General features: G+C 42.9%; 4 protein-coding genes across 5 annotated transcripts in view; 2 read left to right on the forward strand and 2 right to left on the reverse strand.

Moving 5' to 3' along the window:
• Nucleotides 1–7765: 7765 nt before the first annotated feature.
• Nucleotides 7766–51191, reverse strand: Oseg5 (intraflagellar transport protein Oseg5). Of its 2 annotated transcripts, none has more exons than XM_069338402.1 (7): nt 51140–51191; nt 28460–28564; nt 20782–20945; nt 14236–14346; nt 11956–12134; nt 10155–11828; nt 7766–8003 (listed from the first exon to the last, which is right to left on the reverse strand). In XM_069338402.1, the coding sequence occupies exons 2-7, from the start codon at nt 28552–28554 to the stop codon at nt 7902–7904; spliced, it is 2325 nt and encodes a 774-aa protein (XP_069194503.1). In that variant the 5' UTR covers nt 28555–28564; nt 51140–51191; the 3' UTR covers nt 7766–7901. The 2 variants fall into 2 exon arrangements, with proteins under 2 accessions (XP_069194503.1, XP_045601736.1); XM_045745780.2 differs by lacking the exon at nt 51140–51191 and adding an exon at nt 50953–51012.
• Nucleotides 51192–51233: 42 nt separating this feature from the next.
• On the forward strand, nt 51234–68757 carry Ttc26 (tetratricopeptide repeat domain 26). The gene is made up of 11 exons (XM_045745781.2): nt 51234–51965; nt 52658–52795; nt 55750–55947; nt 56100–56308; nt 57444–57636; nt 61635–61790; nt 63702–63812; nt 64571–64768; nt 66604–66712; nt 66889–67129; nt 68503–68757. The coding sequence occupies exons 1-11, from the start codon at nt 51963–51965 to the stop codon at nt 68612–68614; spliced, it is 1668 nt and encodes a 555-aa protein (XP_045601737.1). The 5' UTR covers nt 51234–51962; the 3' UTR covers nt 68615–68757.
• A 6985-nt stretch (nt 68758–75742) lies between these two features.
• Nucleotides 75743–113795, reverse strand: LOC123760265 (protein Star). Its single transcript, XM_045745779.2, has 6 exons — nt 113723–113795; nt 111366–111502; nt 109017–109204; nt 106810–107015; nt 105243–105396; nt 75743–79489 (listed from the first exon to the last, which is right to left on the reverse strand). The coding sequence occupies exons 2-6, from the start codon at nt 111499–111501 to the stop codon at nt 79298–79300; spliced, it is 876 nt and encodes a 291-aa protein (XP_045601735.1). The 5' UTR covers nt 111502; nt 113723–113795; the 3' UTR covers nt 75743–79297.
• Nucleotides 113796–122619: 8824 nt separating this feature from the next.
• Nucleotides 122620–144179, forward strand: part of Sec5 (secretory 5) — an 80116-nt gene continuing 58556 nt past the window's right edge. The window contains exons 1-8 of the mRNA XM_069338403.1: nt 122620–122943; nt 125422–125563; nt 125808–125960; nt 130651–130801; nt 131512–131707; nt 133767–133887; nt 140551–140765; nt 143398–143513. Coding sequence (XP_069194504.1) covers nt 125449–125563; nt 125808–125960; nt 130651–130801; nt 131512–131707; nt 133767–133887; nt 140551–140765; nt 143398–143513 — 1067 coding nt within the window. The 5' untranslated portion in view covers nt 122620–122943; nt 125422–125448. The remainder of the gene's footprint in view (nt 122944–125421; nt 125564–125807; nt 125961–130650; nt 130802–131511; nt 131708–133766; nt 133888–140550; nt 140766–143397; nt 143514–144179) is intronic.

Genomic DNA, 144179 nt, shown 5'->3' on the forward strand with positions numbered 1-144179 from the left:
AATAAGCAGGGAACAGCTCTTGCAGTATAATGACAGACAAATTAGGTTAATAAAAATCGGGCAGAAAACCTTGTGAGGTCGCTGAATTCAAGAGAACTGTGAGGGTACTAACCAATCAGGGAAGAGTCATCAAATTCCTGTGGATCCTCCCCATGTTGGAATCTGTGGAAATGAACGAGCAGATGTGAAGGCTGCTGATGGAGACCATATAGAATACCTCATACCCAAGACTCTTCTACAAATTACAGGTATTATCGGGCATCATCATCATGACAAGGTAACTGAGGAAAGGAGGATAGAAGCACAAACCAGTGAATCTGTACACTGGTACTACTGTATGTGGTTGCAGCTGGCAATTCCAATCATTATGGACAAAGAGGAGGGGGGGGTGCATGAGAGAATCAGTAATACAAAGAATTTGTCTTGGATACAAATATCCATGTAGATTCGGGATAGAATCTACAACAGTTGAGCAGCCCAGTTGCAGAATCAGGGGTGAGAGTGACGGACACTGCCTTAAACACTACCTGAGAGAATGTAAACATGTAAGAGACATTAGAAATGTGTAGTCTTTAATAGTAAACCACACATTGTTTGAGTTAGGAAAATATGATATGTGATATATAAATGCTGTTCTCAAAAGATTCCCCTATTTTGCACCCGCAAGATAACGTAAGTTTTTAAGGGTTGACAAATATTTATCTTCTTGTTTGAGAAGCTGTTCACTTGAGACAGTTAGGCGAGTCCCTGCTGTGTCTGGGTACAAGTGACAGGATGAACAACCCAGCGGGTTTTCTTCCTATTGGGGAGTGTTGTACATGCTGCTCTGGCGGTGTGTCCACTCACAGGATGAGTGGCGCTGCCCAATACTGTCACTATGGCAGTGTGTCCACTCACAGGATGAGTGGCGCTGCCCAATACTGTCACTATGGCGGTGTGTCCACTCACAGGATGAGTGGCGCTGCCCAATAGACTCGCCCCTCAGGGCAAAACTTAAACTTAAAAACCTGAATGATAGAACCCACTTCCCCCCACTCAAATCGCCAAGCCAAAACCCCCAAAGCAAAGAGAGAGAGATGGCAGTAAGCAAGGATGAATTAGGGACCTCGTACCAAAGCCAAAAGATAGAAGCAGATCTGAATGCCAAGTCCATAAGGGAAGTGAGGTCTTGATCCTACAGGAGGAACTGAAAGATGTTTGCCTGAGCTCAAGACGGTGAAAGCACGATGATGGAAACCTCTGGAAATAAGACACGGCTGTTAAACCCAAAAGAACACTGAAGAGTTCCCAGAGAAGCAGCCGAGAAATTGAAGAGGACCACTGGCCTCGTACAGCACAGAACTGTACTAACACTTTTATTGCTCATTTAACTAAGTGTTTTAAATAAAAAACCAGCGTTGAATGTAATGAAACGCCATTTTCTGGGTGAGTCCCGGAGGCTCCCCGGAGCTATCCCAGGCTGATATGCTAATGTCAGACTTCGGCATCAGTCATGTGTATGGAGTTCTTAGGCCTACCGGGGACCACGGCCAGAACCGGGCCCCCTCAGAGAGGCAAGGGGAGCAATGGCCTATAGAAGCCCCCGTGTAGTTGGAAGCATTCTATGTCTGCCATCGACCGGAACAGGCACCCAGAAAGGTAAGCGCCCCAAAACAAACCCCTATTCTGGTTAAAATTGCTACCTAATACCGAACTAGTGGATAGAACTCCCCAACCGAAAACAAGCAAATTAGTGTGACGTCACACACTGCCGCGCCGCTGTCTGCGCAGCTCCCCCCTCCCCGGGAGGGGGAAGGGGGAGCCCCAGACCCCCCGCGCCGGCTACCCACACCTCAGTTCTTGAGGCTGGATGTCAAAAACGCGAAAAACCGCCGACCGGAGGGAGGGAGGGATGCCGGGGAGCCTCCGGGACTCACCCAGAAAATGGCGTTTCATTACATTCAACGCTGGTTTTCTGGGGGAGCCCCGTCGGCTCCCCGGAGCTAACTACCCACAGACAGAAAAAGAGGGACTTACCCGGGAGGCGGTCGTCGCTCACCCCTCAACTCGAAGCCGAGACAACTGGCTGCAACCGCCGACCCAAAGCAACACAGGCCCGACGAGGGCCAGGGACATTCACAAGGTAACGAGCAGCCAGGACCCTGTTCGACCGCCAAAATCCCCGCGCCCGAATATCAGACCAAGACATATTCCCAAAGACGGCAGCAAGAGCCGCGAACTTACGAACGTCATGGGCACGGGGATAGACCGCAGGCTGGCTAGACCTAATAACCCTGCGGACGACCTGAGAGACCCGAACCCGCGAACAGGGAAGAAGGGAAACCGGATCAACCCACAGCGCGTCCCCGGACACAGAAGCTGTGGCGCGCAAATAACGGCGAAGCGCCGCAACCGGACACAAAACATGATGCACCCCCGGCCTGACCAACCAAGCATCAACCACCCATGGACCCCTCCGGAACGCAGCAGTCTCATTCTTCGCCAGAAAAGAAGGAGACGGCTGCAAACGAACAAAACTATCACCACGACCAAAAGAGCAGAAACCCCTGCGCCGGAGGAGAGCATGAAGCTCCCCTACCCGACCCCCAGAGGCCAAAGCCAACAAGAAAAGTGCCTTGGAAAAACAATCCTGGACCGAAGGGGCCACAACGAAACGAGGAGATGAAAGGAAAGCGAGCACTCTGTCCAAAGACCAGGACGGCTCAGGCGACGCATGAGCAGGCCGGAGGTGAAACAATGCAGAGACAGCTTGCGAAACGGCGCAGACGTAACATCGATACCGAAAGCAAGCTGAAGCGGCTCCGCCAGCGCCGCACGATACGAAGCGACAGTGTTAGGCATAAGATGACGGTCCTGAAACAACCACGAGAGGAAGGACAAGACCACCCGAACAGACAAGGAGCTAACATGACGAAGACGCAAAAAGAAACGGAAGGACCGCCAGGAAACTTCATACTGCCGCCGAGAAGAAGCCCTCAGGTGGGACACCAACAAGGAGGCCACCTGATCACCATAGAGATGATGATAGACTCGAGTCAAAAAAACCATACGCGAAGACTCGAGGAGAAGATCGAACCAGCTACGTGACGTACCGGCCCGATCTGCTGAAAGAGGCGGAGCCGCGGGAAAACCCTCGGGTTCGGACACCGAGCAACCAGCGCCTGAAACCAAGGCTGGGCCGGCCACCAAGGGGCCAGAAGGACAACTCTCCCCTGGTAAGTCTCTAAGCGAGTCAGGACCTGGAGCAACAGCCGAACTGGGGGAAAGAGGTACAGGAACCCCCACCTCGACCAGTCGAGCCGAAAGGCATCGACCCCGACGGCCTCGCAATCGGGGAAGGGCGCCGCATAAACGGGAAGACGCCGCGACCACGCCGACGCGAAGAAGTCCACCTCGGGGCGCCCGAACGTCTGGCAAAGCCAACGGAAGGACTCGTCGTCGACCGTCCACTCCGTGGAGAGGGGAACGAAGCGAGACAGGGCGTCGGCCAAGACGTTGGACACGCCCCGTACGTGAACCGCCAGGAGAGCCAAACCCCGAGAACTCAGCAGACGAGTCACCCGAAGCGACCAACCCCAAAGAGACAAAGACCGCATCGAACCCCCGCGGTTCAGGCAATGAACCACCGGAGAGCAGTCCGAATGGAGCCGAATCGTCGATCCGCGGGCCACCCGAATCCTCCCCAGAGCAAACCACACTGCCGCGAACTCCCGCACCGTACTGTGAGCTCGACGGAAGGACGGATCCCAACGCCCCTGGCCGGCCTGGTGAGCACTGGTCACAAAACCCCAGCCGAGAGACGACGCATTCGTGAACACATCGAGCGAGGGCTCGGGTAGGCGCCAAGGCACTGAACCCCGAAAAACCCGAAGAGGAAGCCGGTGACGCAGCAACCGACGCAAGTCCCCCGGGGGTCGAACTCTGCGATCGCGAGAGAGGCGGAAGGGGGAACCCCGAAGGAACCAGAACAGCCGTCGAAGCCAAACCCGACCCGGCGGGTAGACCACCATCGCGAAGTTCAGGCTCCCGCACAGCCCCTCGAGCAACCGCCGGGTGACCCGAGGGCCCTCCAGAAACAGACGAAGGCGGGACCGCAGCCGCAGGAGAGACTCCGGAGGGAGAGACAAGGAGGCGGTCCGAGAGTCCCACACGAGACCCAGCCAAGTCCGAACCTGAGAGGGAACCAGATGGGACTTCCTCCAGTTCACCAAGAACCCGAACCCGGCGAGCTGGGAAAGAACCAAATCCCTGGCTAGCAAGCAAGCGGACTGGCTGGGAGCCCAAACCAGCCAGTCGTCGAGGTAGGCCAACACCCGAACACCTAGGAGACGCAAACGAGCCACCACAACCCGTGTAAGGCGTGTGAACACGCGAGGTGCCAGGTTCAACCCGAACGGGAGACAACGAAAGCGGTAACTCAGACGCCCCACTACAAAACCGAGCCAGTCCCTGAACCGCGGATGAATCGGGACATGCCAATAAGCGTCCCGGAGGTCCAGGGACACCATCCAAGCACCCGGCTCCAAGAGGAGCCGAACCTGAGACAGCGTAGTCATCCGAAAGGAGGGGCAATGAACCCAGGGGTTCAGACGGGACAAGTCCAGAATGAACCGCTGGTCCGCGCAGTCCCGTTTCGGAACCGGAAACAGACGGGAAACCCATCTGAGGGACGACGTCGTTTCGACGACGCCCAAGCGTACCCACTCCAAGACGACTCGACAGAGCGCAGGGGAGGAAGCCTGCCCCGCCAGCCCCGACCCCCCAAAGGGGGGAGGGGCCACCCAACGCCACCGCAGGCCGCGAGACACGACCCGAAAGGCCCACGAATCGTGGGACCAGGCGCGGGCGAACAGCGCAAGCCGCCCCCCCATCGCCCCGTCAAAGGAGCAAACCGCGAAAGGGCCGGCGACCCTTACGAGACCCAGAACCCCGCACAGCGCGAACACCGCGCCGACCAGACGAGGGAGGGTCCGCAGGAGGAGCCAACCCCAAACCTGACACCAGAGGCCTACCACGACGAGAGGAACCCCGAGCCCTGGCACGACCTTTCCGGGAAGACCCACCCCGGGACCCCCGGAAAACCAACAAGTCCGACATCGGACGACAAGCCGCCGACGCAGCCTGAATAAACTGCGCCACGGCCGACTCCCCAAACAGGAGAGGACAAAAAGGTGAAGAACGCCTAAGAGCCAGAGCCCAAGCAGATTCCACGGAGGAACCCAGCACCGCCTGCCGACACGCGAGACGGGAAGCATAGAACAGGGAAACCGCATCCCGCAAAATCGGCGTGAACAGCTTCAACAAGGCAGCCGACGAACGCGCAGCCGAGGACAAGGTGCCGGACCCCGGGACGGACCCAAGCGTCCCCACATCCACCACGAGCCAATCCGAAGACAGCTCCAGGAGGGAAAAGAACCGCAAGGCCGAACACAAAAGGCCCCGAGCGCGCAAGTCCTCCGCCACGAGCGCCGCCGAAAGGGAGGGAACCTGCACATGGAGCTGAATAACGCCCACATCGCGGGGAAGGGCAGGGGCAAACAAGCACTCATTCAGGTACTCAAGGTCACCCCCCAGGAAAACCTGAAGCACCGTGGAAGCTTCCCGCCACTCCAGCGTGCGGGAACGACAGAAGGAATGCCAGGAATCCAGACCAAACAAGGGGCAGTCTGCTAGCCAGGATGACTCCGGAACCTCGTAACGGAGCCAGAAAGGGAACGAAGTCCCAAACCTGAACGTGGACGGATCCATTTCCGAGGCATAATCCGGGTCACGCAGGAGGTAAGCTGCAAAGGCCGCTCGCACCACACCAGGTTGGATGCGATAAGCCGAAAACCTCCGGAAGGACGGAACCGACGTACCCGGGGGAACACGGAACCGTACCCGGGGAGGGGCCGACACCAAATCCAACTCGTACGCAGAGGGGGGGAAAGAAAACCCCACTCCTTGTAACAATAAGCCCCGCTCAGTGGGAAGAAAAACCCAGGCGGGGTCCAGCGGGGCCCAAGGCCCCCAAGTCAGCCCCTCCCCAGCCTCGAGGTCCGTCACCACAGGACCCGAGGCCGAGTCCTCTCCCCAAGCCCCGACCCCACAAGACAAGGACGGAGCAGCCGGAAAAGCTGGAGGAAGGGGGGCCCACTGGTCAGACCCTGAAGCTTCGGCCGGGAGACAAGACTCGAATGCCTCTGCCGCCCCCCCGGAAGGGGCAACCCCCGAAGCTGCCCGAGTCTCGAGATCAAGTAACCCCTGCTCCGACCCCGAAACCCTCAGACGCTTCGGGGCCGGAAGCAGGGGCGGGGGACCAGAACGAACAGAAGGGGAAGGACGAGGAGGTGCGGACTGAACCAGGATCGAAGCGACCCCCACCCCCAAGTCCGGGTCTCGAAAAGCAAAGCGGGGCAGCCCCGGGGCATCCGGGGAAGCAACCAACCGAGCGCGTTGCAACAGACGAAACCTAGACTGCAACGCACGTGCCGCCTGTACCCGAATAGAATCATCAGAGGATTGGGTAAATTGAGTCACAAGCAAGCAGCAACACTCACAGGACTCAGGGTCGAAAGTATCACCGACCCAACAGGCAGCGTGGCAGAGGCAAAAACAATGAGGGTCACCCTGAGACAAGGGGACCGAGCAACCCTCAAACTCGCACACAGCGAGTGGGGACCCCGGGGTCACATCCATCGGACCCACGCGCCCCCTAGGGGATTCCCAGGGTCCTGAGCGTTTACTTTAAGAGGACTCGCGCTCAGGTAGTCCCAGGCAGGGTGCTGCAAACCGGCGCCCAAAACTACCAAGCAAACTTCTAAAGCTGAACCCCAGGGACGTGTACACTCACGGGGACCTAGCAGGGGGCGCCACCGAGGAGAACAGTGGAAGGGCAAAAACAAACTGAATAAAATGACAGAACCCCCCACCAGGCAAAAACAAAAAGAAAAACAAAACCCCGCAAGAGGACAGCGAACCCCAAGGAACAGAGCCGGCCGCGATGTCGGGAATTACAAGCTGAGCAGCACCCTGCGCCCCTACCAGTGCAAACTGCCTCTTACCTGCCGGTAACAAGGGAGAACAGAACACCCAAGAGCCCAACAGGCGGCCGAAAAACCGAAAGGTAAAACGGACCAGCAGAGGCAGACCCCGAGGAGCCTGTGGAAGGTGGCCCCAAGCCCCAAGGGCAGTACTTACAGGGCACCTAGGGAAGGCAGCCCTAGGCGCATGCAGCCCGAGTACTGAAGATAACTCCTGGCTCTCGCACCCACAAAACTAACACCACACTCAAAGCACAGTGCAGTAGCGACACCGGAGCCAGAGCACACGACCATCGCCAATAGCATCAGCCTCAAGAACTGAGGTGTGGGTAGCCGGCGCGGGGGGTCTGGGGCTCCCCCTTCCCCCTCCCGGGGAGGGGGGAGCTGCGCAGACAGCGGCGCGGCAGTGTGTGACGTCACACTAATTTGCTTGTTTTCGGTTGGGGAGTTCTATCCACTAGTTCGGTATTAGGTAGCAATTTTAACCAGAATAGGGGTTTGTTTTGGGGCGCTTACCTTTCTGGGTGCCTGTTCCGGTCGATGGCAGACATAGAATGCTTCCAACTACACGGGGGCTTCTATAGGCCATTGCTCCCCTTGCCTCTCTGAGGGGGCCCGGTTCTGGCCGTGGTCCCCGGTAGGCCTAAGAACTCCATACACATGACTGATGCCAAAGTCTGACATTAGCATATCAGCCTGGGATAGCTCCGGGGAGCCGACGGGGCTCCCCCAGAAATAGCTACCCAAGTCCAAAATAAGCTTATAGTGTATAAAGATGATTAATTTTGCACTATATTTAATAAAATTTTAATATGTACATTACCCGTACATATTGCAAAAGTACTAATAATTTATGTATGATTTTCTAAGACATCACATTTAGGTTTCACTGTAATGTTGTTGGGATGAAGTTGGCTTCTCCCGCTCCTTTTGATATTCCAATTCCATTTTTTCATATATTTTCTTCCAGTCAACCTCAACCTGAAATAAAATACATAAATGAGAAAATACCCAAACTATAATACATATAAATGATAAAATACAAGTGTACCATATACAGCAAAGTAGTGTTATTTGTCCTGATAAATTTGTCTCCCTAGGATGGTTGTCTAACAAGCAGGAGTCATAAGTGGTTAAAGCTACTCTAGACTCTAGGCATATTGTGAATACTGCACAATATTTTCTGGAAGAGGCCACTCGGTGGTTTCCTGAAGTTATGATGCTCTGAATAACTCCATGCCTATTGAGTCAACCCAAGCCCTTGTGAGTCAATAAAGGCCTACAGGAGACCAGAGGCCAAAACCAGGTTCCCTCAAAGAAGAGCAGAGTGCAAGGGATTAACTGATCACCCACACCAAGGAACTAACCTCCAGAAAAGTAGAGCAAATCAAAGCCGACTACAGCAAGGCAAATGTAAACAATGCAGGAAATGATCCACCCAGTAGTTAGGTTCTTCATCCTCTAAGTGCAGCTGCCCATCACCAGGTGGCAGTACCAGGGACCACCTCCATCTTGTAAACACCTTCAGTTAGTCACCATGCCTATGTCTTAAGAAACACATCAACAAATTGGAAAAAGTGCAAAGACATGCAACTAAATGGCTCCTAGAACTGAAGGACAAGAGCTATGAGGAGAGGTTAGAGGCATTAAATATGCCAAAACTAGAAGATAGAAGAAAAAGAGGCGATATAATCACTACATACATAATCGTAACGGAAATTGATAAAATTGATAGGGAAGAATTCCTGAGACCTGGAACATCAAGAAAAAGAGGTCATAGATTTAAACTAAATAAACAAAGCTGCCGAAGGAATATAAGAAAATTCACTTTCGCAAACAGAGTGGTAGACGGCTATAACAAGTTAGGTGAGAAGACTAAGACCATCAGTGCAGTAATTTCAAAGCATTATATGACAGAGTACTGGGAAGATGGGACACCACGAGCGTAGCTCTCATCCTGTCGTAACTCATAAGTAATTACACTTAGGTAATTACTTTGTGCAGGGTTTGGAACCCTTTAGAGAGCATGTGATTAAATTGGCAATAATTTTATAAAATATTCTCTTGAATACCAACGGTAAGAAAATATGCGTAACAAAATAGTTACACGTATTATGCTCGGCATGCGTGCCATTGATTCCCCAGCCTAGTGTTAAAGAACGACTGCTTCTAAAAGAACTTTTGAGTTATAAATTTTTGTTGTCTAAATTTGTGCATATTTCAAATGCCATGCTGTCAATTTTTTTTTACTGTAAACTATACTGAAAACCTATATTCTAAATATATGAAAATGAAGATCATATGCTATTCTGAAAACATAACACCAAATGAACAGTTGGTGATATTTTTATATTTTTGCAGCTGATTTCAAAATCTGAAGTTTTCAATATTCAATTTTATAATTATTTTGTATTTTCTTGTTTTTCAAGTTACACTGGTGTCATTTAGACAAGGTTGGAGCAATTGCTTAGTAGATTATTAAAAAAACATTTGCAAGAGTTTCAGCAAATTTTAAAAACCGAGTTCAATGTCACACATCATATGAGGTTCTGCGCAGTTTGAGGGTTAACTGCCAGACTGATTCTGTCTTAGCGTTCAGGTGGATATCAATACCAGGCTAACAGTGGCACAGCAGGAATGGGATAAAGGGTAGGAGGGACCCTTTAACCCATTTTCGACCCACTGTTGCCCTCTATCCCACCACAACACATCCACCTTCACTCTTACCATGCTGCTGTATGCCTAGGGATACAATTCTTTGTAGTTATTAATTTACTGTATAGTGTACTGTATTTATGTAATTACTAGAATTATTTATTTATAAAATCACATGATAAGCCTTATACCTTTGGTGTATAAGGATGATTTAAAAGTAAAAACAAAACCGATGTAAAATATAAGGAGCATCGTAAAAATAAAATGGGGTAACTTGGATCTCTATATGATCTGAATTTGTGAGCGATCTCTGCACTCAATTTTTCTGGTACATCAACACTGCATACATTTTTTGCTAACCTTACTTAATCTGGCCCTACCTTCAATGAGTAATTATGTGTGCTCTTTACATATATGTAATATCTAAGTGATTAATGCCATTTCATTAAGAATTTAAAAAGCTGAAACATACTGTACCTGCTTTTCGTACTGTAAAAAGAGCTTGCTGGTTTCTTTCTTGGCGAATCGAGCTAAATAGCGTTGTCTGAATGCCACAACAGTATCAACATGTGTGCGGTGCCTGATGGCTAGCTGAAGTGCTCGCTCAAAGTTATAAATGGTCAGGTTCAACATAATGGCCCTGAAAAAGAGACCAGATTGAACAAGGAGAGCTTCGGCATCTCCAATGTGGCCTCCCAATAATGCCATTTCAGCTGTTCGGGCCTCTTTAACTGGGATCTCTTTAATGTAGTGAATATACTGAACTTTGTCAGCCTCATTGATTGCTGCGTAGGCTACTTCTGCTGTGCCAAGTTCTTTATTGGCTGTAGCCATAGCTGCCAGGCAGGCCCAGACAATATCATCTTTCACAAATCTTGCTAATCTAACTGCATCATCCCAGTGTTTGGTAGTTACATAGTTTTGAAGTAGAGCTGGATAAGGAGAAACATTGGTAGTTACCAAACTACCATCTGCTCGTCGCATTGTCACCACTGAGTCTAAGAAATTGTCTATTATTGCATTCTTGCCAAATTCAGAAGCATCTTTCTCAAGGACTGTAAGTGGTTGAAGATCACGATCAACAAACACAACTGCAGGGTAAAACCACACAATAAATTTAGAGTCCTGAAGTGCAGCAAGCATATTAGCTCCATCATTCCAGCTCAGAGATTGCACCATCCCACCAAGTTTAACTGCTCTTCCCATGGTACCGACACGCTGCAGAGTCACCAAAAAGAGATCTCGATTTCTATCAACAATAGCCATACGCCTCTCATGGGCTGTTCCAACTTGATCTAGAGCCAATTCCATAATTTCTAACTTATGAGACCATGGTTTGCCATCATTCAAGGCTTTGCCAGTTGTTGCATCAAACAAATGAACCATTTTCTCATCCGTTTTATCTCGAATTGCCAAGGTGTCATTTGATAATGATACAGTACGACTATTTAGTACATCTGTCCTCATTCCTGGCCAGCGTGGTACACACAGCACTCGGCCATCATATGAATAAACATATACACTTGCCCCATCCACGAGCAGGAAATGCCGTTCAGCCTGCACAATAAGACTGACATTTGATTCTTTTAATTCAAAGATGAAGGGAGTGTTCCAGTTGCGTGTGGAATAGATATAGCCCTGTGTTGATGTTACTATAACCATAAAGCCATGCGAAAGTGACACTTTGATTATGCGGTCTCTCAGTTCAAGTTTCTCCCAAGCTTCATTTGTAACATCCCGTAATGCAATACTTTTGCGACTTGTTACAGTGGCTTCATAATTTTTCCATTCGAGGTGACTTTCAATGACATGTGCGAAGATGACATGACCATTACCACATGCACCAGCAACTTGAGTTCCATCACTAGACCATGCAAGGTTGAAGATGCTTCCTGTTGTGGGCTTTTCCAGTGAGTGACACCAGCCAGCTTTGTCACACAGCCGAAGTGTGTTAAATGAACCTACTGCAAACATCTGACCATCGGGTGACCAAGCCAGTGCCGTGATTGGATGATGGTGTTGAGAAGAAGAAAATAACTGACGACCAAAGTTGTCCCAAACACGGTATCGAGTATCTTCACCACCTGAGAGTATAAGACCAGTATTGGGATTCCAGGCCACCTTCAGGATAATTCCTTCATGGGCTTTCCACTGCAAAAGAAAGAAGAACAAAATTCTTGATAATTTATTTTTTTTAATACTTTATTTGTGAATAAAGTTAATAAAGTGTATTTACAGTATTTTGTTATTTTTTATTACAGTATTTATTTAATTTTACCTGAATAGGCTTAGAGTTTGGTGCCAATGGTTTGATGATGAGATTTGTACCAGTTGTATAGAGAACTGCATCTGAATCAGGGGCCCAAGCTGCACCATACACTGGAACTGATACTTGTGCCAGTGTTGATCGCAGCATTCCACTACGAGACCAGATCTTCACCAACCCATCCTCACCCGCTGTAAATGTGAAGCACTACAAATATACAGTACTGTACAACTAATATGTATAGAATATATTTATCTCTAAATATATATTTAGAGATAAATATATATTTAGAGATATATTTAGAGATACAATATATATTTAGAGATACAATATGTGTATTAAGAACCATGAAATCAATGATAAATAATGTCCTAATATAAATTTCTATTTATCTACAGTAAACTATTATTCACCATTGTCAGAATCTAAGGAGTGTTTGATAACCAAATGTGCTATTTACGAGAGTCCAGTAAATATCAAAATGCAATGCAAAAAGTTCTAAAGGGATTTGAGCCACTGTTTATAAAGACAAGAACTAAATCACACATCGGAGACCTAGCCACAAACACGAGCGTTCAATGAAATTAAACACCTCTTTCTGGTGGGTCCTTGGTGCTTGGTACCTGCCAAGTTCCATCCAATACAATCCACACCAGGACCTTGCGTGTCACATATAAGCCTACCGGGTAACAGAGGCCAGAACCTGCCCCCCTCTAAAGGAGCAGGGGATTGCAGATCACCCTAACCAAGAAAGGCCACCAGAAATGAGTCCAAACAGAAAACCGCAAGATAAACAAACCATAAAAAATGGGACAGCAAATCCCCGAGACTCATGGACCACTCGGTGGTAAAGCTATAAAGCTAGTCTAGTGTTATTTCCACCTGCCCACAACCAAGGGAATGTGCACCTTCCTATTTGAACCACCAGTCTTGCCCCCTTAAGCCATGCAGCTGGGAAAACAGAAAACTGAAGCCCATGACATGTGGATGGGAGGGTCCCCAAGGAGCCACTGAAGACCCACCAGAAAGAGGTCATTCATACGGTCATTGCTGGTTTTCTAGAAGGGCTCCTATTGGTGGCTCAGTGATACTGTCGCTATGGAGAAAAACAAGGGGTACTCATCAGGGGCAGAGCAGAGCTGCAGAAAGTAAACTCCAGGAAAAAGTAGAATAAGTGACGAGTTAAATGCCCCAAAGCCCAGTATGGACCAAGGACATTAAATAATCCACCAGCACCCTGTTGGATCACCAAAAATATCTGCCCAAGACACATTAAAAATATAGTGAATAGAGTCACAAATCTAAAAATATCATAGGCCCAAGGATAGACTGCAGGCTGGCTAAACTTGATGACATTGTGAGCAACCTGAGGCAAACTGACCCTGGAACAAGGAATCAGGGACACCAGATCCACAGAGCGTCACCTTCACACCACTAGTAATCCACCATGCATGTAATTGCCTAAGTGTAGTTACAGGGTGAGAGCTACGCTCGTGGTGCCTGTCATCATCCACCATGTAATGGTGGATGTCTACAACTGGACATAATTAATGATGCACCCTGGTCAAACCAAAGATAATAATAATTTATTCACAGGAGGTACAATGGATTGGTGAGATTACATAACATTGGTATTTGTACATTCTTGCAAAGCCACTAATACGCATAGCATTTCAGGCAGGTCCTTAATCTAACGTATCAGGTAAGATGAAAAGGTATATTGTAGCAAGGTTTTATATCAGTCACCAATTGGATTTTATATTAGGCAGGGAAGCAGGCAAGCAGAGGAAGGGAGGGAGGGAGGGAGGGAGGGTGGCCGGCAGGCAGGCAGGCAGGCAGGCAGGCAGGCAGGCAGGCAGGCAGGCAGGCAGGCAGGCAGGCAGGCAGGCAGACAGGCAGGCAGACAGGCAGGCAGCCAGGCAGGCAGGCAGGCAGGCAGGCAGGCAGACAGGCAGGCAGACAGGCAGGCAGACAGGCAGGCAGCCAGGCAGGGAGCCTTAGGGAGGAAGGGTGGGAAGACAGACAAACAGGGAGGCTGGAGTGTGGGGGTGTTTGGAGTGGGTGTGGGAGTGTCTGGAGTGGGTGTGGGGGTGTCTGGAGTGGGTGTAGGGGGGGTCTGGAGTGGGTGTAGAGGAGGGGGTGTCTGGAGTGGGTGTGGTTGGGTGTCTGGAGTGGGTGTGAAGGGTGTCTGGAGTGGATGTGGTGGATCTTTGAATATGGGTGTGGGTATACATGAGGATTTAAAATATGGAGTACTGTATCTTCATCACATAGCAAAACTTCAAACCATACCTGTGACTAGCCCAGCTCCATCATGACTCCAACGGCCAACCAACACCGCACCGCGATGAGCTTCAACAATCTTCTCATTACGACCACTGCGTCCAACTATATAAAACTTACCTGGAAACACAAATGCTTATTAAATAAATACTGGTAGGTTAAAAATATGTTTAAAAAAATCAACGTTGAATGTAATGAAACTCCATTTTCTGTGTAGAGCCCTGGAGCTATTGGACTGCTAATATTAGCTAATATTAATATGGGGGCTTCAGTCTTATGGAGTTGTCATGCCTACTGGGGACCACTAGCCAGAACATGGTCTCCCTCAGAGAGGCGAAGGGAGAAATGGCCTATGAAACTCTTATGTATAGAAGTATTTGTGTCTGCCATCGACTGGAGTTGAGCATCCAGAAAGGTGGACGCTTCAAAACCGACCCCATCTGTTAGAAATACTGCAACCTGAGACCAAACAAAGGCGAGAAACTCCCCCAAAGAAAAACAAGCTAACAAACAACACGTCATCACGTCGCGTGCCACTCGTTCGTGCCGACCCCCCCCCCCCTTTAAATTGGGTGTAACACCCCCCGGGGCTTTACACAGAAAATGGCGTTTCATTACATTCAACGCTGGTTTTCTGTGGGGAAGCCCCATCGGCTCTCGGGAGCTAACCACCCAAATAGAAAAAAGAAAGGGACTTACTTGAGAGGTGGCTGCACTGCACAACTCATACCGAAGAAAAAGACAACTGGCTGCAACTGCTGACCCAAGGCAACACAAGACCACTGAGGGCCTGGCATAACAAGATATCGGGCAGCCAGGACCCTGTTCTATCCCCGAAACCCTCGCACCCAAATATCCGGCCAAGACATATTGCCAAACACAGCAGTCAAAGCTGTGAACTTATGAACATCATGGGCGAGAGGGTAGACCGCAGGCTGGCTAGACTTGATAACCCTGCGGACACCTTTTGAGACCAAAGTCCTGGAACAGGGAACAAAAGAAACTGGGTCAACCCAAAGCGGCATAAGGCTGCAACCGGACACAAAACATGATGCACCCTCGGCCTGACCAACTAAGCATCAATAACCCACGGACCGCTCTGGAAGCCCGCTGTCTCATTCTTCACCAGAAAAGGAGGAGATGGTTGCAAACCAACAAAACATCCACCAGGAACAAAGGAGCAAAAGCCTCTGTGCAGGAGAGCATGAAGCTCCCCGATCTGACCCCCAGAAACCAAAGCCAACACGAACAAAGCCTTCTGAAAACAATCTAGGACCGAAATTGCTGAAATTGAGGGAATACAGAGAACATATATGGCACGCATAGACGAGATAAAGCGCCTAAATTATTGGGATCGTCTCAAAGCCCTCCAAATGTACTCACTAGAAAGGAGACGAGAGAGATACCAAATAATATACACATGGAAAATACTGGAGGGACAGGTCCCAAATCTGCATAGTAAAATAACAACATACTGGAGTGAACGACATGGAAGAAAATGCAGAATAGAATCAGTGAAGAGCAGAGGTGCCATGGGCACAATCAGAGAACACTGTATGAACATCAGAGGTCCACGGTTGTTCAACGTCCTACCAGCGAGCATCAGAAATATTACAGGAACAACCGTGGACATCTTCAAGAGGAAACTAGATTGTTTCCTTCAAGGAGTGCCAGACCAACCAGGCTGTGGTGGGTATGTGGGCCTGCGGGCCGCTCCAAGCAACAGCCTGGTGGACCAAACTCTCACAAGTCAAGTCTGGCCTCGGGCCGGGCTTGGGGAGTAGAAGTCCATATTTGTCCTTGGTCCCAGAACCCCATCAACCAGGTATCAACCAGGTATCAACCAGGAAAGGGCCACCACAAACCAAGGGAAAGAAAGAAAGGAGAGCACCCAGTCCAAAGACCAAGATGACTCGGGCAGCACAGGAGCAGGCCGGAGGTGGAAAAAGCCACGAGAAAGCTTGCGAAATGAAGCCGAAGTGACATCCACCCTGAATGCAAGCTGAAGCGGCTCCACCAGCACCGCACAATATGAGGCGACAGTATTAGGCATAAGATGCCTGTCCTGAAAGACCCAAGAAAGAAAAGTCAACACAAGATGATCCGAGACTGAAAACAACCTACGCAGGGAAAGGAAGTGGCGAAAAGACTGCCAAGAGACTTCGTACTGTCGCTGAGAAGAAGACTGCAGGTGGGACGCCATGAGAGAAGCCACCTGGTCACCATACAGATGGCGATACACCCACGTTAGAAACTCCAGACGTGAGGCGCGGAAGAGTAGAGCGAACCAGCAAGGTTACCTCACCGGCCCGAGCTGTTCAAAGAGGCAGAGCCGCGGAAAACCCTCGGAAAAGACACGGAATGCGTCGAAATACATGGGGGTCTTCATAGGCCATTGCTCCTCATGCCTCTCTGAGGGGGCCAGGTTCTGGCTCATGGTCTCCGGTAGGCAAGAACTCCAACTGACTAATGCTACAGTCTAATACAGTACAAATATGTATTAGCACGGTAAGCTCCAGGAAGCCGTAGGGGCTCCCCACAGAAATGTACTGAAGTGAATAGATGTCATTTTGAACATGTAATGTAACTGATAAACCAATTGATAACTCATAAATTATATTTAACAAATCTTAGTGGTTTTTCTTTTATACTTTTGCTATAGATTTTTGGGACACCCTATAAATGAATATTAATATATATTCAAAGTCTATATAGACACGGTAGGTTGTTTTTGGCTATCCCTACTTTTTAATTTGTGTTTGGAATTCAGCATTCTGGCTATATCATATCTAGTACAGTATCTTCTTGGTGGTCTGGAGGTCAGATCCTTCTTCAGTTTATGAGTCCATCTTTGTTTGTTAAGTTCAGAAACATAATATTCTATATAAATAATTGAAATTTAATAAGTCCAAAAATTATCCATATTCTTTGTTAAAGGTTGCATAATACACACACATTCGGTTCTATGCCTTGCTTTAGGTGACACATATTTTTTGACTAGGAGTGGCTGATGACTGTACAAAATGTTCCCATAGTTTTAGCTACCAGAGAGGTTAACAAGAAAGTTTTTATATACTGTAAATACACCATTAATTGCAAGTGTCTTTTAACCATCACACTGTGGTTTTAGCAAAAACTTCATAAAACAACTGTCAAGGACATATTTTTGTTGTTTTTACAAATATTCAGGTAAAGTTAATGTCAAAATGTTTCAAACCTTAACTATTTTCATTTTGAAACACAAAAGAGTGATGAAAAGATTAAAAACATTAAAATATAGCCTAATAAAAAAAAAACAGTGTTGAATGTAATGAAACGTCATTTTCTGGGTGAGCCCCGGAGGCTCCCTGGAGCTTATCGGGCTAATGTATGTTATATTAGACCGGGACATTAGCTAATGAGTTCAGACCTACCAGGGACCAGCGCCAGAACCTGGCCCCTTCAGAGAGGTTTCAGGGAGCAATGGCCCTGGAAAACCCCTTTGTAGTTGGGGTTTTCCTTATCTGCCATCAACCGGGGTTAGGCACCCAGAAAGGTAGGCATAACAAAACAAACCTCACATGGTAAAAAACTAAAACAAAAAAACGAACAGAGAGGTAGAAACTCCCTACAATCACAAGGAAACAAGCAAACATCACACTTTACTGCAGCGCCGATCGTCCGCGCAGCCCTCCCCGCCCCGAGAGGGGGAAGGGGGAGCCCCGGACCTACCGTGCCGGCTGCCAAGCTTCAGTTCGGAAGCTAAGCTTCAACCAACGCAAAAAAAAATGCCGACCGATGGGAGGGAGGGTAGCCAGGGAGCCTCCGGGGCTCACCCAGAAAATGGCGTTTCATTACATTCAATGCTGGTTTTCTGTGGGGAGCCCCTACGGCTCTCTGGAGCTTCATACCCAAAGAGAAGGAAAAGAAAGGGCTAACCCGGGAGGCAGCCGCCACAAACTCTTCAACGCAAAGCTGAGACAACAGGTCGCAACCTGCGACCCAAGGCAACAAGAACGCACAGGAGCAGACGCGCATAAAGAATGGGCAGCCAAGAACCTGTGCGACCCTCAAATCCCTGCGCCCGAAATGAGCCCTAGACGTCACCAACACAGCAGCATAAGCTGCAAATGTCTGAACAGCATGGGCGCAAAGACAGACCGCAGGCTGGAAGAATGAAAAACTCTGCAGACGACCTGGGAGACCCGAGCCCTGAAAACAGGGAACGAGGGGAACCGGATCAACCACAGCGCATCCCCAGACACGGTACACAGGCAAAAAGCACAAGCAGACAACACAGGACGTATCCCCGGCCAAACCAATCAAGCATCAATAACCCAAGAACCCCTTCGGAAAGCAGCCGTCTCGACTGTCGCCAGGATGGAGAAAGGCTGCACACGTACAAATCTACCACCAGTACCAAAGAGCAGAAACCTGAACCAAAGGGCTACCACAAACTGAGGAGAAGATAAGAAGGCACCCTGATCAAGGACCAGGACGGCTCAGGCGACGCATGAGCAGGCCGGAGGTGAAACAAAACATCCTCTACTGCCTCTACTCACAGCTATTTTCTTAGGTTGAACCTTACCAATGGCTTTCTTGAGACCCATGGCAAGATATATAATGACAACTTTTATGCTCAAATGGCAAAAAAAAACGATAAAAAACTGTAAATCCTTGTGAAGAATTCAGGTGGGATAGTCACTGGACACGAGACACTGGTAAACTGAGGCGCGATCGCCATGCCACCACGCGCCAGTCGGCCTGTACACGTATCAACAAACTCGCGTTCCGAGGTAACCCTCGCCTTCCGAGACATATTTTCCGAGGAAATCCTGCTCGTCTTCCGAAAAACTCGCATACAGGGACACTCGCATTCCGAGGTACCACTGTGTGTGTGTGTATATGTGTATGTATGTATATATATATGTATATGTATGTATGTATGTATGTATGTATGTATGTATGTATGTATGTGTGTATATATTATATATATATATATATATATATATATATATATATATATATATATATATATATATATATATATATATATATATATATATATATATATATATATATATATATATATATATATATATATATATATATATATATATATATATATATATATATATATATATATATATATATATATATATATATATATATATATATATATATATATATACACACACACACACACACACACACACACACACACACACACACACACACAGATTTAAACTAGCTAAACACAGATGCCGAAGAAATATAAGAAAATTCACCTTCGCAAATAGAGTGGTAGACGGTTGGAACAAGTTAAGTGAGAAGGTGGTGGAGGCCAAGACCGTCAGTAGTTTCAAAGCGTTATATGACAAAGAGTGCTGGGAAGACGGGACACCACGAGCGTAGCTCTCATCCTGTAACTACACTTAGGTAATTACACTTAGGTAATTACACACACACATACACCAGTGCCCATTACAAAATAGGGAAGGCAACAAAAGCAGCAAGCCTGAATCCCCACCACCAACTGTACCAGTCCCAAAAAACTGGAGAGGAACGTGCCAAGAAGTGACCTGGAGGTCCAGGGCCACCATCCAGGCACCCGGCCCCAACAGAAGCCCGACAGGAGACAACAGTCCTCCGAGGAGGGCATAGAATCCAGGGCGCAGACTGAAGAAGTCCAGAAGAACTGCAGATGCGAAAGGCCCATGACTGCAAAGAGCAGACGGGAACCCCAGAAGGATGGGGCGGATCGACCACGTCCAACGCACCCACTAAGATGACATGACGAAGTGCAGGGGAAGAAGCCCACCCTACTAGCTCTGAACCCCCCCAAAGGGAAAGAAGCCGTCCACCGACGCCACCAGAGGCCGGAAGACAACCAAAAGCGCCTGAGGAAACTGAGGCCAGAGAAGCGTCAATCCCGGTTGATATTAGCTTACAAACTGAAGTTTGGCAGCCGGCGCGGTAGGTATGGGGCTCCCCCCCTCCCTCTCTCGGGGCAGGGAGAGCTGCGCGGACGATCAGCACGGCAGTAAAGTGTGATGTTTGCTTGTTTCCTTGTGATTGTAGGGAGTTTCTACCTCTCTGTTCGGTTTTTTGTTTTAGTTTTTTACCATGTGGGGTTTGTTTTGTTATGCCTACCTTTCTGGGTGCCTAACCCCGGTCGATGGCAGATAAGGAAAACTCCAACCACAAAGGGGTTTTCCAGGGCCATTGCTCCCTGAAACCTCTCTGAAGGGGCCAGGTTCTGGCGCTGGTCCCTGGTAGGTCTGAACTCCTTAGCTAATGTCCCGGTCTAATATAACATACATTAGCCCAATAAGCTCCAGGGAGCCATAGGGGCTCCCCACAGAAAATAGCACAACTCGTAGAGTGCCTTATGGCACTCTGTGCAGTACAATGGTTAATGCTCTAACTTTGGAGCCTTAAGGGCTTAATATAAGCCTCGTAGGTTTACTAAAATGTTGTAGCTCTTGGATTTTGTATGTCTACAATTACACTGTTAACAGAGCAATAATACTTCCCTGCATTATTACAAGACTATTAACAAATTTTTTATCTTACCATCAGCTGCTGTCATTAAAAACACTTCAGATCCAACTTTGGTCTTTTGGACTGCTGTTTTAGGGAGCCAGTGTAAGTCAATAGGGTAAACATCAGATGGCAAATCTGATAATTTGGTAGTTTCATTGGACACCAAATTCCACTGAAGAAGTTGATGATCATCCCTGTATAAATAATATGATATATAAGTATAAATCACACGATATTTTTTAGGATGGTCAATTTCAATGGTAAGTTTAAACCCTGCAAGCTTTTATCGAGTTTTGACAATGTCGTAAACATCAAGCACTAAATTTAATAAAATGCTCTTTTATTGGTAAGCTCCCAGTATTTGGTTTTATGGCTTCAAACTTCCCCATGTTATCCTTTAGTGCATGTATTGTTCTAGGCCGGTTATTATAAGAACTGGCTCCCAAAAGTAACGCTCTCCTGGCTTTACTTTGGTACTGTACCAACAAGCCCTAGCCCAACACACCAGGCTTCTGAGACACTTGTGTCGCAGCTACTCAAAGTCACGACCAGAGTCTGCGTGGTAAAGGGAGCAGGGGTTCATAGATAAACTAGAAAACTGGGAAAACCCCAGAGAGCACAGGTAGATCAAAACAAATGACTGCTGGAAGGATATAATTAATAGTTTGTTTTGTCAAAGACAGGAAGCAAGTGTATATGTATACTTTAGGGTTGTATTGAGATCCCCAAAGGATTTCCGTACTGAGATCTCCCAAAGGATTTCTCTACCGAGATCCAAGGTTGAACTACTGACCCTTCCTAGGATGCAACCCAACACCATTTGCCTAACTCCCAGGTATCTATTTACTAGTCAGTGAACAGTGAACTACTCAACATTAGATGAAAGGAAATGGGCTCGACCTTTTCTGTCCCGCCTGGGAATATGAACTCGGGATTCCTGATTGTGATTCATAAACAAAACCAACTGTACTATGAGACCTCTCTTGAGATCTTTCCCTTGGGTTCCACTTCATCTTCTCAGGCTGTGGGCGTGGATGAGGGCTCGGCCCCGGGGCTTATGAACCTGGCCCTTCTCTAAGAGGGCCAGGTTCTGCTCGTGGTCCCCACTAGGCCGACAGAACTCCACAGCTGATGGCACCTAGTAGCATGGCACTTAATCAATGTGATAGCTTCATGTGGTTACTTTGCCTCTACCTCTTTTTGTTTATCTTTCACTGTTTTATGTTCATCTATTATTTCTTAGTGTTGTGATTTTAAACCTTAAGAATGATTTTCTCCACACAAAAACTTTGGATGATTGACTGGGTGGCTTCCTCAATTATTTACCCAAAACCTTATCTCAGGTCAGATACCGCCTGCAGTCTGTCTCACTGATCACCTTGTACCTCTATACTATACTGTATCTTTCAAAACACTAATTTTTTGTTTTGTTTCTTTAACTTTTTTTGTTTCAATCTGTTTGCTAGACATTAATTCACCAATAGGCATTTTTTTCACTGCAATATTGCTTGTTTATCCCTCCCAAATTACAAACACACTGGAGCACCCCAGCCCTCAACCCTCCCTGAAGGTGGAAATAATAATATTCATCCTTCGGAGTCGAAGATGTCTGCAGAAAATAATCCATAGCCTCGTCTAAATAATTATTGTATAGAGTTCCCAGAATGGACCTCCTTCATAGGTGGCTCAGGACATCCAACGATGGAACCAACATTCCCAACAGAGCCTGGAGCCTGAACAGAGAGAAAAGATGGTGGCGGCAAGGTAAACTCTTGAACTCTAGGAAGCCAAATCTCGAGACAAATCCCAAAAAGACAAAGGTTATTATCAATTTGGGGAAAGAAAGGTCCCCTCACTTAACCAACATATTATATCCCTAGAGGGGGCAGCCCCTGCCAGTCTTTCATCAGTTGATGCTGTGGGTTTGCAGGCCAAAATGGCTTAGAAGCTTTGTCCTGCAAAGCAGCTGCATTCCAATAAATGGCCTCACAAGATACAGCTCAGCCAAAAGTAAAGTACAGCACCAACAACTGGATGAAAGGATCCCTGAACCAAGCAGGATGCATGACGGGCAACAGGAATGGCAATGAAGGTCTTAAAATACTCAAGTACATCCCAAGAGGCACAGATTCAGATGGGGTGAGCCATAACAACTTGACAGGAAACATACAGTACTAAATAATATACCCAATACACAGGGGGGTATTAGGGGTATGTCAAGTCTGTATGCTTTCTGTCAAGTATGTCAACTTGACAGAAAACACATAGAGTAACAAATAATATACCCAATACACAGGGATAAAAGGGCACTGGCCACTTGAGCTGTCACACAGACAAGCAGGCAGGTATGCTGGGCGCAGTGTTCCTGGGCTAAGCAAATACCACATCCCAAAGCTCGAATACTTGATTTGACATTGAGCTTAAAACCCATCAATGACAGGTGAGTTCCTAAGGCAACTACAATAACTTATTGACCAACTAGCAAGAATATAATGAGAAGAGGGGGTACATATATTTCAGTGCATATATTTCTGATCGTGCACTCTGTGAGGGAGGGTATCAGAAAAACCGTATGCATGACCCAAGCATACCATCAGCCAAAGTACAAGGCCCCTAACAAGCACAGGAGCAGGGCCAACATGATACCTTACCTTGTGGTTACCTTGAGGTGCTTCCGGGTCTTAGCGTCGCCGCAGACTGGTCGTCGAACAGGCCTCCTGGTTGCTGGACTGATCAACCAGGCTGTTGGACGCGGCTGCTCACAGCCTAATGTATGAGTCACAGCCTGGTTGATCAGGTATCCTTTGGAGGTGTTTGTCAAGTTCTCGCTTGAACACTGTACTATGTGTTCAAGAGGTAAGGTGGTTTGTAAATATGGAGAAGACTGTCTACTTTCAATCAACAGGCCCCACAGAGATAAATAAATCTCATGCACTGGTTAGAAAATAGGATACCTCTAGAGGAGTCAGCTCGTTGTGGAGAGAGCCCGCAACTCCCTAAGAGAAGGGAACTCTGGAGGGGGTATAGGGAACCAGCATTTAATTTCAGGGAAACGGAACTCTAGCCATGGTTGGAGCAAAATGGAATGCTATGGCACTCACTATATGGAAGGTATTAAACACAATCGTGAACTACTACTAATAAAACAAAGCAAAGTCTTCCATTGGAATGTGAGGTGCCAGGGAAAGTCAACATTATCTTAGTTGAAAGTGAGAAGCCAATGAGGGGCCAGCAGAGGCAACAGGTGTTGGATGAGCTATATGAGGCAGAAGAGTGACGTGGAAGTCTGGCAAGAACCTCGAATGAATTGGGTTGCCATTTAGAGGCAGTTGGGAGCATCAGATTTAGAGTAGTTACCCAGCAGAAATAATATTTTGTTTAGTTTCTCTGGGTTATCTCACTTCTTACAAGCAGTCACATGGTTTTGTTACACCATTGCTTTCTGATGAGTTATTCCAAGCTTTGTGGTTGAGTTTTGAATGCTTGCTCTCCTCACCTCCTAGAATGAGCCAGATTCTGGTCCTAGCTACCAACTGGTGATGGAAGGGTCTCCGAGGTCTGGCGTGTTGAGCTAATGCTTAGTGGCATCAGATTCATGCTCAAAGAGTCCCTGAGGGGGTCCTTCCATAAATGTTTTTGTACATGGCTAACTTATTAAAGAAAATAGAAACCTTATTATAGACAATGGAAATTGAATAATTCTGTATACAGTAAAGTATACAGAATATCATATTCTGAAACACAAGCAAAGTAAAACTACAGTGATGGTTTGCTCAAACAGACCTGGATTCAGTTAAATAATTATGATGCCGTAAAGCAGTAATAAAATATTATAGTCTTCTAATTATAAAGAATATATTTGATTTAAGATAAAGTATACTAATATTGCAAAATAAATACAGTGGTACCTCGGAATATGAGTGTCCCTGAATACGGGTTTTTCGGAATATGAGCAGGATTTGCTCGGAAAATGTGCCTCGGAAGGCGAGGGTTACCTCGGAACACGAGTTTGTTGATATGCGTACAGGCCGAACTAGCGTGTGGTGGTACGGCGATCGTCGCCCCTCACCCCTCAGTTTACCAGTGCCTCACGTCCAGTGACTATCCCATGTCAATTCTTCACCCGGATTTTCAGTGTTTTGTTGGATTTTTGGTCATTTGACCATAAAAGTTGTTATTATATATCTCACCATGAGTAGTTCTTTAAAACTCGTTGACAAAGCCTGGCAAGAAGTGATTCAGAGAACCCTGATTTCTGGCTGGAGAAAATTGTGGCGTGAATGTGTGACAGAACTAGACTTTGAGGGGTTTGAGCCTGTAAATGATGCACCTATTGTTGAGGAAATTGTTACTCTGGGCTGGCAAATGGGCTTGGAATTGGATGGTGATGATGTGGAGGAGATGGTGGAAGAAGACAATGAAGAACTGACCACCGAAGAACTCCAAGCCCTTCAAAAGGAACAGCAAGAAGACCCAGCTGAGGATGTTTCTCCAGTGGAGGAGGATGAGGCAGTAGTGAATGTTCCTTCTGCAGAAATTAAGGTGTGTCAGGTATGGGAAGAAATGCAAACTTTTATTGAAAAGACTCACCCAGTGAAAGCTGTAGTAAGCCGTTGCCTTAATCTTTTCAATGACAATGTGATGCCTTACTACAGAGACAGCTTGCGAAGAAGGGAAAAACAAGCTTCCATGGACAAATTTGTTGTGAGAAAATCGAGCAGTGAGCCACAACCAGGACCTAGTGGTATGCAGGCAAAACGTGCCAGGGAGTGCACACCAGAAAGGTCTTCTCTGCCTGATGTTATAATGGAAGGGGACTCCCCTTCCAAACAGTAACATCTCTCCTCCTCCCCCCTCCTCACCATCTTCCATACGTCTACAGCTGTCAGAGAATTGTCTCTCAAGATTCTCCCACAGCTGACTTGAAATGGCTCATTACAGTGCACCGATCTTGTGCACAAGCCTATCTCTCTTAACCCTGGATAGTGACCTGGCATGTTGGGTATCTCCAGAATGCCCACTTAACCAGGAACACGTTTATAATACGGAGGCTGCCGTATGTCCAGGCAGGAAGTAGATACAGGGAAGTTAAGCATACTTGCCACAAAGGGTCAGTGAGTACATTGGCTGGTGCCAGCGTGAGAGACGCCTGCGAGGCGACCGCCTGACCTCTGGGGTCAACCGGCGCGATGGAGAATAACAGCTGTGATGTGGTCGTGACGTGTTCATGACGTCACCTCTGCTACTGATCAGGGAACGGTCATTATGATTGGTTCCCGCTCATTTGCTGCAATGCTATTGGTCAAATTGTAACTCTTTTGTGTTGTGTGCCACTAGATGCCTGGCAGCCCTTGCAGAGCATTCTCGTGAGGGAGCTCTTGCATAGAGAATGTGTCCTGTTCTGTCTATCGGCCAATAGACTGAACATCGTCCATTCCTCACCGTCAAGTTACCTCACCGTCTTTTCGATATACCCACACTCGCTCAGAATCACGATTGTGAATATATTGTTCAGAAGCCTATAGTGACAAAATCACCAGAGCGAAACAGACTGGTATCGGGTAACCCCTGGTGACAAAGATCGTTGTGAGTGACCTAGGGTGAACTAAGGCAGTGCCGCTGCCTAAGTAACTTGTGTGTGACTTTACCACAAGTGTACCTGCATGGTACCACAGCTGCCGCCAGCCGCCACTCTGTCCAGAGCATGTAGCTAGTACCTCAGTACCTCGAGGCGCCCGCCACCGCCCTCACTGTACCACGTGACGTCACCACCCTTACTCACCGCCAGTGCCAAGTGTGTGTGCGTGTGTCTGTCTGTTAAGCATACAGCACGCCCTCCTACCCCCATATCAAGTACGGATTGTGGGAAGCCAGTCGTCAATGGTCTCACGTCAGAATGAGCGCCCAGCTGTCAGGCCACCTACGAGTTTTTGAATAAATGTGCCTGAGTGAGTAAGACCCCCGTCTGTAAGTACAAGATCTTGTCATTGTTTTATTGTGTCTGTGTTGATCTGAGGTATCAACCACAGTTCTCACCTTCTCATACCTGTCACAGGTTATAGGTGAATCGACGGTGTATGCGTGTTATCTGTGTGGTATCACAGCATTTCACTCGTCTGTGAATGTGAGCTTCACATACACCACACATTTAGTTATTGTGTGTGATTATTATTGTGCATGTTATTGCCTGTCCCATTGACAGTGCCTTTGTGATTTATTGCATATCATCATTACCGAGTGTCCGGTTGGAACTCTTGTGATCCCTTTGCATACCGGCAGTTAAGTTGCCGTGTTAATGATTGGCTGTCAATTGTGTTAAGTTAGGTGTTACTCCATGAGTGGATACGAGTCGATTAGCCAGACGTCAAGAGTCTTGCTAATGCAACCATAGCCTTTCTGACAAAAATCTAAAGTAAATCAAGCACCCTTTGTATTAGTGGTTAAGTTAGTAAATAAACTACTGTTAAGTTTTATGCGGTGTTTCTGTTGAACCACTTCTGAATACTGCCAACATTACTCAAGCCTTCAGCTCTAAGTGTCTTCAACACCGAGTTGCCTATATTCACTAAACTATAAATGTGATGAGGACCTTAGGAGTCCCTTAAAGTGTTAAATCATTGAGGAGATTCCAACGATCAACGTGGAGCAGGACCAGTTGAGGCTAGTCTGAGAAGAGACCCTCAAGGACTCTAACCCGACCTTGCTCCCAGGCCCTGTACGGTTGCTCTCGTATTTTCTATTCTGCTAATTCCGACAGTTTCGTGAAGCGTCTGCCACATGTACATTGGCGACGTACACATTGCAGTCGTGAAAGCAAAAAAGAAACCCCCCACAACAGCATTCATCAACAAGAGTAAGTAATAACTTGAACATAGTTTTGTAGGTTTATTTAGATAAATTAGGTATAAAATTTAGTTTGAAGTGAGGTTTTTGGGGTAGTCAGGAACGAATTAATTCATTTCCCATTATTGCTTATGGGGAAATTAGCTTCGGAATACGAGCTGTCTCCAGGAACGGATTAAACTCTTAAACCGAGGTACCACTGTACTGGGTAATTTTGGGTATACATAGAGGGTGATGTATTTAATTATAATTGCAGGTAAAGTGTTAAGGATATAGTTCAAAGTTGCATAATCACCCATTCTAAAATCCTATTACCAAAAGAACCTTTTGTTTACTGTTCCTGAACATCATGTACAAGACAATCTGCTTATGCTCAACAGAATTAACAAAATTACAGCAGTTACACTTCAAATATAATTTGATTCAAGTTTTTCCAATATACTTAATATAATTAGGAGACTTCATAAAGCCCACAAATTCTAAATACACACCAACCATACAACATTATCACATGTTATCTTGAGGTTATCTAGAGATGATTTTGGGGTTTAGCATCCCGGCGGCCCGGTCCTTGACCAGGCCTCCTTTTTGTTACTCCCCCCACCCCCCGGAGAAGCAGCCCATAGCAGCTGTCTAACTCCCAGGTACCTATTTACTGCTAGGTGAACAGGCGCATGAGGGTAAAAGAAACTCTGTCCATATGTTTCTGCCTCCACCGGGGATCGAACCCCGGAACATCAGGACTACAAATCCTGAGCGCTGTCCACTCAGCCGTCAGGACCCTAACACCTATCAGGTGTTGGATCAAATTACTATCCAGTTTGTCTAAACTGTTGCAAGTTACATTTATATAACAAATACTCACCCACAAGAATAAACTTCGTCAGGTGAAACCCAACCAACACAAGAGACAAGCTCTGTGTGCTTTGGCTTATTTACCATTGATGTTTTAAATCGCATTATGAACAATCTGAAAGTGATAATTAATAGTTAAAATACACTCAAGGGTAGTGATACAAGTCTGTTGTTGTGTAAAATTTGAAGTGCAAAGCATATTGGTGTATAATACAGTACTTTATATGTACTATACTGTAATTTCATCAAATTAAAAATCTAAACTTTCTTCATCTAGATAAAAATATTCTTCATTATACAGCACAGTATTACAAATCTTTATTCGCACACACACACTTCACAGTATTTAGGCAGAAGTAAAACTATAGCAGTATGGACAGTATATGAATCATATGCAGCACAGACTGTAATAATTTGTTTATTTGTGAACCACACTATTGTGAAAATAAACATTTCATTCAGCTGGGCACTTGGAGACTTGAACTGCTGACCTCACGAGCGTGAGGCAGAAGCTCTATCAATTGGGCTATGAGTAATCTTAATAAGGAAAGATTCCAGGAGCAACTAACCGCTGCCAAGCTGGAATTGTCGACTTTCCCTGACTACTACTGAAGCTCAAGAGGAATTAGTGATCCACGCCTATGTCATATAAATTTATTAGAAGCCCGTACAAAAAACCCAGTTGATAGAGCTTCTGCCTCATGCCCGAAGAGTCAGCGGTTTGAGTCTCCAAGTGCCCAGGTGAATGAAATACACAGTATGTATGTATGTATGTATGTATGTATGTATGTATGTATGTATATGTATGTATATGTATGTATGTATGTATATGTATGTATATGTATGTATATGTGTATATATATATATATATATATATATATATATATATATATATATATATATATATATATGCGAACAAGCCTGAATGGTCCCCAGGACTATATGCGAATGAAAACTCACACCCCAGAAGTGACTCGAACCCATACTCCCAGAAGCAAACGCAACTGGTAACTACAGGGCGCCTTAATCCGCTTGACCATCACGGCCGTCAAAAGGAAGTGATAGCCGAGGCTATTTGAGCCACTTCCCCGACGGCAACTCGGATGGTAATCTTGGGCATAGCATTTCACCAAATCACCTCATTCTTTGGGGCACACGTGAGGAACACAAATGCGAACAAGCCTGAATGGTCCCCAGGACTATATGCGAATGAAAACTCACACCCCAGAAGTGACTCGAACCCATACTCCCAGAAGCAAACGCAACTGGTAACTACAGGGCGCCTTAATCCGCTTGACCATCACGACCATCACGAATCCATCTTGACCATAGTCCTGGGGACCATTCAGGCTTGTTCGCATTTGTGTTCCTCACGTGTGCCCCAAAGAATGAGGTGATTTGGTGAAATGCTATGCCCAAGATTACCATCCGAGTTGCCGTCGGGGAAGTGGCTCAAATAGCCTCGGCTATCACTTCCTTTTGACGGCCGTGATGGTCAAGCGGATTAAGGCGCCCTGTAGTTACCAGTTGCGTTTGCTTCTGGGAGTATGGGTTCGAGTCACTTCTGGGGTGTGAGTTTTCATTCGCATATAGTCCTGGGGACCATTCAGGCTTGTTCGCATTTGTGTTCCTCACGTGTGCCCCAAAGAATGAGGTGATTTGGTGAAATGCTATGTCCAAGATTACCATCCGAGTTGCCGTCGGGGAAGTGGCTCAAATAGCCTCGGCTATCACTTCCTTTTGACGGCCGTGATGGTCAAGCGGATTAAGGCGCCCTGTAGTTACCAGTTGCGTTTGCTTCTGGGAGTATGGGTTCGAGTCACTTCTGGGGTGTGAGTTTTCATTCATATATATATATATATATATATATATATATATATATATATATATATATTAGTATATTTTGGTAGCAGTCTTTCCTGTAGACATATATTATTAAATATGACCGAAAAAGTAAGATTAATAATTCTAACACGAATTTTCTCAATCTTTCGTACATTACGCTTCACTGTTGGAGGTAAATCAAAAATCACTTCTCCAAAATTCATTTTTATTTCTAGTCTGACGCGACACGGGCGCGTTTCGTAAAACTTATTACATTTTCAAAGACTTCACAAATACACAACTGATTAGAACTTACGTATCTCTGATTTTATATCTACATTTGAGTGAGGTGGGAGGGGTGATGTGGCATTAACACAAGAGAGAACAAGAGGGGATATTAATAGGGTATTAAAAGTATCAACACAAGACAACAGAAACAATGGGTATTGAATAGAAGTGTTTGTAGAAAGCCTATTGGTCCATATTTCTTGATGCTTCTATATTGGAGCGGAGTCTTGAGGTGGGTAGAATATAGTTGTGCAATAATTGGCTGTTGATTGCTGGTGTTGACTTCTTGATGTGTAGTGCCTCGCAAACGTCAAGCCGCCTGCTATCGCTGTATCTATCGATGATTTCTGTGTTGTTTACTAGGATTTCTCTGGCGATGGTTTGGTTATGGGAAGAGATTATATGTTCCTTAATGGAGCCCTGTTGCTTATGCATCGTTAAACGCCTATGGCAATTCCACGACCAAGAGATGGCTTCCTGAACCTTGCAGGAATTAACCTCACTGAGGACCAAGTCACTCTCCTAAATCTGGGCATAAACTGTCATGTTATGTCCAGACCGAGTGAAATGGCCCGGAAAGTAGAGTTGGAAATTCTGTCGGACGACATATTCGACCTCGAGACACAAAAGAAGGTCACTACCAAAGATACCTTACAAGCAGAACTTATTGCAGAAGGAGGAAAGAATCGAGGCAACTACAGAAGCACCATACTGTCCCCCGAGCTTAAAGCGGCAGCTAAAAGCCTTCGTGAGAACAAGGAGATAGTTGTCAGGAGAGGTGACAAGTCGCCAATATATGTCATTCTTAAAAAAGACGAATATCTGGCGAAAATGAACATCATACTCTCTGACCAAACTAAGTTCCAAAGGGTAACGAAGGACACTACAGCCGAATTAAAAGCAAAGGTCAACAAACTGATCGAAACTGTGAACGCCAAGAAATCCGGACTCCACCTGCCAAAGATCATTGGGGAATATAAACCTGGATATGCGTATGGAAATGTCAAGACGCACAAGCCTGGAAACCCACTTCGGCCAATCATTAGCCAGATACCCACACCCACGTACAGACTGGCGAAGCGACTCAACGGCCTGCTGACTCCTTATGTTCCTTGCGCCTTCAGCCTGAAGTCTCCAAAGGAATTTGTGGACTTACTGCGGGGCACACGGGCCACAGGGATAAGAGCCTCGTTGGACGTAGAATCGCTGTTTACCAACGTACCTGTGGACGAGACAATCGGAATGATAGCCGACAGAGTGTATCGTGATCCAGCCTGTACTCCTCTTGACATGCCAGAAAGTATTCTGAGGAAACTACTCCAAGCTTGTACTAAAGAGGCACCCTTCTTGAGCCTGGATGGGCACATGTATAAGCAAGTAGATGGGGTCGCCATGGGTTCTCCCCTAGGTGTCCTGTTTGCAAACTTCTACATGGGTACCATCGAGCAAAAAGTCTTAGTCGACATGAACTTGAAACCGGCCATATACTGCAGGTATGTTGACGACATTTTTACACAGGTACCTGATGTCAGACATCTGCAGGAGCTGAAGGAGGCATTTGAGCAGAGTTCCGTGCTGCGTTTCACTTATGAGACGGAAAAGGATGGGAAGCTGCCTTTTCTAGATGTAACAGTCATGGAAAAAGGCGGAGGTTTCCACACTGCAGTCTACACTAAGGAAACAAACATAGGAATGTGCCTAAATGCCAACAGCGACTGCCCTGACAGGTACAAGAGGAGTGTTGTTAACGCATACGTCGACCGTGCTCTCAGCCACAGCTCAGAATGGAAGCAAGTCGACGAAGAATTCTGTAGGGTAAGGCAGGTCCTAGTCAATAACGGCTTCTCCAATGGTTTCATCGAAGACATCATAAGAAGGAAAGTGAAAAGCCATGCAACCTCTGAAGAGACAACTAACACAACACCTATACCCCCTATTAGACTATTTTACAGGAACTTCTTTTCCACAGCTCATAAAACGGAGGAAAGGGTCCTGAAAGATATTGTTAATAGAAACGTTATCCCTACAGACAAAAATCAGAGGATACAACTGACGATTTACTATAAAACCAGAAAAACGGCCAGCCTACTCATGAGAAACTCTCCAGACACAAAACAGAACGCTTTAAAAGAGACTAACGTCGTCTATGCCTTCAAATGCCCACTTGGGGACTGTAAGCTCCAAAAAACCCAGTATATAGGCAAGACAACAACATCTCTTTCTAGGCGTTTAACGATGCATAAGCAACAGGGCTCCATTAAGGAACATATAATCTCTTCCCATAACCAAACCATCGCCAGAGAAATCCTAGTAAACAACACAGAAATCATCGATAGATACAGCGATAGCAGGCGGCTTGACGTTTGCGAGGCACTACACATCAAGAAGTCAACACCAGCAATCAACAGCCAATTATTGCACAACTATATTCTACCCACCTCAAGACTCCGCTCCAATATAGAAGCATCAAGAAATATGGACCAATAGGCTTTCTACAAACACTTCTATTCAATACCCATTGTTTCTGTTCTGTCTTGTGTTGATACTTTTAATACCCTATTAATATCCCCTCTTGTTCTCTCTTGTGTTAATGCCACATCACCCCTCCCACCTCACTCAAATGTAGATATAAAATCAGAGATACGTAAGTTCTAATCAGTTGTGTATTTGTGAAGTCTTTGAAAATGTAATAAGTTTTACGAAACGCGCCCGTGTCGCGTCAGACTAGAAATAAAAATGAATTTTGGAGAAGTGATTTTTGATTTACCTCCAACAGTGAAGCGTAATGTACGAAAGATTGAGAAAATTCGTGTTAGAATTATTAATCTTACTTTTTCGGTCATATTTAATAATATATATATATATATATATATATATATATATATATATATATATATATATATATATATATATATATATATATATGTATATATATATATATATATATATATATGTCGTACCTAGTAGCCAGAACGCACTTCTCAGCCTAATATGCAAGGCCCAATTTGTCTAATAAGCCAAGTTTTCATGAATTAATGTTTTTTCGACTACCTAACCTACCTAACCTAACCTAACCTAACTTTTCCGGCTACCTAACCGAACCTAACCTATAAAGATAGGTTAGGTTCGGTCATATATCTACGTTAATTTTAACTCCAATAAAATAAAATTGACCTCATACATAATGAAATGGGTAGCTTTATCATTTCATAAGAAAAAATTAGAGAAAATATATTAATTCAGAAAAACTTGGCTTATTAGGCAAATCGGGCCTTGCATAGTAGGCTGAGAAGTGCGTTCTGGCTACTAGGTACGACATATATATATATATATATATATATATATATATATATATATATATATATATATATATATATATATATATATATATATTTTATTAAATATGACCGAAAAAGTAAGATTAATAATTCTAACACGAATTTTCTCAATCTTTCGTACATTATGCTTCACTGTTGGAGGTAAATCAAAAATCACTTCTCCAAAATTCATTTTTATTTCTAGTCTGACTAGAAATTTATTTCTTCTATTAGACTAGTATTCTTTATTTCTAATAGACTAGAAATAAAAATGAATTTTGGAGAAGTGATTTTTGATTTACCTCCAACAGTGAAGCATAATGTACGAAAGATTGAGAAAATTCGTGTTAGAATTATTAATCTTACTTTTTCGGTCATATTTAATAAAATATGTCTACAGGAAAGACTGCTACCAAAATATACTAATATATATATATATATATATATATATATATATATATATATATATATATATATATATATATATATATATATATATATATATATATATATATATATATATGTCGTACCTAATAGCCAGAACGCACTTCTCAGCCTACTATTCAAGGCCCGATTTGCCTAATAAGCCAAGTTTTCATGAATTAATGTTTTTTCGTCTACCTAACCTACCTAACCTAACCTAACCTAGCTTTTTTTGGCTACCTAACCTAACCTTACCTATAAATATAGGTTAGGTTAGGTTAGGTAGGGTTGGTTAGGTTCGGTCATATATCTACGTTAATTTTAACTCCAATAAAAAAAAATTGACCTCATACATAGAGAAAAGGGTTGCTTTATCATTTCATAAGAAAAAAATTATAGTAAATATATTAATTCAGGAAAACTAGGCTTATTAGGCAAATCGGGCCTTGAATAGTAGGCTGAGAAGTGAGTTCTGGCTACTAGGTACGACATATATATATATATATATATATATATATATATATATATATATATATATATATATATATATATATATACAGTGGAACCTCGATTAACGAGCGGCTCTGTTAACGAGCATTTTCAGTACGAGCGAGCCACTCGCAGCAAATTTGTCTCTATTGACGAGCTTCACCTCTATTAACGAGCAAAACCACATGGTGCTTCCTAGCGTCTCGTGGGTTCTCGCAAATTCTTGGACGCCTCCAACGCCAGTGTTGTTGTATCGCACACGACAAGCATCCCTTTGGATTTATTTGCGCTTTTCTTTGTGTTTTTCGTGGTTTTGTGACTACAATTTATAACGCACGATGTCGCCAAAGAAGCTGCTTGCTAAAGATAGTGTTTTCAAGAGGAAGACACAATTACTGTGGATTTGAAGAAGGAAATTATAGCAAAGCATGAGTGTGGTGTCTGTGTGACTGATCTCACAAGGGAGTATGGCAGGTCCTCATCAACAATTTACACCATTAGTAAGGGAATGAGGAGGTAAGGGAGGATGTTGCCTCTTCCACTGAGATCAGGGAAGTGTTGGGAATGTTTGAAAAGGTGAACGCATTCTTGGAAAAGCTGCTCTGATAAAGCAGTGACAACCCGGTGTGTGAAAATGTTTAATTAATTTATCACTTTGTGATAACACTTTGTGAAAGTGTTATCACTTTCGCAGGTATATGTCGCTTGAACGTGACACACTTTTTTCTCTTGAATGCACCCAAACACCGCGCTCAAGTGTCGTTTGAGCAAATATTTCTATAAAATCTAATTCTTATCCGATCGACTTGGGGATTGTATAAACATGTTTGCTATGAAATTTCCGTTTTCTCTAATAGCCACATAGCCTATTTGGGAGAAAGGCATTGTATTGTATCTTCGTGGTAAGACCATTGTGTTGTTGACACGAGTGCAATCGACGTAGTTTTTTATTTGGTGCTGGTCTAACGCATCCTTGTGTGACATTTGAAATGAAATTTGGGTGAAATTCCCAAGAAGAGAGAATCCGCCTGACTCAGAGGTGGATTCTCCTTCCACACCATAACCCCTCTCCTCCTTCCCACCTCCCCATCGTCTCCCTCAAGCCAGCAACTACTCTTCATAAGGTAAACATTAAAACAGTATAACAAAACATTTATAATTACATGTGCAGTATTATATTTACATTAAAAAATGTCATACAAGTATGGATGTTTTTGGAGTGGAACGGATTAAATTTATTTCCTTTATTTTAAATGGGGAAATTTGTTTCTTAAGACGAGTTTTCCAGATAACGAGCTCGGTGCCAGAACGGATTAAACTCGTTAATATATATATATATATATATATATATATATATATATATATATATATATATATATATATATATATATATATATATATAACTGAAAACTCACACCCCAGAAGTGACTCGAACCCATACTGCCAGGAGCACAATGCAACTGGTGTGTACAGGACACCTTATCCACTCGACCATCACGACCAAACAAAAGCTGATGGTAGCCGAGGCTATTTGCCCATCAGCCCACTGGCACTCTGATGGTAATCTTGGGCATAGTATTTTATCAAATCACCTCATTCTTTGGAGCACACGTGAGGAACACAAATGCGAAATGTCTGGTCATGATGGTCGAGTGGATAAGGTGTCCTGTACACACCAGTTGCATTGTGCTCCTGGCAGTATGGGTTCAAGTCACTTCTGGGGTGTAAGTTTTCAGTGGCATATAGTCCTGGGGACCATTCAGGCTTGTTCGCATTTGTGTTCCTCACGTGTGCCCCAAAGAATGAGGTGATTTGATAAAATACTATGCCCAAGATTACCATCAGAGTGCCAGCGAGCTGATGGGCAAATAGCCTTGGCTACCATCAGCTTTTGTCTGGTTGTGATGGTCGAGTGGATAAGGTGTCCTGTGCGCACCAGTTGCATTGTGCTTCTGGCAGTATGGGTTCGAGTCACTTCTGGGGTGTGAGTTTTCAGTTGCATATAGTCCTGGGTACCATTCAGGCTTGTTGGCATTTGCGTTCCTCACGTGTGCCCAAAGAATGAGGTGATTTGATAAAATACTATGCCCAAGACTACCATCAGAGTGCCAGCGGGCTGATGGGCAAATAGCCTCGGCTACCATCAGCTTTTGTCTGGTCATGATGGTCGAGTGGATAAGGTGTCCTGTACACACCATTGCATTGTGCCCCTGGCAGTATAGGTTCGAGTCACTTCTGGGATGTGAGTTTTCAGTTGCATATAGTCCTGGGGAAGCATTCAGGGTTGTTTGCATATATATATATATATATATATATATATATATATATATATATATATATATATATATATATATATATTATATATATATATATTATATATATATATATATATATATATATATATATATATATATATATATATATATATATATATATATATATAAATATATATATACAGAGCACCACTTGGTTTCCGAACTTTAGTTATCCGAAACTTCCAGTTTCCCGATTGGGGTTGGGGAGTCATGCTACCCGAACAAAGTTCGGGTAGGAAGGGGTCCACCAAGCGTCACGCCGGCTTGTGGTGGTGGGTGGGCGATGGTCCAGTTTGCCCACTGTGACTTCACAGATTCACGGCCTATTATTCCTATTATTTTGAATTGCCATAAGGCTGGAATGTTCATTCTGTGCTTTTGTTTTACATATCTGCACAATCAAGAAACATCTGTGCACCATGTTGGCTCCAAATGCACCCATTGCGTCAGTGATGGCTGACTGGTGGGTGGATGGACGATGGAACTTAGGTGGGAGGCAGTATGAATGAGGGGGGGGGGGAGAATCAGTGAGAGAGGGGGGGGGAGAGATGCTAGGGGGGAGGGGGAGGTAGGGAGAGATGTTAGGAGGTAGGGAGAGATGCTAAGAGGGAGGGGGAGGTAGGGAGAGATGCTAGGAGGTAGGCAGGAAGGGATGGAAGTAGTGAGAATTAGGGAGGGAAAGGCAGGCTGGCAGGCACAGGCAGGCAGGCAGGCAGGCTAGCTTGCAGGCAGGGAGTGAGTGGTAGTCACGCGGTTGAACCGCGTGACCTTGAGAGATGGGATGTAGGGGGGCGGGTGGTTTGTTGGTGGTGGGGGTGAGACCGGCTCATTCCCGAAGATAAGCCTAACACACACTACCCGTTAGCATGATGGCAGGGGGGGAGGCAGGCTGGCTGGAAAGGAAGCAGGCTGGCAGGCAGGCAGGCTGGCAGGCAGGCAGGCTGGCTGGCAGGCTGGGAAGGAGGCAGGCTGGGAAGGAGGCAGGCTGGGAAGGAGGCAGGCAGGCAGGCAGGCAGGCTGGCTGGCAGGCTGGCTGGCAGGCTGGCAGGCTGGCTGGCAGGCTGGCAGGCTGGCAGGCTGGGAAGGAGGCAGGCAGGCAGGCTGGCTGGCAGGCTGGCTGGCAGGCTGGCAGGCTGGGAAGGAGGCAGGCTGGGAAGGAGGCAGGCTGGGAAGGAGGCAGGCTGGGAAGGAAGCAGGCTGGCAGGCTGGGAAGGAGGCAGGCAGGCAGGCTGGGAAGGAAGCAGGCTGGCAGGCTGGGAAGGAGGCAGGCTGGCAGGCTGGGAAGGAGGCAGGCTGGGAAGGAGGCAGGCTGGCAGGTTGGGAAGGAGGCAGGCTGGGAAGGAGGCAGGCTGGCAGGCTGGGAAGGAGGCAGGCTGGCAGGCTGGGAAGGAGGCAGGCTGGCAGGCTGGGAAGGAGGCAGGCTGGCAGGCTGGGAAGGAGGCAGGCTGGCAGGCTGGGAAGGAGGCAGGCAGGCAGGCTGGGAAGGAGGCAGGCTGGGAAGGAAGCAGGCTGGCAGGGTGGGAAGGAGGCAGGCAGGCAGGAAGCGATATATGGGTGTTGAAGTGAACTGTGAACCACGTGACCTTTGAGAGTGTGTGTGTGTGTGTGTATGGGTTTGGGGTGGGGGGTGGGGGAGGTGTGTCGGTGGTGGGGGGAGAGGGGGAGGTGTGTCGGTGGTGGGGGGAGAGGGGGAGGTGTGTTGGTGGTGGGGGAGGGACCGGCTGACTCCGTAAGCCTAACCACACTCCACAGACCTGTGACCCAGATTTGTTTCTTAAATGTACAGTACATCATCGTATATTTTAGGCAGGATGTGCCTGCAGGCTGGCAGGAAACATCCAGAGGATGTTTGCCAGACGTCTTAATAATCAGTTAGGAACAATTAAGGACTTTTATAAAGCGGATCAGGACTTCACTTATTGATGAGTACAAACAAAACACGGTCGCATTTACGCCATGAACCTGACGATTTTTTTCCCTAGAGTTTTTTTTTCATAAATTTTTCGGAAAAATTTCTTTTTACATTTCTAGTTTATTTTTCCCCTCTATTTCTCGTATACGAACTTACATGTTAACCGACGGGTCTCGTCCCCAAGGGGTTCGGAAACCAAGTGGTGCTCTGTATATAAATATATATATATATAAATATAAATATATATAAATATATATATATATATATATATATATATATATATATATATATATATATATATATAATATTAAATATGACCGAAAAAGTAAGATTAATAATTCTAACACGAATTTTCTCAATCTTTCGTACATTACGCTTCACTGTTGGAGGTAAATCAAAAATCACTTCTCCAAAATTCATTTTTATTTCTAGTCTGACGCGACACGGGCGCGTTTCGTAAAACTTATTACATTTTCAAAGACTTCACAAATACACAACTGATTAGAACGTATCTCTGATTTTATATCTACATTTGAGTGAGGTGGGAAGGGTGATGTGGCATTAACACAAGACAGAACAGGAGGGGATATTAATAGGGTATTAAAAGTATCAACACAAGACAGAACAGAAACAATGGGTATTGAATAGAAGTGTTTGTAGAAAGCCTATTGGTCCATATTTCTTGATGCTTCTATATTGGAGCGGAGTCTTGAGGTGGGTAGAATATAGTTGTGCAATAATTGGCTGTTGATTGCTGGTGTTGACTTCTTGATGTGTAGTGCCTCGCAAACGTCAAGCCGCCTGCTATCGCTGTATCTATCGATGATTTCTGTGTTGTTTACTAGGATTTCTCTGGCGATGGTTTGGTTATGGGAAGAGATTATATGTTCCTTAATGGAGCCCTGTTGCAACAGGGCTCCATTAAGGAACATATAATCTCTTCCCATAACCAAACCATCGCCAGAGAAATCCTAGTAAACAACACAGAAATCATCGATAGATACAGCGATAGCAGGCGGCTTGACGTTTGCGAGGCACTACACATCAAGAAGTCAACACCAGCAATCAACAGCCAATTATTGCACAACTATATTCTACCCACCTCAAGACTCCGCTCCAATATAGAAGCATCAAGAAATATGGACCAATAGGCTTTCTACAAACACTTCTATTCAATACCCATTGTTTCTGTTCTGTCTTGTGTTGATACTTTTAATACCCTATTAATATCCCCTCCTGTTCTGTCTTGTGTTAATGCCACATCACCCTTCCCACCTCACTCAAATGTAGATATAAAATCAGAGATACGTTCTAATCAGTTGTGTATTTGTGAAGTCTTCGAAAATGTAATAAGTTTTACGAAACGCGCCCGTGTCGCGTCAGACTAGAAATAAAAATGAATTTTGGAGAAGTGATTTTTGATTTACCTCCAACAGTGAAGCGTAATGTACGAAAGATTGAGAAAATTCGTGTTAGAATTATTAATCTTACTTTTTCGGTCATATTTAATAATATATGTCTACAGGAAAGACTGCTACCAAAATATACTAATATATATATATATATATATATATATATATATATATATATATATATATATATATATATATATATATATATATATGCAATTGACGATCACAAAACACTGATCATTTTATGCGGAAAATCCACAGAGAAATATGAAATGAGGTGAACGTTTCGGCTTTGTTAAAGCCTTTGTCAACACCAGACTGACTAAGGAGAAGGGAGATGGGGGAGGATATATAGGCCGACACCTGACCAACCCATACCTAGGGTTGGTCAGGTGTAATTAACCAAAAACAGGTATAGCTTAGCTTAGAATGGTCAAAGAGGATTAAGCGGTCAGAGAATAAGGATGAAAGATTAAAGAAAAGCCTCATGAACACACAATATATGAATATACAATTATAATGAGACATTGTAAGCGTCTCTATCAGAGTTGTTTCTTAAACTGTTGTGCAATATTATAACTTAAAAATGGATCAAGTTTGTACATTCCAGTACTAACATTAAGAAGATTTGGACACTGACATTAGAGCAGATTCAATCAAATTCTGTTCCACGAAATCCCCACAATTGGTAATGCTTTTTGCCCTATTCCAGTTAATATTGTGATCGCATAAACTCGTATGTAGATACAATGCATTAGACGTTTGGGCAGTTCTAATACTATAAGCATGTTGTGACAACCGCAATTGTAAGGACTTTCCTGTTTGTCCAAGGTACACAGAATCACAATCATTGCAGGGAATCGAATACACACAACCTGCTGTATCAGGGGAGTTTTTTATTAAATTGGATTTGATCGTACTATTAGTGAACACCAAATTTATATTAAGTTTCTTAAAAATCAGAGACAATTTTTCAAGTCCACTCGCATAAGGTACCACCAATGAGTTAATTTTTGGTTTCGCCTTAGGGACGTGATTATAAAACGTACGCTTGGCTTGTACAAACGAGAGATCCAAAAACCTCTTAGGATATTGTAAACTCTTCCCAATTTCATATATTTTAGCAATCTCTTCATCAAAAAACTCAGGGCTGCAAATCCTCAAAGCTCATAGAAACATTCCTGAAAATACTGCCTGTTTAACTTTACTATGATGATTCGAATAAAAATGAACATACGACCCCACGTTGGTAGGTTTCCTATACACATTAAATTTGAACTTTCTAGTGACTCTATGAATCATAATGTCCAAAAACGGAAGAGTACCATTCTCCTCAGTTTCACAAGTGAATTTTATTGAAGGTACCAAAGAATTGAGTTCATTAAGAAAAACTATCTGGTCTTTGTTGCACGGCCATAAGCACAAAATATCATCAACATACCTAAACCAAACTACATTAGCCGGGATAATCCTGGATAAGATTTTTGTTTCAAAGAATTCCATATACAAATTGCTTAAAACTGGGGACAGGGGATTGCCCATCGCCATACCAAATGTTTGTTTGAAAAATTTTCCATTACAACTAAAATAATTGTCTTTTATACACAAAGAATTTGATTGAATCTGCTCTAATCAGTCAGTGTCCAAATCTTCTTAATGTTAGTACTGGAATGTACAAACTTGATCCATTTTTAAGTTATAATATTGCACAACAGTTTAAGAAACAACTCTGATAGAGACGCTTACAATGTCTCATTATAATTGTATATTCATATATTGTGTGTTCATGAGGCTTTTCTTTAATCTTTCATCCTTATTCTCTGACCGCTTAATCCTCTTTGACCATTCTAAGCTAAGCTATACCTGTTTTTGGTTAATTACACCTGACCAACCCTAGGTATGGGTTGGTCAGGTGTCGGCCTATATATCCTCCCCCTTCTCCCTTCTCCTTAGTCAGTCTGGTGTTGACAAAGGCTTTAACAAAGCCGAAACGTTCACCTCATTTCATATTTCTCTGTGGATTTTCCGCATATATATATATATATATATATATATATATATATATATATATATATATATATATATATATATATATATATATATATATATACATACATACATACATACATACATACATACATACATACATACATACATACACACACACACACACACACACACACACACACACACACACACACACACACACACACACATTGATATTAGTAGTCTACATAACAAGTTGGTAAATTTAGATACTATAGTGAACTCTCATGTAGAAATAATTAGTAAATTGAAAGAAAGTAATGACCATTTGAATAGCAAAGTTTTATGTCTTGAGGGTTTAGTGAAAGACTTGCGCAAGGATAAGAATCAATTGGAAACAAATTGCAAAGCCATGGAAGAAGAAAATAAACTCTTAAAAATAGCTTTGGAAGAAGTTAAAGTAAATTTAAACATAAATGACTACAATAGGTTAGGCAAGGAAATTCAACAGGAGAAACAGCTTTTGTCAGCACAGATGGAGGAAGTTACACAGGGAATAGAACAGTGCAAGAAAGATATGCAACTCACTTATGCACAAGTGGCCAAGGAGAAGGAAAAAATAGAAGAAGCAGTAAAGGAAGTCAAACACTGCAGCAACCAAGATAAAACAAACATTAGGCTAGAAGTGAGGAAAGAATTGGCATCTAACCCGAAGTTGGTGCAAAACACAGTTGATCGGAGTAAGTCCCTGATCATTTTTGGCTGCAAAGAAAAGGCGATAACATCTAGGTCAGAAAGAGCTGTAGAAGAAGCTAAAGTAGTAGATAAAATTGTTGGCCTCGTGGAAGGTCTTACAAACAGAGAGAATGTGTGCGACTACAGGAGAATAGGCAGGTACGTAAAAGGGAAAGATCGACCTTTGAGGATCACCCTAAACGGTGCCAAACAGATGGAAGAAGTACTAAGGAATGCTAGAAAATTGCAAAGGGATGAGGATGGGAAAGGGTGGTCGTTAAGACGAGATCTTTCAAAAGAAGATAGAGAGAAGCTGAAACTGAACCTCGCCGAGGCAAAACATTTAAATGAGAGCAGGAATGAAGAAGAAATAAATTCTTTTTTCTACAAAGTGATAGGGGTAGGCAAACCAGTAAAGTGGTACATAAAGGCAAACCAACAAAATCAATAGAGAGAGGGGGAGTGAAGAATAAGGAGAGGGGGAACAAGTTCCTGAAGATTGCATACACCAACATAGATGGAGTGAGATCGAAGATACTGGAGTTAAGTGAAGTAATACAGCTGCAGACACCAGACATTGTTGCACTCACGGAGACAAAACTTGAAGATGTAATTTTAAATGAGGTCATATTCCCAAGGGGCTACTCAATTTGGAGACGGGACAGAAAAATTAGGAAAGGCGGTGGCGTTGCTGTGCTGGTAAAAGAACACCTAAAGGTGAAGGAAATAATGACTGCCAATCCACAAGAAGTTGACATAATAGCACTAGAGATCTGCTATGAGGATGATAAACTAATGATGATAAATGCATATAGTCCACCGCCAAGCAGCACATGGTCAAAGGAGGAGCTAGATAGTAAACGTGAAGGTCTTATAACAATAATGAGAGAGATTATAGCGAGAGCGGATAACGATAGATCACGACTGTTGATAGTCGGTGACTTCAACTTGAAATCCATAGACTGGGAAGCATATGAAGCTAAAACAGAAGATTTTTGGACCTGTAAATTTGTAGACCTCATCCTGGAAACATTCTTGTATCAACATGTTAAACAAGCTACGAGGATGAGGGAAGGGGACGTTCCCTCCATGCTAGATTTGATATTTACCAGGAAGGAGGAAGAGATATTTGACATTCAGTACCTTCCTCCCTTGGGTAAAAGTGACCATGTCTTTTTGGGAATAAAGTATGCAATGCGTTATAAGCTGGAAGAAAATAAGGAGGTTGAAGCAGTTGAAAAACCAGACTTCAGGAGAGGACATTATGGTGACCTTAGAAATTTTTTTAGTGAGTATAATTGGACAGACTTGATGCTAGGCAAGGAAGTGAATGAGATGTATGGCAAGTTTTGTGAAATATATGATAAAGGCACAAAAAAATTTATACCAAAACAGAGATGCAGAACTAGGAAACAGGATTGGTTCAATAGAAATTGCGAGAGGGCTAGAGACCGAAAGACACAAAAATGGAATCAATACAGGAAGAGGCCGAACCCCCAAACATACCAGCGATACAAAGATGCAAGAAACAACTACACGGCAGTGAGGAGAGAGGCAGAAAGAAATTTTGAAAAAGGGATTGCGGACAAATGTAAAACAGAACCAGGTCTATTCTATAAATTCATAAACAACAAATTGCAGGTAAAGGATAATATTCAGAGGTTGAAAATGGGAAATAGATTCACGGAAGATGAAAAGGAAATGTGTGAAACACTAAACGAAAAGTTCCAAAGTGTGTTTGTACAAAATGAAATCTTTAGGGAACCAGATACAATAAGAATTCCAGAGAACAACATAGAACACATAGAGGTGTCTAGAGACGAAGTGGAAAAAATGCTCAAGGAGCTCGGTAAGAACAAAGCAGCTGGCCCAGATGGCGTTTCACCATGGGTTCTGAGAGAATGTGCATCTGAGCTCAGCATTCCACTTCACCTGATCTTTCAGGCATCCCTGTGTACAGGAATCGTAGCAGACGGGTGGAAACAGGCTAACATAGTTCCAATCTACAAAAGTGGCAGCAGGGAAGAGCCCCTCAATTATAGACCTGTATCATTGACAAGTGTAATAGTGAAAGTATTGGAAAAACTAATCAAAACTAAATGGGTAGAACACCTAGAGAGAAATGATATAATATCAGACAGACAGTATGGTTTTCGATCTGGAAGATCCTGTGTATCGAATTTACTCAGTTTCTATGATCGAGCCACAGAGATATTACAGGAAAGAGATGGTTGGGTTGACTGCATCTATCTGGACCTAAAAAAGGCTTTCGACAGAGTTCCACATAAGAGGTTGTTCTGGAAACTGGAAAATATTGGAGGGGTGACAGGTAAGCTTCTATCATGGATGGAAAATTTTCTGACTGATAGAAAAATGAGGGCAGTAATCAGAGGCAATGTATCAGAATGGAGAAATGTCACAAGTGGAGTACCACAGGGTTCAGTTCTTGCACCAGTGATGTTTATTGTGTACATAAATGATCTACCAGTTGGTATACAGAATTATATGAACATGTTTGCTGATGATGCTAAGATAATAGGAAGGATAAGAAATTTAGATGACTGTCATGCCCTTCAAGAAGACCTGGACAAAATAAGTATATGGAGCACCACTTGGCAAATGGAATTTAATGTTAATAAATGTCATGTTATGGAATGTGGAATAGGAGAACATAGACCCCACACAACCTATATACTGTATTATGTGAGAAATCTTTAAAGAATTCTGATAAAGAAAGAGATCTAGGAGTGGTTCTAGATAGAAAACTATCACCTGAGGACCACATAAAGAATATTGTGCAAGGAGCCTATGCTATGCTTTCTAACTTCAGAATTGCATTTAAATACATGGATGGCGATATACTAAAGAAATTGTTCATGACTTTTGTTAGGCCAAAGCTAGAATATGCAGCTGTTGTGTGGTGCCCATATCTTAAGAAGCACATCAACAAACTGGAAAAGGTGCAAAGACATGCTACTAAGTGGCTCCCAGAACTGAAGGGCAAGAGCTACGAGGAGAGGTTAGAAGCATTAAATATGCCAAAACTAGAAGACAGAAGAAAAAGAGGTGATATGATCACTACATACAAAATAGTTACAGGAATTGATAAAATCGACAGGGAAGACTTCCTGAGACCTGGAATTTCAAGAACAAGAGGTCATAGATTTAAACTAGCTAAACACAGATGCCGAAGAAATATAAGAAAATTCACCTTCGCAAATAGAGTGGTAGACGGTTGGAACAAGTTAAGTGAGAAGGTGGTGGAGGCCAAGACCGTCAGTAGTTTCAAAGCGTTATATGACAAAGAGTGCTGGGAAGACGGGACACCACGAGCGTAGCTCTCATCCTGTAACTACACTTAGGTAATTACACTTAGGTAATTACACACTGTGTGATATATTAATGATAATAAATGCATATAGTCCACCGCCAAGCAGCACATGGTCAAAGGAGGAGCTAGATAGTAAACATGAAGGTCTTATAACAATAATGAGAGAGATTATAGCGAGAGCGGATAACGATAGATCACGACTGTTGATAGTCGGTGACTTCAACTTGAAATCCATAGACTGGGAAGCATATGAAGCTAAAACATTAGATTTTTGGACCTGTAAATTTGTAGACCTCATCCTGGAAACATTTTTGAGATTTTTTGAGATATATACAAGAGTTGTTACATTCTTGTACATTCACATTCACAAGAGTTGCACATTCTTGTATCAACATGTTAAACAAGCTATGAGGATGAGGGAAGGGGACGTTCCCTCCATGCTAGATTTGATATTTACCAGGAAGGAGGAAGAGATATTTGACATTCAGTACCTTCCTCCCTTGGGTAAAAGTGACCATGTCTTTTTGGGAATAAAGTATGCAATGCGTTATAAGCTGGAAGAAAATAAGGAGGTTGAAGCAGTTGAAAAACCAGACTTCAGGAGAGGACATTATGGTGACCTTAGAATTTTTTTTAGTGAGTATAATTGGACAGACTTGATGTTAGGCAAGGAAGTGAATGAGATGTATGTCAAGTTTTGTGAAATATATGATAAAGGCACAAAAAAATTTATACCAAAACAGAGATGCAGAACTAGGAAACAGGATGGGTTCAATAGAAATTGCGAGAGGGCTAGAGACCAAAAGACACAAAAATGGAATCAATACAGGAAGAGGCCGAACCCCCAAACATACCAGCGATACAAAGATGCGAGAAACAACTACACGGCAGTGAGGAGAGAGGCAGAAAGAAATTTTGAAAAAGGGATTGCAGACAAATGTAAAACAGAACTAGGTCTATTCCATAAATTCATAAACAACAAATTGCAGGTAAAAGATAATATTCAGAGGTTGAAAATGGGAAATAGATTCACGGAAGATGAAAAGGAAATGTGTGAAACACTAAACGAAAAGTTCCAAAGTGTGTTTGTACAAAATGAAATCTTTAGGGAACCAGATACAATAAGAATTCCAGAGAACAACATAGAGCACATAGAGGTGTCTAGAGACGAAGTGGAAAAAATGCTCAAGGAGCTCGGTAAGAACAAAGCAGCTGGCCCAGATGGCATTTCACCATGGGTTCTGAGAGAATGTGCATCTGAGCTCAGCATTCCACTTCACCTGATCTTTCAGGCATCCCTGTGTACAGGAATCGTAGCAGACGTGTGGAAACAGGCTAACATAGTTCCAATCTACAAAAGTGGCAGCAGGGAAGAGCCCCTCAATTATAGACCTGTATCATTGACAAGTGTAATAGTGAAAGTATTGGAAAAACTAATCAAAACTAAATGGGTAGAACACCTAGAGAGAAATGATATAATATCAGACAGACAGTATGGTTTTCGATCTGGAAGATCCTGTGTATCGAATTTACTCAGTTTCTATGATCGAGCCACAGAGATATTACAGGAAAGAGATGGTTGGGTTGACTGCATCTATCTGGACCTAAAAAAGGCTTTCGACAGAGTTCCACATAAGAGGTTGTTCTGGAAACTGGAAAATATTGGAGGGGTGACTGGTAAGCTTCTATCATGGATGAAAAATTTTCTGACTGATAGAAAAATGAGGGCAGTAATCAGAGGCAATGTATCGGAATGGAGAAATGTCACAAGTGGAGTACCACAGGGTTCAGTTCTTGCACCAGTGATGTTTATTGTGTACATAAATGATCTACCAGTTGGTATACAGAATTATATGAACATGTTTGCTGATGATGCTAAGATAATAGGAAGGATAAGAAATTTAGATGATTGTCATGCCCTTCAAGAAGACCTGGACAAAATAAGTAGATGAAGCACCACTTGGCAAATGGAATTTAATGTTAATAAATGTCATGTTATGGAATGTGGAATAGGAGAACATAGACCCCACACAACCTATATATTATGTGAGAAATCTTTAAAGAATTCTGATAAAGAAAGAGATCTAGGGGTGGTTCTAGATAGAAAACTATCACCTGAGGACCACATAAAGAATATTGTGCAAGGAGCCTATGCTATGCTTTCTAACTTCAGAATTGCATTTAAATACATGGATGGCGATATACTAAAGAAATTGTTCATGACTTTTGTTAGGCCAAAGCTAGAATATGCAGCTGTTGTGTGGTGCCCATATCTTAAGAAGCACATCAACAAACTGGAAAAGGTGCAAAGACATGCTACTAAGTGGCTCCCAGAACTGAAGGGCAAGAGCTACGAGGAGAAGCATTAAACGAGGTTAGAAGCATTAAACATGCCAAAACTAGAAGACAGAAGAAAAAGAGGTGATATGATCACTACATACAAAATAGTAACAGGAATTGATAAAATCGACAGGGAAGATTTCCTGAGACCTGGCACTTCAAGAACAAGAGGTCATAGATTTAAACTAGCTAAACACAGATGCCGAAGAAATATAAGAAAATTCACCTTCGCAAATAGAGTGGTAGATGGTTGGAACAAGTTAAGTGAGAAGGTGGTGGAGGCCAAGACCGTCAGTAGTTTCAAAGCGTTATATGACAAAGAGTGCTGGGAAGACGGGACACCACGAGCGTAGCTCTCATCCTGTAACTACACTTAGGTAATTACACACACACACACACACACTGTTGATTGACGGTTGAGAGGCGGGACCAAAGAGCCAGAGCTCAACCCCCGCAAGCACAACTAGGTGAGTACAACTAGGTGAGTACACACACACACACACACACACACACACACACATTAGGCTTGCATCAAGGTCCCACCAAGGTCAAACTACTGTACTGACCTTTCCCAGAACGCAACACCACAATGGGTGCTTAACTCCCAGGCACCTATTTACTACTAAGTGAACAGCGACACTAGGTGAAAGGAAACGTGTCAAGCCATTTATGTCCTACCTGGGAATTGAACCTGGGATCACCGACTGAGTCAAAAACGAAGCCAATTGTACTACGAGACCCTTTGAAATGTCAATCTGGTGGGCTACCTAATAGCTCTCTGATGCTACAACCTGCATGTAACCAAATCTTGTGACCAACATTTTTTTTTACATTTATATTCTTGGATATAGGATATATTAGACAGTAGGATATATTAATCATTTGATCAATTTCCTTAGATATATCGTCCTCAGAATTAACTAATTAAGTGAACAAGATCATCATTACTTTCCAATCATTTTCTCCACCTGGAAATGGTCCTTTGAAATTAGATTGCTATCAATATAAAATTGACTAAATCTGTGCAAACACTTCATGCAAATGAAAGGACCCAGTCTATGGAACGCGGTCCCTAATGAATTAAAAAGTTGTCCAACCTATGCTTTATTCAAAAGTAAAACCAAAAAGTAGCTAATTTCATCCTCATAGTTTCCTACTTTGTGCTCTAAAGTAACACTGTATCTTGTGCTACCCACTCACTCAATTTTATCACACTGAACTTAAGACATGCAACCTCATCAGTGTAATCACTACCATTAATTTATATTGTAGTTATTAGGGTAAACTCAAATTTTGCTACAATGTACCTATTAATAATCTTACCTTTATAGCATTTGTTAGCATAAAGACCTGCCCAAAACACTACGTGTGTTAGTGGCTTTGCAGGAATGTATGAACACTAATATTATGTACTCTCACAACCCAATATACCCTCTTGCAAGCAAGCAAGCAAGTAAAGATATTCTTGCATGAGGGTAACTCATTCAATACAATAAGGTGGCAGGTTAGTTTCCAACTAAATAAGCACTGACATCAGTTCAGGTTGCCAAAATACCTATCACAAGGAGGTTTATTTGGTACTATTTATTAGTTTATTAGTTTAGTGGGGAGTGAGCACTCCCCACACAACCTTCAAGACGGCTGTCACAGTGCTTTCTTCTTTCCGATATGTGCAGGTTTGCATGTATTCCTCGCAATGACTGCACGAGTGGTTATGTTGAAAGATGCGACACTTGCAGTCGCGAATCAATGTTAGTAATTTGGCAGAGGTTGGAAGTTATCGATGTCTTCGATTTATGTGAGGAGGATGACAAAAAAATAAGCATATGAGTGGAACATGACTCAGGATGGCAAAGATGAGGAGTTGTGTTGATGGTGATAGCTAAGTGTTGCTGTGCTATGGAAAGTGTGGAGCTTAGTTAAGAGACTTGAGTTTGGGAGTTAGTTGCAATTCAAAAAGGTTAGGTTAGGTTAGAGTAGGGTAGGGTAGGGTAGGTTAGAGTACGTTAGATGAGCTTAAGTAACGTGAGGTTAGTGTGTATAATGTTAGGTTGGGGTAGTGAGGAGGGTAGAAATAGCCCTAAGCTACTCTATCCTTTTGAGATGTATTTTATTGTCTCAATAAACGTACTTGAACTTGAAGTTGTGGCGGCAGTGTTGTTGTATCGAGGGGCGCCGCAGGAATGTCAACACTGGCGTTCAAGTATGAAGTAAAATCAACAGTATAAATTTTGTATAGAACAATATGCATTATAATACCGAGGGAGACAACGAAATTATTAGAAGCTATCAAATGACAGATCTAAAAGAATTCTTACCTAAGGCATGTTATGTGAGAGCAACGTTGGATGGAATAGTAGTGTACGTATTAAGGCTATAGTGAATGTGGGTTACCATGACGACGGGCCAAACACAACACGGCCCTGACGTTCCTGAGCCTGGCCTGTGGCCGTGTCTCCTGCCGTCTCCGCCACACTCAGGACCTCCAGCAGGAGAGGGGAAGTGGTGTACAGTCACCAGCAAGACGAACCATACAGAACCTTCGCTTATCATCTCTGTCACACTCACTTTACCACACTCAGGACCTCCAGTAGGAGAGGTGAAGTGGTGTACAGTCACCAGCAAGACGAACCATACAGAACCTTCGCCTATCATCTCTGTCACACTCACTTTACCACACTCAGAACCTCCATTAGGAGAGGTGAAGTGGTGTACAGTCACCAGCAAGAAAAACCATACTGGACCATCGCCTATCATCTCAACGATACTCACTTTATCACACTCAGAACCTCCAGCAGGAGAGGAGAAGTGGTGTACAGTCACCATCAAGACGGACCGTACAGGACCATCGCCTGTCATCTCCACGACACTCAGGACCTCCAACAGGAGAGGTGAAGTGGGGTACAGTGCCCAGCAAGACGAACCATATAAGACCATCCCCTGTCATCTCCCTTACGCTGCTCTCTTCCCAAGGAAGAGCCTTGTGCTTGTGGGCCTTGTGCCCCAGGTTGGGAGAACCTGACAGTTCACTCCACATAAGACGGAAATAACAAGCAGATAAAATAATCTCTGCACATATTTTTTGCAACTGAATATGTCTATTTAAATTTGTAAGAAGAACACAATCACAAATAAGAAATCATGGTAAGTTGTGATTCTATGTATTGTAAAGAGTAACACCAATTTTTAGGTAGACCATTTTATTTTGTTTTTTCACATTTTTTTTCTGTAGGAGCTCCTTGAATGTTGTAATTTCTGTTATTTCTTAAGAGTGGGTTATATTAAGGCTCTGTTAGAACAGACACATAATGAATTAAGGAACAAGTTAGAAGACATCATTCCATACCAGTTCTTTCAAATGTCAAGTATAATAATAATTATAAATTTTTAGGGGGAACAGGCAGCCAGTGTTATACATGTTAGGATTATATAGATGTCCCCCCAAGGTCGAACTACTAGCCTTCCCCAGGATGCAACCCCACAACAAATTGACTAACTGCCACGTACCCATTTACTGCTAGGTGAACTGTGCATTAGGTGATAAGAAATGCACCTAACCATTTTTGCCCCACCTGGAATTTGAACCTGGAAATCCCAATCGTGTGTTAAGAATGAACCTGACAGTACTGTACAGCAAGGGGAGGGGATGATCTTGATAAAAGCCAAAATGTGTATGAGTACACGTTGACTTCCTGTCCCCTGACACAATTGAATTAAAATTGAATTAAATCTAACTTAACAGATTTTTGTTTGTGCTTATACAATAATTTCATGTTTCTCTCATAAATCTTAAATATGTAATACTGTATAAATAAAATAATTTTACATTGTTTCAGATACTGTCACGTGCAAAGCCAGCCTTGTCATCAAATGCTGCAACAGAGGCTAACTCTGGCAGCAACAAGAAAGTGCTGCCAAAGTTAGAAGATTTCCTTAAGAAGAGAGATTTTACAGGAGCCATTACTCTATTAGAGGTACAAATTACTTTTAACTAAATTATGAGTACCATCAAAATTTGTTAATGTAAATCTTATTACCTATCCCTATCTGCCCTTTTCTTTCATCTCCCTCACCTGTCATTTCTTATTGCCTTACCACTTCCTCTCTCACAGTACAGTATTGTATACAGGAGCCCCAAATTGCATCTTGCACTTGTGCTCCCTCTCATGAAACTCAACACGTTCTTTCACTGCCCCGTATTGAGTGTAAGCCCCTTCTACATTAGTGAACGATTTTCACAGTTAAACACTGTACATATTTTCTGCGGGCAGCCCCCTTGAGGGTCCCTAAAACTACTATCACTGATAGTGTACCAACTACTTAGGTCACATCATCCACCGAGTTCTGTAGGCCTACCGGGGACCACCTGGTGCTGGTCTGGGTGGTGAGGGGGTAGTACTAACTAGTGTTTGAACGTAGACTATGAGTGTGTACATAGTTCCAATCAGAGATGCAACTGTTGTCAAAGCAGTTGCTTATTTTGGTGTGCTCTATCTTTCTAGTGGTCTTCCCTTCAATATTATATGGTGATCATATAACCCCAGACTTACCTTTGTCCTTATTGAATGGGACCAGATTTTGGTTCTGATCTCTAATAAGCACTAGTGATTCGTTATAGCCTGGTACCCAAAATTTGGAAGAGTTTGGATGGGTATCTTGGAGGACCAAGGTACCCACCAGAAAGAGGCATTTCATGGCATTTATGCTGGAGTTTCTTTTGTGCACATATCATTGATAGTCTAAATGAATTTTTAAAATCGGTTATCTGCATATTTCATCACAATTAAATACTGTACCTGGTTGCATTTCTCCATACTGTTTTTCATGCAATTTATAGTATGTTGTAGTAATGTTAATACATATGTTGTTTGTCTCAAACTTAAATTATTTCCATCCAAGTTTTATAAAATCACAATTTTGTAGTAGTAGTGGATTTTTATTGTTGCTAAGTCTGTGTAAACTTTCTGGAGGAACCAAATGCTAGCTCCTTGAAGCTATCTCACTGAAATGGCTCCTCCAGTGTCATGCCATATCAGCCATAAGAGTCTTATAGTCCTATATAATAGTGCATCAGGGACCAGAGCTAGAACCTGGTCTATTTTGTCAGGTGGTTCCCTGACAGAGGCACAGGAAGCAAGGAATTGTTACATTCACCCTCACTGAGAAAATATCCATGAAGTAACTAAAGCAATACATACTCGAGTAAGGTGATCTTGCCTTCTCCTCAGTGACTAGCTCAGCCATAATGTCCAGTTCTACTGGCCTGGTGCCCAAACCCAGGCTTATTTCTGTGATTTTGCCTCTTTCAGCAAATTGGCTAATGTCATACACAGCTAGTTTGATATTCTTCACCAATATTCTCATCTGGATATTTCTTTCATAAATCTGCCACCATTTGTATGTGGTGTAGGTGGTTGAGTTGTTCGTGTCCCACCTGCGTCTTCTTGCAGTGGCAGTATGAAGTTTCTCGGCACTTCTTTCACCTGTGTATCTCTTCGTCACATTTCCGACTATGTGTGTCTATTCCAGTAGTTTTGTCCTGGTTGTTTGTTGATCAACATTGCTTGCTTATTACTGTTCAGCTTTGGCGAAACTGTTCTTGTTGGCCTTTCGTATCGATGTCTCCTTGGTGTCATTTAGCACCATGACTTAATGATGACATTTTGAGACTTAATGATGTGTCATGCTTTCTTTCACCTCAGGCAGGCTCATGCTCTTCCTGAGCTGTGTTGGTCTCTGAACAAGATGTTGGTGTTTTTGCTCTCCTCTTGTTTCTCTGTTGCCCCTTTGGTTCAGGATACGTTACTTAAGGCTCTGATTTTGTTGACCCTTGCCTGTGGTTGTCAGGTGGGGGAGCTTCATGCTCTCCTCTGGAGTCTCAAGTTCTGTTCTTTTGGCCCTGGTGGGTGGTTTCTTTGTTTCCAGCCTTCTCTGTCCTTTCTGGTGAAGAAAGAGATGGTTGGCTTTCCATAGAGTTCCTTTGTTGGTTGATGATTGGTTTGTCCAACTTGGATGCCTTATTTGTTGTCTGGTTGTGGTGGTTCTGTGCTACCTTGGTGCCACCCGCACTGCTTTTAGTAAATGCAGTTTGTTGGCCCATTCACCTTGATTCTGCTGGTTCCAAAGTTCATTAATCAAAGGTTGTCTGTGGTGTCATAAAGTCTATCCAGCCAGTGGTCTACTCTCGGTTCCATGATCTTTGCAAGTTCACAGCTCTTTTCGCTGTGTTCTCTAACATGTCATAGACTGATATTTGGGCTTGGGGCTTCTAGAGAACTAATAGGGTCCTTGTGGCTCACTACTTTGTCAATGTACCTGGTCTCCGTTAGGCTTGCATTGCCCTTGGCGAGGTTTCCCACCCCAGCATCTTGTTTTTATGATTTTCATCTTTGCTCTCCTCCTCCCTAGTATGTTTCATGTTTTCCTTGTTTTCTGTTATTAGTTCGCTTCAGGGATCCATTGTTTGAATCCTCCAGAAAACCTACATTGAATGTTATGAAATGTCTCTTTCTGGTAGGGTCTTGGTAGCTCCCCAATTCTCTCCTTTTTAACAGGTGTGTCAGTTCATGGTATCAGCTCTGGATTTAGGCAAAGGTGGCATGGACACCAGGAGCTTCTGGTGGTGTTGCCACTTGTTGGTGGCTAGTCTAATTGGGGTGGTTTATTTAACCTTGCAATTATCTGTATTGCTTCACTTACTTCCTGGATGTTTTCTCAGTAAGGGTGATCGTAACAATCCCCCTACTTACTGTGCCTCTGTGGGGAATTGTCAGGTACTGGCTCTAGTTCGTGGTAGACCATAATACAGAACTACTATGGCTGCTGTGACTCAAAAGGAGGGAGCCAGCTCAGCAGGATAGCTTCGGGAAGCCTCCGAGGCCCTACCAGAAAAGAGACGTTTCATTATATTCAATGGGGCTTTTTTCAGTTTCAGCGTAGCAGTGGTAACACCAATGAACTCAATGATCAGTGGATTGGTTATTGCGCATTCCACTTGGGCGACTACAAACGGGCATTGATAGAGTTTCAGACCCTGACTCTGCAGCATAAAAACCCTGCACCTGAAAACTGGATCAGTCTGGCATGTTGTTACTTTTACTTAGGGATGTACCCAGAAGCTGAAGAGGTGAGTTTTATTTTCATATGTTAACCTTTTTTGTAATATAGTACTGAGTTATTTTATGTAAAAGATAACAACAAAGATTCTTGTGTATTTAGTTATCTTCTGCTATGATTATTTTTAGTATCATATTACTGCAGATTGTTTCGTGTCTTTAGGCAGCAGAAAAAGCTCCGAAATCTCCTCTTCGAACAAGGCTATTTTTTCACCTGGCCCACAAATTTAATGATGAAAAGCGACTGATGATGCATCACCAGCAGCTAGAAGATGTAATCGAGGACCAGCTCAGTTTAGCCTCCATACACTACCTACGGTCACACTATCAAGAGGCTATTGATATATATAAGCGTATATTACTTGATAACAGGTTAGCCAAAGTATATACCTTGTCACTCTTATTTGTGTATATATTTTCTTTACATTGCTACAGTATTGGTAAAATGGGTATTCTTGGAGAATATCTATACTAATGTGTTATCCAAGTCACAATGTAATGATGTAATTGAATGTCAAAATTCAAATTCAGGTAAAGTACATACGCTATCTATCTATCACACTGATTCAGTGCCATACTACTAGGTGCCATAAGTCACATCAGTCACTCAATCTACCACCAAGTATCCTTTGTGGTGGAGTGAGTTAGACTTGGCACTGTGTTCCTTCTCTAGAGTGATGATGGAACCACTTGTAGAGACTACTGTTAAGGTGGGTATGAAAGTTACATCAACATGGAGGGTGACATGACTCCTGGGTGGAATATATACTCTACGATCATCTGAGATCCCTTCTCTTGTTTCTTAATGATGTCTTTTCTTGTTTCTACTAAAAGTGCAAAAAATAAAAATAGTGCACAAATATAATCGACAGAAAATTACTATGTACAGTCGATTTGGAATTCACCACAAATTCTTACATAAAACTGATATCCAAGGGGTGCAATTCCTTATGAAAATAGAACCACTGTTAGGATGATTTCATTATAAACAAGTCTGAATTTATAAGTTACACTATAAAGTACTTAGCATACAATGGATCATTATTATTTCCCTGTGTCACTTGTCATGAGGGAAGGAGGCATTTACTCTGGGAGAAGAACGTAAATGAAGATGTGTAGGATATTCCAAGTGTCGCCTGCCCATTCATGCAACTTTCCACGCTCAACAGCATTACAGAATAATTGTTATAATCATCTGTTGTTGCTAGATGTTAACCCCCTGCACTGCACACCTGTTTTAGGCAAAAACTTCAAAGTGCAATTGTTAAGGACATATTTCTGTTGTTTTTATAAATGTTCAGATAAAGTTAATGTCAAAATGTTCCCAAACTAAACCATTTTTATTTCAAAACACAAAGTGTAATGAAAACATTAAAAAACATTAAAATATAGCCTAATAAAAAAAATAACAACTCTCAAAACGACATTTGTTGGCTGGCGCAGTTGAGGGGTTAAACTTGTTTTGGTTTATTTAGATAACGTCACATATTCTTATTTCTTCCCTTAGAGAATACTTGGCGTTGAATGTGTACGTGGCTCTGTGTTACTACAAGCTGGACTACTATGATGTATCACAGGAGGTACTGGCTGTTTACCTCCAACACTATCCAGACTCTCCCATTGCTATCAATCTCAAAGCCTGTAACCATTTTAGACTTTACAATGGGAAAGCTGCAGAACAAGAACTAAGAACATTACAAGTGAGTCCTTATTCAATGCAGTAATGTTTAGTGTTTGCCTAGTTTTAGTAAAGGAATAATGCCATCAGTACAGTTATCTGTGTGTCTTTTCAAAATTTGTCATTGTAACTACGGTAATTTTAAAATAATATATAGATAACTTAAATGTTTGTATACATCAGCTTTGTTTCTCAACATGATGCTTGTGCTTTTCTGGTAGGGCTCCCTCAGTTTACTGCTGGTCCAGCCAAACCTTTGGTAGATGCAGCAGACTTACTTACAGAGAGAGGAGCTCCTGAAACCCAGCCTTACTTACTGAGAGACAGGGCCAGAATCTGGCTCTTTATGAGATAAAATTGAATGTAATGAAATGCCAATATCTGGTAGACCACCGGTGGCTGCCTCAATCTATCTCGCTGAGATGGCTCCTAACTACTAGATCACATCAGCCATGGAGTTCTGTTCAACCTACTATGGACCAGAGCCAGAATCTGCCCCATCCCCCCCCCCTCACAGAGGTGCAGGAAGCAGGTGACACTCCACCTCCTCACCAGGGAAGGCATCCAGAAAGTCAGTGAACCAATACAGACCATTGCCTCCTGGTAGCCTCGTCTGCAATGGTTCTTTACACAGTAAATAAGTCTAAGGCCTCTTTTCAGCCAACATATATATATATATATATATATATATATACAAATAATATAAAATAATGATGTTTATTTAGGGAAAAGTACATACTGTATACATAAAGAGATACAAGAAGAATACAGAATTGGATTTCTAGGTAGAGCAAGTATGTAATATACCTAAAGCCACTAATACGCACAGCGTTTCGGGCATATCATTTCATCACAATTTAAAGTACATACTGTATATTTAATCACATTGACAGTAAATAATAGTTCCAACAAACATAAGAATTGGAACCACATTTAAAAACCACAGCTTAGTCCCTATAATGTGCCATTCACTCAATGGACAGATAAATCTTACCTGAAAATGAATCTTTTCCTTAAGATATAAATAGGCTTTCATTGTGTCATTCATGGCTCATCACTCGTTATTCTAACCTTCAAAAATGGTTATGAGTAAATCTACACATCACCTTTGACATTTCCAATAGTCTAGGCTATTTGTTATCTGCAATTTTGCTTAATACAAGGTGGGGGGGGGGCCATGTGCTTTTAAGCTGTACCCTAGAGCACAAACTATCGAAACCCAGCCTTTACTGCATAAAATATTGTTATGATTAAGGTATTTTGTAGGATTAAGTACTACTTAGGTTAGTGCATAATGTTTCAAACAGATGCAATTGTTTTATTAGTATTAAGTACAGTAGTAAGTCATGCATTCGAGAACCGGTGTGACATCATCGTCTGATGTCAATAAATGCCATGTGGATTACATGTTCGTTTCTCTTCCCAACTAATTATAACAGTGGTGACGAGGATTAACAGTGGATGCAGAGAGCCTATGTTTTTATTTTTTGAGAGCCTGATTTTTTCTCAACACAATTTATACTTTAATCTCAATTAGTATTAAGTTTTAGTTTTAGTATTTTTCCTGCCCGAAACGCTTTGCGTAATAGTGGCTTTAGGCATTGTATGTACTAGCTCTATCTATAAATCCATCAACTTTTGTATTTGACCTTGTATGTATGTACTTTACCTGAATAAATATTTGTATTTGTATGTACAAGACAAGGTGAGGAGCATAGAGGGTAGAGTACGTCATGTGGATGAGTGAAAGAACTTGGACAACAGTGAGTTGTGTTTAACCTATGGCCATGGCTACTTCATCACTCATCCCAATGGAACCGTTTGATGCTACCAAGATCTCACTAGACCTGTGACTGTGCCTGCTGGAAGCAAATTTCAAGTATCATGGGATTAAGGAAGACAAAAACAAGAAATTGGTACTTTTAGTTTTATTGGGTACAGCAGTATATAGTGTCCAGGGTAACGTGTGCACTCCAAAGCTACCACACACTTCAAGACGAACAAGAACTTCAAGAACAAGAGGTCATAGATTTAAACTAACGAAACAAAGCTGCTGGAAAAATATAAGAAAATTCACTTTTGTAAACAGAGTGGTAGATGGTTGGAACAAGTTAGGTGAGGAGGTGGTGGAGGCCAAAACTATCAGTAATTTCAAAGCGTTATATGACAGAGTGCTGGGAAGACGGGACACCACGAGCGTGGCTCTTATCCTGTAACTACACTTAGGTAATAACATAAAGACCTATGAAGACCTGATTACCCTGCTTAAATGTCATTATATAGTGAAACCTTTATATCACATCAGTTTGATGGATTTCCAGAGGAAGACAAGATAGCAACAGGAATTCTTACAGGATTTATATACAGAATTGAGGGCGTTGGCTAACAACAGCAATTTTGGAGCACAGTTTGACTGCTGGGTGAGGGACCAGATGTTCATATCAGTAGAAAATTAGATTTTCCATAACCTTGTGGCAGAAAACTTGGATTTACAATCTACGGCTTTATGGACAGTGTTAGAGAGGATTTTTAAATCTTAGGATTAAAGTATTTTGTAGGATTAAGAACTACTTAGATTAGGTGCATAATATTTTGAACAGGTGCTCTTTTGTTTTATAAGTGTTGTAAATAGCAAGTCTTGTATCCAATAACCGGTGTGACATCATCATCTGCTGTCAATAAACACCATATGGATTACATGTTCGTTCCTCTTCCCGCCTAATTATAACAAATATAAAAAAGCCCAGGTGAATGGAACAAATATAAAAGTCACTAGAGTATGCTCTATAATAATCCTTATATTTAAACATCAAGCATCACCACTTAAGGTGTTGGTCACCTTGACCTTGGTTCCATTCGCATCCCCTCTTCCTTTCCTGGTGGGCCAGTTTCGCCCTTGTCCTCCCTCTCTGCTTCTGACTCCGAAGCATCTGAGGGTTGTGGAATCAAGGCAGGGTTTAGCTCGGGATGTGGCTTAGGGTGATCTGGGGCTTGCCCCTTCTGATACAGGCATGGTGGCAGTTGAGTCTCTCAATTCTGCCAAGGCTTCTGGGTCTTCCCAGCCGACCTCTTCCTTCGAAGCCTTTTTCTTGGACTCCACTTTTTCTTCCTGGGTGGTGGGTATGGATGCAAGCTCAGCCCCAGGGGCCCTCTTCTGCAATTCCCAGGCTTTGGGAGAGTGGGATTTGGGTCTTTGGAACCCGTTTGGCCTTTTGTGGGCCTTTGTGCCTTCTGTGAAAAGTCTTTTGTTACAGAGTGATGGGTTTTCTTATCTCCCTTCCCTTTATGAGTTTGAGTTAAGTGCGGCTCCCCTAGGGTTCACTTCCGTGTACCTTTGGGTTCTGCAGACTTGTCCTTTCAGAGGTTTCCTTCCTTCCAGGTTACCCCAGTGGAGGTTTGGGAGGCCCTTAGTGCGTACCTCCTGTGCAACCCGGTTTATGCCTCAGTTATGGAATCTGAACTGAACTTCCTTTAAGTTCAGTTCTTTTTCCTCGTATTGGGTGCATTATAAGGTTCTGGAGTCGTCCTGGCTAGTGGCCTGTTCTTTGTTTTTGATTAGGGCTTGGCACAGGTTTTGCTTTTGTCGTGCATTTCTTGAGCCTTCAAGAACTTTATTCTGATTGGCTCTCGGAGAATGTTGATATGCTTGGTGAGGTTCCTCTTGTGGAGTTATGGTCTCTGCTGGTTTGGAGTTGGCTGCCCTCCTTAAGCTGTATACTCCGATCCTCCTGGAGACAGTTTTATGTTTATCACCTCCCATTATATTCGTTATTTACTTTACCATCATCACTACATGTACAGTACTGCCTAAATACCCAGAAATTTGTACTGTATTATCCTACAATTTAAGTTTTCATAGGAATTCTACTCATAATTATATGTCTTGTACTGTACCTATTTTGCCATATTGCAAATAATAATGATTTTGGACCTGTTAATGTCTTTCACTAACAGTCTGAAAATCAAATTTTAAGTATGAATAATATAAAACTGAATATTAAAAAGTTAATTATTTTATAGGATGTTACATCATCACCATTGACATTTGCCCAAGATCTGGTGCGACACAACTTAGTGGTTTTTCGAGGTGGTGAGGGAGCTCTTCAAGTCCTTCCTCCACTGGTTGATGTTATTCCTGAGGCCAGACTGAATCTTGTGATTTACTACCTTAAACAGGTACTGTTTACATATTTTATTACTTGTCTGAAAATGTTTGGGTTCATATTATCCTTGCATAAGTTAGTAATTACAGCTCATACAGCATTTTCTCTTTCCTTCAGATATTCTGTTTTGTTTTCATGCTTTATTTAGTAATTATATTCTAGTAATTGCCATAGCTGTTTTGCAAAAATATAGTTGTTATAGAATAATCATTCTACATTGCAAATTGCAAATTTTTCCACTCAAAACCATGTAAAAATTCACTAAACCAACAGATATGTTTTAACAGATTGCCCAGCATTTCATATCAGAGTGAATAAAATCAAAAGAATGCAATTATGAATGCAGCAACTCTCATACATACCAGGGGGATTTTTTAATAAGAGAAAGAGGAAAAGAATGGCAAGAAATGTCCATCACCTCGGCCAATGCTAGACAGGACTCAGATAATGTGGCACCCCTTCCAGGACCACAGATACTAACACCAAGTAAAACCCCAGCACTACCACAAATACTGTCACCATTCACATTCTGTATGGCTTGTAGACCTGGTAGCAGCTTGTAAATCCCTTATTGGCCTGTTCTATCAACTGCTTGCTACAGGATTAATGAAAACACCTATTCTTAAAAAGGTGGCCCACCAATTTACTACATGGAATGAAACTAAAAATAATATAACAAATAAAAGGAACAGGAATCAACACTTGACCACTGCTAAAATATTATCACCATCACCGAGTTATGATGTGCAGTACATTAATATAATACTGGTAATACACTTAATCACTGTTAAACCAGACATACAAGTGTGAACATTTGTGATGATTGTTCTTTGTGTGAACCAAGCAAAACAATATACTTGGAGTAGCCGACACTCCCCATCCAGTTTCTCCAGATCCAACAACTGCTCACTGGAGTCGCCCTCCGACTGACTAGGGAAGGCGCCCACACACAAATGCTGCCAACCTATCGTATTCTAACAACATGATCCTCGACTAACTCTTCTAACAAACACTGCCATACATTATTTAATGAATAATAAATACATGAAATATTAATAGAAATAATATGCTTATATAATAGTACTTCCAGAGACCACAAGCCAGAACCTGATCCCCTCAGAGAGGCAAAGGGAGTGATGGCCCATAAACATTTTACATTTAAAGTTTATCATCTTTGCCGTTATCCAGGGAAACACCCAGAAATGTAGACATATCAAAACAGATCACTGTATGGTTTAAAAATGAGACCTCAGTCCTCAAAATGTCAAAAGAACTTTCCCCCAATAATAAAACAAACAACCAAAACTTTGTCAAGCCAGCCCCCTGGTAGTTAGTTCCACTTAACTAGGGAGGAGGGAGCTGGGCTGACACTAATCAGTTCTAAAATTATGAAAAAACTGCCAACCTGAGGGAGGGGGGGGGGTATCAAGGAGCCTCCAGGGCTCGGCCAGAAACCTGGTGTTTCATTACATTCAATGATGGTATTTTACATTAGTACAACATTTATAATGGAAACTAGAACAGTACTTAAGTAATTATTGTACTTTGAAATTATTTCTCACCACAGGTTTTGTGATTAGAAGAAATAATTTCAAAATCCAAAAATTACTTTGGTACTACTCTAGTTCCATTATAAATGTACTACAGTAATGTAAAAAACCAGCATTGAATGTAATGAAACACCAGTTTCAGGGTAAGCAGCAGTGGTTCCCTGAAACTATTACAATGATTCAGTGCCATACTACTAGGTGCCATGATTCACTGCAGATTCACAGCACAATACTGTACCTGTATATTAAAATGCAGCAATTAAATTTAGTTATATTTCATCAGGTGGTGATGCGCTACCTTCGGTACTAGTACTATACGCTACATTTCCTATTACATTACTATTTGTATAATTTTATTCAATCTTTTTATACAGGATGAAGTACAGGAAGCTTATGCTCTTCTCAAGGATCTGGAGCCAACTGTCCCACAAGAATATATTCTTAAAGGGGTAGTTAATTCTGCCATAGGACAAGAAACTGGTTCAGTAAGTGTCATTGATGTTCTTTTAACATGTCTCAACAATGTTAAAATGGAAATATCTTAAATTTATCATTGTAGTTATTAAGTTAATTTCCAGTTATGGTCAAAAACCCTTTGTAATCTATATTAGCTTAGGGAGGTGATTGGCCCATGACACTAATCATTTGTTTAAATACTGCACTCCACATATGGTACAATATTTTGATTTGCATCATAGTAAGATTTACTATATTGTTTCAGCTACCTGCACATGAACTTGAATTGCTTCTGGAAATTTGCATATTTCAGTGTCAAATAAAGTTACACTATACAAAATGCTCCTTTCTCTAGTTGCTGTGCAAATTCTGCCCAATTAATAAATATCCATGATTGATATCTTTTGTATAGCAACAAAGACCCTGGCATGTAGAAATTTACAAATCTCTGGTTTAAAGGTTGACTCTGCTGTCAGCATTAGCAGACCATCAAATGGTGTTGTATTGTGTGTGTGTGTAGTCAAAGAATCATCATTGGGTTACCTTACCTTGCGGTTACCTTGCGATGATTTTGAGGCTTAGCGTCCCCGTGGTTCGGTCCTCGACCAGGACTTCTCATTGCTAGACTGGTCAACCTGACTGTTGGACGTGGCTGCTCGCAGCCTGATGAATAAATCACAGCCTGGTTGATCTGGAAAGATAGTTTCTTTGCAATATTGAGTGTATCATTAGGATCTGCAGTTAAGATACTAATTCTTGGTAAATTACAACTTTAAAACTTTTGCAGCGAGAAAATCTGAAGATTGCCCAGCAGTATTTCCAGCTGGTGGGTGGGAGTGCCTCCGAGTGTGACACCATTCCAGGAAGACAGTGCATGGCATCATGCTTTTTCCTTTTGAAACAATTTGAGGATGTTCTTCTTTATCTAAATTCAATAAAATCTTACTTTTACAATGATGACACGTTTAACTTCAATTATGCTCAGGTAAGAATGATGAATAATGTTTGTTATTCAGTCTTTGTTTCAAAGGAATCATAAAATGCTGTTAATGTCTATATCTATGAAAACATTTATTCATGTACTGTATATAGTTTCTATAACTTATGTGACTAAAATCAGGCCATTAATTCAACAGTAAATGTATTTTATAAATTATTTGGAGCTAAGAACAGATGGTTGCTTCTTTAGCCGATATATCCTGTTTCCCCAGTGTCAGTGCATCATTCTCATATTTATAACAGAGTGGAAGTTATGTCAAGTATATATATATATATACTATGTATATATACTATGCCCCTTCATGGGCAAGCCACAAAGCTTCAAGCTAAGTGCCAGCCAGTCTTGGACTTGGTTGCTCTGTGGTAATTTGCTTTATGTGTTGCTGCCGTTTTAGTTTAGGCTTCACATTCTGTTTTGATTTCAGTTTGTTGAGTGGGCTTGGCACATTTGGCATTTCAGGCTTCATGTACTCAGGGTCTTTCTTGTGTGTCCACAAACACTGCCCTTGCATAGCCAAAACTTCCCTTCTCGGGTGTGTTCGGGTGTTCGCCACGAGAGGCCTGACCACCGTAATGGGAAGCCTCACCTTCAGTTATTCAGAAGTAGAGGATTCCTCTGTTTGAGCTCCCCCCCTTGGTTGGGGCATTCTTTGGTTGTGTTGGGGGTACACTAGGGTTTGCATGCTTGTTTACATGGCACTCCATGGTCGCCTCCTGTAGCCTGGAGGTTTAAGCTGCAGTTGGTGTCTGTTTTTCCGGTAAACAGCCCCAGACGCTGCAGTATTTGCATGGTTTCATTCCTTCAAATCCTGGAAATCCCCTGCAGGTCTCTCTCTCTTCCCTTATTTTCTAAAAGAACATGGTCATGTTTCATGATGTGTTGTACATAGTCTTATCACAGTCAGGGTCTTCTGTGACATTATCACAAAATAATTGTAGTTATTTATTGTCATTATTAAGTGATGTTATGGGCACAAGTTGCATAGCAGTGCTGAGAGCTGCTGCAGCTTGTGCTACTCATGGTCATCCTCTCAATACTGAGGTCCTCACACCCCAGGGGTGCCTGCAAATTTTTTCCAAGATGGCATCTGGTTTACAGAAGGCCTGGAGAAGAAAATGTTAGCCCTGTGTATTTGCAGGGACTTTTAAATCTTACATAGTACTTTAAGTCATCCCTCAGATGATCCTCCACCATCTCCTTTGAGATGGAGAAGATGGTGATGCGTCAGTGGGGGAAGGTAGCAATGCGCTATCGGTGGAGGATGGTGATATGTCAGAAGCAGGTGGTGGCTGGTCATTTTTGGTGTCAATGGTTACGTTTGATGTGGGAGATGATGGATTAGTGACAAACATCTGTGGCTTATCATCGATGTTACTGGCTGCTGTAGAAGTCAATGGTTTTGGGTTTTTCATTTTCTTAAACTGTTGAAGCAATTAATATCAACTGTTTGAGAGGCAATTGCTGGGCTGGAGACTTTGTCAGGATATTTTCTCAAAGTACTTTGCACAATTATTATCATCTTTTCCAAGTAAATTTGCTTGTAGGGTTCTAGGTCATTTAATAAAAATGTTGAGGTTTTTTAATATATCTCACATTTGTCATATATGAACAGGTTATGTTACTTTTTCATCAAGTCTGAATGGGTTCTGTGTCTTCTTCCTATCGTGGTCCCCCGGCAGGCCAATAGAACTTTGTGACTGTTGGCGCAGTAGTTTGGCACTGAATCAGAGTAACAGCGTCTGGGGCTCTCCCAGAAATTGGCATTTCATTATATTGAACGCTGGCTTATTGCATAATATATTTTTAGTTTTCTTGAACAGGCCAAGGCTGCTGTGGGAGAATATAAGGAGGCAGAAGAAGTTTTCCTTCTTATACAGAATGAGAAGATTAAAAATGACTATGTATTTCTGTCATGGCTAGCCAGATGTTGTGAGTTTTTGCTCTAATATGACTACAAAGTTTAATTTAAGAAGCGATTTTATGTGTAATACATTGATATTTCTCCACATCAACCTAAAATTTTATGTTATTTTACTGAATATACAATACCACTGATTATATCTGTTTTGAGTTTTGACATTGATATTGTTGTTATATTTTCTCAGATATCATGAACAGTAAGCCAAGACTTGCTTGGGAATTATACCTCAAGATGGAGACATCGGCAGAGGCTTTCAGTTTGCTGCAGCTAATTGCCAATGATTGTTACAAGATGGGCCAGTTCTACTATGCAGCAAGAGCATTTGATGTTCTGGAGAGACTTGACCCTAACCCTGAGTACTGGGAGGGCAAAAGAGGGGCATGTGTAGGAATGTTCCAGATGATAATTGCTGGTAAAGAACCAAAGTAAGTTTATAACTACAGTATACAGGAGAATGAGTTAGGTTAGTTACTCATGCAGATTTGCATACATTTGGATCTAGTATGGAGGAGGTCAGTTCTGTTTGTCTGTACTGTGTTGTCTTGTCTGACAGTCTGTGGCACAGACTTTGTACAACCTGTGCATCCTGACAGCCTGACTTCAAGAAAGTGCTGGGAGGAGGAGGATGGGGTAGGATTGAGCGATAGCGAGGGATGGGAGGGTGGTAGATGGAGGGAGGGCAAAGGTAGGATGGGGGTACATGGTGGTATGGGTCGAGAGAGTTTGTCACCAGATGTTGGGCTTATCTGAATGGGGCTCCTTCCCATATAGTCCAGATAAGAGCTCATACAGTACTGCATAAGTTTTAAAACTCCCACAGGTACATGGGGGCTAACATCAGCTTATTCAGGCCTCCGGTAAACAGATGCCATCACGGGGTAAAAAACAAGGGCACCTCTCCTACGTGTCAGGGTCTCAGTACTGGGAGAGGTAAGGTAATTATCAGGAGAAAATGCTAAGCCATTATGACTAAACAACACTTGGCAGTACTGAGAGTGTGACCATACGGAGTGCATGCAGTACTGGAGGAGCCTGCACTAGTTTTGTGAATTTTTGATTGTTTGTTTACACCGTTGGGAAAGTTCTTTTGGTTCTCAAGGCTGTGGTCTAGCTATAACCAACAGTGGTCTATTTTGGTTAGCTGACTTTCTGGGTGCTTTCTTTTAGGTGATAGACATGAATAAATCCACAGTAATTTTATCTTAAGTGCCACCACTCCCTGCTCCTCTTTTGAGGGGGCCAGGTTCTGGCTCATGATCCCTGGTAGGCCTAAAAGAACTTGGTGACTGATGGCACCTAGTAATTTGAACACTATCAGACATAGCTTCAGCCAGAAATTGGCATTTCGTTACATTCAACACTGGTTTTTCTTGCATTATGTATGATGAAACATTTAGTGAAACATATCATACAGGATTATTGGAATAGAGACAGCTTTGTCCAACCCCAATTTTTGGGAGAGATATGTCTAGTGACGGGTATCTTCTAATTCTTAGGTGTCTTCATTTTAAGAATAGTGATAACAAGATTGCAAATAGACTGAGGAAAGTGAGACATGGGATCAGTGACCTGAATGAAAAGTACAAAGATTGCTACGTATCGGGTCAAGAGCTATTGATTCATGAATTGCTTGAACTTTTCAAGGGACATTTTGAAAAGGACAAGCTAAATTGTACAGTACTGTACAGTAATTTTTATACTACAGTGACTGCAATTTTTACCTTATTGTTTTTTGCATTTTTCAGAAAATCCAATACCATATGATCTTACCATTCAATTTTTTTTGTCATATCTATAGAGACTCACTTGGTGACATCTTGCAACTGCTTCGCAACACTGCTAATCCACAAGTGGAGGGAATTATCCGCGTCATCAAGAAGTGGGCGAAAGACAATCATATTCCAGTGTAACATTTGCACACTGATATATATACTGGTCAAATTATCTTAATTAATATACTCTCTGCAAGTACTATATATTAGTGAGTCTTCAAAACTGTTAACTATCTTTTGTATGTTTGATGCATTATTTAAATATATACAGTACGAGTCCATGTGAACTTTTATTTGAGCCAAATTTCAAATAGCATTATAATGTTTATCCAGATTTTTCTGTGGTGAGCCCCTACGGCTCCCTGGAGCTTATCGGGCTAATGTATGTTATGTTAGACCGGGACATTAGCTATGGAGTTCAGACCTACCAGGGACCAGCGCCAGAACCTGGCCACTTCAGAGAGGTTTCAGGGAGCAATGGCCCTGGAAAACCCCATATGGGTGGGGGTTTTCCTTATCTGCCATCGACCGGGGTTAGGCACCCAGAAAGGTAGGCGTAACAAAACAAACCCCACATGGTAAGAAACTACAACAAAAACCGAACAGAGAGGTAGAAAACTCCCTACAATCCCAAGGAAAACAATCAAACAATCAATTTACTGCCACGCTGGTCATCCGCGCAGACCTCCCCTCCCCGGGAGGGGGGGTCCTCGGACCTCACTACACCGGCTGCCTTCAGTTCGCAAGCTAGTGTCAACCGGGATAGACGCTTCTCTGGTCTCAAATTCCTGGGCGGTGTTTGCCTTGTGTGACGTTCTCTGCTGTTTTTGTGTGGTGTGCGGTGGCCAGGAGTACTTCATCAGTACCGGGGCTGCATGCGCCTAGGGGCTTCCTTCCCTAGGCGCCCTGTGAGTTCTGCCCTTGCGTGTCGGGGTTATCTTGTCTGGGGCATTCGGGAACCGCTCACGTAGAGGTTCTTGCTGCTCGGCATTTGCCTCGCCCTTGGAGCCAGCTGGGGCTTGGGGCCCTTGTTTGGCCTTGGGTAGGGAGTGGTATTGTGCTGGTTAGGGCATCAAGGTGTTGCGCGGCCTGCCACCTAAGCGGCGACCGGTTCCTGTTGCCTCTGGGGACGGGGTACTTTTGCGGGGTTTTTCTTTTGTTTTGTTTGCCTGGTGGAGGTTCTACCTCGTGGGTCCATAGTTTCCCTGGTATTGTTTTGGTGGCCCTCTGCTAGGCCCCCGTGCTTGTACACGTCCCAGGGGTTTTCAGTATTATCATTTACCCTTGTTTTGTTTGGGTTTCTTAACTGGTTAGCAACACCTTGCCCGGGCTTCCCGTAGTTGCTAACCTACGGGCCCTGGAAACCCCTGTTGGGGCTCGGGGACCCATGGATGTGTCTCCCGAGTTCCACCCTGCCTTGTGTGGGTTTGAAGGTTGCAGTGTGCCCTTGTCTCAGGGTGACAGTCACCTGTTTTGCCACTCTCATGCTGCCTGTTGGGTCAATGACACCTTTGACCCGGAGTCTTGCGAGTCATGTTCTCTGCTTGTGCTCCAGTTTTACTTTGAGGATGTTCCTATTAGGGTACAGGCAGCATCAGCATTGCATGTTAGGTTTAGGTTATTGCAACGTGCTAGGTTGGTTTCCCACCCGGATGCCCCGAGGCTGCCCCGTTTTGGCTTTAGGGACCCTGACCTGGGGGCATTGGTCGCTATGGCTTTGGCTCCAGTCGCGCTCCCTGGTCCTTCCCCTGTGGTTCTTCCTGCACCTCCCTCCGTGTCCGGCTCCGAAACGTCTGAGGGTTTCGGCCTCAGCACAGGGTTTAGTTGGTAGTGAGATTCAGGCTGCTTCGGGGCCTGCCCCATCCGGGTCGGGGACGGAGGCATTTGAGCCGGTTTCTCCTGCCAAGGCTTCTAGGTCCCGCCAGCAGACCCCCTTCTTGTTTGCCTTTCCCTTGGACTCTGCCTTTTCTTCAGGGGTAGAAGGTTTGGAGGACGGCTCTGCCCCGGGTCCCGACGTGGGGGATCCTGGGGCTGGGGAGGAGTCGACCTGGGAGCCTTGGGCCCCCTGTGACCCCGCTTGGGTGCTTTTGCCTTCCCCGCGGGGCTTATTGTTGCAGGGGGAGGGGTTTTCTTACCCCCCTTCCCTGTATGAGTATGATTTGGGTTCGGCTCCTCCCTGGGTTCGGTTCCGGGCGCCTTTGGTTACCTCGGCTCTGTCTTTCCAGGGGTTTGCTACTTCCCATATCTCCGCGAAGGTGGCTCGGGAAGCTCTTTCTGCATACCTCTTGCAAGACCCGGGTTATGCCTCCCCAATGGATCCGCCCTCGTTTGAGTTCGGTTCTTCTTCCCGTTTTTGGGTGCGTTTGGAGGTTCCGGAGTCTTCCTGACTGGCAGACTGCTTTTTCTTTTCGTTGGGGGCGTGGCATGGGTTCTGTCGGACCCGCACACTTGATTGGCGGGAAACTGCTACTTTTATCCAGGTTTACCTGGGGGGCGAGTTTGAGCACCTTAATGCGTGCTTATTCGCGCCTGTGCTTTCTCGGAATGTTGGCTTTTTCCAGCTTCACATGCAGGTTCCTCAGCTTTTGGCTTCGTTGGTTGCGGAGGAGTTGCGCTCCCGTGGGCATTTGGCTTCGGTCTTGCGTTTCTTTTCCCATCTCGAGCTGTCTTCTGCTTGGCTTGAGGAGGATGTGGGAGCGTTGAGTGAAGGGCCTTTGTCCGGGGCGCTGTCTTCGGCAGCTAGGGCATCGGCTGCACTGTTGAAGCTCTTTGCGCCCATCCTGAAGGAAACGGTGTCTGTTTTTTGCTTCTCGCCTCGCGTGCTGTCAGGCTGTGCTCGCCCTCTCTTTGGAATCCGCTTGGGCCCTGGCTCTTAGGTTTTCGTCTCCGTTTTGTCCGTTGCTGTTTGCAGAGACTGCGGTCTCTCAGTTTCTGCACGCGGCTTCGTCTAGTTGTCGTCCTATGGTGGACTTGTTGATTCTCCAGAGCGGTCGTTCTCGGTAGTTTCGGAGGGGTCGTGCCAGGGTTCCGGGTTCCACTGGTCGAGGTGGGCCATTGATGCCAGTTTCTGAGCCATTGTTCCCTTCGGGGCCAGCGTCGTCTGGTCGGCGCAGTGATCGCCCTGTTCGACGGTTGGGTTCTCGCAAGGGGCGTCGGCCCTTTCGCGGTTTGCCCCGTTGACGGGGCGATGGGGGAGAGGCTCGCTTTGTTTGCCCATGCTTGGTCCCACGATTTGTGGGCCTTTTCAGTCGTGTCATCTGGCCTGCGGTGGCGTTGGGCGACTTGTCCTCCTTTGGGGGGTTCGGGGCTAACAGGGCAGGTTTCTTCTCCTGCGCTTCGTCAAGTTGTCTTGGAGTGGGTGCGCTTGGGTGTGGTCGAAATGACTATGTCCCTCAGGTGGGTTTCCCTGTCTGTTTCCAGTGGCGAAACGGGACTGTGCGGATCTGAGGTTTATTCTGGACTTGTCCCGCCTGAACCCCTGGATTCCTTGCCCCTCCTGTCGGATGACTACTCTGTCTCAGGGCCGGCTTTTGTTGGAGCCGGGTGCCTGGATGGTGTCCCTGGACCTCAAGGACGCGTATTGGCACATTCCTATTTATCCGGGGTTCAGGGACTGGTTAGGTTTCATGGTGGGGCATCACGCTTAACGTTTTCGATGCCTACCTTTTGGCTTGAATCTGGCACCTCGCGTTTTCACGTGTATTACCTGGGTTGTGGCGACCCGTCTGCGTCTTCTAGGGATTCGGGTTTTGGCCTACCTCGACAACTGGCTGGTGTGGGCTCCCAGTCGGTCAGCTTGTCTGCTCACCAGGAATATGGTTCTTTCCCAGTTCGCCAGGTTTGGGTTCCTGGTGAACTGGAGGAAGTCCCATCTGGTTCCATCCCAGGTTTGGACCTATTTGGGTCTTGTTTGGAATTCTCGGCCCGCTCCCTTGTCTCTCCCTCCAGAGGCATTGCGGTGGCTGCGAGACCACCATCAGCTGTTTCTGAGGGGGTCCCGGGTCACTCGGCGGTTGCTCGAGCGGTTGTGAGGGAGTCTGAACTTCGCCGTGCTAGTCTACCCGCCGGGTCGAGTTTGGCTTCGGCGTATGTTTTGGTTCCTTCAGGGACGTCCTTTCCGCCTCTCTTGCGATCGTTGGGTTCGTCCTCCGGGGGTCTTATGTCGGTTGCTGCGTCACCGGATTCCACTTCGGAGTTTTCGGGGTTTGGTGCCTTGGCGCCTTCCCGAGCCCTCACTCGATGTGTTCACGGACGCGTCATCTCTCGGCTGGGGCTTTGTGACCAGTGCTCACCAGGCAGGCCAGGGACGGTAGGGTCCGTCTTTCCATTGGGCTCACAGCACGGTTCGGGAGTTCGTGGCTGTGGTTCACGCTTCAGAGGATTCGGGTCGCTCGGGGATCGACCATTCGCCTCCATTCGAACTGTTCTCCAGCGGTTCATTGCCTGAACCGCGGGGGTTCTCTTCGGTCCTTGGCTCTTTGGGGTTGGTCCCTTCAAGTGGTTCGTCTGCTGGATTCTCGGGGTTTGGCTCTCCGTGCGGTTCACGTCCGGGGAGTGTCCAACGTTCTGGCGGACGGTCTGTCTCGCTTCCTTCCTCTGTCCACAGAGTGGACGGTCGACTACGACTCGTTTCGTTGGATCTGCCAGACGTACAGTCTCCCAGATGTGGACCTCTTCGCGTCAGTGTGGTCTCGGCATCTCCCAATATATGTGACACCCTTCCCTGACTGTGAAGCGTTCGCGGTGGATGCCTTTCGGCAGGACTGGTCGAGGTGGGGTTACCTGTACCTCTTTCCTCCGGTCCAGCTGTTGCTTCGGGTTCTGGTTCGGTTGGAGACATTCCCAGGGAGAGTAGTCCTCGTGGCCCCTTGGTGGCCGGCCCAGCCTTGGTTTCCGGTGCTTTTGGCTCGGTGCCCGAACCCGGGACGTTTCGCGCGGCTCCGCCTCTTTCAGCAGGTCGGTCCGATCCGGTACGGGGCTGGTTCACCTTCTCTGCTCTTCGTGTCTGGTCTTTTTGACGCGGGTGTATCACCAATTCTATGGTGATCAGCTGGCTTCGTTGATGGTGTCCCACCTGAGAGCTTCGTCTCGGCGACAGTATGAAGTTTCCTGGCGTTCTTTTTGCCATTTTCTGGCTCTTCGTAGGTTGTCTTTTCTTTCGGATCGGGTTATTTTGTCCTTTCTTTCTTGGCTTTTTCAGGACCGACATTTGATGCCTAATACTGTCGCCTCGTATCGTGCGGCGCTAGTGGAGCCGCTCAAGCTAGCTTTCAGGGTGGACGTCACATCCGCCCCTTTTCGTAAGCTTTCCCATGCTATGTTTCACCTCCGGCCTGCTCATGCGCCTCCTGAGCCATCCTGGTCCTTGGACAGGGTGCTCTCCTATCTTTCCTCTCCTCGGTTTGAGGTGGCCCCTTTGGTTCCTGATTGTTTTTCCAAGGCTTTGTTTTTGTTGGCATTGGCCTCTGGGGGCCGGGTAGGGGAGATTCATGCTCTCATCTGGCGCAGGGGTTTCTGCTCTTTTGGTCCTGGGGGTAGGTTTGTCCGTTTGCAGCCTTCTCCATCTTTTCTGGCGAAGAACGATACGGCTGCTTTCCGGAGGGGTCTGTGGGTCATTGATGCTTGGTTGGTTCGACCGGGGGTGCATCATGTGTTGTGTCCAGTTGTAGCACTTCGCCGTTACCTGCGCGCTTCAGCCGGGGTGGCTGGGGATGCGCTTTGGGTTGATCCGGTTTCCCTTGTTCCCTGTTCCAGGGCTCGGGTCTCCCAGGTTGTCCGCAGGGTTATTAAATCTAGCCAGCCTGCGGTCTATCCTCGCGCCCATGACGTTAGGAAGTTTGCGGCTTTGGCTGCCGTGTTTGGTAATATGTCTTGGGCACATATTCGGGCGCGTGGATTTTGGAAGTCGAACAGGGTCCTGGCCGCCCATTATTTGGTGAACGTCCCTGCTCCTCGGCGTTCTTGTGTTGCTTTGGGTCGCAGGTTGCAGCCAGTTATCTCGACTTCGCGTTGAGGAGTTTGTGGCCGCCGCCTCCCGGGTAAGTCCCCTTTTTTTCCTTCTCTTTGGGTATGTAGCTCCAGGGAGCAGTAGGGGCTTCCCACAGAAAACCAGCGTTGAATGTAATGAAACGCAATTTTCTGGGTGAGCCCTGTAGGCTCCCTGGCTACCCTCCCTCCCATCCGGTCGGCGGGATTTTTCAGTGTTGGTTGAAGCCTAGTTTCCGAAGTGAAGGCAGCCGGTGTGGTGAGGTCCGGGGACCCCCCCTCCTGGGGAGGGGAGGGCTGTGCGGACGACCGGCGCGGCAGTAAATTGATTGTTTGCTTGTTTCATTGGGATTGTAGGGAGTTTTCTACCTCTCTGTTCAGTTTTTGTTGTAGTTTCTTACCATGTGGGGTTTGTTTTGTTACGCCTACCTTTCTGGGTGCCTAACCCCGGTCGATGGCAGATAAGGAAAACCCCCAACCATATGGGGTTTTCCAGGGCCATTGCTCCCTGAAACCTCTCTGAAGGGGCCAGGTTCTGGCGCTGGTCCCTGGTAGGTCTGAACTCCATAGCTAATGTCCCGGTCTAACATAACATACATTAGCCCGATAGGCTCAGGAGGCGCATGTGTGATCTTGTCTCCAGGGAGCCTCTGGGGCTCACCCAGAAAATGGCGTTTCATTACATTCAACGCTGGTTATTTTGGTGGTCTATTGTTTATCAATCATGTGCAGGAGATGCAAGTTTTAGAACATTGTCAAGATGGTCAGCTAACTTTGGGCATAATTTTTGTTTTTAATTTTTATATCGGTATACTACTTTTCTTAGCGATGCTACTCAGATTCTCCTTTGTGCAATGTCCTATGCTTCTAAGGATATAACCAAACTATCACCATGTCAGGGCAATAATCACTCATCAATACAACAAGAATCTCTGTATTGACTGGGTTCTCGTGGAAACGTGCAACTGCACCTTGTACTTGAAATAGCCCTACGTTGAGTTACCCAAAGAGCAAATGACAAGATGCCTATGCAGCAGTAGTCAAGATAATGACACCAAGTAATAAATCTCTTCCAATAGAATGAGTCGCAGGTCATCATCCTGCCTAGACGACTACTGTATTGCTAGAGGTTGTAAGACATTACAAGGTTCTACATCAAATTTGTGTTGATGCAGGCTGTGAAGCAGTGCTACCCTTGAGATGGTGATAAGAATTACTTAAGTAGGCAATAATGTCGAGGGAGAGTAGTATTTGGGAAGGGTGTTAACTGAAAGCTGCATGTAATATAAAAGATTAATTTATTCACAAAACTTAACGTAAAGAAACTGTGTGTATTAGTGTTAACAGTATCACGCCAGCAAAAGCAGTACAGGTACAATTATCATTACCCAGCAGGATGAGATCCACAGGAGCCAGAATGCTTAAGGGAAAACAGTCTCGAGCTGCTTGCAAGGCAACAGAATGATCTAAGTGAACACGCATGATAACTCTCTGGCACTGGCAACAGTAAGGGATAGTGACAGGTATAACACATTACTGAATATTTTAACACTTGTCAGGCAATATTGCAAGTTAAGCACAGTCAAATCTTATCACTGATTTATCTGTCTAAAGCACAGAGCAATTATATAATAATTCCTGGAAAAGATTGCATAATAATATATGATAAACATACACAATGAAATCAGTTATATAACTGGTCCACAGCACAAGTACTAAGTATAATGAAATGCTCAAATTAACCCTGAGACAAATAAATCAATACTCAATACACGAGTCACACAGACTTCATATGTAAAATTACTGATATAGCACAATCAATAACACATTCGTGCAGATCCTAAATGTGGAATACTTTACTTGCAACTGGCTGGGCACTACCACATTGGAAGTGAGGAAACATTTCTTTCTTCACAACCAATGTGTTTCTCCAACACACCGGTTGGAGAAACAGGCAAGAGTAACTGGTAGGGTGCTCCAGTGGATAAGGGAGTACCTAAGCAATAGAAAGCAGAGTTATAGGAGAGGTGAGACCTCAGACTGGCACGATGTCACCAGCGGAGTCCCACAGGGTTCAGTACTCGGACCTATCTTGTTTCTGATATACATAAATGGTCTTCCAGAGGGTATAGACTCATTCCTCTCAATGTATGCTGATGATGCCAAAATTATGAGAAGGATTAAGACAGAGGACAGAATGAGGTTTCAAGAAGACCTGGACAAACTGAAGGAATGGTCCAACAAATGGTTGTTAAGAGTTTAACCTGAGCAAATGTAAAGTAATGAAGATATAGTAGGTGTAGGGAGCAGGGGACTAGATACAAGGTACCATGCGGGAGATTAAATTATTCAAGAATCAGAGTGTGAGAAAGACCTGGGGGTTGATATCATGCCAGACGTCATAAGTCAATATTGACTTTACGAATTTGCGAGAACGGGTTGCAGACTTATCCCCTGAAGCCCACATCAAGAGGATATCATCAGTGGCACATGGCAGATTGGCCAACATAAGAACGGCCTTTGGAAACTTGTGTAAGGAATCATTCAGAACCTTGTATACCACATAGGTCAGACCAATCCTCGAGTATGCAGCTCCAGCATGGAGTCCGTATCTTGTCAAGCACAAGACTAAATTGGAGAAGATTCAGAGGTACGCCACCAGGCTAGTACCTGAGTTGAGGGGTATGAGCTATGAGGAGAGACTACGGGAACTAAATCTCACGTTGCTGGAAGACAGAAGTTAGGAGAGACTTGATCACCACATACGAGATTCTCAGAGGAATTGATAGGGTAGATAAAGACAGTTTATTTAACACAAGGGGCACATGTACTAAAGGACACAGGTGAAAATTGAGTACCCAAATGAGCCAAAGAGACATTAGAAATAAACAAATTTATTGTCAGAGTAGTTGACAAATGGAATGCATTAATAAATAAATAAATAAATGTTTATTTAGGTAAGGTACATACAAGAAATTTTTACAAAGATTGGTTGACTTATAGGTAGAGCTAGTACATACAATGCCTAAAGCCACTATTACGCAAAGCGTTATTAGGAAGTTGTGTGGTGGAGGCAGACTCCACATACAGTTTCAAATGTAGATAAGATAGAGCCCAATAGACTCTGACATCTGTACACTGGTTTATTGACAGTTGAAAAGCGGGAACAAGAGCCAAGGCCCGGCCCCGCAAGCACAATTAAGTGAGTACTGGACTAGCAACCTGTCAGTGCCAAACGTTTCAATTATTAAACTCCTGTCCATTCCAGACATTGAGGGAGTTTTTCTTAACTAGGTGGTCGATTTGTCAAAATCAATCGCAAGTTACAAAATGATATTCCATTCACCTGGGCTCTAGGAGATTCGAACTGTGGACCCCATGAGTGTGAGGCCGAAGCTCTATCGACCGAGCTATTGAGTAGTCCTTGAGGTTATCTTGAGATGATTTCGGGGCTGTAGTGTCCTAATAAGGAAGAATGTTTATTTCCACGGAAGAGTGCATGGTAATTTATTTTACAAAATGATAGTTTACAGCTTATGTAATTGGCCGGCTCAACACTCCCAGAGACATATTCATACCTTATTAATTAGGTGTTGACTCGGCTCCAGGCGCTGAATAGTGTGGTTCCCTTGTCGGATTTAGCTTTCACCTCACAGCAGCCACACATGGCTAACTATGTGCAGGCTATTCGGGTGTGGGGTATTGTACACCGTGATGCAAGATGAGTTTGTGGTGATGGTACAATCACAATGAACTGGGTAAATACATGGCACAATGATACACAGTACTCAGATGTATAATAATGTGGTCTTTGTATGATCTTTTCTAATGTGGCCTTTATACAAGATCATACAAAGATCACATTAGACAAGATCATACAATAGATCACATTTTATACTTGCCCTGGCTGCTACTAGGTACATAGAAACTAGTGATCCATGCCCACGTCATATGAATTGTCAACCACACTATCGTGGAAATAACTATTTCCATGGCACTAGGAGATTTGAACCGCCGACTCCACAAGCGTGAGGCAGAAGCTCTATCACTGTACAAATGAGACAGCCATAATAGGAAAGATTTCAGAGGCAACAAGTTGTTGCCCAATTGAAATTTCAGTTGGGCAGCAGTTTGTTGCCTCTGGAATCTTTCCAGAGGCAACACATTGTATGATCTTTGGGCCACATTGTGTGATCTTGTCTAATGTGGTCTGTTGTATGATCTTGTCCAGTGTGGTCTGTTGTATGATCTTGTCCAGTGTGGTCTGTTGTATGATCTTGTCCAGTGTGGTCTGTTGTATGATCTTGTCCAGTGTGGTCTGTTGTATGATCTTGTCCAATGTGGTCTGTTGTATGATCTTGTCCAGTGTGGTCTGTTGTATGATCTTGTCCAGTGTGGTCTGTTGTATGATCTTGTCCAGTGTGGTCTGTTGTATGATCTTGTCCAGTGTGGTCTGTTGTATGATCTTGTCCAATGTGGTTGTTGCATAAGCTTATCTAATGCAGTATTTGTATGATCTTGTCTAATGTGGTATTTGATCTTGTCTTATGTGATCTTTATATAATCTTGTATAAACACCACATTATACAAGATCATATGAATACATTAGAAATGATGATACAACAGACCACATTAGCCACAATAATATGATAAACCCATATACATTTTTCTGCTGCATTATGTTGGGAATTATGAAATATTTGGTCACTAAAATATCAGTTAACTTGTGAAACCCTTATGTGTTTTCTGAAAACAATTAGCAATCAGTGCACGTGTTAAAAGCTAGTTATTTTCTTAGATAAAACAAAAACAGGCTCTTTAAAAATGATTAACAGCTCAGCTCTTGTTCATAGTTTGATTCAACAGTTGAGGCAGGGCGAACCAGGCATCAACGTCCCTGACACCAAGAAACTTATAGCCCTGCGACTGCATGTACTCTCGGAGAACACCTTCGCCCTCTGGGATGTGGTTGATCTCCACACACAGGAGCCGGATCTTGATCTTGTCCCAAGGGAGAGTCCGCAACACCTGTCACCAAGAAACATGTATTGATATTTTAGATATTGTAAATAGGATAGGTATACAATTGAGTGGGAAACCTAGTGTTCATCGATGAAGTTGACATTTTGAGAATGAAGTTTGACTCTTCAATGACCATGAAAAGACTTGTGCTTATCCTAGCAAGCATGGCAGGCAAGAAATTAACTGCCTTAAATCAAATCTCATACCTTCTTTACATCAGAGGCTGCAAAACCCTATACGAGGCCCAGGTTTGCTCCCATCTTGAATACGCACCGCTCTCCCGGAAGGCTTATGATGATATATTAGACTTGTACCCAAGATTAACCATGTAATGTATCAATTATACAATGTGTGTATGTGATGTAACTATATAACCTGAGCTTGTAAAAGCACCTTAAATCACCTTCAGTGATTAAGTGCTTAATTGCACACTAGTTTCTCTATCAGCTATCTCACCTGAAGGTGGAGAATCATGCGAGATGATTTCTCCAGTCTTGATCAGTCAGCGCATCAGAGCCTTCAACACTGCATAGATGTATGTTGGCGTATATTCCATTATGTATAAGGGAAGTGTTCTCAAGGTTCCCCATCTGTCTCAGTTTTGTGGACAACCAGAAGTTTGCAATCACAGTACAAGGCACTCAGCAATCAACAGTCTCATGCAGGCTGTGTCTTTTTCAAAAACTTCAATCCATCATTTTTTTTTTAGATATATACAAGAGTTGTTACATTCTTGTACAGCCACTAGTACGCCTGGCGTTTCCTGCTTGATGGGGTTCTGGGAGTTCTACTCCCCAAGCCCGGCCCGAGGCCAGGCTCGACATGTGAGGTCGTGAGGTTTCGGGCAGGTCCCTGGAATACAATCCCCGCCAGGAAGAATCGTTTTTACATCCAAGTACCCATTTTACTGTTGAGTTAAACAGAGGCTACAGTTAAGGATTTGAGCCCAGTAAATCCTCCCCGGCCAGGATACGAATCCATGACAAAGCGCTCATGAAACGCTGTAGTCTTACCACTACACCACGGAGACTGTGATCATTGATCATTCATTCCTAGGCAGACTTGCATTTGGAACACATTTGCTCAACATGTAGATATACTTAAAATCAAGACAAATAACCAGAGGAAGGCTTTAGCACACAGTTGGCTCATGATTCATCTTGATCCCTACTTGATTGTTACTTAGCATTAAATTTTAGTTACTCATAATGATAAAATAAAATAAAAAACCAGCGTTGAATGTAATGAAACGTCATTTTCTGGGTGAGTCCCGGAGGCTCCCCAGAGCTATCCATGGCTGATATGGATACCCTAACTATTTTGCATCAGTCGATGTGGGTGGAGTTCTAGGTCTACCGGGGACCACGAGCCAGAACCTGGCCCCCTCAAAGAGGCACGGGGAGCAATGGCCCATATAAATGCACATGATTTGGAGCATTCTATATCTGCCATAGACCGGGACAGGCACCCTGAAAGGTAAGCGCCACAAAACAAACCCCTATTCTGGTTAACAACAAAAATCGACAAACGAGTGGACAGAACTCCCCCAGGAAAACGAACTAACAAGCATGACGTCACACGAGCCGCATGTCTGCGCAGCTCCCCCCCTCCCCAGGAGAGGGAAGGGGGAGCCCCAGACCCCCACGCCGGCGATCCCCGCCCCAGTTCTGAGGCTGGATATCAAAACCGCGAAAAAAACGCCGACCGGAGGGCGGGAGGGTGCCGGGGAGCCTCCGGGACTCACCCAGAAAATGGCATTTCATTACATTCAACGCTGGTTTTCTGGGGGGAGCCCCTACGGCTCCCCGGAGCTACTTCACCAAAGACTACCTAAGAAAACAAGGGGACATACCCGGGAGGTGGTCTGCGAACCACTCCTCAACACGAAGTCGAGACAACAACCCAAGGACCACTCCGGAAAGCAGCAGGCACATCATTCACCAGAAAAAGGGAGAATGGCCACAGACGAAGAAACCTATGACCACGACCATAGGAGCCAAAAACCACTGTGCCTGAGAAGAGCATGAAGCTCTGCCACACGACCCCCAGAGGCCAATGCCAACATAAAAAGAGCCGAGGCAAAGCAAACCTGACCCCAAGGAGCCACAACCACCATGGAGATGAAAAACAGGAGAGCACCCTGTCCAAAGACCAGGACGGCACAGGCAGTGCATAAGCAGGCCGGAGGTGAAACAATGCACGAGACAGCCTGCGAAACGGAGCAGAAGGAACATCGATACCGAAAGCTAGCAGCAGAAACCAAGGTGCCAGACCCAGGAACGGCCCCAAGCGCCTCTACATCCTCCGCAAGCCAATCCTATGACAGCCCCAGGAGGGAAAAGAAAATGCAGGCCCAAAACCAAAATGCCACAAGCGTGCAAGTCCACCACCACAAGTGCAGCCAACAGGGGAAGGAACCCGCATAAGGAGCTGCCCCGCACCAACATCCCGCAGAAGGGCAGGAGCGAAAAGACTCATTAAGAGGAGCAAAATCGCCCCCAGGAAAACGAGTAGCGCCGAGACAGCGCGAAGAGAAGAGATATGCAGAAAAGAACAAGAAGGCCAAACACCCAGAAGCTGCCGGGAATAGAACCCACAAGCCCTAGAAAGGACCGGAGGGAAGAAGCAAAACCGTCCCGAACCTTCGAGAACAAAAAGAAGCAAACACAAAGGATGAAGGCACAAAAACCCCGTCTCACCCGAGACCAAAAGTCATGCAGAAACCCCAAGAAGAGGGGGACATGACGGAGAAGGCCCATCCCGGAAAAAAGGGGCAAAGACCGTAGAAAAGCACCCATCGACAGGACGGAAACAACGGACACAATGGACAAGGAAACCGAGCCCAGGGAGGGGCCGACGCCCACAAAGCACGTGCGGAGAGGGGGAACGGAAAACCCCACACCACAAAGCCGCAAGCCCCGCCCAGAGGGGTAAAAATACCCCGGCGGGGACCAACGGGGCCTGAGGCCCCTCATGTTAGCCCCACCCCAGCCCCGGGAACCCACCCTGCAGGCCCCGGGGCCGAGCTGTCCCCTCAAAGCCCCAGCGTCAAGAAAAACCCCGGGGCAGCCGGGAAAAACACTAAGGAAGGGAGCCCACTAGGCTCTGGAACTAGAACCGAAACCGGAGGATAGGTGAGGGGCGAGATGAAGACCCCAAGCTCATCCCCAGCCAGCACAACGAGGCGAGGACAAGACAGAAAATCCAAGGAACATGGAAAAACCAGGCCCGGCACAGCAAGACCGGTAATTAAGGAAGGAGGGCCCCAGAGGGAGCACGGAAGGGCCGAACATAATGCCACAGCCAACCCCGACACGCAGCTGCAGTACCAAAACCGCAGCAAAACGTCACCACACTCCCCGAGGAAGCGACAGAAGATAGATAAATCGTACATGAGTGACACACAAGGGGACACAGGCGGAAACCGAGCACCCAACTGAGCCACAGGGACGGTAGAAGAAATGTGTGCAGTGAAACAGGCAATTGAAGGAACACATTAGACAGCCCAACTTGGGCTGACCCTACACACAGCCCCAAGAGCAGAGACGAGAGCGCCCATGAAGCACAGAAACCGCTCGACAGGCAAACAACTGGGAAGAGGCGGAACCAAAGAGCCAGAGCCCAATCCTGCAAGCACAAGGAGGCGAGCACAAAACACCCTTGACACAGGAAAACATACCACCAAACAGGCACCCCCACCATTGCACTGCGGAACAAGGTGGAGGCGGGGCCCCGAACTCAAGCAAGGTTAGACAAGCATAGGAGAGGGGCAGGAGGAGTACAGGCAGGAGCCGCCTCGGAAGGGACAAGAGGCCACCCACAGACACCCGTGAACCGAGGAAGGAATCAGGTGGAGAGAACAAGAGCTGCCCAGTATGGGCTATAATAGCCCTGCAGTAGGCACCTCGGGTGATACGGGTCACGTTCTCAAGTACGTATGTACACCCATTCCTACTTCCAAAAACAAAAACGGCATCAGGACAAAGGAGACGCCAAACTGCACCAACTCACCTGCAGAACTTAGGCGCTGAAGGGCCATGACGCAAGCTTTCGAGTCCGTAGCCGCCGGAGGCGGCCAGGGCGCCCATGCTGGAGAGGAGGGGAGAGGCGAAGGAGGCTCCCCACCCTAGAACGCAGGGAAAAACCTCATGACTTCCCCACAGCGGTACCCCAGAACACCCCCAAAAGCAACGGGGCACGGATTGGATTAAGAAAAGATCGAGAGGCGAAGCCCCCCCCCCCAAAGAGAAAATGGAAGCAGAACACGTGTGCACACCGCCCGGAACCAAAACAAACTCCCACGGCACATGCGCAGAACGCGAAAGAACAGTAGCCCAACAAGGTGAGAAGTAGCCTAACCAGGCGAGAAGTAGCCCAACCGGCTACAAGGAGCCCAACAAGGCGAGAAGTAGCCCAACTGGCGACAAGCAGCCCAACTGGCGACAAGCAGCCCAAACTGCTACAAGGAGCCCAACTGGTGACAAGCAGCCCAAACTGCTACAAGGAGCCCAACCGGCTACAAGGAGCCCAAAATGGCTACAAGGAGCCCAAACGGCTACAAAGAGCCCAACCTGTCCAGAACAGAAGGAACCAGTATGGAGGTAAACTCCAGGACACGCAGGAGATAAGCCGCAAAGGCCAACCGCACCGCAAGCGAAGAGATGCGGTTAGCCGAAAACCTCCGGAAGACGGAACCGAAGAAACCACAGGGACACGGAACCGAAGAAACCACAGGGACACGGAACCGAACCCGGGGAGGAGCAGAACCCAACCCCAAACCGTACGCAGAGAGGGGAAAGAAAACCCCACTCCTCACAACAGTAAGCCCCGCTCAGAAGGACGGAAATCCAGGCGGGGCGCAATGGAGCCCAAGGCCGCTCCTCCCCAGCCCCAGGAGGCTTTACACCAGGCCTCGGGGCCAAGTCGACATCCAAAGCCCCGGCCCCACAAGAAAAAGCCGGGGCAGCCGAGAGAGCTGGAAGAGAAGGGGCCCACTGGTCAGACCCCGGAGCATCGGCCGTAGGAATAGACTCGTATGCCTCCGCAGCTACCCCGGACGGGGTAACCCCCGAAACTGCCCAAGTCTCAAAACTTCTAACCCCGCCCCGACCCCGAAGCCTACAGATGCGTAGGGGCCGGAAGCAGGAGGGGGAAAAACAAGGGGGGCGTGGAAGAACCAAGGCCGAAGTGACCAAAACCCCCAAGTCTGGGTCCCTACACAAGCGGGGCAGCATCGGGGCGTCCGGGGAAGCGACAAACCTGAGCGCGTTGCAACATCCTATCCTGCAACGCGCGAGCTGCATGCACCCACGGGAATTCATCAGCAGACTTGGTGAATGGAGTCACGAACAAGCAACAAAGCTCGCAGGACTCGGGGTCGAATGTGTCACCGACCCAACAGGCAGCATGACGAAGGCAAAAACAAGGAGTCACTCAGACAAAGGGACAGAGCAACCCTCAACTCGCACAAAGCGAGAGGGGACGCAAGGGTCTCAACTATCGGACGCGAGAGACCCCGGGGGGTTTCCCAGGGCCCCCTAGACTGGGCCTGCTAAGGGTTATCCCAGGCAGGGCACTGCTAACCGGCGTCCCAAACTACCAAGCAAACTGCTAAAGCTGAACCCACGGGACGTGTCCACCCGTGAGGGCGAAGCAGGGGGTGCCACCACACAAACGAACCTAATATACGGGGGGGGGGGGCACAAGGCAGACCCCCCTACCAGGCAAAAACAAATATAAAAGAAAAACCACACAAGTTTTGTCATTTAAGTTTATCATGCCCGAAACGCTTTGCGTAATAGTGGCTTTAGGCATTGTATGTACTAGCTATACCTATAAGTCAAACAATCCTTGTAAATATTTATTGTATGTATGTACCTTACCTAAATAAAATTGTATTGTATTGTATTGTAAGTGGACAACGTACCCAGAGGGAACAGAGCCGGCCGCTGTCATAGGTGAAAACTAGCTACGCAGTACCCTGCGCCCCACCAGTGCTATAACTACCACTTACCCCAAGGTAAACAAGGGAGTAAAACCCCCAAACACTCGGGGCGGCCAAACGCCAAGCAGCGAAAAGCCAACAGAGGTAGACCCAAGGTGACGTGGAAGGCAACCCCAAGCCCCAAGGGCGGTACTTACAGGGCACTCAGGGAAGGTGACCCTAAGCACATGCAGCCCGAGTACCTCAGAATACTACTCCAGCTCACACGACCACCGTAAGAGCAGCACTGCAAACAAGTCATAGCACTGAGACAAGACCGGAGCTGGAGCCACACGACCGTGCATTATCCCATCAGCCGAGGAACTGAGGCGGGGATCGCCGGCGCGGGGGTCTGGGGCTCCCCCTTCCCTCTCCTGGGGAGGGGGGGAGCTGCGCAGACATGCGGTGCGGCTCGTGTGACGTCATGCTTGTTAGTTCGTTTTCCTGGGGGAGTTCTGTCCACTCGTTTGTCGATTTTTGTTGTTAACCAGAATAGGGGTTTGTTTTGTGGCGCTTACCTTTCTTGGTGCCTGTCCCGGTCTATGGCAGATATAGAATGCTCCAAATCACATGTGCCATTGATCAAAGGCCCACAATCATATGGGCCATTGCTCCCCGTGCCTCTCTGAGGGGGTCAGGTTCTGGCTCGTGGTCCCCGGTAGGCCTAGAACTCCACCCACATTGACTGATGCAAAACAGTTAGGGTATCCATATCAGCCACGGATAGCTCCGGGGAGCCGTAGGGGCTCCCCCAAGAAATAAAATGTTTATTCAGGTAAGGTACATACATACAAGAGATTTTACATAATTTGATCGATTTATAGATAGAGCTAGTACATACAATGCCTAAAGCCACTATTACGCAAAGCGTTTCGGGCAGGAAAAACATTAATGACTAAAACTTAATACTAATTGAGTATAAAGAATAAAATGTATTGAGAACAAATAAAAATAAAGAAAAAAAAGGGGGAAACATGGCTCAAAATGCAGCACAAATATAATTAGGTCGACAAACAGCGTTGTTTAAGAAAACAGACATGGGTTGACAATAGGGGGGTAAGGTAGGTTACAGGGAATTAATTAGGTAGTGCTTCGTTTTTATCTTAAACTGGTTGAGAGAGGTACAGTCTTTAACATGGTTGGGAAGGTCATTCCACATTCTGGGTCCCTTGATTTGTAGAGCATTTCTAGTTTGATTAAGTCGTACTCTTGGAATATCAAAACTGAATTTATTTCTGGTGTGGTGCTCATGGGATCTGTTACAACCTTCAATGAAGCTTTTGAGGTCAGGATTGGCATTACAGTTCAGCGTTTTATATATGTATAATTCACATGAGAGAATGTGCAGTGACTTAATATCTAACATATTCAGAGATTTGAGTAGGGGTACCGAGTGATGTCTGGGGCCAGAGTTGGATATTGTCCTAATAGCAGCTTTGTGTTGAGTAATTAGAGGACGTAAATGATTTTGGGTAGTAGAACCCCAAGCACAAATACCATAGTTGAGATATGGATAGATGAGGGAGTAATAGAGCGTCACCAGGGCATGGCGTGGTACATAATATCTGATCTTAGAAAGAATGCCAACAGTTTTTGAAACTTTTTTGATATATTTAGAATGTGTCCCTGGAAATTCAGCTTGTGGTCAAAGAGAACGCCAAGGAATTTGCCATCTAATTTGTTACAAATTTGGGTATTGTTTATTCTGAGATTTATTTGATTAGAGGATTTATTGCCAAACAGAATATAGAAAGTTTTGTCAATATTAAGGGTGAGTTTGTTGGCCGTTAGCCAAAGATGGACTTTATTTAGTTCAGTATTTACTGTGGCATTTAGAGCAAGGGGTCAGGACTGGAGTAAATGAAGGTTGTGTCGTCAGCAAATAGAATTCGTTTGAGGTGTTGGGAGGCATTTGGAAGGTCATTAATGTAGATGAGAAAGAGGAGAGGGCCAAGTATGCTGCCCTGAGGAACACCGATGTTGATGGATAGGGTGGGAGAAATTGAATTATTCACAGAAACATACTGGAGCCTGTCAGTAAGGTAAGATTTGAAGTATTGCAGGGAGTGTCCTCTGACCCCATAATGATGTAATTTAAGAAGAAGGTTTTGGTGGTTGACAGTGTCAAAAGCCTTACGCAGGTCCACAAATAACCCAACAGGGAACTCATTTTTATCAAGAGCTACATGAATCAAGTTAATCATACTAATAAGTGCATCGTTAGTGCTTTTTTTGGGTCTGAAGCCATATTGACAAGAGCTAAGTATATTGTGTTTGGCTAGATAAGAGTAAAGCTGCTTGTAGATTAGTTTTTCAAATATTTTTGACAAGTTAGGCAGGATTGATATAGGTCTGTAGTTGTTAACATCTGTGAGATCACCACATTTGTGGACAGGGGTTACTCTCGCTTTTTTTTTTAGAATATCTGGAAAGGTTTGGAGTTCAAGTGACTTGTTGAAGAGCAAAGCAATAGCAGGGGCTAAAGATCTGGAGGCTTTTTTGTAGATTAAAGTTGGTATCTCCTCAAGGGCACTAGACTTGGTTTTAAGGGAAAGGATTATCTCATTAACGTCAGTGGAATTAGTAGGCTTTAGGTACAGAGACTGTGGATAGGTACCTGTAAGATAGTCCTTAACATCAGAACTGGAAGATGGAATATCATTTGCAAGGGATGACCCAATGGAAAAGAAGAACCTATTGAACTCAATAGCAGAATCAGAGGCTGAAAGCTGACCATCGTTATTGGACAGGAGTGTTGGTTTGTTATTTAAAATCTTCTTAGATCCCAATATTTGTGAAATTGTGCTCCAAGTTTTTTTAATGTTGCTCTTTATTTGGGTAAATTTATCCTCGTAGTATTTAGTTTTGACTCGTCTAATTATTTTAGATAGCAATAACGAGTAATTCTTTGAGAATTCTTTGGAGACAATTCCTAACCTATACTTCTTCTAATGATTAATAAATAAAAAGCTTACAAAAAATAAGCTTCAAGGGACAGGTTTCTGAGGAGCAGATGTAGAATAACAGCTCTTAGCTTGCAATTTCATTAGAAACGTTAGCAAAATTCCTAATGAACCTGGAATTTTAGAGACTTATACAGTCAGCAATGCTAGGTAGCCTCTAGTGTAAGAATAAAGGTAATTGAAAAAGACTAGTGGCCGATGGAAGGCAGCTTCTATTTATACCCAACCAAACTCATTCGATTGTAGTGTGCCTGTGGTTATCAGGGCTGAAGGCTAGAGTCCGTCGTACACCCTCAATATTTATCCATGTAAACAATTGAGCGATCGTGAGTCAATTGGTTCCATACAGCAACAACCTTATTTCTAAACAAATGTTTTATGAATCAAACTTATCCAATTTATATCTATTATTTCACATTCAGTTTTTAGCTTATATGTTTAACATCTGTATTTGTTCTGTAACATCTGTATTTGTATTAACATCTGTAAATTTGTATTTGTTCTCAACACCTTTTATTCTTTATGCTCAATTAGTATTAAGTTCTAGATATTAATGTTTTTCTTGCCCGAAACGCATTGCGTAATAGTGGCTTTAGGCATTGTATGTACTAGCTCTATCTATATATCAATCCATTAATGTAACATCACTTGTATGTATATACCTTACCTGAATAAACATCTGAATCTGAATCTTATCAATGCAGTATCTCCTGTAATTATTCGATAACACCGACTATGAATGTTCTTGTTGTGAGACTTAAATCTCCTTCAGGCTTTGATTTTGGCATCAATTGCCATCTGGCAATACCCAGACCAAGGCTGATCAGAAGGCTTGGTCACATACTGCCGGTGAGGAATGCACCACTGCTGGAGGTCCAGTATGAGACTAGTGAAGGCGTTTGCTTGGCAGTTCATGTCCCCTTGGAGAAAGGCATTCAATTCAGTTGCTTCTAGCTTTGAGCAGCGAGCTGTCCAGTTTCCTCTTTTTCAAAGCCAGACAGTGTGAGTAGATTTTTCAACCTCTATCTGTTGAGATAGCCAGCATAGTAAAGGCATCAAGGTGGTCTGATGAGCCAGCATATCCCAGTGGTAGGGATATGTTGGAACCAACACTGCAGACCCTGCAATGAACTATGCTTGCACGTAGGTCAGTTAGGACAGGATCGAGGGACGAGTTTAAATATGAATTTGGAAGCTCACAAAATTGTTGAAGTTGAAAACTGCCAAGAGTTCATTAAACTCTCTCATTATGATATACTAGTTGAAGTCACCCATAATTATAATGTGCTAACAGTTATGTTGTATTAATAGGGAGTCTAGATTGTCCATCAGGAAGTTGATTAAGGAAGCACCCTGCCATTGAGGTCTGTAGATTGCACATACAAATATTAATTTCTAGAGGAAGTGATCAGTGAGAGAGAGAGAGAGAAAAGAGTGATAGGAAAGAGAACTGTATATAAAAATAATAATAATATTTATCCTTCCTTTATTATTATTTGCAAGATTTTATATTTCTTTACATGATTAATAAATATATTTCTCATAAGTCAAATTATCCATGGTGTTGCTTTGTTTTCAAGGGGTTAAACTACCCATGGTGTCGCTGTTTTGCATGGGTCAAATTACCTATGATATCGCTTTGTTTTCAAGGGTCAAACTTCCCATGATGTTGCTTTGTTTTTCATGGGTATACCTGCTTGATGAGGTTCTGGGAGATCTATTTTCCAAGCCCGGCCCGAGGTCAGGCTTGACTTGTGAGAGCTTGGTCCACCAGGCTGTTGCTTGGAGCGGTCCGCAGTCCCACATATTTACCATAGCCTGGTTGTTCCGGCACTCTTGAAGAAAACTATTTAGTTTTCTCTTAAAGATGTCCATGTTTGTTCCAGCATAATTTCTCATACTCGTTGGGTGTATGTTGAACATTGATGAACCCACTGATGTATACAGTGTTCTCTGATTGTGCCTATGACATCCCTGCTCTTCACTGGTTCTATTCAGCATTTTCTTCAATATCGTTCACTCAAGAATGTTGTTATTTTACTGTGTATATTTGGTACTTGGCCCTCCAGTATCTTCTACGTGTATATTATTTGATATCCCTCTTGTCTCCTTTCTAGTGAGTACATTTGGAGAAGTTTGAGACAATCCCAATAATTTAGTTTTTTTATTGTGACTATGCGTGCCGTATATGTTCTCTGTATTCCCTCTATTTCAGCAATCTCTCCCGCTCTGAAAAGGGGAAGTGAGTACCGAGCAGTACTAAAGATGGGACAGCCCAAGTGATTTGAAGAGTACAACCATTGTGATGGGATCCCTGAATTTGAAGGTTCTCATAATCTATCCTTTCATTTTTCTGGATGACACAATATTTGCTTGATTATGCTCCCTGATTCCAAAGGTTGTCATCATCACATCACAAAGGTTGGCACAATCACTTGGTAAACATTTTGACGATTTAAATGCACTACTCACAGCACTAGGTACTAACCTATCGTTCATTATTTTAACAGAAACTTGGCTAAATAAAGACTATACCCAACTCTACAACTTAGCTGGTTATAAAGCCATTCATAACTGTAGGCCTAATAAAAAAGGTGGTGGCACAGCTATATATTACCGAGATACATTTATCTGCAACAGTGTTATTAGTGACAGAGATGACTACTGCGAATATACTTTTGCTCAGTTTACAATTAAATCCCTTAAATCCTCTTTGACTATTGGAGCCATCTATAGATTTCCTAATACTAACATAGCTTCTTTCTCAGACAACCTAAGGAATCTTATTATAAACAACAATCTCAACAAAAACCACATCATTCTGGGAGGAGACTTTAATATTGACCTGGGTCAACAAAACTGCTCTCAAGTTGACTATTTCCTTAACAGCATGAACTCCTGTATGCTAATCCCCACTATCACCAAACCTACCCGAGTCACTCAAACATCAGCCACTACCTTGGACCACATATGGACAAACATAACAGCTCCCCTTGTATCTGGTATAATCTACGACAGAACAACTGACCACTATCCTACCTTTCTCATAGCGAACATGGACATAACACCACCAAAAAGCAAGAAATTTTCATTTAGGCTACACAGTGAATCAGCTTTAGACAATCTTACAGAGGCACTTCACAATATTAACTGGGATTCTGAATTCAATAATACCCATGATATAAATTCATTAGCTAACCTCTTCCTCTCCAAAACTCTAAGCCTCTACAACCTTCATTGTCCCCTTCTTACAAAGCAAATAACTGACAAAAGATTAAACAATCCATGGCTCACAAATGGCATTCTCAACTCAATCAACAAGAAACATGAATATGAAAAGAAAGTTAGGATTGGCCTAGTTTCAAGGGAAGTAGCTAAAAGGTACTCATCAATGCTTACCAGTATCATAAGAAAGGCAAAACTTGCATATTATGTGAATAGATTCAATGAAGCAAAAGGCAACATGAAAAGCACTTGGAAAACTATCTCTAGTATCCTAGGAACTAAACAACACTCACATAACCAAATAAAACTCTACAAGGATGGGGATATACCGTCAACTGATTTAGAAATGGCAAATGAATTTAATAGTTTCTTTTCATCGGTTGGTGCTAATCTTGCCAGTAAAATCCCACAGACTCAGACACATATTAACACATATCTCTCAGGCAGCTATCCAAACTCTCTTCTCCTTTCACCAATCAGCCCGGCAGATGTTGTGTCCATCATACACTCTCTAAAAACCAAGGCAGGGAACACCAGTGAAATTCCGTCCATTGTGTACAAGAGAGCCTCCCATGCCCTTGCCCCACCCATAGCACTACTGTTCAACAAATCTATAGAGTATCACACCTTCCCTGATATCCTCAAAAAAGCAAGAGTAACGCCAGTCCATAAAGGAGGCAATCCGGCGGACATAAACAATTATAGACCAATATCAAATCTACCCATTCTATCAAAAATATTTGAAAAAATTATTTACAAACAGCTCTATTCCTACCTCGTAAAATTCGACATACTCAGCCCCTGCCAGTTTGGCTTCCGGTCCCAAAAGAGTACCAATGATGCAATCATTAGTCTCCTTGACATTATCTACTCAGCCCTTGACAAAAATGAGTTTCCGATTGGACTCTTCATTGACCTAAGAAAAGCCTTTGATACTGTTAATCACAACTACCTCTTATTTAAACTCCAGCATTATGGAATCCGAGGCCTTGCCCTTGACTACATCCGATCCTATCTTAGTGACAGACACCAATATGTAACCATCAATGATACAACTTCTTCCACTCTACCAATTACCGTTGGAGTGCCACAGGGCAGCATCTTAGGACCTCTTCTATTTCTTATATATATAAACGATCTTCCTAATGTCTCTAATATTCTCAAACCTATATTGTTTGCTGACGATACTACCCTTATCTACTCAAACCTCAACCCACATACACTAAATAATGTTGTGAATAATGAATTAAAAAAAGTCCACTTATGGATGTCAACGAACAAACTAACATTAAACATCGAAAAGACTTACTACATCTTATTTGGAAGCAAATCATCAAATGCAATTCAGCTACAGATAGACAACATTAACATCAGTAATAAAAATGATGGCAAGTTTCTTGGCCTATTCCTAGACAAGAGACTCAATTTCAGCACCCACATTCAACACATAACTAAGAAAGTCTCTAAGACAGTTGGTATACTCTCCAAAATCAGATATTATGTTCCTAACTCTGCTCTCCTCTCACTATATTATGCACTAATCTACCCCTATCTTAATTATGGTATCTGTGCATGGGGGTCTACCACTGCAAACCACCTTAAGCCCATCATCACACAGCAAAAATCTGCTATCAGAATAATAACTAACTCTGCTTTCAGACAACACTCAGCTCCCTTGTTTAAATCTCTAAACTTGCTAAATATTAACTCCCTCCACACATTCTCTTGTGTCAACTACATTTACAAAACCCTGTTCTTAAATGCAAACCATGCTCTGAAACTCTCCCTGGACAGATGTAATAGGACCCATTATCACCACACCAGAAATAAATATCTCTTTGATATCCCCAGGGTCAAACTTAATCTGTGTAAACACTCTATGCAAATTAAGGGACCTAGTCTATGGAACTCACTCCCTAGTGAATTGAAAAACTGTAAAACTTTTGCCTTATTTAAAAGCAAAACCAAAAAGTACCTAACTTCATCTATTTAGTTTCCTACACTGAGCTTTAAATTTGCTCTGTACCTAGTGGTACCCAATCTCCTAATTTTTATGTAATATCAAACAACCTTATCATTGTGTTCATTGCTGTCTTCTTTTATGTGCTAGCCATATGCTGTATTGTGACTACCAATTTTTGTCAACTACCATTCAAGCTGTCATTGCAATCAATCTTATATTGTTTCTGCTGTATTGTGCCTACCAATTTGTTGTCAACTACCATTTTAAGCTGTCATTGCAATCAATCATAGCTACCTATGTGCTTTAATATACTGTACCTATAATTTTCTCTCATCTTTTTTTTTTTTCATTCCATGTAATCTGTTATCATTTTTTTGTCTATAAATTTTGCAAGTATTTACCTCCTTAAAATTTTCTTAGATTAAGGACCTGCCCGAAACGCTGCGCGTGCTAGTGGCTTTACAAGACTGTAATTACCATAATTGTATCCTCACATTCCTTATGTACATTCTTGTATATGCATAAATAAATAAATAAATCATAGCCGAGGGGAAAGGTTATAGAGATAAGCTCCCACAGCCTGTAAAGTGCCCCTGATGGCGTGCGTCTCAAATAGCCTCTCACAACCAAGTCCAGCTCCTGGCCTGCACGTGTGGCTTAGCCTCTAGGCCCGGCGGAACTGCTTCTACCAACAGGAGAAGGGGCGAAGGCGGGTCTCTGGCGCCTTAAAACCAGTTGCTTCAGGCAGATGGGACTCGTTAGCCTGGAAAGGCAGCTCATCTAGGGGAAGGAAAACCCCGAATTCAAACCTCTGCTGTCTTGCGGCTAAACTCACTCATGGGAAAAGCTTCGGGAGTCAACCCTGAGGAAAAATCTGGAGTCGGAGTCCCTAAGGCAGTTTGCAGCTGTTTACAGCTACATTCTGGCAACTCCTGCGACGACACTGGTGCCAAGCGTATCGGCGCCCGCCCTTCCCTTGGATCACATCGGTGGCGTGGAGAGGGGTGGATCTACTGCATGGGCAACAGCTGGTCCTCCATAATTACTGCCCAGGCCTGTGCCCTGGAGAGGACACTCCAGCATCGCCTTGGCGATATCTCAACACGGGAAGCGACAGTTACCAGTGATAAGCCTATCACTCAATTGGCATAGAGTGAGGTGCCAGGGGTTGCTTCTGTCGGTGGGAGAAATGATCCGATTTCATAGGACAGCTACCGCCCGCCTCAAGCTGGGCAGCCCCCAGCCAATAAGGTGCTGTCCCGCCACGGTCCGCCTGCTCTACTGGGTGCGTGGAGCTTAGGCCACAATCCAATAAGCGGATCATCAACCATGAGACAGGCAAAAGAAAACAAACACAGAGCCACCCATCTCTCAAACTGGGCACATGGAATGTAAGGACCGTGGCACCAGGTCCATTACTCATATCTAGCCAAACTCAATATACTTAGCCCTTGCCAATATGGCTTCAGGCCCAAAAAAAGCACTAACGATGCACTTATTAGTATGCTTAACTCGATTCATACAGCTCTTGATAAAAATGAGTTCCCTGTTGGGTTATTTGTGGACCTGCGTAAAGCTTTCGATACTGTCAACCACCAAAACCTTCTTCTTAAATTACATCATTATGGTGTCAGAGGACACTCCCTACAATACCTCAAATCCTACCTTACTGACAGGCTCCAATGTGTTTCTGTGAATAATACAATTTCGCCCACCCTACCCATCAACATTGGTGTTCCCCAGGGCAGCATACTTGGCCCTCTCCTCTTTCTCATCTACATTAATGACCTTCCAAATGCCTCCCAACACCTCAAACCAATCCTATTTGCTGACGACACAACCTTCATTTACTCCAGTCCTGATCCCCTTGCTCTAAATGCCACAGTAAATACTGAGCTAAATAAAGTCCATCTGTGGCTAACTGCCAACAAACTCACCCTTAACATTGACAAAACTTTCTATATTCTGTTTGGCAATAAATCCTCTAATCAAATAAATCTCAAAATAAACAATACCCAAATTTGTAACAAATTAGATGGCAAATTCCTTGGCGTTCTCTTTGACCACAAGCTGAATTTCCAGGGACACATTCTAAACATATCAAAAAAAGTTTCAAAAACTGTGGGCATTCTTTCTAAGATCAGATATTATGTACCACGCCCTGCCCTGGTGACTCTCTATTACTCCCTTATCTATCCATATCTCAACTATGGTATTTGTGCTTGGGGCTCTACTACCCAAAATCACTTACGTCCTCTAATTACTCAACACAAAGCTGCTATTAGGACAATATCCAATTCTGGCCCCAGACATCACTCGGTACCCCTATTCAAATCCCTGAATATGCTAGACATTAAGTCACTGCACATTCTCTCATGTGTACTATACATATACAAAACGCTAAATTGTAATGCCAATCCTGATCTCAAAAGCTTCATAGAAGGTTGTAACAGAACCCATGAGCACCACACCAGAAATAAATACAGTTTTGATATTCCTAGAGTACGACTTAATCAAACCAGAAATGCTCTACAAATCAAGGGGCCCAGGATGTGGAATGACCTTCCCAACCATGTTAAAGACAGTACCTCTCTCAACCAGTTTAAGTTAAAAACGAAGCTATACCTAATAAATTCCCTGTAACACGGGTTAGGTGTTCCTCTCCTTCTACTTCTCTACCTTCTACTCCCTCTACCCGTATTCTTACTTATTATTCTCTACCAAGGGACTCCAAAACTTTTACCAAAGCCAACTCCACGCCACGTGGTCCTAAGACGATTGACCGACTTAGGATTCTACACCCAGTATGACGTGACCTAAGCTCTGATCAAAACCCTAGAGTCGCCTCTATGCTGCCACCACCAGACCAGCTCTACAGAGCAATGATCGAGGTCTGGATCGATCACGCTAATTAATCAACCTTGGGGCTTGATCCCCACTAGTAGTTTATAACCTCGGAAACTTGAGTGTGGAATTAATTAGATGGGGATGATGAATTCCGATCCGATGTTAGAATCGGCGCCCAATGCAACTCTGCCTCGTGTGGACCCCGTGACCAGGACAAGTGTTTGACCTCTCCCAGCTGCTCGGCAGATCACACTGATCTGTCCTCGTCTGATCTCGCCCAGACTAGAACATTGTATTGTTCCGCATCGCTTACCCAGTTACTTTAGCAAGGTTAAGTTATAACAATTATCCTCTGTTTATACTGAATTGATCCAGACTGGTTGAATTATTTTACTTTAATTAGATTACACTAGCCTCTAACGGCAGAGCTGTTCCCGATCCCCAAAATGGTTAATTGAACTTTGAGAAATACTAGACATGTCAACCCTGCTGACCTATAACCGCCGGTCACTCCGCCTTAAAAGTTAGATCTGATTCGTGACGTCACTGATGGTGACTTAAACTCAATAATTAGAATACTCTTGATATTGTATCCAGTACTATTATACAATACAATTTTAATAAAAATGAATAAAGGCTAATTTTCTCTAAATTACTGAATACTATAGGATGATTCATTATACGCAGATATGAACAAAGCGTCGGTTATTTCCACCGCGAATTCCCCTGGGGGTCAGGTCACCATGCGGCTCAGCTTCCCATTCTCTTTTGTCGATAAACCACTCTGGATAATTCTTACAACAGCCTAGTTTGTTACATCCCTGTAACCTACCTTACCTCTCTATTGTCAACCCATGTATGTTTTTTTTTTTTTTTTTGTTTTACAAATCAACGCTGTTTTAATGTAATTTTCTGTAATAATTTGTAATTGTATTTGTGCTGTTTTTTCAACAATGTTCCCCCCTCTTTTACCTCTATTTTTATTTGTACTCAACGCATTTTTTTCTTTTTACCCATTAGTTTTAAGCTTTAGTCAGTAGTGTTTTTTCCTGCCCGAAACGCTTTACGTAATAGTGGCTTTAGGCATTGTATGTACTAGCTCCTATCTATAAAGCCAACAAACTTTGTAAAATCTCTTTATGTATGTACCTTTGCCTAAATAAAAATTATTATTATTATTATTATTATTATAGGGCTCTCGGAAGATCTACTGGAAGTGAACGATGCTCGCCTGCAAGACAGCTGTGATGAACAATGAACTACGCAGGCTCTAGATGGACATAGTCACCCTGCAGGAGACACGTCTGCCTGCGACCGGCAGCATACGGGAAAAGGACTTTACTTTCTTCTGGCAGGGCAAAACACCAGAAGAGGTAAGGGAGCATGGCATTGGCTTTGCTATCAAGAATAGGTTGTTAGGGTCCATAGTACAGTACCGCCCATGGAGGAGTCTGCAAGGATCATCAAACTTCAGCTTCATACAGCAGCAGGAATTGTCAGCCTCATCAACATCTATGGACCAACACTGACCTCCTCTACCGAAGCGAAGGACGAGTTCTATGATGACCTCGGCCTAACTCTCAGAGACATACCTCAACAAGAGCCAGTCTTCCTCCTGGGAGACTTTAGTGCAAGAGTTGGTTCTAATCACAGCTCTTGGCCTTCCTGCCTGGGCCAGTTTGGATTTGGAAGATGAATGAGAGTGGGCAGCGCCTCCTGGAGTTCTGCTGTCGTCATAATCTCTGCATCACCAATTCCTTCTTCGACACCAAGCCTCAGCACAAGGTTTCCTGGAGACACCCCAGGTCTAAGCGCTGGCACCAACTCGACCTGGTGCTTACGGGGCATAGCAATATGAGAAGCGTCAAACTGACCCGCAGCTTCCAGAGCTCAGATTGTGACACCGACCACTCTCTCGTCGTTTGCGGTGTAAAGTTCCAGCCCTGGAAAATCCACAGAGCAAAGAAGGAGGGAAGACCACACATTAACATAAACAAGACCCGTGATCTTCACAAGGTGGAGGAATTCACTGAGGCGCTGGTAAATGCCCTTCCTGTACCACCCTGTGATAGCGCAAGTGAGAGGTGGTCACATCTCAGGGGCACTATTTTCAACACTGCCATGTCCATTTTCGGTATGAGGCAGAATAAGTCAGCAGATTGGTTCGTGGCCAATGCAGAGGAACTGTTACCCCTCGTAGAGGAAAAGAAACGAGCTCTCTCATGCTACAAGAACCTGCCCTCAGAAAGGAACCTACAGGCCCTCCGTACTGTCCGCAGTAGAGTTCAACAAACTGCGAGGCTTTTTGCTAATGATTACTGGCTCTGACTCTGTTCCAGCATCCAGACTGCGGCCACTGTCGGCAACATAGGAGGCATGTACGAAGGGATCAAACAGGCAACAGGCCCTACACAAAACAGGACGGCTCCTCTGGAGTCAGCCACTGGAGAGATCATTAAAGACCGTGATCAACAGATGAATCGCTGGGTGGAACATTACTCCGAACTCTACTCCAGAGAGAACTTGGTCAGCGTAGAAGCCTTGGATGCAATCGAGTGCCTGTCCATCATGGAAGAACTTGACCTTGAACCAACTGTGGAAGAAGTTGAGAAAGCAGTGGATTTACTTTCCTCAAGAAAGGCCCCAGGAGATGACGGGATTCCGCCTGAAGTTCTCAAGTGCGCTCGTGGAACACTTAAAACTGAGCTTCATGAACTTCTGTGCAGTGCTGGAGAGAGGGCTCGGTGCCACAAGACATGAGAGATGCAAACATCATCACTCTCTACAATAATAAAAATAACAGAAGCGATGTCAACAACTATCGCAGCATCTCCCTCCTCAGCGTCATGGGAAAACTCTTCGCCAGGCTTGGTCAGGCTCCAGATTCTTGCTGAAAGAGTGTACCCCGAGTCACAGTGTGGTTTCCGAGCAGAGGTCGACCACTGACATGGTGTTCTCCCTGAGACAGCTTCAAGAAAAGTGCAGGGAGCAGAGAAAAGCCTTGTATATCGCCTTCATTGACCTTACAAAGGCCTTCGACCTCGTGAGTAGGGACGGACTCTTCAAGATCTTGGCCAAAATTGGCTGCCCACCCATTCTATTCAGCATGATACAATCGTTCCACAAGGACATGAAGGGAACAACGGCTCAACTTCTGAACCATTCATCATCAACAGTGGTGTTAAACAGGGGTGCGTTCTTGCTCCAACCCTTTTCGGTATCTTCTTCGCAATCCTCGTCAAGCATGCCTTTGGAACAACCACAGAGGGCATCTATCTCCGTACAAGATTTGATGGAAAGCTCTATAATCTATCCAGACTCCGAGCAAAGACGAAAGTACAGATGCGAATCCTCTGGGAGTTCCTCTTCGCCGACGACGCAGCGATCACCACACACACACAGCATAAGGCCTGCAGCAGTTACTCAATCGCTTTGCCGCAGCCTGTTCCACAATTGGCCTAACAATCAGCCTGAAGAAGACACAGGTGATGGGACAAGATGTCAACGAGCTATCCTGTATAAACATCGCAGACTATGTGCTGGAGGCAGTTCACGAGTTTGTGTACCTGGGCTCCACAATCTCAGACACCCTTTCCTTAGATACTGAGCTCAACAGGCGTATCGGGAAGGCCGCAACAACACTGGCCCAGGCTCACAAAGCGCATTTGGGAAAATGCCAAACTGACAATGCACACCAAGGCACATGTCTACATGGCATGTATGATGAGTACACTTCTCTACGGCTCGGAATCCTGGACCCTGCGCCAGGAGAGAGCTCAATACCTTTCACATGCAGAACCTGAGACGCATTCTTGACATCACGTGGAAAGACCACGTCACCAACAACACTGTACTCGAGAGAACAGGAGTCCCTTCAATGTTCACTCTCCTGAAGCAGAGACGCATGCGATGGCTGGGACATGTCACACACATGGAAGATGGCCGCATACCAAAGGACCTCTTGTATGGAGAACTGGCATCAGGAAGGAGACCCACCGGAAGACCTCAGCTGCGTTTCAAAGACGCCTGCAAACGTGACCTCAAGCAGATGAACATCGACATCAACACTTGGGAGGCAGCAGCTGCAGACAGATCTGCCTGGAGATGTAAAGTGCAGAAGGGGCTCCAGCAATTCGAGGATGAACTGAGAAGGCAGCCGGAGGATAATAGACTTCAGAGGAGGTCTCGACCACTGTCAGACGCACCCGCTTCAGCGTTTATCTGCGCTCGCTGCAGTCGGGACTGTCATTCTTGGGTTGGCCTTCACAGCCACAGCAGGCATTGCATCCAACTAGATTACAACAAATAGACAACCATGGCACAACTCCATAACCCCATGGGATTGACGGATGCTTACTATATACTCCCTGGACGTTAGGTCGTCAGACATCATTATTTCCAAATCCTTTACATGCTGCTTTTTCTACTATGGGCAGATTTTATTGTGTTTTGTACCCTGTATTTTGTTTAAGGTCCTCATTTTTACAGTACCTTGAGTACCTGGAATTTATCACTGTTAAATATCATGTTATTTTTTGCTGCCCAATCAAAAATGTTATTAATATCTGCTTGTAGTTTTTCAATGCATTCAGCCGAGGTAATTTTCATAATGATTTTTGTGTCATCTGCAAAGGATGACACAAAGCAGTGACTTGTATTGTTGTCTATATCTGATATGAGAATAAGGAAAAGCAGGGTCAATCAAACCCATAAGGGTCAAACTACTCATGGTTTTGCATTGTTTTTCGTGTGTCAAACTATCCATGGTATCATTTTGTTTCTCATAGTCAAACTATCCATTTTGTTTCATTTTTTCATGTGTCAAAGTACCCATGGTGTGTGAGAGAGTGTCTCTCAAGATTCTCCCACAGCTGACTTGAATGGCTCATTGCAGTGCACAGTGCACCGGTCTTGTGCACAAGGTCCTATTTCTGTTAACCCTGGATAGTGACCTGGCATGTTGGGTATCTCCAGGATGCCCACTTAACCAGGAACACTTTCATAATACTGAGACCGCCGTATGTCCAGGAAGGAAGTAGATACAGGGAGTTAAGCATACTTGCCACCAAGGGTCAGTGAGTACATTGGCCGGTGGGAGCGTGGGACAGAGGGGAGACGCTAGCAGCGTCTGATCTCTGGGGTCAACCGGCGCGATGGTGAATAACAGCTATGACGTGGTTGTGACGTGTTCATGACGTCACTCCTGCTACTGCTCATCGAACGAGCTAATATGATTGGTTCCCGCCCATTTGCTGCAATGCTGTTGATCAAATTGTAATCCCCTTGTGTGTGCCCCACAAGATGCCCTGAACTTCAGGCAAAACCATTCAAGTGAGGGAGACCAAACCCAGAGGACGGATTCTGTTCTGTCTACCGGCCAATAGACTGAACACCGTCTATTCCTCACCATCAAGTTAACTCAGCGTCTCTACGATATACGACACACTCGCCCAGAATCACGAGTGTGAATATATTGTTCAGAAGCCTAAAGTGACAAAGTCACCAGACCGAAACAGACTGGTATCAGGTAACCCCTGGTGACAAAGATCGTTGTGAGTGACTTAGAGTGAACTAAGGCAGTGCCGCCGCCTAAGTAACCTGTGTGTAGCTTTACCACAAGTGTACCTGCATGGTACCACAGCCGCCGCCAGCTGTCACTCGTCCCGAGCGTGTACCTCAGTACCTCAGTACCTCGAGGCGCCCGCCGCCGCCCTCACTACTACGTGACGTCACCACCTTACTCATCGCCAGTGCCAGTGTGTGTGTGTATGTCTGTTAAGCATACAGCACGCCCTACTGCAAGTACCCTCCGTGTCTACGAGCGAAACCAGCTGTCACGCCACCTACGAGTGCTTGTATAAATTTAGGTGCAGACTTAGGTGCAGACTTAGGTGCAGTCTCCGTGATGTAGTGGTAGGACACTCGCCCTACTGCAAGTACCTTTCGTGTCTACGAGCGAAACCAGCTGTCAGGCCACCTACGAGTGCTTGTATAAATATAGGTGCAGACTTAGGTGCAGTCTCCGTGGTGTAGTGGTAAGACACTCGCCTGGCGTTCCGCGAGCGCTATGTCATGGGTTCGTATCCTGGCCGGGGAGGATTTACTGGGCGCAATTCCTTAACTGTAGCCTCTGTTTAACGCAACAGTAAAATGTGTATTTGGATGAAAAAACGATTCTTCGCGGCAGGGGATCGTATTCCAGGGACCGTAGGATTAAGGACTTGCCCGAAACGCTACGCATACTAGTGGCTGTACAAGAATGTAACAATTGTATATATCTCAAAAAAAAAAAAATGTGCCTGAGTGAGTGAGTGAGTAAGGAAAGGTACCTTATCTGTAAGTACAAGACCTTGTCATTGTTTTATTGTGTCTGTGTTGATCTGAGGGATCAACCACAGTTCTCACCTTCTCATACCTGACACCGGTATAGGTGAGTCGACGGTGAATGCGTGTTATCTGTGTGGTATCACTGCATTTCACTATGTAATAACCCAACCATTGTAATATCGTATCCCTCTGACCTCTATGATCGTCTCTCGTGATCGAAATCGTTCGCTATCTCTGTTGTAAATTTCTTTCTCTCTTCACTCAATACCCCAGCTCAACACTGTTACAGTCCAGCATGACCCCTCACTGGACTGCCCCGTATATAAGAGGAATATTAAATGAGGAAGATACATCAAGGACAAGGGTTATTAGTTTATAAAAAAATAACAAAACTCATTAAACACTGCCACCACCTTCCGGACCAACCATACCTGAATGTGTCTATCACCGGTCCCCCAGGAAGGCAAGGCATCAGTAACCATGGCACTCCCGGGTAGTATGAACGTCAGTAATAAATTTTGGGAAATTAGTTTGTTTAATTTACTTTACTAATTTAAATCCAAGGACAACTTTAGTATCTATTAACTGTAGGAGAACATGGGGGGGGGTTGGGGGGGGGTTTCCAATTCAACACACAAAAATGACAAAGTAGAAAAATATATCAAAGGGGAGTTAAGTGAATACCACTGGACAAGTTATACAATTTATTTTATGAAATATGTAAATTAAGACAATTTGAACATATACCCTATTCTATTCCTCTAGAGGCACAATGGATATCTACTGAGGACATGAGATCAAGTGCACAATACCTTAAATTACCGCACTAAGGCCAAGATGTTGATGGCTGCCCTCAGCCCCTAGGATACGGGCTTGCGGCCCTCTAGTCCCGATACACTCCCCAAGACACACTAATGAAATTTTGTTTTACCAGCTTATTGCTGGGAAGGATTACTCCTCCCACCATCTAATACAGTCCCAGGGCTCCACCCATTATTTTGGCAATGGCCAACCATTTAACACTTAGGCCTGAGGTCTGGCTCTCTAGGGCCAATAAGGACTTGGCCCTTATCTCCCGCCAATCATCTTCCCTGAGGTGCCGTGGAAGGCTACATGAATTCCTGAAGATTGAGTCAGTTCTCCCCAGCTATGCGATGGGGACAATGTACCACTGTATTGGATACCCTCGTCTAGTGTACCTCCCGAGCAATGTTTACAAAACTGATAAATTATGTTCAAGCCTGTCTCCTGCAAGATAAAGGGTAAGGACATTTGACTCGTCTGGTATGGGGAAGGGACCACTGAGAGGGAAGAGAGGGAATGAGAGGTGGATGGAGAGGGGAAATTTGAGTGGGGGAAGCCAAAGGTATCCAAGACCAGCCTCAGGTCAACCTCTTGGCCCTGACAAATGGGCGACAGGGTGGGGGGAGAAGAAGGGGAAGAATGATGGCAAAAGGGAGGGGAGAAAGGGAGAAGGAAGGAGGGGAGAGGGGAGAAGAAATTAAAGGAGGGGAGAAGGGAGAACCAATGATCTGAGCACCAGATCATTACAACTAGTCTGTGAATGTGAGCTTCACATACACCACACATTTAGTTATTGTGTGTGATTATTATTGTGCATGTTATTGCCTGTCCCATTGACAGTGTAGTTGTGTTTATTGCATATCATCATTACCGAGTATCCGGTTGGAACTCTTGTGATCCCTTTGCATACCGGCAGTTAGGTTGCCGTGTTAATGACTGACTGTCAACTGTGTTAAGTTAGGTGTTTCTCCACGAGTGGATACGAGTCGATTAGCCAGACGTCAAGAGTCTCGCTAATACAACCATAGCTTTGCTGACGCCAATCTAAAGTAAATCAAGCACCCTGTGTATTAATGGTTAAGTTAGTAAATAAACTACTGTTAAGCTTTATGCGGTGTTTCCGTTGAACCACTTCTGAATACTGCCAACATTACACAAGCCTTCAGCTCTAAGTGTCTCCAACACTGAGTTGCCTATAAGTCACAAACTATAAATGTGATGAGGACCCTAGGAGTCCCTTAAAGTGTTTCAACCATTGAGGAGATTCCAACGATCAACGTGGACCAGGACCAGGTGAGGAGAGACCCTCAAGGACTCTAACTCGACCTTGCTCCCAGGCCCTGTACGGTTGCTCTCGTATTTTCTATTCTGCTAATTCCGACAGCTTCGTGAAGCGTCTGCCACATGTACATTGGCGACGTACACATTGCAGTCGTGAAAGTAAAAAAGAAAACCCCCACAAGGTGTCGCTTTGTTTTCATGGGTCAAACTAAACCATGGTTTTGCATTGTTTTTCATGGGTCAAAGTACCCATGATGTCTCTGTTTCTCTTGGTCAAAGTACCCATTGTGTACCCATAATGTAGCTTTGTGAATGATTCCTCATCTGTGCAATTACAATTTATATCAATTGAAAGATGGGGCTTACCTTCATCTCATCACCTTTAATGTCGAGGGAGAGAAAGTCAATTACAGTCACGTTGAGAGCCAGTAGGATGGAGTAGAGAGGAAGCGCCTTCACTTTAATAGCCTCCTTGCTGCTGTCGACGATGTGGCTCAAGACTCCTTTGTATCCAATCGGTCTACACAAGAATGTATCAGGAAATTACAGCAATTAAAATGATTCACGGCTGATGAAATAAGCAAATTTGTATTTTTCATGTACACACACATACAAACACACAGCTCAGTACATAGAGGTATCTCAAGATGAAGTGGAAAAATTACTCAATGGGTTAGGAAGAAGTGAAGAAGTTGGACCAGATGGGGTTTTACACTGGGTGCTGTGAGAATGTGCAACTGAGCTGAGCATTCTACTCCAATTAATATTTCATATATCCCTGTGTACAGGAATCTTAGCAGATATATGGAAAAAGGCGAACATACAGTAGTTACAACCTGTAAAAATGATAGCTGAGAGGAACCTCTAAATTATAGACCCCATATCATTAACAAGTGTGGTATTCAAAGCACTACAAAAAATAGTTTAAAGCAAATGGGTTGAACACCTGGAGAGTAATGTCATAATAACGTACAGACAATATGGTTCTCGAACAGGAAGATCCTGTGTAACAAGTCTACTTAAATAATGAAATAGTTTTTGTAACTCATAATGGCAAAAACATGGGTAGCATTCTTAATAAGTACTTTGACCTTTCTATTGATCAAATCTACATAGGTGGTGAAGAGGGCAGTTTAACATTTATAGTGGGTACCAGGGAGGAAGTTATTATTAAACAAATTGAAAAATGAAAGTCCAATAAATGCTCAGAACCAAACGAACCATTTGTCAGGGTCCTTAAAGAATGTACAGATACATTTAGTAAGCCCCTGCTTTACATATTTCATATATCATTAGAGTTGAACAGAGTACCAAAATTCTGAAATATCATTAATGTGGTGCTAATTTTACATGAATTTATTCGAGTGCCTCTAACGCTAGTGGCCTTGATGAGGACAGCAAGCCAGCGGCTTGCCAAACTCTTTGCCCTGATTATCTTTTCTAGTTGGATTTTAAAATTGAACAGAGTTTTGGCATTTACGGCTTCGATGGGTAAGTAGTTCTGTGGGTTTGTTAACCTTTGCTTTATTTGTTATAAAGTTTTAATACTGTTAAATACTGTTAAATACTGTTTGTTTGTTATGCACCTGAAGGTAACTGTGGTGAAAAAGCATCTCCTGTTCTCAGCCCTACATTGTCAAAATGCCGGCCAATTAGTTTAATGTCTTTTGTGGAAAAATTTGATTTTGTCAATAATAAAATTTTAATTTGTTTATACTGTACTTGAAAAAATTCATAAAAGTTACACAGCATGGCTTTGCTAAGAGTCACTCTTATTTAACAAATCTCTTTCGATTGATATCCAATATATATGATGCAGTCGATAGTGGAGACAACTGAGGCATAATGTACATTGACAAGCAAATCGTTTGGTATTGTGCTTCACATAAGACTAATTAACTGAATGGTAAAGGCATATGGTATTTTTACTTACTTGAAGAAAACTTCATTTGAAACACTATTGAGTGCCACTGCTGTATTCACTGAGTAAGCCTTCCTGTTTTTAGATAGAAGTTTTTCATAGGTTTCAGGAAAAGGTTCCACGAGAAGTCCTGTCCAGTTCCGTTTTCTCTCCAAAAACAATGTGTTGCTAAGATATTCGCCATCCGTGGCACCAACCTCCACGAAGAATCCATCTTTCTGTAACACAGTTATTAATCTATTATGCTGAACATGACTGCTGTATACACCTACACATAATAGTTACATGGGCAGCATGAACATTGCCTGCTGTTTACACCCAATACATCATCTCTGATCTTGACATTTACTGAAGAGAATCTAGCTTGTGATCTAGGCTCACGTCCCAAACAAATGTGATATAAAAATACCACAAGAAAGTCCTTTGGCATCTCAAAATGTTTTTTTAATACTGGATGTCGAACCATGTGAGATGTACGATAAATCACATTAACAAAGTGTTCATTCAGGTGAAAACAATCTTCAACAATATGAATAAAATCTTCAACCATCTTGAAATATTAGGTATAAAAAATGGTTCCACATATTTTTTTAATTAACTTCTTCCTGCATATAAAGTAACTTCAATCAATTATTTGGACTGAACGCTTCCTTGAACTACATACTTTGATGTACAAATAAAAAAAATGGTTGAATATGAATATTTATTACTTTAGCCACTGCAATGATTATTATTAATAATAACAATAATAATTTATTTCCAAGAAGGTACAATGAGTTGGTGAGATTACAGAACATTGGTACTTTTTACATACATGCAAAGCCACTAATAATCATAGCATTTTGAGAAGGTCCTTAATAATATAAAAATTGGAATGAGAACAGAAATAATTTTTTAAATATATTAAGAGAAAAACACCTGGTATTTATACAAAAATATTCAATGCTGAAAAAGAGAGAGACACGTAAAGGCAGACAGATAGGGATAGATTTAGAAAAACTGACTGAAGCCGGTATAGAAAAGGTGACTGAAAGAAAGAAAATGAGGAAAGACTGTCAAACAAAAATACATTTAAAAAAAAGGCTGAGAGCAAGTGGCAGCTAAAGAAAGGCTGACAGAGATAGATTAAGAAAGGCTGAAAGACTAAGACATATCCGGAAAGAAATGACAGATCTACTGAGATTTAGAATGGCTGACAGAGTGAGAGATCTACAAACACTAACAAAGACCAAGAAACACTGAGAGACATAAATCAAGAAAGGCTGACAGAGAAAGACTTAGATAATCTGACAGAGAAAGACCTAGATAATCTGACAGAGAAAGACCTAGATAATCTGACAGACATAAATCGATCAAGAAAGTCTGAAAGACATATTTAGCCTTTATATATATATGGTCATGTATAGACCAAGAACAGTTGACAGATAAACTAAGAAAGGCTGTCAGACAGAGATAACTCAAGAAAGCCTGAAAGATAGACTACGAACGACTAAGAGATACAGTTCAAGAAAAGTTGACAGACGGAAATGGACCATAGACCAAGAAAGGATGGCAGATAGATATAGATCAAGAAAGGCTGATAGATGAATATATACCAAAAAAGGCTGACAGAAATCGATATAAGAGGCTGAGATACGGAGCTAGAGACATAAATAGACTTAAAGAGGCTGACACAGAGACAGGCCAAGTAAGGCTGCCAGATGTAGACAACAAACCAAAAATGGCTGAGAGAGATAAATAAAGAAAGACTGACAGACGAATCTAGGCAATAGACCAAGAAAGGCTGGAATAAACATATCAAGAAAAAAGAGATAGATGGATGTTGACAATAGACCAAGAAAGACTGATAGAGATAAACCAAAAAATGCTGACCGAAACAGACTGAGAAAGGCTGACAAACGAAAATTGACAAAGAAACGCTGACAGATATTTATTTTATTTATTTATTTATATACGAGAAGATACATTGAATTTATGAGAGTACAGAGCATTAAAGTTTTACATTCTAGTAAAGCCACTAGCATGCATAGCATTTCGAGCAGATCCTTAATCTAACCTATAATTTTAAGAAGGTAATTTCTAGCAAAATTATAAAAAAATTTACAGGTACATTGTAAGATAGACCCAATAAAAATGGACAGACATAGATAAATCAAGAAACACTGACGGATACAGTTCAAGTAAGAACAATCAAGACCACTGAGGTAGACCATGCTCACCATGCCATGCAGGAGATCTTCGTCAACATAGGCGGACTGATCAAACTGGGACTGGTGTTCCACCTCGGGGTAGGTGAGGTTGTAGGAAAGGCTGGAGGGCGGGTCCAGGAGGCGTCGACGGATGTAGGTCACCAGGGCTGGGTCCTCCTGGTCTGATCCGGGGAAGGTTGCGTCTGTCAACACTCGCTCTGTGGGCACCACAGGAAAAATAAAACAAGAGGTCTGGTCTTTCTCTACTACTACTGAAGCTCAGCGATTATATTTAGGAGTGCCAAAATATAGTGCCGTAGGAGTGCCGCAGGGCAGCATCCAAGGACCTCTCTTATTTCTTATATACATCAATGATCTGCCTAATTTTTTTTTTTTTTTTTTTTTTTTTTTGAGATATATACAAGAGTTGTTACATTCTTGTACAGCCACTAGTACGCGTAGTGTTTCGGGCAGGTCCCTGGAATACGATCCCCGCCGCGAAGAATCGTTTAATGTCTTTAATGTCTCTAATGTCTCTAACATTCTTAATCCTAAACTATTTGCTGATGATACTACCTTCATCTACTCAGACCCCAACCCACACACACTAAGTAATGTTGTAAATAGCGAATTAAAAAAAGTCCACTCATGGATGTCAACCAACAAACTCACACTAAACATAGAAAAGACCTACTACATCTTATTTGGAAGCAAATTAACCAATGCAATTCAACTAAAGATAGACACTGTTAACATCAGCAATCAAAAGGATGGTAAGTTCCTTGTAGGCTGGTCTATACATAGACAAGAGACTCAACTTCTGCAGCCACATACAACAACACATTACCAAAAAATTATAAAAAGTCGGTATTCTTTCTAAAATCAGATACTGTATTATATTCCAAATTCTGCTCTACTTTGTTTAAATCCCGAAACATGCTAAACATTAACTCACTCCACACATTCTCTTATGCCATTTACATGTACAAAACCTTGTTCCTAGATAAACCTTGATCTGAAACTCTTCCTAGACAGATGTAATAGAACCCATAAACACCACACCAGAAATAAATATCTCTGTGATATCCCCAGAGTCAAACTAAATCTGTGTAAACACTCTATGCAAACAAAGGGACATAGTCTATGGAACTTACTCCCTAACAAATTAAAAAGCTGTCCATCTACCCCTTATTCAAAAGTAACACCAAAAAGTACCTGGGCGTAACCTCCCACGGTGCAGGAAAGTGCCGTTGTTGTTTCTCTTGGTACAAATTGTGAACCTGATACATTCTGAGTTGAGTTCCAGTTTTAGTTTTCCATTTGGAACAATGCTGATAAATTAACTCTGGAGGGCTTCTGTGCAAGGGTTAGGATGAGTTAGCCTAAGCATTTTTATTAACTGTCAAATTGGTATAAAAATGCTTAGGCTAACTCATCCAAACCCTTGCACAGAAGCCCTCCAGAATTTAGAAGGATTTGGATTTGGAAACATTTGGGTAGATTTGGGTAGATTTGGGTAATTCTATGGACCGCTGGGACTTGCTTAAGTTTTAGTCTTTAGTGTTTTTCCTGCCCGAAACGCTTTGCGTAATAGTGGCTTTAGGCATTGTATGTACTAGCTCCATCTATAAATCCATCAATGTTTTGTATCACACCCTTTATGTATGTACTTTACCTGAATAAACATTTGAATTTTGAATTTGAATGTTGACACGACACGACAGAAGCCAACACCAGCGTGCCACCCAACGATACAGCATACATAAATGCCTCGTGACCTCCACGCGGCTGACAACGTGTTTATACGAGTTGATACTGTCCGCCACCCACTACAATCACTTCACAATGATCCCTTTAAAGTCACTTCCCGTACACTAAAATATTTTAACCATAGAATTCTGAAGCAAGGAGAACATCTCTCTCGGCTTCCTTGACCACATAGGGGTCATCACAACAAAGAGACCATCACAATACAGGAGTCACCACAACAGTCATCACAAGACGGGTCATCACCACACGGGTCATCACAGCGCAAGTTATCAAAACCCAGAGATCATCCTCTGGCTTTCTGTACAACACAGGAAGGGAAAGGATATATCAGGGGAACCGCCTGTTGTTGTTTGTTGTTTAAGAGTCAGCTACTAGGAACAAAAAGTTCCAAGTAGCACGGGCTATGGTGAGCCCGTAGTGGATTTACCTGGCACAGGAGCGGGGCTGTAACTTGGGTTGATAGGGAAACCGCCAAGCCACCACGCCTATATAGCACTTGAAAGGGATCAGAATAAGGATTTGGGATGAGACGGGGGAAAAGGAATGGTGCCCAACCACCTGGACAGTCGGGGATTGAACGTTCACAACACAGGAGACATCACAACATACCAGCAGTGAAGGAGCTAATGATCTGTACCGGGTGCCGGTGGGTGGCTATACAGAACACAGCGGCCATGAAGAGCAATGTCCCGGACATCTGGAGTACCTCTGGCTGTCTGTACCATTTGGTAGAAGATGTCACCATTCTGTTGACAATATCACTTGTTAGGACTCTCCTGTACAAGACGCTATATTGATATATACTGGTGATGGATGGTATACATTTTGGAGATACTTATTGTACCTGTACTTGGAAGTATCAAATACCTTGTGCCACAACGTCATATTGTGCATCATGATGATACATTGAGAAATGTTATAAATTAATTATTGATTGACTTATAACATTAACCTAACGTGGACCGTGGACCTGCGTAAAGCTTTCGATACTGTCAACCACCAAAACCTTCTTCTTAAATTACATCATTATGGTGTCAGAGGACACTCCCTACAATACCTCAAATCCTACCTTACTGACAGGCTCCAATGTGTTTCTGTGAATAATACAATTTCTGCACACATACTCACCTCACATATTCACTTATTCATTGTGAATAATTACAATTCGCACACCCTCCGTCACTATGTGATGGAGTGCGAAAAGATACGTGAATTTAGAGACAATTCTATAACCAATGTTCCAGCGATGTGTCAATATTTCATTCAAAATGATCTGCTACCAGAAATTTTAGCCAAATATCCCCAGTTTGCTAACTGTAGGTAGTAACTAAGTGATTGTAACCTATCCACCGCTGCCCACTGGATGGGGGGCGGTGTGCAGGACAAACATATAAATTTTGACACTAGCTCTCCACATATGTCAGTTGCTTAATTTAGAACCTGTACTTGAGGTCGATCTCGAACCCATTGTTGATGTGATGACTTATATTGAATTTTGTAACTAGCTCATCAAGATTGTAACTTGCTTAGCTAAATGAATTGTGGGGTTCAGTCCCTGAGCCCATTATGTGCCTCTGTAACCCTTTCCACTACCGCTCACAAGATGGGTATGGGGTGCATAATAAATGAACTAAACTAAACTAAATTCCTTGGCATTCTCATTGACCACAAGCTGAATTTCCAGGGACACATTCTAAACATATCAAAAAAAGTTTCAAAAACTGTGGGCATTCTTTCTAAGATCAGATATTATGTACCACGCCCTGCCCTGGTGACTCTCTATTACTCCCTTATCTATCCATATCTCAACTATGGTATTTGTGCTTGGGGCTCTACTACCCAAAATCACTTACGTCCTCTAATTACTCAACACAAAGCTGCTATTAGGACAATATCCAATTCTGGCCCCAGACATCACTCGGTACCCCTACTCAAATCTCTGAATATGTTAGACATTAAGTCACTGCACATTCTCTCATGTGTATTATACATATATAAAACGCTAAACTATAATGCCAATCCTGATCTCAAAAGCTTCATAGAAGGTTGTAACAGAACCCATGAGCACCACACCAGAAATAAATACAGTTTTGATATTCCTAGAGTACGACTAAATCAAACCAGAAATGCTCTACAAATCAAGGGGCCCAGAATGTGGAATGACCTTCCCAACCATGTTAAAGACTGTACCTCTCTCAACCAGTTTAAGTTAAAAACGAAGCTATACCTAATAAATTCCATGTAACCCACCTTACCCCCCTGTTGTCAACCCATGTATATTTTTTGTTTTTCAAATCAACGCTGTTTGAATGTAATTTTCTGTAATAATTTGTAATTGTATTTGTGCTGCTTTTTCAACAATGTTCCCCCCTCTTTTACCTCTATTTTTTATATGTACTCATCACATCTTTTCTTTTTACCCATTAGTTTTAAGCTGTAGTCATTAATGTTTTTCCTGCCCGAAACGCTTTGCGTAATAGTGGCTTTAGGCATTGTATGTACTAGCTCTATCTATAAAGCCAACAAACTTTGTAAATCTCTTTATGTATGTACCTTACCTAAATAAAGATTATTATTATTAATATTATTATTAATCTGGCATTATGACAAGGGTAACTGGTTTCGCTTAAAAAAATGTAATACAGGAAACCAGCTTAAAATTAATTACGAATTAACGTATTAAACAAAAGCGATGTTGGATAAACCTATAATCGCAAAGAGATAAATGTGTGTTATAGTATCTGCCACTGTGGATTATACAACTCGGTTGAATGTCATCGCCACTCAAAATAATTAAAGAAAGCGGATACATCAGAAAAGCTAAAATTCGTGTAAAGTCAATATCATAAAAGGTCTTAATACTAAGATAATATTAAATATTGATATACCAAAGAGGAATGATGATACACTAGCAAGGCACATTAGATAACTTGTTTTGAATTTTTGAATTTTGAATTTGAACTTACCTGTTGGTTACGTCAAGCGGGAGCCTAGTATTAGAAGTTGTTGGTGCGGAGTCACCAGTGGCAGTGAGCACACTTGTACTGACTGTAACATCAGCTGGCAGCGTTCAGGTGTTCAAACACCTGCACATGTTAAGCTACAGACTGCACATGTTAAGCTACAGACTGCACATGTGGTCGGTCGCAATCCCTTTGTTGATGTAACAATACTTGTTACAGCATTACAATTATTTGTTAGATTAAGGACCTGCCCGAAACGCTGTACGTGTTTAGTGGCTTTACAAGAGTGTAAAAACATCAATGCTGTGTACTCTCGTAAACCCAATGTATCTTCTTGTATATAAATAAATAAATAAATATAATACATGTTAACAACGCGGGATTTTCGGAGAAAAAGCAATAAGCCATGCCCGCGGAGAAGCCCGTTAAGCCGCCTATATATTTGCCTGTATCTCAAATTGCAAATTGTTACTTACAGTGTACCTGAGAGTACTTGTAAGCAATCTACCTCATTTTTTCATTTTTTGCTTAATTTGTTTTTGTATTGTTTAGTCTTGTTTATATCTTTGTTTTGTATTTCTATATCTTTTGTTTTTGTATAGTCCATGTTTATATGTTTTTTCTTTAATCTCATTTATTACCTAGGTTGCCTAGCCTCACCATACTCCCTTACTCCATTGTACCCCTGTAAGCCCCTTGTAAGCTACCTCATTTTTTTCTTTTGTTGCTCATTTTGTGTTTGTTTTGTACAGTATTGTTTACATATTTTTCCCCCTTTTATAGCTTAATTCTACCTTGTAATTTGCCTTTCTTGCGTTGTTTTCCTGCAATCAGCTTTTTTATGCAGACAAGTATAGACCCAGAACTAAACCTCTTATCCACTATCTATGACAATCATCACTTTAATGATCTAAATTGCAGATATTTTGCAGCACATGATGTAAACAATGTATTAACTCATAATGCCCGAAACCCGAAACCCTTATGTCCGAAACGCTTTGCGTAATAGTGGCTTTAGGCATTGTATGTACTAGCTCTACCTATAAGTCAACCAATCTTTGTAAAAATTTCTTGTATGTATTTCTTACCTTACCTAAATAAACATTTTATTTTATTTTTAATCACAATATCTCTGTAATCAACTTGAACGTTAGATCCCTAGGTAAACACTTCGATGATGTTAGTGCCTTGATTGAAACTATTGACAACAAATTCTCTTTTATTATACTTACTGAAACATGGTTGAAAGAGGATACTACTCAACTCTTTAACATGCCTAACTACTCGGCAATTCACAACTGTCGTCAACTTCAGAGAGGTGGGGGCACTGCTCTTTACTACCACCAAGAACTAACATGCTTAAAAGAAATTAGAACTAGAGACTGCTATGGGGAGTATATCTTCGCCAGCTTCAGAGTCAAGGGTGCCGAGTCTGTCCTGTCTGTGGGTGCAGTCTATAGAATTCCTAACACTGATGTGTCAGAATTCAACTCAAACCTTAGAAATCTAATACTTGATAACAGACTGAACAAAAACCATCTAATTATCGCAGGGGACTTTAATATTGACCTCTGCGAGCCTGAACACCCTACTGCTGTTAGCTTCCTCAACTGTATGAATTCCTGCTTCCTCATACCCTTAATCACTAGACCTACTAGATTAACTGATAGCACTAGCTGCCACGACTCTAGATCACATCTGGACAAACATAACCTCTCCGCTTACTTCAGGTATAATCACCGATAGCACTACAGACCATTACCCCACATTTCTCTTAACTAACATTAGCAAACCACCTCTAGAGTCAAGAGAGTTAAGTTTTAGACTGCACAATGAAACTGCTATAGACAATTTTATAACTGCTGCTGATAATGTCAACTGGGAGTCCGAGATAGGTAACATAGAGGACATCAACCTAGCAGTGCAATCTTTTCTTCAAAAAACTCTTAGCCTTTATAACACCCACTGTCCTATGCTTACAAAACAAGTCACAACCAAAAGGCTTAACAATCCCTGGCTTACAAAGGGAATACTTAAATCCATTAATAAAAAACATGACCTTGAGAAGAAGTATAGGTTAGGAATTGTCTCCGAAGAATTCTCAAAGAATTACTCATTATTGCTATCTAAGATAATTAGACGAGCCAAAACTAAATACTACGAAGATAAATTTACCCAAATAAAGAGCAACATTAAACAAACTTGGAGCACAATTTCACAAATATTGGGATCAAAGAAGTCTTTAAATAACAAACCAACACTCCTGTTCAATAACGATGGTCAGCTTTCAGCCTCTGATTCTGCTATTGAGTTCAATAGGTTCTTCTCTTCCATTGGGTCATCCCTTGCAAATGATATTCCATCTTCCAGTACTGACATTAAGGACTATCTTACAGGTAACTATCCACAGTCTCTGTACCTAAAGCCTATTAATTCCATTGACGTCAATGAGATAATCCTTTCCCTTAAAACCAAGTCTAGTGCCCTTGAGGAGATACCAACTTTAATTTACAAAAAAGCCTCCAGATCTTTAGCCCCTGCTATTGCATTGCTCTTCAACAAGTCACTTGAACTCCAAACCTTTCCAGATATTCTAAAAAAAAAGCGAGAGTAACGCCTGTCCACAAATGTGGTGATCTCACAGATGTTAACAATTACAGACCTATATCAATCCTGCCAAACTTGTCAAAAATTTTTGAAAAACTAATCTATAAGCAGCTTTACTCGTATCTAGCCAAACACAATATACTTAGCCCTTGCCAATATGGCTTCAGACCCAAAAAAAAGCACTAATGATGCACTTATTAGTATGCTTAACTCGATTCATACAGCTCTTGATAAAAATGAGTTCCCTGTTGGGTTATTTGTGGACCTGCGTAAAGCTTTTGACACTGTCAACCACCAAAACCTTCTTCTTAAATTACATCATTATGGAGTCAGAGGACACTCCCTGCAATACCTCAAATCTTACCTTACTGACAGGCTCCAGTATGTTTCTGTGAATAATACAATTTCTCCCACCCGACCCATCAACATTGGTGTTCCTCAGGGCAGCATACTTGGCCCTCTCCTCTTTCTCATCTACATTAATGACCTTCCAAATGCCTCCCAACACCTCAAACCAATTCTTTTTGCTGACGACACAACCTTCATTTACTCCAGTCCTGACCCCCTTGCTCTAAATGCCACAGTAAATACTGAGTTAAATAAAGTCCATCTTTTTTTTTTTTTTTTTTTTTGAGATATATACAAGAGTTGTTACATTCTTGTACAGCCACTAGTACGCGTGGCGTTTCGGGCAGGTCCCTGGAATACGATCCCCTGCCGCGAAGAATTGTTTTTTCATCCAAGTACACATTTTACTGTTGCGTTAAACAGAGGCTACAGTTAAGGAATTGCACCCAGTAAATCCTCCCCGGCCAGGATACGAACCCATGACAGCGCTCGCGGAACACCAGGCGAGTGTCTTACCACTACACCACGGAGACATCTTTGGCTAACTGCCAACAAACTCACCCTTAACATTGACAAAACTTTCTATATTCTGTTTGGCAATAAATCCTCTAATCAAATAAATCTCAAAATAAACAATACCCAAATTTGTAACAAATTAGATGGCAAATTCCTTGGCATTCTCATTGACCACAAGCTGAATTTCCAGGGACACATTCTAAATATATCAAAAAAAGTTTCAAAAACTGTGGGCATTCTTTCTAAGATCAGATATTATGTACCACGCCCTGCCCTGGTGACTCTCTATTACTCCCTTATCTATCCATATCTCAACTATGGTATTTGTGCTTGGGGCTCTACTACCCAAAATCATTTACGTCCTCTAATTACTCAACACAAAGCTGCTATTAGGACAATATCCAACTCTGGCCCCAGACATCACTCGGTACCCCTACTCAAATCTCTGAAGATGTTAGACATTAAGTCACTGCACATTCTCTCATGTGTATTATACATATATAAAACGCTAAACTGTAATGCCAATCCTGACCTCAAAAGCTTCATAGAAGGTTGTAACAGAACCCATGAGCACCACACCAGAAATAAAAACAGTTTTGATATTCCTAGAGTACGACTTAATCAAACTAGAAATGCTCTACAAATCAAGGGACCCAGAATGTGGAATGACCTTCCCAACCTTGTTAAAGACTGTACCTCTCTCAACCAGTTTAAGATAAAAACGAAGCTATACTTAATAAATTCCCTGTAACCTACCTTACCCCTCTCTTGTCAACCAATGTCTGTTTTTTTTAAAGAGCGCTGTTTGTCGACAGAATTGTATTTGTGCTGCTTTTTCAGCTATGTTCTCATTTCTTGTTTTCATTTTACTCTTTATGCTGAATTAGTATTAAGCTTTAGTCATTTAAGTTTTTCATGCCCGAAACGCTTTGCGTAATAGTGGCTTTAGGCATCGTATGTACTAGCTCTATCTATATAAGTCCACCAATCTTTGTAAAAATCTCTTGTATAATAATAATAATAATAATAATTTTTATTTAGGCAAAGGTACATACATAAAGAGATTTTACAAAGTTTGTTGGCTTTATAGATAGAGCTAGTACATACAATGCCTAAAGCCACTATTACGCAAAGCGTTTCGGGCAGGAAAAAACACTACTGACTAAAGCTTAAAACTAATGGGTAAAAAGAAAAAAATGCGTTGAGTACAAATAAAAATAGAGGTAAAAGAGGGGGGGAACATTGTTGAAAAAACAGCACAAATACAATTATAAATTATTACAGAAAATTACATTAAAACAGCGTTGATTTGTAAAACAAAAAAAAAACAAAAAACATACATGGGTTGACAATAGAAGGGTAAGGTAGGTTACATGGAATTTATTAGGTATAGCTTCGTTTTTAACTTAAACTGGTTGAGAGAGGTACTGTCTTTAACATGGTTGGGAAGGTCATTCCACATCCTGGGCCCCTTGATTTGTAGAGCATTTCTGGTTTGATTAAGTCGTACTCTAGGAATATCAAAACTGTATTTATTTCTGGTGTGGTGCTCATGGGTTCTGTTACAACCTTCTATGAAGCTTTTGAGATCAGGATTGGCATTACAATTTAGCGTTTTGTATATGTATAATACACATGAGTGAATGTGCAGTGACTTAATGTCTAACATATTCAGAGATTTGAGTAGGGGTACCGAGTGATGTCTGGGGCCAGAGTTGGATATTGTCCTAATAGCAGCTTTGTGTTGAGTAATTAGAGGACGTAAGTGATTTTGGGTAGTAGAGCCCCAAGCACAAATACCATAGTTGAGATATGGATAGATAAGGGAGTAATAGAGAGTCACCAGGGCAGGGCGTGGTACATAATATCTGATCTTAGAAAGAATGCCCACAGTTTTTGAAACTTTTTTTGATATGTTTAGAATGTGTCCCTGGAAATTCAGCTTGTGGTCAATGAGAATGCCAAGGAATTTGCCATCTAATTTGTTACAAATTTGGGTATTGTTTATTTTGAGATTTATTTGATAGGAGGATTTATTGCCAAACAGAATATAGAAAGTTTTGTCAATGTTAAGGGTGAGTTTGTTGGCAGTTAGCCACAGATGGACTTTATTTAGCTCAGTATTTACTGTGGCATTTAGAGCAAGGGGATCAGGACTGGAGTAAATGAAGGTTGTGTCGTCAGCAAATAGGATTGGTTTGAGGTGTTGGGAGGCATTTGGAAGGTCATTAATGTAGATGAGAAAGAGGAGAGGGCCAAGTATGCTGCCCTGGGGAACACCAATGTTGATGGGTAGGGTGGGCGAAATTGTATTATTCACAGAAACACATTAGAGCCTGTCAGTAAGGTAGGATTTGAGGTATTGTAGGGAGTGTCCTCTGACACCATAATGATGTAATTTAAGAAGAAGGTTTTGGTGGTTGACAGTATCGAAAGCTTTACGCAGGTCCACAAATAACCCAACAGGGAACTCATTTTTATCAAGAGCTGTATGAATCGAGTTAAGCATACTAATAAGTGCATCGTTAGTGCTTTTTTTGGGCCTGAAGCCATATTGGCAAGGGCTAAGTATATTGAGTTTGGCTAGATATGAGTAAAGCTGCTTATAGATTAGTTTTTCAAAAATTTTTGACAAGTTTGGCAGGATTGATATAGGTCTGTAGTTGTTAACATCTGTGAGATCACCACATTTGTGGACAGGCGTTACTCTCGCTTTTTTTAGAATATCTGGAAAGGTTTGGAGTTCAAGTGACTTGTTGAAGAGCAAAGCAATAGCAGGGGCTAAAGATCTGGAGGCTTTTTTGTAGATTAAAGTTGGTATCTCCTCAAGGGCACCAGACTTGGTTTTAAGGGAAAGGATTATCTCATTGACGTCAATGGAATTAATAGGCTTTAGGTACAGAGACTGGGGATAGTTCCCTGTAAGATAGTCCTTAATGTCAGTACTGGAAGATGGAATATCATTAGCAAGGGATGAACCAATGGAAGAGAAGAACCTATTGAACTCAATAGCAGAATCAGAGGCTGAAAGCTGACCATCGTTATTAGACAGGAGAGTCGGTTTGCTATTTAAAGACTTTTTTGATCCCAATATTTGTGAAATTGTTCTCCATGTTTGTTTAATGTTGCTCTTTATTTGGGTAAATTTATCTTCGTAGTATTTAGTTTTGGCTCGTCTAATTATCTTAGATAGCAATAATGAGTAATTCTTTGAGAATTCTTTGGAGACAATCCCTAACCTATACTTTTTCTCAAGGTCATGTTTTTTATTAATAGATTTAAGTATTCCCTTTGTAAGCCAAGGATTGTTAAGCCTTTTGGTTGTGACTTGTTTTGTAAGCATAGGACAGTGGGTATTATAAAGGCTAAGAGTTATTTGAAGAAAAGATTGAACTGCTAGGTTGATGTCCTCTATGTTACCTATCTCGGACTCCCAGTTGACATTATCAGTAGCAGTTATAAAATTGTCTATAGCAGTTTCATTGTGTAGTCTAAAACGTATCTCTCTTGACTCAAGAGGTGGTTTGCTAATGTTAGTTAAGAGAAATGTGGGGTAATGGTCTGTAGTGCTATCGGTGATTATACCTGAAGTAAGCGGAGAGGTTATATTTGTCCAGATGTGATCAAGAGTCGTGGCAGTGCTATCAGTGATTCTAGTAGGTCTAGTGATTAAGGGTATGAGGAAGCAGGAATTCATACAGTTGAGGAAGCTAACAGCAGTAGGGTGTTCTGGCTCGCAGAGGTCAATATTAAAGTCCGCTGCAATAATTAGGTGGTTTTTGTTCAGTCTGTTATCAAGTATTAGATTTCTAAGGTTTGAGTTGAATTCGGACACATCAGTGTTAGGAATTCTATAAACTGCACCCACAGACAGGATAGACTCGGCACCCTTGACTCTGAAGCTGGCGAAGATATACTCCCCATAGCAGTCTCTAGTTCTAATTTCTTTTAAGCATGTTAGTTCTTGGTGGTAGTAAAGAGCAGTGCCACCACCTCTCTGAAGTTGACGACAGTTGTGGATTGCTGAGTAGTTAGGCATGTTAAAGAGTTGAGTAGTATCATCTTTCAACCATGTTTCAGTAAGTATAATAAAAGAGAAATTGTTGTCAATAGCTTCAATCAAGGCACTAACATCATCGAAGTGTTTGCCTAGGGATCTAACGTTCAAATTGATTACAGAGATATTGTGACTATGAGTTAATACATTGTTTACATCATGTGCTGCAAAATATCTGCAATTTAGATCATTAAAGTGATTATTGTCATAGATAGTGGATAAGAGGTTAAGTTCTGGGTCTATACTTGACTGCATAAAAAAAAGCTGATTGCCGGAAAAACAAGAGAAACAAAAAGAAATAAATGTACACAATACTGTACCAAACAAACACAAAAGGGGCTTACAGGGGTACAATGGAGTATGGCTAGGCTAGGAAACCTAGGTAATGAATGAGATTAAAGAAAAAAACATATAAACATGGACTATACAAAACACAAGATATAGATATACAAAACAAAAATATAAACAAGACTAAGCAATACCAAAAAAATTGAGCAAAAATGAAAAATGAGGTAGATTGCTTACAGGTACTCTCAGGTACAATGTAAGTAACAATAGACAGAAAATATATATCAATATAGAAAAGAATGTCACAATACAATAAGATAACAATTACATGAACAGATGAAAAACAAATCTGCTGTAAAATAGGAAGTAATTATAGCAAAACACAATATACAAGTTTGGCGGAGAGAACAAAAAATCAGTAGAGACTGTCAAGATGAATATATAAAAAAATTTGACAAATGATAATTGTAAAGTAAAATAATCTTAAAGATAATAAATTTTATTAAGCTTAGTTTTAACTTATAATTAGTATGAACTTAATTAAAAGAACAAAAATGAGATCAATAATTGATTTAAAAAAAATGACATAGATCAATACAAATAAATTTAAAATATAAATGGAATAGGGTAAGATTAGATTTAAGAGTAAAATTTTACAATGAAACTGAGGTAGATGCTTGCATAAGTGCATGGAGACTTGATGGATTATTTAGGAAATTATAGGAATAGGAGAACATCAGGTAAATGGTAAGGCAGAGACAGCACCTTAGACAAAGTTAGATTAAGTTAGGTTAGGTATGTATGTACCTTACCTAAATAAACATTTATTTATTTATTTATTTATTTATTTATTTATTTATTTATTTATTTATTTATTTATTTATTTATTTATAAATTATAAGTTCATCTAATATTCCCATCTCACAGGATGGTTAGTCATACATGGAATCAGAGGAGAAAATACCTGCCTCAATACAAAAACAAATCAACTCTGCCTAAACTGCTGTAAACCTAAGCTGGGTTTAGGTTAAAAAAAAATCGTAATTTGGGCTCGTAGGCCGTAGGGGGGCGTCAACCTTGACAGTCATACACTGTCAACTGAGGGCGCGTCCGATTCCGTAATCGTTGCCGCCTTTAAATCAACAACGCTGTCATCCTGGGGAACGCCAGGGGGTTTCAAGCTCCTACTTTACAGTGTTTTTATCCTTCGCAGGGCGCAGAAGTTGCTTCCCCCTGCAGGCGACTTTATATCCTTTGGAATTCTATTTTTTTCCCGACACGAGATCGAAGGAATACATACGGGGGCAGTAGTGTTGTAGCTGCCCCTATCCCAGTAACAACAACAACAACAGCTGATTCGTCTCAAGACCAGTATCAAGAAGAAGACCAGGATAAACACCTGCCAATAGTACGATAATTATATCCACTACAGCAAGTTCCCTATGTTGTTGGAAATATGTATAATTGTTAATTTTGTCAGGAATAGGAGACGTGTGTGTGTGTGTATATATGTGTCAAGATCCCTCCCCAGGTCGAACTGCTACCCTTCCTTAGGATGCAACCACATAACAGTTACCTAACTACTGGGTACTTATTTGTTAAGTGAAATTTACTGTTACGTGAATAGAGACATTAGGTGAAATGAAATGTACCTAACCATTTCTGTCCCATATCCTGGAATCAAACTCGAGATCCGCGATTGTGTGTTTACAACGAAACCAATTGTTCTACTTGATCATTTCATGCAATCTGTTATCATTTTTGTCTATAATTTTGCAAGTATTTACCTCCTTAAAATTTTCTTAGATTAAGGACCTGCCCGAAACGCTGCGCGTGCTAGTGGCTTTACAAGACTGTAATTACCATATTTGTATCCTCACATTCCTTATGTACATTCTTGTATATGCATAAATAAATAAATAAATAAATAAACTTGTTCGGTCCATCTAATTACCACAAGCTACCACAAGCTACACAAGCTTCACAAAGCTTCCTGGCAATACATTAGAAATGAATAAATATATTTACTCATTATAATGTTGGTACTGAATGTACAACACGAAAAAACATAACTTTAATCTGAAAAAGTATCTTTTTATAAAGAAATTAGACGAAAATAAAGAGCTGGTGACGCCAAATCAAGTTGACGATCCAAGCGTCGGTTAGGTTAGGTCAGGTCAGCCTAACCTAACATATCATATTTATTCATTACTAACGTATTGCCAGGAAGCTTTGTGAAGCTTGTGTAGCTTGTGGTAGCTTGTGGTAATTAGACGGACCCTACTTGTTGTTTGTGTAAGATCATCATTGATAATATTGGTCTGAGGTTCAGTAGATAAGGGTTATGGTCACATCATATGCAAGTGTTTCAATAAAACTCAGTTTCTAATTGTCAAAATCATATATTGTATATCATCAGCAGCAGACCTTACAGCAGACTGATGAAGAATATGACCTTGGAGTCAGAATCCATCATTCTCTAGAAGTTGCACAACAAGTGTGAGCGGCAGTAAATAAAAGCTAACTAAACCCTAGGAATAATCAAGCGTACCTTAGACTTTAAGGAAAAGAAAGTAGTCATTCAAGTGTATGTCTTTGGTGCATCTCTACCTGGATTATTGCATCCAGGCATGGATACATCATCTCCAGAAAGAAATAACTTTATTGGAGAAATTTCAACCCCCCCAAGGCCAAATTACCGACCCCGTCCAGGATGCAACCCCACAACAAGCTGACTAACTCATAAATACAACTCAGTGCTAGGTAAACAGAGGCATTAGGTGAAAGGAAATGTGCCCAACCATTTCTGTCCTGCTCAGGATTCGAACCTGGAATTCTCGATTGTGCATTGAGAATGAATCAGACTGTACTACCAGGACCCTCCTCTCACTCTCTCTACTCTCATACTTTGTTCCCCCATCATACTGTTAGGGAAACAACTACTACACCTTGCAGCAGATAACTTCATATGTAAGTTAACTCTCATACCAGGACAGGTTGAGGGCCACAGGGGTAATAAGTCTGCAAACCAGACCTCACAAAGCTGATCTTGCCAAAACGTTCAATTCCATTAAATTTCATTCGAGGTTCTGAGATTGGTTAGATTTTGTGATGGGGCAACAGGTTTTCCGCTCTTGGATCCTTCTAAATTTGGCTGAATCTGGCACCTCGCATTTTTACTCATTTCACTCGGGTTGTGGTGGCCCATCTTCGTTTGTTAGGTGTTCGGATGTTGGCTTACCTCGATAACTGGCAGGTGTGGGCTTCCAGCCGATCCACTTGTCTGCTAGCCAGGAATATGGTTACCATATTTGATGGTGTATAAGATGTGCTTTTTTAATTTTTAAATGTATAAAAAAATTGCCATGCGTCTAATGTGGCCGTATTACGGATGAAAGACTGAGCGCTGTAGGCTAGGGAGCTGGACGAGTATCAATTTGGCATTACAGTATGCCACATACTGTAGCCTCTTATTGTGTGGCACTGATGGAGCCGCTGGCGTTTGGGGTTGACACGTCTTCGACCCTATTTCACAACCTTTATCACGCTTTGTTTCATCTCCAGCTTGCTCATGCACCGCCTGAGCCTAACTAGTCTCTTGACTGGGTTCTATCTTTTCTTTCTTCATTTATGAACACTTATGAACACTTTAAATGTAAAGTGTTCATAGGCCACAACTCTCTGGGCCAGGTTCTGGCTTGTGGGCCCTGGTAGGTCAGTGAGAACTTTGCAACTGATGGCACCTAGCAGTATGGCTCTGTATCAGTGATAATATCTTCAGGATGCCTCCAGGGATTACCTAGAAATTGGTGTTTCATTACATTCAATTTTTTTTTCTCTCATGCTTGCACCATATCATACATTTTAATACAAATCTTTCTTCCAGATATAAAAAAGACTCAACAGAATAGCTATGACATTAGCATTGCCACCAGTTGTTACAGGCATCTCCCCCATAGAAGGTGTTCCTGGTACCAAAGTGACAATCCGTGGTGAAAATTTTGGAAACCGCCCAGAAGATCTGATAGGTAAATACACTTACAAGTATTTTCACTTGACTGTTTTGCTGTATTAATTTTGTTAAAACAAGTATAAAAGAAGCCACGTATCAGATATTTCCTGGAGGTTTTTCTTCTGTATCTATCACTACTTTTTACCCCTGGAGTTCCTGCTGGAAAATGTGCAACATCAGAGATACTGTATAGGTAGATTGCTGGCACAGTATATTCAATAAATGTTAAAAAAGCACTACAAGAGCATTTACCTTTGTAGGTTTGACAATATGTGGCGTAGACTGCCTCATGACAGCAGAATGGAAGACGAGCAACAAGATCATAGCAAGGAGTGGGGCTGGCAATGGGAAAGGTGACATTATTGTTACTACACTACAAGGTTCCCGAGGAACTTCAACTGTCCAGTTTAAAGGTAAAGTAGTTGTTTTACTTCTTGTTGCTAAATTCATTGACAAATTTTGGTAAATTTTTAAGCTTTATTAGTATTATTTTAATATTCTTCCAGCCACTTTGGCTTGACGATAGAGTGACGGTCTTGCTTCATGCAGGTCAGCGTTCAATTCGTGACCGTCAGGGTGGTTGGGCACCATTCCTTCCCCCGTCCCTTCCCAAATCCTTATCCTGACCCCCTTATAAGTGCTATAAAGTCATAATGGCTTGGCGCTTTCCCCTGATAATAATAAAAAAAAATTGAAGTCAGTAATAGCTTACCAGCATCAGAACCAAGGAAATATCCAGAAAGTATGCAAAGAAAAACAAACAACTGCAAAATCCACAGAAAAAAAAGAAACGGCAGTAAACGACTCTGTAAACGATCTACCCATTAGTTCGATCCCTCACTAGCTGATTGCTCGGAGCTGCCGACTTCCCATGTCAGCACTCCTGTCTGTTGTCTGATGTCCAACTGTTTAGACTGCTGCTTGAGTTCTCAGCCTTTTGGGTACTAACAAATTCTTGATAAATGTTGGCCATAAGTTAGGTTAATAGCTCTTTGGGGATATGATGGAAGCTAGGGAACCTTCTTTTCTGATTGATTCCCTTGTCTTTTGGAATGGGTCTGGAGTTTTGGCTTACTGGCATTCTTAAGGCTCTGAACTTCAAATGCAATGTAGACTTCCTCCTTGGTCCTTCCTTAGCTGTGATGGGGGTAGATTGCAGGGCATTAAGGTTGCCAGAGGAAGGTTCATGGTGGCCTTTTGACCCTCTTTGGAGTTTAGTTCCTGGCCCTAAGGGTTTGTCCTTCTCTGAACATCTCATTTGCTTCCCTGCAGGTGCAGTTCAAGGTTCTTGCTCATTACCTGGTTTAACCCCTTCCACATTTTCTCATTGTCTTGTCTTCCTATGAGTGTATGTCAGCGTGAATTATTTTTTTACTTTCTGTGGCATCGGGACCGGGCAGCTAAATGGGATAGTTCGTACTTTGCGTACAGGTCCTCTTCCACTTTCAGGCTGTAGTGCAAGGTTTTGGTTTCGTCCTGGCTGGCAGACAACCTTCTTTTCTGGTGGCAGATGACAGATTTGCTGTCATCTGCAGTTGCTTGACCAGGAGAAGGAGGAGGATAACACAGTGGTGGTGGACCATGTGGTTCACATTTGCTTGGTGGATGTTCTCCGTTCTTGTGTGTTGCAAGACGTTTTTCGGGATAGTTTTGGATGGGTGTTGGTCATTTTTCTGTTCACACTACTCCAATGGATTGCAGTTACTGATCACTGGTGGGTTACCCTGTTTTGTTTCACAATTTGCCACCAACTTGCAGGTAGAAGTCCAGGAAGTTCTGGATCAGCCAAGGTTTAGTGGGAATTTTGGTCTGCAGACTGCTACAAGCATTAACTGGGCAGAACAAGTGTGAGAGAGTGTCTCTCAAGATTCTCCCACAGCTGACTGGAATGGCTCATTGCTGTGCACAGTGCACCGATCTTGTGCACAAGGTCCTATTTCTATTAACCCTGGATAGTGACCTGGCTGTTGGGTATGTTGGGTATCTCCAGAATGCCCACTTAACCAGGAACACTTTCATAATACAGAGGCCGCCATATGTCCAGGCAGGAAGTAGATACAGGGAGTTAAGCATACTTGCCACCAAAGGGTCAGTGAGTACATCGGTGGTGGAGCGTGGGAGAGGGGAGATGCTAGCAGCGTCTGACCTCTGGGGTCAACCGGCGCGATGGACAATAACAGCTATGAAGTGTTCGTGACGTGTTCATGACGTCACCTCTCCTACTGCTCATCGAACGAGCTAATATGATTGGTTCCCGCTCATTTGCTGCAATGCCATTGGTCAAATTGTAACTCTTTTGTGCGGGGTGCCACAAGATGCCCGGCAGCACTTGTAAAGCATTCTTGTGAGGGATCTCTAGCAAAGTGGACGTGTTCTGTTCAGTCTACCGGCCAATAGACTGAACAACCGTCTATTCCTCACCGTCAAGTTAACTCAGCGTCTGAAGATTATACGTCACACTCGCCCAGAATCACGAGTGGGAATATATATTATTCAGAAGCCTAAAGTGACAAATCTCCAGAGCGAAACAGACTGGTATCAGGTAACCCCTGGTGACAATGATCATTGTGAGTGACTTAGAGTGAACTAAGGCAGTGCCGCCGCCTAAGTAACCTGTGTGTGACTTTACCACAAGTGCACCTGCATGGTACCACAGCCGCCGCCAGCCGCCACGAGCGTGTACCCCAGTACCCTAGTACCTCTGTACTTCTGTGCCTCGAGCGCCCGCCGCTGCCCTCACACTACTACGTGACGTCACCACCTTGCTCATCGCCAGTGCCAGTGGGTGCGCATGTGTCTGTCTGTTAAGCATACAGCCCTCCTTACTGCAAGTACCCTCCGTGTCTACGAGCGAAGCCAGCTGTCAGGCCACCTACGAGTGCTTGTATAAATGTGCCTGATTGAGTGAGTGAGTAAGGAAAAGGTACCTATCTGTAAGTACAAGATCTTGTCATTGTTTATTGTGTCTGTGTTGATCTGAGGGATCAACCACAGTTCTCACCTTCTCATACCTGTCACAGGTTATAGGTGAATCAACGGTGAATGCGTGTTTATCTGTGTGGTATCACGGCATTTCACTCGTCTGTTGAATGTGAGCTTCACATACACCACACATTTAGTTATTGTGTGATAATATTATTGTGTATGTTATTGCCTGTCCCATTGACAGTGTAGTTGTTGATTTATTGCATATCATCATTTCCAAGTATCCGGTTGGAACTCTTGTGATCCCTTTACATACCGGCAGTTAGGTTGCCGTGTTAATGATTGGCTGTCAACTGTGTTAAGTTAGGTGTTTCTCCACGAGTGGATACGAGTCGTTTAGCCAGACGTCAAGAGTCTCGCTAATACAACCATAGCTTTGCTGACGTCAGTCTAAAGTAAATCAAGCACCCTGTGTATTAGTGGTTAAGTTAGTAAATAAACTACTGTTAAGCTTTATGCGGTGTTTCCGTTGAACCACTTCTGAATACTGTCAATCAAATACTGAAGCCTTCAGCTCTAAGTGTCTTCAACACCGAGTTGCCTATAAGTCACAAACTATAAATGTGATGAGGACCCTAGGAGTCCCTTAAAGTGTTAAATCATTGAGGAGATTCCAACGATCAACGTGGAGCAGGAGAGACTAGTCTGAGAAGAGACCCACAAGGACTCTAACTCGACCTTGCTCCCAGGCCCTGTACGGTTGCTCTCGTATTTTCTATTCTGCAAATTCCGACAGCTTCATGAAGCGTCTGCCACATGTACATTGGCGACGTATGCATTGCAGTCATGAAAGCAAAATAGAAACACCCCACAACAAGTTATTTTAAAACAAGCATACCTTACCTTGAGGTTACCTTGAGGTGCTTCCGGGGCTTAGCGTCCCCGCGGCCCAGTCGTCGACCAGGCCTCCTGGTTGCTGGACTGATCAACCAGGCTGTTAGACGTGGCTGCTCGCAGCCTGACGTATGAGTCACAGCCTGGTTAATCAGGTATCCTTTGGAGGTGCTTATCCAGTTCTCTCTTGAACACTGTGAGGGGTCGGCCAGTTATGCCCCTTATGTGTAGTGGAAGCGTGTTGAACAGTCTCGGGCCTCTGATGTTGATAGAGTTCTCCCTCGGGGTACCTGTTGCACCTCTGCTTTTCAACGGGGGTATTCTGCACATCCTGCCATGTCTTCTGGTCTCAGGTGATGTTATTTCTGTGTGCAGGTTTGGGACCAGCCCCTCAATTATTTTTCCATGTGCAAATTATTATGTATCTCTCCCGCCTGCGCTCAAGGGAGTACAGGTTTAGGCTCTTTAGTCGGTCCCAGTAATTTAGATCTTTTACCGAGTGGATTTTAGCAGTAAAGGATCTCTGCACGCTCTCCAGGTCAGCAATTTCTCCAGCTTTGAAAGGGGCTGTCATTGTGCAGCAGTACTCCACTTTAGAGAGCACAAGCGTTCTGAAAAGTATCATCATCGGTATAGCATCTCTAGTGTGAAAAGTTCTTGTTATCCAACCTGTCATTTTTCTTGCAGTTGTGATGGCTACTTTATTGTGTTCTTTAAAGGTAAGGTCTTCCGACATGAGTACACCCAGATCCTTTACATTGCCTTTTCGTTCTATGTTATGATTTGCCTGAGTTTTGTACGTGGTTTCTGTTTTTATATTTTCAATTTTTGCGTAGCGCATGAGCTGGAACTTATCCTTGTTAAACACCATATTATTTTCTGTAGCCCATAGAAAGACCTGATCTACATCTGATTGGAGGTTTGCCGTGTCCTCTATGTTGCCAACTCTCATGAAAATCCTAGTGTCATCTGCAAAGGATGATACAGTGCTATAGGTTGTGTTCTTGTCTATGTCCGATATGAGGAGCATGGCCCCAGATCAGGCTTGGGGACCAGAAGAACTCTTGAAACTGACTGTATGTAAACTATAGGTAAACACGCAGTTATTTATATTATATACCAGTACCTTTATATGCAGAATAATCACAAAAACAACCTTTATATGTATACATCGATCTGTGTACCATTTTTTTCACCTTTGGACTGGGTTGGATCAAGTATTATTATGCCTCTTAAGGATACTTTGTTTACCAGCAATTTTATATATTTATTGTGGTGTTCTAGGGTACCAGGAGACCATGGGGCCACTAAAGGAGTCAGCTGTTTGGGTGGATGAGACTATTTTCCTCAATATGGCCTTTGGGAGGAAGCGGCCGATGTCACCAGCTTCTGCCCTGCAAGATGACCCACTTGGACTCTCGGTAGAAGGAAATGAGTGAGTACTGTACAGTGGTACCTTGGTTTTCAAATTTAAACCCGTTCCCAGGAACGGGTCGTAAGCCGAAAATTCGCAGCTTGAAACGATTTTTCCTTTAAGAAATAATGTAAATTGAATTAATCCGTTCCACACTCCCAAAAATATTAATTTCTAAATACATTTCATACATAATACTCACAAATATTTTGTACTATAGTATGTACAAGTTATAGCTTACCTTTATTGATGACTCTTGTTGGCATATGGAAGATGGTGACAAAGAGGGAGGGGAGAAGGAGACGTGTTGGTAAGGGGATAACATCAGGCAGTGATGACTTTTCCAGGATACTCTCTCCTACATTTTGCAGGCATACCACTAGAACCTGGTTGTGGCTTGCTGGTTGCTTGTCTTACTAAGAATCTGTCTAAAGCCACTTGTTTTTCCCTACATTTCTAACACTTGTCTGTAGTGAGACATCACATTGTCATTTAAAAAGTCAATGCAACGGCCTGCTACAGCTTTATCTGGGTGAATTTTTTCAACAAAACTTTGCAGTTCTTCCCATACTTCACACATTTTCTGAATGTGAAATTCATTAGTAGAAGTTCCATTGTATTTCAGATTTGTGACTTTTCCATTTTTTTTATAAATACTGGAACCCCTTCTTAAAGAAAAAAAAAAATGTATTGCCAGTTTTCTAATCTTTCATCCCATGTCTCTCCCACAGCTTAAAGGTTCTTGATGAGGATCTGGAAGAGATGTTCCCAGGATGTTCTGGTGATCTGACCTCCACCAAATTTAGTCCAGAATGGTTTTTGCTTGAGAACCATCTTTCTACATCATTTGAAGATTTGCGTGCTGGGCTGGCTTGTCTGCGACGCAAGGTTGAAGCTCAAAAAGAAGGGCAAATATCCTTTCTGAAGGTATGTTGGGTATTATATAAAACCTGTTGGATATAGTAATTGATATATGTTTTATAGGATGATTACAAGAATAGATCATTAAATGTTCTCATTTCTATAATTTTAATTAAATCTGAATGTTTGACCCTTCGCTTTGCCATACATGGTACCCCTCGACATATTTCGTACCAGACATTGCCCACCACCAGTGTTTCATTGGTGCCATTGACAACAAGAGTTTTGCTGCTGCCCTTCCCTTATATTTTTCATATGGCGTTGCTAACATCAGTTGTCCCTTATTTTAAAATTTATTTATACTGTACCTAAATGACTTGTATTATTGTACAATCACTTGGACTAGTTGGGAGAGTGGTGATCTCGTTTCTTGCATGAACATTGTTTGATATCCGATGGTCCAGATGGTTGTCCTCGTATCCCTTCTAAGTGATAAACTGTATAATCATATTGACTAAAGGCTTTCTCTTGATAATTATCTTTTTCGTTTCTTCTTAGATCTTTGCTAAAAAAATCTGCATTATTGTATTATTAAGACAGTGACCTGTGGAAGTATACTGTAGTTGTGAATGCAGCCCATTAAAAATTATGGTTTTTGTCTAACCAGAAACATTTGAACTTTAGCAATCCACCTAACCTATCCATATCAATACTCAGAAAAAATCAATGTTATGAAACCTGAATCGTCATTTCAAGATGCTTAGATGGACCAAACAATGGCAGTGTGCTGTGGCTGCATGCCTAGCACTGTGAACATCATAAACAGCATTGTGTTCACCGATATCTGAACATTGTTGACAGCCTTTATCACAGCCAGGCTCTTCCATGATACATCGTGAAATAATAGCAGTTACATAAGTATATATTTTGTCATAAGTGATGCTGTGGTCACAAGCTCAACAACAGTACAGTGGAACTTTGATTAATGAATTTAATCCATTCCAGCACCGAGCTCGTCGGGTGAAATCCTCGTCTTTCAAAACGAATTTAATCGCTTGATTGGTGATCGCTCATTAATCAAACGAGCGCTCGCTAATCGAGACAAATTGTCGGTGATCGGCGCGCTCATTATTCAAAATGCTCGTCAATTGAGGCGCTCGTCACTCGAGGTTCCACTGTACTGTTAGCTTGTGCTTCATGCACCAGCCTTGGTTGCTCGCTCACTACTGAGGGCTTCACACCCAGGACCATCTGAAAACCAGTGTGAACCCTGTGTACTTGCAAGACTTTTGATTATATATATGAAATGTGCATTGCAGTCAGTCAGGCCAAAATCATATATGTACTGTATATGATATGTGCAGTGGAAGGGTTAATGAAACTCCTTTTTCTGTTGGGCTCTTGATAGATCCCAGTTCCTGTCCTAATCTCTTCTTTCCTATGGGGTATTTGGGGTTCAATATGGGTAGTGTGTGAGTGAAACGAGTGGCTGGTAGGAACCCTGGATGGCTTGTTACTATTTTGTGGCATTTGGGTGCTTCAAGGTTAGTGTTGTGCTCCTGGGGCAATGATTGTGTGCCTTTTGATTTTATTGGTTCTTCTTGGCTTGGGTCTCTCTCTCTCTGATTCTCCAGGCTTCCCTAGACTTGTAGAAGGGACCATATTCTGGTTCTGGCTCCTGGTAGGTTAGTATGGGTTTCAGAGGCATGGTGTATTTCATAAGGCAACCAACATACTGTCAATAGGCAGTTTTGAAGACCCATCAGAAAAGAGCAGTTAATTACATTACGTTAGTGGGTCTTGATATTACAGTTGGATTCGTTCTCGACCCACAATCAAGAATTCCGGGTTCGAATCCCGGGTGGGACAGAAAGGGTTGGGCATATTTCCTTTCACCTAATGCCTCTGTTCACCTAGCAGTTTGTAGCTACTCAGGAGTGAGTCAACTTGTTGTGTGGTTGCATCCTGGGTGGGGTCAGTAATTCAACCTTGGGGTTGGGGGGGGGGGGGACCTCAATATAAGCCTAACGTGTGTGAATGCAACTCTGGCTTTCTGTCCCCTGACACAATGAATTATTATTATTATTATTATTATTATGATTTATTAAATGCTTAATTTTTTCAGGCTAATGTTGGATCAGTGATTGAACAATTAGACACCCTGCAAGAACTCAAATGCAAGTTTGAGAGTGACATTCAAGAATATGGCCGGAATTCTACCCAAGTGCTGGAAAAATCCATCATTGGTGAGTGAAACATTAAGGTATGAGAGGCATCAATCTGGAGAAGTATTATAGAAGAAGAAGAATGCTTAGTACATTAAATAATGGTATCCATCTAGTCACCATATCTTGCACACTATAGCATCATAGCATCACCACAACCATACTCCAACAATTTGATCAAAGCAGTGTCCCTCTCCTTCATTGTTGCCACCAGCAGCAGCTAGTTTTTTGTGCACTACATTCGCATCCTGTGACCAGTAGTGCAAAAGGATTACAAAGAGCACAAAAGGTCTTAATTGAACTCCAATGCATATTGTTTGACTTTAGCTTTTACACACCTTGTATTTAAATATGGCCGGAATTTAACCACTACACGATGGGCAGCCCCTGTACTCACCTAGTTGTACTCACCTAGTTGTGTTTGCGGGGGTTGAGCTCTGGCTCTTTGGTCCCGCCTTGACGGTCTCTCGACCGTCAATCAACAGGTAATTACCTAAGTGTAATTACCTAAGTGTAGTTACAGGATGAGAGCTACGCTCGTGGTGTCCCGTCTTCCCAGCACTCTTTGTCATATAACGCTTTGAAACTACTGACGGTCTTGGCCTCCACCACCTTCTCACTTAACTTGTTCCAACCGTCTACCACTCTATTTGCGAAGGTGAATTTTCTTATATTTCTTCGGCATCTGTGTTTAGCTAGTTTAAATCTATGACCTCTTGTTCTTGAAGTGCCAGGTCTCAGGAATCCTTCCCTGTCGATTTTATCAATTCCTGTTACTATTTTGTACGTAGTGATCATATCACCTCTTTTTCTTCTGTCTTCTAGTTTTGGCATGTTTAATGCTTCCAACCTCTCCTCGTAGCTCTTGCCCTTCAGTTCTGGGAGCCACTTCGTAGCATGTCTTTGCACCTTTTCCAGTTTGTTGATGTGCTTCTTAAGATATGGGCACCACACAACAACTGCATATTCTAGCTTTGGCCTAACAAAAGTCATGAACAATTTCTTTAGTATATCGCCATCCATGTATTTAAATGCAATTCTGAAGTTAGAAAGCATCGCATAGGCTCCTTGCACAATATTCTTTATGTGGTCCTCAGGTGATAGTTTTCTATCTAGAACCACCCCTAGATCTCTTTCTTTATCAGAATTCTTTAAAGATTTCTCACATAATATATAGGTTGTATGGGGTCTATGTTCTCCTATTCCACATTCCATAACATGACATTTATTAACATTAAATTCCATTTGCCAGGTGGTGCTCCATATACTTATTTTGTCCAGGTCTTCTTGAAGGACATGACAATCATCTAAATTTCTTATCCTTCCTATTATCTTAGCATCATCAGCAAACATGTTCATATAATTCTGTATACCAACTGGTAGATCATTTATGTACACAATAAACATCACTGGTGCAAGAACTGAACCCTGTGGTACTCCACTTGTGACATTTCTCCATTCCGATACATTGCCTCTGATTACTGCCCTCATTTTTCTATCAGTCAGAAAATTTTTCATCCATGATAGAAGCTTACCTGTCACCCCTCCAATATTTTCCAGTTTCCAGAACAACCTCTTATGTGGAACTCTGTCGAAAGCCTTTTTTAGGTCCAGATAGATGCAGTCAACCCAGCCATCTCTTTCCTGTAATATCTCTGTGGCCCGATCATAGAAACTGAGTAAATTCGATACACAGGATCTTCCTGATCGAAAACCATACTGTCTGTCTGATATTATATCATTTCTCTCCAGGTGTTCTACCCATTTAGTTTTGATTAGCTTTTCCAATACTTTCACTATTACACTTGTCAATGATACAGGTCTATAATTGAGGGGGTCTTCCCTGCTGCCACTTTTGTAGATTGGAACTATGTTAGCCTGTTTCCACACGTCTGCTACGATTCCTGTACACAGGGATGCCTGAAAGATCAGGTGAAGTGGAATGCTGAGCTCAGATGCACATTCTCTCAGAACCCATGGTGAAACGCCATCTGGGCCAGCTGCTTTGTTCCTCCCGAGCTCCTTTAGCATATTTTCCACTTCAACTCTAGACACCTCTATCCGCTCTATGTTGTTCTCTGGAATTCTTATTGTGTCTGGTTCTCTGAAGATTTCATTTTGTACAAACACACTTTGGAACTTTTCATTTAATGTTTCACACATTTCCTTTTCATTTTCCGTGAATCTGTTTCCCATTTTCAACCTCTGGATATTATCCTTTACCTGCAATTTGTTGTTTATGAATTTGTAGAATAGGCCCGGTTCTGTTTTACATTTATCTGCTATCCCTTTTTCAAAATTTCTTTCTGCCTCTCTCCTTACTGCTGTATAATTGTTTCTCGCATCTTTGTATCGCTGGTATGTTTGGGGGTTTGGCCTCTTCCTATACTGATTCCATTTTTGTGTCTTTTGGTCTCTTGCCCTCTCACAATTTCTGTCGAACCAATCCTGTTTTCTGGTCCTGCATCTCTGTTTTGGTATGAATGTTTGTGTGCCTTCCTCGTATAGTTTTAAAAATTTGGCATACATTTCATTTACTTCCCTGCCTAGCAACAATTCTGTCCAATTACACTCATTAAAAAAATTTCGAAGTTCCCCATAGTTGCCTCTCTTTAAATAGAGTTTATCAACTGTTTCAATGTCCCCATTTTCTTCTAGATGATATCTTAAAGCATATTTAATGTCTAACAGGACGTGATCACTCTTTCCCAAGGGAGGAAGGTACTGGATGTCAAAAATTCAGATTCCTGAGCCTATTGGGCTCTATCATATCTACACTTGAAACTGTGTATGGAGTCAGCCTCCACCACATCACTTCCTAATGCATTCCATTTGTCAACCACTCTGACACTAAAAAAGTTCTTTCTAATATCTCTGTGGCTCATTTGGGCACTCAGTTTCCACCCGTGTCCCCTTGTGCGTGTGCCCCTTGTGTTAAATAGCCTGTCTTTATCTACCCTATCAATTCCCTTCAGAATCTTGAATGTGGTGATCATGTCCCCCCTAACTCTTCTGTCTTCCAGCGAAATGAGGTTTATATCCCATAGTCTCTCCTCGTAGCTCATACCTCTCAGCTCGGGTACTAGTCTGGTAGCAAACCTTTGAACCTTTTCCAGTTTAGTCTTATCCTTGACCAGATATGGACTCCATCCTGGGGCTCCATACTCCAGGATTGGCCTGACATATGTGGTATACAAAGTTCTGAATGATTCTTTACACAAGTTTCTGAATGCCGTTTGTATGTTGGCCAGCCTGGCATATGCTGCTGATGTTATCCTCTTGATATGTGCTGCAGGAGACAGGTCTGGCGTGATATCAACCCCCAAGTCTTTTTCCTTCTCTGACTCCTGAAGAATTTCCTCTCCCAGATGATACCTTGTACCTGGCCTCCTGCTCCCTACACCTATCTTCATTACATTATATTTGGTTGGGTTAAACTCTAACAACCATTTGTTCGACCATTCCTTCAGCTTGTCAAGGTCTTCTTGAAGCCTCAAACAGTCCTCTTCTGTTTTAATCCTTCTCATAATTTTAGCATCGTCCGCAAACATTGAGAGAAATGAATCGATATCCTCCGGGAGATCATTTACATATATCAGAAACAAGATAGGACCGAGTACAGAGCCCTGTGGGACTCCACTGGTGACTTCACGCCAATCAGAGGTCTCACCCCTCACCGTAACTCTCTGCTTCCTATTGCTTAGATACTCCCTTATCCACTGGAGCACCTTACCAGCTACACCTGCCTGTCTCTCCAGCTTATGTACCAGCCTCTTATGCGGTACTGTGTCAAAGGCTTTCCAACAATCCAAGAAAATGCAGTCCGCCCAGCCCTCTCTTTCTTGCTTAATCTTTGTCACCTGATCGTAGAATTCTATCAAGCCTGTAAGGCAAGATTTACCCTCCCTGAACCCATGTTGGCGATTTGTCACGAAGTCCCTTCTCTCCAGATGTGTTACCAGGTTTTTTCTCACGATCTTCTCCATCACCTTGCATGGTATACAAGTCAAGGACACTGGCCTGTAGTTCAGTGCCTCTTGCTGTCGCCCTTTTTGTATATTGGGACCACATTCGCCGTCTTCCATATTTCTGGTAGGTCTCCCGTCTCCAGTGACTTACTATACACTATGGAGAGTGGCAAGCAAAGTGCCTCTGCACACTCTTTCAGTATCCATGGTGAGATCCTATCTGGACCAACAGCCTTTCTAACATCCAGATCCAGCAGGTGTCTCTTGACCTCCTCTCTCGTAATTTCGAACTCTTCCAAGGCCGCCTGGTTTACCTCCCTTTCTCCTAGCACAGTGACTTCACCTTGTTCTATTGTGAAGACCTCCTGGAACCTCTTGTTGAGTTCTTCACACACCTCTCTGTCATTCTCTGTATACCTGTCCTCGCCTGTTCTAAGTTTCAATACCTGTTCTTTCACTGTTGTTTTCCTTCTGATGTGACTGGAGTAGCTTTGGTTCGGTCTTGGCTTTGTTTGCTATATCATTTTCAAAACTTTTCTCTGCTTCTCTTCTCACCCTGATGTACTCATTCCTGGTTCTCTGGTATCTCTCTCTGCTTTCTGATGTTCTGTTATTCCGGAAGTTCCTCCACGCCCTTTTGTTCAGTTTCTTCGCTTCCAGTTTCTTCACTTCCTGTGGTGTAGTGGTTAAGACACTCGCCTGGCGTTCCACGAGTGCTTTGTCCTGGGTTCATATCCTGGCTGAGGAGGATTTACTGGGTGCAAATCCTTAACTGTAGCCTCTGTTTAACTTGACAGTAAAATGGGTACCTGGTTGTTAAACAATTCTTTGTGGGGGGTTGTATTCCAGAGAACATAGGATTAAGGACTTGTCTGAAATGCTACGCGTACTAGTGGCTGTAAAAGAATATAAGAACTCTTGTATATATCAATAATAATAATACTGTAATAATAAGAAAATAATGAACATTAGTAAGATAACTCTATTATTATTACTGGAACAGCTGTGTTTAATAATGTAATATTACACATTGTCAGTAAGCCATTTTGGTAATACAGTACAGTATGTTATTTTTGGAAATGTTAAGGCAGAGCTGGTAGTGAAACACCCGTCTTGTCCACATGGCATTTATTTACAACAGACAGTGACGTCACACTGGGTATAGGTGCCATGAATATAAACATTACATACCTTATAGACAAATGAGCATTGACTCTTAACATTATGAACCTAATCCAAGGTGACCTTAATCCTAACACAGTGATTAGCATAGTTTTCATTATTGGATATTATAGGGTAACACAAGTGTTCTAATTTTCAATTTTAGGCTATTCTAGTATACCTTATATTTTTATTACATATGGATACAGTGCAAGTTCTCTTTTGAACACTGCGAGAGGTTGGCCAGTTATGCCCCGCATGTGTAGGGAAAGTGTGTCGCAGTCTTGGGCCTTTGATGTTGATTAAGTTCTCTCTCAGCATACCTGTTGCACCTCTACTTTTCAATGGGGCTATCTTGCACATCCTGCCATGCCTTCTGATCTCATGGTGTTATGTCTGTGTGCATATTTGAAACCAGTCCTAATATTTTCCAAGTGTAAATTATTATGTATCTCTTCTGCCTGCACTCTAGGAAATACAGATTTAAAAATTTTAGACGGTCTCAATAATTTAGATGTTGAGTGGATTCTAGCAGTAAAGGATCTTTGTACACTATCTAGATCAGCAATTTATCCAGCTTTGAATGGGGCAGTGTGCAACAATATTCCACTAAGTGAGTACAGTACTAATGTCTTGAGACGTATCATCATTGACGTGGCATCTCTTGTTTGGAGGGGTCTTGTTTGTTATCCAACATGTCATTTTTATTTCAGTTCTGACAGCAACTTAGTTGGGTTCTTTAAAAGTAAGGTCTTCTGACATGATTACTCCTAAATTTTAAATCTTTTATATTGCTTTTTCTTTCAGTAGTGTGGTTTGACTGTGTTTTATATGTGGTTTCTGCTTTGATGTTTTTGTTTCTTTCCATAGCGCAGTAATTGGAACTTATCCTTATTAAACATCTTGTTATTTTCTGTGACCCATTGAAAGACTTGATTAACATCAGATTGACGAGTTGCAGTGTCCTCTATATTGTCTACTCTCATGAAAAATCAAGTGTCATCTGTGAAGGATGGACGCTGGTAAGTTCTCCTTTTCCTTTTTGTTCTCCTTGGTGAGATAGCAACAGGGAGCCACCTCATCAGCCCTCCTAGAATATTAGTACTGAATGTAATGAAATGCCTCTTGTGGGTCCAAGGAGGTTCCCTTGTCCTCGTCCAAGCGAGTCAGTGTTTTGGGTGGCTCTTGACGGAGGTGGCTTGCTGGCTGATCTGGGAGCTCCTAGTGCTGCCACCTGGTGAACTACGTAATTGCTGGGTGCATCATTAGCCAAGTTGTTTAAGTTGTTTTGTCTTGTTTTGTCCCACTTTATTGGTGGCTGCTTTCATGATGAGGGTGATCACAGATTCCCTGCTCTTTTGTGTCTCGGAAAGGGGACCAGATTTTGGCCTGGTCTTTAGTAGGCTCTAATTGACTGGCAAGGGCCTGATGTGATTGGATGGGTGAGAAACTAATCAGTGCAGTTAGCATCAGGGACCCACCAGAATGAGTCCTTTTATTACATTCAACACTGGTTTTATTCATTTTTAAATGCATGCATTTCTCATTTTTACAGAATGTAAGGAGGAAGCAGATAAGCTTTTTGAAGATGTACTTCAACGCAAGGATCGAGCAGATGGGACAAGAAATGCTCTGAATGTTTTACATCGTTTCCGTTTCCTCTTGTATCTACCGGTAAACATAGAGCGGCATATACAGAAAGGCGATTATGATGTGGTTATAAATGATTATGCTCGAGCCAAGAGTCTCTTTGGTGATACACAAGTTCCAGTAAGTAAATATTGAGGGCATATATGAAGTAATAATCCTAAGCTCAAACAAAATATATTTTTGTTTTCATGAATAGATTTTAAATTTCAAATTTGGTAGGACATCACATAAATTAAAAATCACTTGATTCAAAGTGACTTAATGCATGGGAGCTTTTATTTAGTATGTCAGGCCCACTGGCAACCCAGTAGGGCCATTTTTGTAAGGGCATAAGCCTCTAAGAAATACCCCTAGAGTACAGACTATTGAAACCTGTCCTCCTTAGAAATAGTAAGAATTATAATCTACTTTAGCCTACTTTTGACACTAATCCAATAATCACATGTACCTGGGCAGATACTCTTCACCCCTAGGGTTAAACAAGATTAAGGTAGCGAACGGGGAAAACAATAGTGCTTTTCTCTACAAGGGTTATATTACTATGGCTTAAGGTTACTTTAGAATGTTTATTTCTGGAGTCTAAAAGTTACTCTACAAGATACATGTACTATTAAAAATAACAGTGATAATTTTACAGAACATGTACTTAGCATAAGAATTACTTTTAATACTTGTCCCACTGAAACTGGGACTTAAGGTAGCTACGTTACTTTACACTATTCACAATTCAAATAGTAAAATTCCAGGTACACTAACACAAAGGTCACATTAACACACTAACATAGATAATGACTGGTAAACATAGAACACGTGCTTCGCAATAGCCACACTGTGATGGACAAAAATAAAACACTTAAAACTAGCCAAACACAGGAGCTTTTACACAATCTAAATTTATAAATGTATCCTACACCAAACTGAGTTAAAGCAAGCAATACTATACAACCAAAGGCACTTATCGTAAATGTTGAAAACCACCAAGCAACACACTGATGTTGGCCGTCTTCCACTGTTGCCACCCGCAAAGTGTACAGATCACCGGCTTGCTTTAATATCCACCCGCCTGCATTTGAATAATATTTCACTCAAACTTGTATCGCCAATTTTCTTATTTCAATGTCTTATTGAGTCCATCTCTAACATCCTAGTATGTTAGAGATGGCTTTCCATGTGCTATTCATGTTTCCCTTTGCTTCCTTGTATTTCAGTAAATTGAATAAAAGTAATTTAACTATTATTGCTCTCTGCCTTGACGACCTTGGGTGGAGATTAACACTTTCGCCCGGGCATGACGCAGCATTGCGTCATCCGTTTACTGTCGGTAATGACGGACATGACGCAGCATTGCGTCACCCACTTTAAATAATCGCCAAAAATCAGGTTTTTATCCGATTTTTTTGGGACTGGTTTTAAAATGCGCGCCGATGTCTTCCCATTTTCTTTGTTGCGCCTCGTGGCCCGCAGGTGGCTCGGCACACGCCGTCGGCCCATTGTTTTCGCTCCACTGTTGTGACCGGTGGCGCCTCCCCTCGCATCTCAAACATGTGAACATTTCGGCTATTTTCCATGGCTATATTTCTTACTGCGGCTTTAGAAACTATCTACACTTACTCCACGATGGATAGTGATCATGAACAAGGCCCTTCCAGGAAGAAAATTGCGAAAGAAAGGCTTGAAAAGGGCGGGAATTGGGAGTGTAGCTGGAAGGCGTCTGAGCGCTCACTCGCGGCTAACGCGTGGCCCGTCTTCAACTCGTCGGCGGTTGGAGCGTGACCAGGTTTTTTATTTTATATGCTAATGTTCCTCTAGAGAATTCTATTGTGAACCCATTGAGACCAAAATGAAAGACCTAGGACGAAAATTGAGGTGAGCAGAGTGAAAATAGTAAAAACATTTTATCGCGTTTGCGCGCTCCTGGGTAACTCGTTCGCACTTTCTCTGTTTGCTGCGGGTAATTAGCTGGGCTTTTGAAGTTTATATGCATTTAGTGCTGAAGAGAATTTTATTGTGGACACAATGATACCAAATTTAATCTCGTAGGACGAGAATTAAGGTGACAAAGTTGAAGAGAGTATACACTTTTCAGAATTTACGCGCGCTCCCGTGAAACCCTGGGACCCAAATCGCACAGTTGAGGGGTGGCGCGCGGGGCATGCCAAAGTGTTAACTTACCAGATTGAGTCTGTACTCTCCGACTAGCCTGAATAAGATAATCGTGGGAGTGGAGGCTTCGACTGATCACAGGGAATCATCAGGGCCCTGAAGAAACATCAGGGCCAGGACGACAGACTGTGTGTGTTCCTGACACAGGCTGTTAGTGATTCCCTGGAAGTAGCTTACAGGTGAAAGGTAGCTGTCGCCCTCCCACAAGAGTTGATAATTTTTGTTGTTTTTATTAATGCGAGTTCCCATCGATGCATCCAAGGGATAGTAGAGGATTTTGACCATACATTTGGGAGCTCTGTCTTGGGTAGAGATGATCTCGTCATCACATTTGGGGGCTCTATCTGGGATAGAGAGCACTTCTACCTCACAGTATAGTAGCCTCAGGGAGCCATTAGGGCTCACCCAGAAATTGGCATTTCATTACATTCAATGCTGGGTTTTTCTATGTATCACCATGTCAACATATTTAGCTTATTTTCAAAATGAAGTTGGTAAATTTATCACAGCTCTTAATTTAGGCTTATTTGAATTTCACAGTGCAGTACAGTAATTTAAATAATGTTAAGCCTTTTTTATTTTTTTATAGCTTTTCCGTCGATTCTACAGTGAAGTGGAAAAGCGTATTGATGACTTGAGAAGTGTACTTGGTGAACAGCTGACCCAAATGCCTTCATCCCTTGAGCACCAAAAGAAAATAATAAGGTATGAATTTGTCGCATGAAAGGTCATTTACAGTCCTATAGGCTCCATAGCACAGTGGTCTATGTCCTTGGCTCACAAGCAAAGGTGTAATGGGAAAATAGGACATGAAATGGAGAGGGTAATTGAATATGTAATTGGGAAGGAAAATATGTAATGGGGACCTCATAATAGACATGTGATGGGGAAGGGGAAATAATGATCATGTAATAGGTTTCACAGGTAATTATAAATGAATTAGGCATGCAAATGGAAAGTTTTATGCATCTTAAAAGGGAAAAAAAATTAGTTCAATAACAGCAATGTACTGGATCAAACAAAATAATATTAATGAATACAGAAATAAACACATGGATTGGAAGAGCTTTGTCAGTTTCTGCATCATGGCTGGGCCTCGTGTTTTGTACACTTAATGTGGCTGAAAATTTTCACCAAACCACACACTAGAAAGTGAAGAGACAATGATGTTTCAGTCTGTCCTGGACTAGATAAAGGTCCAGGACAGACCAAAACGTCGTCGTCTATTCACTTTCTAATGTGTGGTTTGGTTAACATTGCATCTGATCCTGGTACGTTGCCATAGTAAACCTGCTTGATGGTAGCAGACACACAAGTAGGTGAGACACGACTCCTGTGTCATCCTCGGAGGTTTCATTGATTGTTTCTATT

This window comes from Procambarus clarkii, chromosome 39 (assembly GCF_040958095.1).
Source record: "Procambarus clarkii isolate CNS0578487 chromosome 39, FALCON_Pclarkii_2.0, whole genome shotgun sequence".
In the NCBI taxonomy this organism is placed as follows: Eukaryota; Metazoa; Arthropoda; class Malacostraca; order Decapoda; family Cambaridae; genus Procambarus; species Procambarus clarkii.

Bases quoted from the DNA above. Each gene is read 5' to 3' on its own strand.
- LOC123760265 (XM_045745779.2), bottom strand. From the start codon at position 111,501: ATGGTGACATCTTCTACCAAATGGTACAGACAGCCAGAGGTACTCCAG. The intron at 105,397-106,809 runs GTAAGTAAAAAT...ATTCTTGTGTAG, and splicing joins TCAAATGAAGTTTTCTTCAA to ACCGATTGGATACAAAGGAG. The intron at 79,490-105,242 runs GTAAGCCCCATC...TCTTGGTGACAG, and splicing joins TTAAAGGTGATGAGATGAAG to GTGTTGCGGACTCTCCCTTG.
- Oseg5 (XM_069338402.1), bottom strand. From the start codon at position 28,554: ATGCGATTTAAAACATCAATGGTAAATAAGCCAAAGCACACAGAGCTT. The intron at 20,946-28,459 runs GTGAGTATTTGT...TTATTTATACAG, and splicing joins GACGAAGTTTATTCTTGTGG to GGATGATCATCAACTTCTTC. The intron at 11,829-11,955 runs GTAAAATTAAAT...TTTCTTTTGCAG, and splicing joins CAAACTCTAAGCCTATTCAG to TGGAAAGCCCATGAAGGAAT.
- Ttc26 (XM_045745781.2), top strand. The intron at 57,637-61,634 runs GTGAGTCCTTAT...ATTATTTTATAG, and splicing joins AAGAACTAAGAACATTACAA to GATGTTACATCATCACCATT. The intron at 66,713-66,888 runs GTGAGTTTTTGC...ATATTTTCTCAG, and splicing joins GTCATGGCTAGCCAGATGTT to ATATCATGAACAGTAAGCCA.